At 37.6% G+C, this 125,550-nt stretch overlaps 6 protein-coding genes across 10 annotated transcripts; 4 read left to right on the top strand and 2 right to left on the bottom strand.

Moving 5' to 3' along the window:
• Window positions 1-4,677: 4,677 nt before the first annotated feature.
• LOC128025265 (suppressor of cytokine signaling 5) lies at window positions 4,678-18,967 on the top strand. The gene is made up of 2 exons (XM_052611455.1): window positions 4,678-5,125; window positions 13,321-18,967. The coding sequence occupies exon 2, from the start codon at window positions 13,340-13,342 to the stop codon at window positions 14,921-14,923; it is 1,584 nt and encodes a 527-aa protein (XP_052467415.1). The 5' UTR covers window positions 4,678-5,125; window positions 13,321-13,339; the 3' UTR covers window positions 14,924-18,967.
• Window positions 18,968-47,777: 28,810 nt separating this feature from the next.
• Window positions 47,778-52,821, bottom strand: calm2b (calmodulin 2b, (phosphorylase kinase, delta)). The gene is made up of 6 exons (XM_052611454.1): window positions 52,689-52,821; window positions 51,507-51,537; window positions 49,042-49,185; window positions 48,785-48,891; window positions 48,548-48,683; window positions 47,778-48,431 (listed from the first exon to the last, which is right to left on the bottom strand). The coding sequence occupies exons 1-6, from the start codon at window positions 52,689-52,691 to the stop codon at window positions 48,403-48,405; spliced, it is 450 nt and encodes a 149-aa protein (XP_052467414.1). The 5' UTR covers window positions 52,692-52,821; the 3' UTR covers window positions 47,778-48,402.
• Window positions 52,822-61,353: 8,532 nt separating this feature from the next.
• On the top strand, window positions 61,354-68,619 carry LOC128025262 (DNA mismatch repair protein Msh2-like). Its single transcript, XM_052611453.1, has 16 exons — window positions 61,354-61,618; window positions 61,825-61,973; window positions 62,061-62,348; window positions 62,889-63,035; window positions 63,120-63,269; window positions 63,360-63,493; window positions 64,207-64,406; window positions 64,503-64,612; window positions 64,715-64,838; window positions 64,928-65,078; window positions 65,166-65,263; window positions 65,993-66,238; window positions 66,358-66,562; window positions 67,623-67,870; window positions 67,958-68,127; window positions 68,219-68,619. The coding sequence occupies exons 1-16, from the start codon at window positions 61,411-61,413 to the stop codon at window positions 68,399-68,401; spliced, it is 2,811 nt and encodes a 936-aa protein (XP_052467413.1). The 5' UTR covers window positions 61,354-61,410; the 3' UTR covers window positions 68,402-68,619.
• A 1,003-nt stretch (window positions 68,620-69,622) lies between these two features.
• On the top strand, window positions 69,623-82,295 carry fbxo11b (F-box protein 11b). Of its 3 annotated transcripts, XM_052611449.1 has the most exons (23): window positions 69,623-69,923; window positions 71,425-71,494; window positions 72,015-72,142; window positions 72,810-72,891; window positions 73,031-73,175; window positions 74,143-74,272; window positions 74,564-74,647; window positions 74,760-74,892; window positions 75,002-75,108; window positions 75,295-75,406; window positions 75,742-75,848; window positions 76,120-76,257; window positions 76,350-76,567; window positions 76,795-76,975; window positions 77,187-77,309; window positions 77,387-77,472; window positions 77,626-77,702; window positions 77,890-78,033; window positions 78,264-78,374; window positions 79,403-79,510; window positions 79,603-79,711; window positions 79,804-79,902; window positions 80,447-82,295. In XM_052611449.1, exons 3-23 carry the CDS (start codon window positions 72,035-72,037, stop codon window positions 80,574-80,576), a joined length of 2,532 nt encoding a protein of 843 aa, XP_052467409.1. In that variant the 5' UTR covers window positions 69,623-69,923; window positions 71,425-71,494; window positions 72,015-72,034; the 3' UTR covers window positions 80,577-82,295. The 3 variants fall into 3 exon arrangements, 2 of the variants coding, with proteins under 2 accessions (XP_052467409.1, XP_052467408.1); XM_052611448.1 differs by lacking the exon at window positions 71,425-71,494 and having other exon boundaries at window positions 69,624-69,923; XR_008186124.1 differs by lacking the exons at window positions 71,425-71,494; window positions 79,804-79,902 and having other exon boundaries at window positions 79,603-79,765; window positions 80,447-80,591.
• Window positions 82,296-83,973: 1,678 nt separating this feature from the next.
• LOC128025261 (forkhead box protein N2) lies at window positions 83,974-103,267 on the top strand. Of its 3 annotated transcripts, XM_052611451.1 has the most exons (7): window positions 84,097-84,511; window positions 84,943-85,080; window positions 93,077-93,657; window positions 95,437-95,561; window positions 97,637-97,692; window positions 98,027-98,095; window positions 100,877-103,267. In XM_052611451.1, the coding sequence occupies exons 3-7, from the start codon at window positions 93,091-93,093 to the stop codon at window positions 101,239-101,241; spliced, it is 1,182 nt and encodes a 393-aa protein (XP_052467411.1). In that variant the 5' UTR covers window positions 84,097-84,511; window positions 84,943-85,080; window positions 93,077-93,090; the 3' UTR covers window positions 101,242-103,267. The 3 variants fall into 3 exon arrangements, with proteins under 3 accessions (XP_052467412.1, XP_052467411.1, XP_052467410.1); XM_052611452.1 differs by lacking the exons at window positions 84,097-84,511; window positions 84,943-85,080 and adding an exon at window positions 83,974-84,072; XM_052611450.1 differs by lacking the exon at window positions 84,943-85,080 and having other exon boundaries at window positions 84,099-84,511.
• A 2,385-nt stretch (window positions 103,268-105,652) lies between these two features.
• Window positions 105,653-115,219, bottom strand: fshr (follicle stimulating hormone receptor). The gene is made up of 10 exons (XM_052611447.1): window positions 114,756-115,219; window positions 112,086-112,157; window positions 110,703-110,777; window positions 110,456-110,527; window positions 110,216-110,290; window positions 109,968-110,048; window positions 109,396-109,464; window positions 109,226-109,300; window positions 108,840-109,025; window positions 105,653-107,393 (listed from the first exon to the last, which is right to left on the bottom strand). The coding sequence occupies exons 1-10, from the start codon at window positions 114,938-114,940 to the stop codon at window positions 106,271-106,273; spliced, it is 2,013 nt and encodes a 670-aa protein (XP_052467407.1). The 5' UTR covers window positions 114,941-115,219; the 3' UTR covers window positions 105,653-106,270.
• Between the last annotated feature and the right edge of the window lie 10,331 nt (window positions 115,220-125,550).

The following is a 125,550-nucleotide window of genomic DNA, read 5'->3' as shown; positions in this document are numbered from 1 at the left end:
TGCTGCAGCAGGACGCTCCTCACCGAGCACTTTTGTCAAGTTTTACAGTCTGGATGTGAGGACGGCTACTGGCTCCCGGGTTTTCTCTGCTTGAGCAGATGCTTTCCTTAAATCCTAGCTATCAGGTATGGCAGGCGTTATAGTATAGGGTTCCCATATGGTGATGCCACCATAGCATCGAAGTCACCTATGAAAGGGAACATCTCGGTTACGTATGTAACCACGGTTCCCTGCATAGGGAACAAGATGCTGCGGTCCTGGCCGTTCCGTATATTGATAGCGATCTTTCTTCAGTTCATGAAATTTGAGTGAAATAGCGAGCGGGACTCGCGTAGGGCGGTGCCAAGTGGTATTTGGCCAATAAAAATGGCGGAATGGTATAGGGCTTCAGACATTCGTCACACCGAAAGGTGTTCCCATATACGGTGAAGTCACCGCAGCATCTCGTTCCCTATTCAGGGAACCGTGGTTACATACATAACCGAGATGTTATATTTAATCAGGTCATGAATTTTAGTGGGGGATTGTGTGTATAGTGCACATGGACAGGAGTTTTTTTTCTTTCTTTCTTTCCTGTGAGGACCAAATGATCAGTGATAGCAGAATGAATGTCACACGTTTTAAAATCAACAAAATGGGAAATTATATATATGAATTTGCATGCTCACAGATGAAAACAACAGAGAATAAAACAGTGTTGGCCTAGCTCTGTCCTTGTCTGACAGTTTATCAGAATTATTGGCCCGAGTCGTGAGCCCGTCTTTTTTTAAACCCCTTCTCCCAAAACAGTTAAAGGTTCAGTTTTGTATGTTATGGAAAATGTATTTTAATTAATTTAATTTTTTTTTAATAAGTTAGTGTAGAAAAACGTTTGGAGCATTTTTTGTTTGTTAAATGTAAGTTTTTTTTGTTTGTTTTTTAGTAATGACAGTGAGATGATCATAGCGTATGTTTGATCAGTGTAGCCTTTTCAACTTATCACGACTTGCCTAAAATAAAATCTATAGATATATATCAGTTCAATATCACAATGCTAGTTTAAACATTTAGGGCTCTATGAAATCTGTTTTATTTTTCCTAAATTCCATTTTATTTTTTTCAAAATTCCATTTTTCCGGATTCTGTTTTTTTCCATTTCAATTTTTCTCAACTCCTTTTTAATAGTTTATTAATCATAGATTCACTTTTTTGCCAACAAAGGGGATTTACTATTAAAATTCAAACATGGAAGAAATGTTGTGTGATTATTCCTTAAAAAATAATGTTAGTTTCATTTTAGTAGTAGTAGTCTATGTACATTCTGATTAAAAATAGACTTCAGAACAAACCAGACTTTTATTTTGACGGGTTGCCATGAATGCCTTTAAAATTCTGTGCATGTGATATGTTTATGTTCAAATCAGATGGTCAAATGCTCATGAAGTGACTCTCAGAGCAGTTCTGGAGATGTTCTTCATGTATTTTCGTCCTCATTTAGTGAGACGGCAGATGCTGAAATCACCGCAAGCGTCACACGCGCTAAAACTGAATTCTGTTTTTATGAATGGATTCCTTGATTCCGTCCGTGGTTTCCGCATCGTCGAAAACATAGGACCGAATATTTGCCTCATGTCACAGACACGCCAGGCTCCAACACCATCCAATCACAGTGCACCTGAGTACTGATCACACACACCTGGCCCTCGTCAGCACCCTATTAACTGGCACATAAAAGACACTCACATACACACAAAGCCACTGTCCGGTCTTGTTTGCAACTAGGGGTCACATACATGATTACTGCAAGGACTTCCATAGTTTTCACTATCCCATCTGCTTGTGTCAATAAACCACCTTACCTGTGATCTCCCGTCTCCGACCTGTCTGTACTGTAACACCTCACAGACATGAAAAATATTTATATATGTCGGTAAAGGGACAAAAGTTTAGAATGTCTACGCCACCCTGGGTCTAGCCCAGGGACATTTATTAAATAAATTTCTTCCTTTTTTTTAGGCAACACAGGTCAGCTCACGATTAATTGGCAGGGAATGCAGATATACAAAAATATTTTTTTATTACGATTAATAAAAGGGTTTCTATTACATTGAGGGAGGTAGAAAAAAACAGAGCTTAGGGCTGACTGTGAATATACAAAAGTGCATGCTGGTACCTAGTCAGAGCATATCCTTTTTAGGAGTGGAGCTAAATTCAATTAATATTTGAGCGCGTCTGTCTGAAGAGCGCTCACAAAAACTGATCAGCTCTCTCGCAGTCTTCAAGCTGGGACACTCTCCCCCATTGAAATGCTTTCAGAGGATGCCACTTGAACAGTATGCAAATTAGGACTCTTACATATGCGACCACTTCAGCTCTGGCTGAAAAGTCTCATGCCACAGAGCGCATGGCATACAGGCACCTTGCGTCAATGAGTAACACACGACTGCCCCCTTGGCGCGATATGACACTGTATCGCCAGGGTGTTCCTATTGGCCAAGTGATCAGGAGAAAACTGTTACGACAGGTGTTTCCTCGAACTTTGAAGGCTGAAGTGCACAGAGTGTATGAAGGGGCGCTCTGAGTGGTAGCTCGGTCCAATGCTGCTCGAAGCGCATTTGAAATATTCTTTTCTTTAATACCAGTGAGGTTGAGCCAAAGGTGGCACTCAACCATCACCGTAGAGCGTGGCAGCCGCTTGACCTGAAGCTGAGAATAATTAAGACCAGATAAGATGTGACTTGACAACCCTTCAAAGGAAGGCGAGGTCGAAACATCCTGGTTGCGGCCGAGTTCTGCGCAAGATGCTCGGCAAGAGTATCTTCCACCACAGCGTTTGTGATGTGCGCTAAATAAGGCTGCTTCCAGGACCTCGAAATCTTTTGGTGGAGGTCCTGGAAGAAGAGCAGTGGATTATGGGGCTTGGCAGCTACACGACTAGTTAGGAAATGGATAGGGATTCGGCCTGGGCTGCGTCCACATCCAACCCCAGTTTATCCACAGCGTGGGTAACCACATCCAACAGCTCACAAACAGCATTTCTCCTGTTTGCTCGGAGGGAGAAAATCGCATGTGCCAGCCAGGATGTCCTCTGAGTCCAAAGCCGCGGTGGACAAAACATTGTTTGTTAAAGTAACTCTGCTGATTTATCACACTCGAGTGTGGGAGAGCGAGCAAAGTGGAAAAAACCCCAGTGCCGCACTGTCCTCATAGTCCAGGTTGCACACATCGGCCCAAGCCACTGCTTCGTGCAGTGCCTCTGCAACCGCAGAAGTGTTACAGCAGGGGTTCGACACGAGGGCGACCTTATAGAAAATTCCTGAGCGCAGAACTTTAGCTGCAGGCTATCACGGTGAGAACATGTAGAGAGGCTGCTAAGCATACCTTTCCTATATATATATATATATATATATATTAATATTGGACTTTATAAAATATACAGTTTACTGTGTAGATTTGGAGAAAAATAAAGTCTGTTAAAATGCATTATAACACTGATTTTTTTCCTGCTTTTTCTACATGCATTATTAAAATTCCTTAAGAGTTAACATGAAATTTTCAGTAAATTATTTTTCAAAACAATCATGATTCAGACAAAATCTGTCACAATACATTATAACTGACCATTTCATGATTTTTATAGAGGCATTATTGAAATTCCTTCAGAGGTGACATGAAATGTTCAGTACATTCAATTTAAGGGTGACCGTGACTGTGTCCATGTCAAATTTCATAGAGTTTTACTGTATGATTTGGGAGAAAATTAAACACAAAATCTATCACAATTAATAATAACATAATTTATTGCCCTTTATAGTGTCTATTGGATCAGGAATGAAGAGACAGAGACCCGGTGTTGACATTGAAAATATTTTATTAATGTCACTTATTAATCTAGTATCAGAAGATAATTGACCAAGAAGATATAAATCACAACTACATAAATCTCTCAATTCCTGGTTTCACAGGTACTTGTTTATTAGCTCTCAGAAACATAGGACACTGTTCAGCCTTGCATGTAAAACTTATTAACGAAACTTATTAAAAGCCCAAAAAGAAAAACGCAACAACAACAACCTACCGGAGTCCACAACATCAATAGACGGCATCATTGACAAGCTCTTGATACGATATTGATATAGATATACAATATTAAGTAAAAGTGATGTGACAGCCAAGTATGGTGACCCATACTCAGAATTCGCGCTCTGCATTTAACCCATCCAACACAGCATAACCACACACACACCATGAACACACACCCGGAGCAGTGGGTAGCCATTTATGCTGCTGCACCTGAGGAGCAGTTGGGGGTTCAGTGCCCTGCTCAAACACACCTCAGTCATGGTATTGCCAGCCAGAGACTCGAACCCACAACCTTAGGAGTCAAACTCTAACCATTCGGCCACGGATTCCCCAATAAGTAGGCAACATATCATTCTGCAATTATTTATAATACGTAATAATAATAATAATAATAATAATAATAATAATAATAATAATAATAATAATAATAATAAACTATCAAACTGCAAATTGTGTCTATATTTGGATATATATTTTTCGGAAAGTTTCAGCAATATACCATGTCAGGTCAGGGATCACGTAATACGTAAAAGAACATCTGAATCATTTTCAACCGATTCTCTGAAACCAACTGTTCAAACGAACCGACTCACGGATTTGAGTCGGACATCCCAACACGGATCACCTAGCTGGAATTCGAGCGGGGAAGTGACGCATTCTTCCAGAGTCTTTCCCCATCCGTATCCGCCGGAACACAGAACTCCGCGCAATTGGAGTCCCTTGATGTCAGTCAACCGCAGCTTAGCCTCCACCTCTCTTGATTCTCGTCTCTGCTGCACTTGGCGACCATATCGGCCGTCAGGAAAAGAAATACCAACGGGATGAGGGGATCGTAGGCCATGTAAATACAAAACGTAAAATGTTCACGATTTCATCGACACGTTGATATTCCGTTTGCTTTGCGATTGTCGCAGTTATGCTCCCGATCGTATCCCGTCCGTGTGTTTTATCCACCACCGTCTCTAGCCTCGGGAAAATGTACCCGACTATTCTTGATTGCATTTTTTTCGCAAACAAAAGAAGACACCAGAAAAAGCAATAAAAGACCACGGCAGAAGGATCGGTGAGTTTATCTCTCCGTGTGTTGTGAATGCTCATCGATTATTTCATATTATGGTGAATGTTCGATGGCTTTTAACTAGTTTTTTTCCCAGTCGGCCCCTTTCTGATTGTTCGAAGCCGGTTTAACTAAAGCTACCAAGAGAAATATAGAGACACTTCAAATGAAGTACGTTGGGTTATTCAGCACAGACTTAGATTGATGAACCACATATAATTAATGCAATTCAGTAGTACTAATAGCAGGTATATTGTGGAGAAAATCATGAAGATATCCAGAAAATACCGCTATTTTCAAACTGCTGCTGGTGGATTGACTGCAATACCTGACTGTAGTGTAGGTGCACTGTTAATGCAAAGGCCTACACGGTTTATCACCAGAGTTTAAGTCATGTCAGTAAATAAATTATGGCATTCGATTGTTTTTATTGAGATACATTTATGCACGACAAATAAAAATAATAAAAAGTAATTTTCATTTATCTTGGGTCCAGATTTATTAGGTGTATACACGTTACAGCTCATGGAATGACATACAATAGAAAAGCTTGCCCATTTTTATATAATCATTGTCACAAATACATTTTGTTTAATGGCAATATTTTACCATTATAGGGGAAAGTAAAATAAAAAATCAAATTGAATCTGTTCATTCTGAATCTGAACAATTGGCCATTACGTGGAAGATCAAATCATAAAATTGAATATAAAAGAATCCATAAATAATCCCAGCAAATAAGACAATCCCCACTACAATGTGCTTTTGAGACAGCTATGTGACAGCTGCACAGTGTCTGTGGAGAAACAAAACCCATACTGAATCTGTTAATAGAAACTCCTAGATATATGTCATGAAATATGTCAAATTTTAGATAATTTACTAAGCACATTTGAAATATCTGGGATGTTTTTATAACTTCCAAGAGGCCATTTGCCCAGAGCCTTTGGTTAGTTTCTTCAAAATGTATGTTTGAATTTGCCAAAAGTGTATTGATCCAAGTGTTATCAAGTGGGAAATGTTACTCAATATGGGCTTAATGCCTATCTATATGCCCTCTATAGGGAGTTGTGGCCCATTGTTGCATAAGATCTACAGTGGTGTAACCTCAGTAGGCCCATAAAACCGCCTTAACACTTCAGTTTTATAGAGGTCACTTTCTTAAAAAAGTGTAGTTTGAGGATGCCTAGGAACATTTTCTATTTCAGCAGACCTCCTGCCACAGTACTAGACCGTAAGATTGTGGGTTCATTTCTGAAAACAAATTATCTTTAGAAATATTATCCGTAGGTCAGAGTATTAAAGATACATTCTCATACTGACATACTTCCGTGTGCAGAGGCTAAGGCCTGTCCAGATATTTTAGTTGTCTTGAGCGGGGCTTAGACATTGCAACAGACGTTTCCTAGAAAGCTTCTTCGCTGCACTAAGTACATTAGTGACACTGTACAGTAAGGTCTCATTTGTTAACATTAGTTAATGCATTAGCTAACATGAAATAATAATTTCAAATGTTCATTGTTTGTCCATGTTAGTGAATTTTCTAATGTTACAAGATATTACTTTTTTAAAGATGTTTTGGTAGCACTTTATTTTACAGTCCTGTTCCTCATGTACATACTATGTACTTATTATAGTAATTACAATAACTATGTAATAACTAGGTACTAACCCTGAACCTACCCCTAAACCTAACCCTACCCCATTGTAGTTACCTTGTGTTACCAGAACTTTCTTAGATAAATACACTGTAAGTTCACTATAAGTACATGTTAGTACACGTACTGTAAAATAAAGTGCAACCGATGTTTTGATTAATCTTATGTTAATTTAAATATGTAGTTAATTCTAACAAATTAAACGCTTTTGTAAAGTGTTAATAGTATATCTGCATGTTTATCAGGTGTAACTTCATGGTAGCAATATATAATTTAAATTAGTCTCAAATATAAATCCTAATAGATTTGTTGGTTTTAATTTAGTAGAGAAATTATGCGGTTACAGCTCTCTTGAAATGTATATTAGGCTACACTGATTTTTGGTGTGATGCCAGAATCATTTTAGGTTCCCCAACATTTAAGTGTACAGTTATGCCACTTTTTACACGATGTAATATAAGTCTCAGGTGTCCCCAGAATGTGTCTATGAAGTTTCAGCTCAAAATACCCCACAGATAATTTATTATATCATTTTGAAAATGCCTTTTTTGAATGGAAGCAGAAACCTGGGAAATAAAATGTATTTCTTTAAAGACAACATTTATTGACCGCCACCACTATTCCAGTCTTGAGAAATCATTCTGCTTAAGTTCAAAAGAACAGCATTTATTTGAAATGGAAATATTGTGTAACATTATGAATGACTCCATTCAGCAGAGATGCATTCTAGTGATCAAAAATGTAATTCCTTTAAAAAAACAACAGCAACAGTAGTGTACATAATGCTCTTAAGTTTAATAATAAAACATTCTTTTTTTACTTTTATTACATGGATCAAAATTGTGTGGTCCTATATTAACTATGGCTCTAAACCTCTGATGTTTCTAGCGTTTTAAAGGACTACTGTAGAATTGAAAGGTGTTGCCACATTTTTCATAGAGCAACTAAAGTAAAACCCACAAGAACTGTGGCTCTGTCCATCTTATCTGTTGTGCAAGGAAGTACAACCCACCCTGTCTGTCTGCTATCTAGAGCATGGATGTTATCATCATGCAATATCAGTACAACTTTACCACTTACTGTACTTGTATTTTATTTCACATAATACAGATGTTTTTTCATTTAATATGGTTTCTTGTCAGAGAAGGGCATATTTAGCATCTAGTATTTTCCGCAGTAACTGAAGATGTATGCGGTTGATAGGGGCCCTTTCTCAGTCTCATGCAGTGCTCAGACTTTTATCAAAGGAGTTCAGGCATGTACAGTATTCAGTGTGTTTCAAATGACTCTGTAGTTTTGTGAGTGTCTGTCCAGCATGTGAACATGGCGGACTGCTCCACACTCCTTCCTCTTCTGGCTCTTGGGTGCTGGAGATGTCTGGTGTAGAATTTGGCTGCAGTATCAGGTGAAGGGGGGTGAGACCTGGGGAACGGGGGGGGGGGGGGGGGGGGGCAAGGCTTGTTAGCGTTCTTGGTAGCAGAAACCCAAGCTGAGTAGAGAATAGCATAGTATTTAACGGGCTAGTGTTTTGTGATCTTGTGCCAGAATTCATCTGCAGACTGCCCTGTTGCATCTAGTCAAAGGTAGAACAAGTGGAACAGATCTACTAATCCATTATTATGTATCAACTACTGCAGAAACTGAAATCGTGGAGTTTCCTGTAAGCTGCAGAGTAAGAAGGTTTAAATGTAGATGTTCTTCCTCTGAAGCACAAGAAGCTCAATGAATTATTCTCAAATCATGCTGGGGAACATAATCATCAGGTCTGACACAGACTGTCATTGAAGTAAAAGATGTGCAAACCACGTTATCAGACATTTTGAAATTGTTTAAATGTTAAGCAGTGAATCCAAGAAGTAATGAAAACATTTGTATTTAAATGAAAGCATTTTCACTGTATGTTGGACATAGATCCTCTTTAGAGATTTCGAGACAATTGCTTTCTGCTGTAATTGTTCTTTATCTTGATTTTGTCATATATGATTCTTGCATAATTTGTAGTGTCTAAAGGTCTGAATATGCACCAAGTGGTACTTCGCTGTTTAAGTATGATTTCCACTTAGTTGAGGAAGGGGTGCTGCCTTTCCCAAAATGCTGCCTCAACCCAAATAATTTAAAATAGTTTTTAGTTATTTAGTTTTTTTAGTTTTTTTGCTCTTTGGGTGTGATTCTGTCTCTTAGCCACACAAGGCAGCCCCACAGCCAAGCACAAAACTCCCCTGTGTCACATGCACAGTTCAAGAAAACATGATTGATGGAAGCATTTAACCAAACAGTCAGATACATTTAGTCAAGTTATTTCCAAGATTACCATTGCATAGAATGTATACGCATTCTTCCAAGATATATTTATCATTCCTTTACTTGTAAACCCCTCAGATATGAACATGGTTGAGGGCTGTAGTACTACTACTTTGAATTGGTCTTTTGCCAATTGGGTTTCAGAAGACAGTATATTGAAGATCTTCACAGTTGGTGTGTGTTGAGAAGCGGTTGACTTTAGGTGATAGACTTGGTCTTGAGATCAGGGTGCACTAGGAAGTTAAAGGATTAGTTCACTTTCAAATGACAATTTCCTGATAATTTACTCCCCACCCCCCCATGTCATCCAAGATGTTCATGTCTTTTTCTTCAGTCGAAAATAAAGTAAGGTTTTTGAGGAAAACATCCCATGATTTTTGTCCATATAGTGGACTCAAAGTGCTCTAAACGATCCCAGCCGAGGAATTAGGGTCCTATCTAGTGAAACAATCTGTCATTTTCAAATAAAAAATAAATTAAAATAAACATTTATGTGCTATTTATATACTGCAGTTTGACCTTCAACCCATTGGTTCGCATTGAAGTCCACTATATGGAGAAATATCCTGTAATGTTTTCCTCAAAAATCTTAATTTCTATGTTACTGAAATCAGAAAGACATGAACAGTCTCGGAGGACATTTTTATTCTGAAATTGAATTAATCCTTTAATGTACATTCTCTGTTGCGCGTCCCAACCTTGTTTACCATGGCATGGTTATATAATATCAATTTACTGCTTGTTCTAGTGATTTCAGTAGTGCTAACATTGGTCACGCAACACCTTTTGCGCAATAGTCTTGTTTCAATTCTATACAACTTTTTTTTTTATTGATAATCTAGGCAAAAGCAAATGACCCTTGACTTCATATTTACAACACAATTTCACAGAATACATTTTAATGAACTCTCTAACCCCTTTTTGTGAACCCTTCTGACCACCCTGCACCACAATTTTACAAATGTTATGTAGTGCAAGTTCATTTTGGAAGTGGAGCAAGGTTCCCGAGTTTGGGGGGAAAGGTCAGGCTTGTTGGCCTCTATGCACATTGTCGCCATAGCTGCACTGCCAGATCTGAACTTTGATTTATGGTCATCTTTTATGCTTTGAGGCTGGCTTTGAAAGGGACAAAGACCAGAAAACTACAGAGAAGAAGGGTAGAAAAGACAGAAGGAAGATGCTGAGAGTTAATAAGCTTTGGCTGTACTTGCACTAATTTGCCGTCCTGACATTGAGCAGCAGGTTTTTGCAGCAGGTTCTGCCAAAATGTCACCATGTTCAGTATTTGGAAACATGAATGAGGGTGAAGGTTTAAAAGTACAGGAGTATTATGTCTTGCTTTCCTTGGGTTATGCAAAAAAAAAAAAAAAAAAAATCAAGACTAAAGAATTACCTCTTTTAGTTCATGAGTTGGAATTTGATATGACAGAATGAGGAAACTGCCTCTCCTTCATGGCTGTTTAAACTTTTTTTTTGTAAAGTCAACAGTTTTTCAGTATTTAAAGGTGCTGTAGGGAACTTTTGTAAAAAAAAAATATATATATATTTTTTACATATTTATTAAACCTGTCATTATGTCCTGACAGTAGAATATGAGACAGATAATCTGTGAAAAAAATCAAGCTCCTCTGGCTCCTCCCAGTGCTCCTATTGCCATTTGCAGAAACTCCATCGCTCCCGGTAAAAAGTAACCAATCAGAGCTGCGGTCCGTAACTTTGTGTTCAAAATGTAGAAAAATGTATATAATAAGCGAGTATACCATGAATCCATTTTCCAAACCTTGTTTTTGGCTTGTCCTGAATCACTAGGGTGCACCTATAATAAGTGTTTATATTCGGACTATTTTAGATTGCTTCGGGGATACCGCGGCGGACTAACACAGTACCTTTGTGATTCTTCATAGACATTAACAGAGAGAAGTAGTTCCGGCTACAATGTTCTTCCGCAAGACGCAAGCAGTTCTGTTTATTAACTGCTAGAGCGTCAAAAGTTCCCTACCGCAGCTTTAAGTCCGGACAAGACCAGTTTCAGACTGAAGTCGAAGATCATAGGAGCATTTGGACTCATGTTTGATATGAATTCGATTATGACACCACAAACAAGCCTTTGCACATTGTAAAATTCAGATATGTTTAACTAGAAACACAAAGTTTTTGACACATTAAAGAATTACAAAATTTCTAAATTCCTTTTAACTGTTTTTGCTATCATTTGCTACTAAATTCAGTTATAAATTTTACAATTTCCTCTCTGCACAAAATTTTGTCTGCACTTCCCATTCCTAATCCATATCTGAATCTATGCTGATACCTAGGGCTGCACAATTAATCAAATTTCTAATTGTGAATACAATTATGGATGCCACAATTACGTAATTATTCAAAGCGGCAATTAATTGTTCAAAGTCCACTTATGTTATTCTGCATGCTTAAGATGCGTTATTTATTTATTTCTTTTTTTTTTTTTGCATGTTATCTTAAGGTTTTTCCTCATTATTTTAATTTTAGTTTTAGTATAACATTTTAATACCATTCCTATTTTTACTTTTTTTTATAATTTAAAGAAGAAACCAATCCGATGTACATTTGAGGCTTAATACTATAAGTTTTTTACTTAGTGTTTTTAGCTTGTATATTTTCATATAAAAATACGGCACAGAGTTGCATCAAACAATGGTATAAACATCATTCAATGTAAATTGCCATAATAGTAATTAATAATTGCAATTACAAATTCAAGAGGATTAATCGACAATTATGATTTATAATCGTGTTGCCCTACTGATACCAGTTGACGATTTTCTGTCAGCACCACAATTCATAAGTTGAAATCTGTAGTGCATTTACACAACACCCAGCAGCCTCTAAAAAATGTGACACCCATCCTTTTCTTCTCCACTACCTGAAATAAGGTGAATAATGCACTGTAGCTCTTTCTCCCCCATGACCCATATTCTGTTGTTCTTTTTTGTTAGGAGACTTGACGAACTATCATTAATTATTCAGGCTCATTCAGGCTTCTGTTGTTGTGACATATTTCACATTAAATAATTTAAAGTCCTGGTTTTTGATTGCAAATTGATGCATGCTTTGATAGTTATTTCTTTTTCATTGTGAAATGATTAAGGAAGATAGGATTTATAGAGCTCATGAAAATCTTCTCAGTTCATTAGTTGCAGAGTGATCTGTTGAAGCAGGTCAGAAAAAGTCAGACTCAAACCGGCATTGTAACTCAGCCCACACCAGCGTGTTGACTGGGAGAAGATCCATGAGTTCATTTTTAGCGCTGGCTTGAGTCTCAGTAAGTCTGCTTGGCAACACTTTAATCAGTCAGGCCCTGTTTACACCTGGTATTAACATCCAACTTGGGTGATCAGCCTGGAAAGATTGCCATATACACCTGGAATTAACATGCGTCTCCTGTGGCCACTTGTAATCGCATCTCATATACTGGTGAATCTTGGACAATTTGCCTTAAAAAATATTGTCTATTACAGTTCTACACATTTAAGTCTTTTGCACATAATTGTAAATTAGTGATAATTTTGTTGGAAAATTTTTGAGATTAATGAATTAATAACCCTTTTCACACTGCACGTTGGTTCCAGGAAATTGCCGAAGTGCCTTCTGTGTGAACGTAAACTCGTCCCAGGATTGATTCCAGGATCGATTGATCAACTGTTTTCAATGATACAACCCTACAGAGCCGGAGGGGCTAGTTGGTGTTTTAAATGCAGAGAGTGACGTTTGCATAAAAATAAATAAATAAATAGAAATGTGTGCAAAGTTGACTGAAGCAGAGACCACTGGGTTCCATAGTATCTGCGCAGAAGCTTAGATAATCAACTCAATGGAAAAGTACATGATGCGGTTGTGTATGAGCAAATTAAAACCTAAATGCAACAGCGTGGTTTCTTGAGAGAGAAATTACAGGTAATAAGAGCTTACTTATTACCTGTGATTTCTCTCTCAGAAGGCACAAGTTTTCAACTCGTACATTACACATCACATCCTGATGTCACGTGTCATTACGGGACCTTTACGGGTTATGTGTGAACGCACACACAGATTTTGGGAAAACACTGGCAGTGTTCCCGGGACACATTACCCATGTGTTTTCCGGAATCTGTGTGAAAAGGGGCTAATGATTAATTAAAAATGAAATATTGACAAAAAAAATAAAATCTCTTTGGTTTTTGTCTTCATGTACTAATGGAAAGGTAATCTGACTTTTTGTTCCAGTTTCAGGTGCCCCCACCTCATGGAGAAGGTTGGCAAGGCGTGGAACAACCTGAAGAAGGGATGTCAATCTCTGCTCCACACAGATGGGGGTTCTCGCATTGAAACACCATCACAGCTTCAATCGCAAACAGACACAGTATGCCAGAGTGTGGACAAGGCCCAGGGAGACAGCACACTGGAGGGTGCTAGTGCCTCCAGCAGTGTGGCAGCACTCCCTCTAGTGGCATGGAGGACCAGTGGTGTGTCACGACAGGGCCATAACTGTGTAGTGGATGTACCCCAGATACTAGAAATCACAGTTGAGCCGGATACCGAAGATTCTCGTGCTCCTCTGGGAGGCCGCAGAGACTCTTATTCACGTCATGCACCTTGGAGTGGAAAGAAGAGACACTCATGTTCCACTAAGGCTCAGAGTTCTCTGGAAACAACAGATCGGCAATCAGGCCGGTCTGGGCGCAGACATGGGACTGGTAGCAGCCGTGAGGAACTGGCGTCAGGGGCAACACGCTCCCTACGGCAGCAGATTCATGACACAGTGGGTCTGTGCCTCCCACTGCGCTCATCCTCTCGGAACAGTCACCTTCCACCACCCAAACGTAAAATACAAATCACAGAGCTGATGCTGGAGACATGCCCCTTTGCACCAGGATCAGACCTTGCCCGAAAATGGCACATGATTAAACAGCACACGTCACCAGTAACAGTGATACCAGTGGATTCATCCTCCGGTGCTTGCGGTGCTACCTGTGCATCACCGGAAGATGAGGAAGAGCGATTACGCGAAAGGAGACGACTCAGCATTGAGGAGGGTGTGGACCCACCTCCAGATGCCCAAATCCACACAGTGGAGGCCATCACAGCCCCCCTAACTTCCCTTTATAAGCTGGGACCTAAATTGGCCCCTGGAATGAGTGAGGACCTAGGCGATAGCCGAGGGGCAACAGCAGATAACTGTGACTCTGAGGAGGATGATACCACCACTCTTTGCCTGCAAGCTCGCAGGCCCAAGCAGCGGCATGCTTCGGCTGAGGGCCTCCTGAGCAGCAAGCAACTGGGCCCTTGGAAAGTACACACTCAGATTGACTACATCCACTGCTTGGTTCCAGATCTGCTGGAGATCACAGCACTTTCCTGCTACTGGGGTGTGATGGACCGTTATGAGGCTGAAGCGCTGCTGGATGGTCGGCCCGAGGGAACCTTTCTGCTGCGAGACTCTGCTCAGGAAGACTACCTGTTCTCCGTTAGCTTCCGCCGCTATGGCCGTTCATTACATGCACGCATCGAGCAGTGGAATCACAACTTCAGCTTTGATGTGCACGATCCATGCGTGTTCCACGCAGCCACCGTCACATCACTCTTGGAACACTACAAGGACCCTAGCGCTTGCATGTTCTTTGAGCCGTTGCTCACTTTGCCTCTGCACCGGACCTTCCCATTTGGCCTGCAAAGCCTAGCTCGATCAGCCATTTGCAATGGGATCACCTACGATGGCATCGGGGCATTGCCACTGCCCCCTGCTCTGCAGGACTACCTCAGGGAGTATCACTATAAGCAGAGGGTGCGCGTACGCTGGCTTGAGAGGGAGCCAGTCAAGGCCAAGTGAGGCAGGGCAGATACTTCTCAGCTCTCCAATAGGAGTAGTCCATTCAGCACTTTGCAGAGGTGGAGGAATTACAATTTTTTGGTTGGGGAAAGGGGTTAAATGTTGGGGATTATATGTATGAAAGGAGGGACCTGAAACTGAACATGATATATAAGCTTCTAACATTTTTTGTTATCTAACAAACAAAGAAATTATATATACAGTGGCTCTCCAGTGTGCACATTTCACTACAGCTTCTGGACTAGGATGAAGCAGCAGAGGTCTTAGTCTCATTTTCCCTACTCCTTCAGTTTCCATGGCTGTACTCTAGGGGAAATCTGCAGATACAGATATTTTCATGCCCCTTCAATCTTTCACATCCTAGCTATATGATTTATAACAATTTCACTTTATTTCTGTTGTACTGTTCACCTCCCAACCTATCCTTAATTTTCTTCCATTAAAACTGCATTGTTCAAGCTTATTCAAAGTAATAATGTGGACAAATTCTGAGGGGTGTGGAAATGAAGGGTGATGTTGCTTTTTCAACTTTCATCATCCTTTGCTTTCATGGTGCTCTGTCAGTGGTTCCCATGGTAACATTCTGTGCTCATTCCGTGGTCAGAGGAGGCGGCATTCGAGAGTAGTAAATAAAAAAGGCTTTCGCCCTGCTCATAGAGAACAATACAGAGAAATCCATGAAAGATGGATTGACCTTAAACTATGTATCAAGACCGCTTTTGGGAATGCGCTGCAGAAGGGCTTTTTGACGTTCTGCTTCCTTGTGCTTCTGGGAAGCGATAAGGATGACGGTGCACAACCTGACGCAGTGTGATGTGAGAGCGCTCGGTTTTCAAAAAACATAGTTACTCACACTCTGCATTCTGTTGCTGGCTATGTTTTGTAATCATGTATTCCTACCAATAATTGCACAGGGGGGGTAACCAATTCTGTATCGTCTTTTTTGTATTGTTGTGAATGGTCTATCAGTGCCCTGGAAATTGGGTGCTGAATCATAGCACTTTAACTTAACTGTGCTTATGTTAGTGGGTGCAGCAGAGGCAATACATAAACCTGCTACACTGGGACCATTGTTGTTAGGCATAAACACCCTCCTATATAGGAATAAACACTCTACGCTCACTTTGTCTAACCCACATTGTTTTCGAGAGGACGGAGTTAGTTTTGATGTGACCCTATCAGTGCCATTGGATTTGGGTCAAGCTGGCTTGATTTTGGGGTGATTTAAAAATTGATGAATGATCTGTATATTTAGGTTTATCAGATTCCCTTATTTTTATTTTTAAACAACTAGGAGGAAGGTTCAGGATTTAAATAATAGAGTATAATCACATTATTGGCCCCTAGGCCAAGACTAGCTTTGTGATCACTTAAAAATCAGCCAAATCCACACTTGAAATTCTTGACTAAATTTGACTTTCAAATTTCACAGGCATTTTTGATGAATGCTGGGAAAAGGATAAGACCGATTTAAAACTTTTGTGCCGTTTGCCCCATCTGTTTAGTTTCAAAAACACCTAGAGCACTTAAGTAGTGTGCCTTCATACATCTAAAGCTTTTAGTTCATATGGTGCATTCAGTGGATGTGTTACCTAACAGTAGTCCAACTGGAAAAGACATGTTTTCCATTGACTGTTTCTGCCATTGGCACTGTGAGACATACTCTTCATGGGCTTGGTGCTGATGTATGATGCATTTTGAGTACTGCTAGGGATATGAATATTGATTCCCACATCTTTCTGACTTGTTTTCAGTTGATGAGATCAGGTAGAACTGCCAAATGCTAAGCTCAGGCTCACAACACCTAAACAGCAGTGTGGTACCGTGCAACTATAACCAGCTTGTGTGTATGTGTGTGAGTGTGTTGAACTGCCCCTGACCTCCCTGTCAGCCCTAAGAGACTTCTGCTGACATGAAAAGTTGTGTGTCATCTACTCCTCCCAGGCAACACTAATTACAGTCTATCCTAATGCATTTAAAGTTGTCTTCCTGCACGTTATCCTGTTGAGTCTTTTTGATGTCAGGGTCATCCTGGGAAGAATTCAAAGACACGAGGAGAGAGCTTTGGGGCGATGCTGACTCTGTGTTTTGATCTCCCTCACCTCAACTCTTTCTGTAAGGTGTGGGTGAAATTAGTGCAATGTACACAGAGCCTTAGCTTAGATGGAGGTTGTGAAGCAGGTTTCAGGTTAACATGGTATCTAAAAGGGTCGGCTGTCCAGCTTACCGCTCACCTGTAAAAGTGTCATGCTTTGGCTTTGCTCCAGACACTCCTCACTGCACTAACTCATGAAACTTGACAAGTACCTACCTTTTACCTGTTTGTACCAGTTTTCATCAGGGATGGAACAGTCGCTCAGTCAGATTGGGGCAGAGATGCCCCCCCCCCATGTATCTATATATATATATATATATATATATATAGATACAAATTTTAAAATGAAATAATTTTTATATTCGTAACTAAAGAAATGCAATAATGTTCTTGGGCTTAGCTCTAACGGTGACCCATGTGAAAACTGATGTGAATTGTCTGAGAGGTCCTTTGAAATTGTCTTCAGGTTAGGATCATTTTGTTATCATGACAAAAAATGGATATGGTGCAATGTGTCATAAAGGTATGTGTGAGAGAAACTATAGATCGATGTGACCAAAGGTTTAAGTTTGGTGACAAATTTGCCAATTTGATAGCTTTTAGACACCATCCTCACAAAACTGTTGTAAAAATGTTCCAAGATAAACATTTTCAAAGTTAAACAGGGCCTTGTTTTAGACCCTAAAGGTGCTAATTGGCTCATTGTATGGATTTATTAACTTTTCAGAAGTGCCTTTTCTTAAATTTATTCACCCTTTCCTCAAGTAACCCAACTAGGTCCCCAGTCTAGTTAATTTGCACGGTGCAGCAAATTAAATCAAAATTCCATGTTGTAGAAAATGCAACAAAAACATGCATTAGTTTTATTCTATTTTTTTCATTCAATTTTGAAGTTGTGTGCCACAAGAAGGTTAAGAAGTTGAAAAATCACAAAGAATTAGTGTACACAATGCTTTTAATCCCCCATATTTTATTTCCCAATTTAAAGTCTGGATTTGCTGTTCATTTGTTCATCAGGACAATGTTGCTATACATGATTAAGAAATATTTATAGATCATCAGGTATATGATTTTATTGGTCAAAATGGATTGAGACTTTATCACAGATCACAAAGCAAGAAGAAAAGTTGTGATTCTCTGTCAGTAGCCTAGCTGGAGTAGCTGAAATTTATTTTAGAAAATAACAAGACTGTTAAAATGTTCTAAACTCGTTTTGTGTGCAGAGACTTGCACAATACCAACAGGAAAGGTATTCTATTCAATGTTATTTGATACGTTTCTGTACACAAACTATAGGGAGGTTGTGTTCAGCTATGTTTAGACAGAAATAAAACTGACTGGTTGTCTGATTTGTATTAAATTCTGTTTAAATTCCGTTAAAATCACAAGCATCACTACGTTACCATAAAGCTGTATATGCACATTTGTTTTAGAGGAAGGGGCTGATGGTGAGGTTTAGGACTGGGTGACAGCACTTGACAATGATTTGACTTGGGATGACTTTTGCGGCCCCCCCATGACCTGCCTCTGTATTTCTGATTGGACCCTTGGGAGTAGCCCCTCAAAACTTGCTGAAACATGCACCATGGATTATCTGAAGTCATGTGGTTATCACTGTCCCTCACCACCTTATATGTATCAACTATTATTATATTTTTGTACACTGCCCAAGGTTTGTACTGTACGATGTAATTACTCACACTTGATGTCCTTTCTCTCCTCTTTTCTTTGTTCTCTCTGGTGTACAGTTAATGGTCCCTACTCCCAGGCTGTTACTAAGTTGCTCTGTTGTATTATTTTGTTTGACTTTGGGTTACAGTTTGCTGTTTTTGAGGGGGCGGGGCTTGCATCTCTGCTTGCCCCTCTTTCACCAGTATCTGTCACTCATGGTGCTCTTGGCTTTTGCTTCATTGTCTTAATATTCAAAAATAAAAGTGTTGTATGTGTAATGTGTTTTCCCGTTTCCTTTTTTTCAATAAGCAAAATATGACATCAGGTTGCTTTATATTGCTTCTAAATAAATGTCTATGAAATTGTAGGTCTTGGAAAAAAGAATTTCAGAAATGTTATGTTGAAATATTTGAAAAGGTCACCTCCATTAATTTTAGTCTGTAAGGGATAATAGGTTTGTAAATTAATTCTTTATCCTGAAGATGTATTTTATTTTACTTTGTTTTTAGTTAGCCTTTGCTTAGCAGTCTATTAGCTTAGCCTATTAGCTATTGTGTTAACATTAAATCTATCATAACGCACTACATTTTTAATAAGACATTGAGGAAAGGGATCTTGCGTGACACTGGAACTGAAGGCAGAGTCAGGTTGTCGTGTCTCTGCAGTGTGTTCTGTTGAAGTCAGGTAAAAATAGTAAGTGAGTTCAGTTTATCTGCAGCAGACCTTTTTAATAACAGAAAGGCTGCATTGATTGAGGAAGAGATGGGAGGTAGCTGGGAAAATATTATGCAATCTCTAAATCTAATGCATTGGCCATATCAAACCAGTATTATATAATGCATGTCTTGCCAATTCTACATTAACCCATGTTCCATGAGTCTTCATTCCCCTGTTCGAGGCTTCAGGTCAGTGGGTAAATGTGTAGGGACCTGCTGGAGTTCAGTATGGTTGGAGCCTGCCTTTTAGACACTGCACTGCACTGCACTATAAATATACCCAGACATCTAGGCCTTGCCAACAGTAGTTCATAGTAAGGTTCTTATGGTCTCATGGTAGCCACAATGGAAGTCACATCTGCTTCATCTGGTCTTGTCATCCAACTCAAACAAGGTAAGAAAAAAAAAAAAAAACCCTGCTAACCTTATTTCTTTCAAGCAGACAAGACTAAACATTAATTTGGAAGATTATTCTTCTACCGTCTGCTAGTGACTTCTGACTCAGGGCCTCTGTAATGCTCAGCTTTACCCACTCAAAGTACTTTTCTACATGAAGGCTGTTTCATAAGTTCATAGAAAAGGTCCCAGGTCACTCACCTCTTATTGCCATACCCAGAGTTGAGATTCCCTCCTCATCGACTCTGATACTATAATATGTTGTCAGTTCATCACGAAGGGTCTCCATCTCTTTCACAGAAACGGGGAGGGCAAGGGTCGGGTTGCATTCTGTCCTTTGCACGCCTGTCTTTCTGGCGTTTGCAAGACACCCGTGTAATGGGCAGTGGACTACCAAATGATATGCAGTAAACCTATTCATCAAGGAATCCACATCAACTAGCCTGTCCACTAGAGATTAAGTATGTTTTAAACAGATTTAAAAGTCTGCTTTTTGCTGGACTCCCAGAAGTCTACGATTTGCTTATCAATTAAGGGTTCTGAGAATTCACTGTTAACACACACACACACAGGCGTTGACAGGAGCAGTCTCTTGAAGGTCATGTTAAGTTCTAGTGTGTGGACACCAAAGAGGATTGTGCCATCTGCAATTCTGGTCACTGTAAATGACACATTTTCAAGTCAAGTCATGTATAATTATAAAGGGCCTCAATTTTCTGTCAACTTCTTAAAGGAACAGTTAACCTATAAACGACAATTCTGTTGTATCTTACTGATGTTTTAAACCCTGTATGGCGTTCGTTGGTGGGACATGCAGAACTGCAGGCCTACTTTCAATACGAATAGAATATACGGAAGATTTCAAGCTTCAGAGAGATCGCAAAAGCATCACGAAGGTCTGTGATTGTGGCTTACAGACCTCGTGCACTATATTCAAAGCCATATAAAAGCATGCGATATCTCACCGAAATCCAAGTTGTTGTCGGGTTCGAGATAACGAGCAAATCCTTATTGTGATTCCAGGTGTTGTTTTGTGTTTCAGTTATGTCGATTCATTCCCGAATCGGACTGATCCGTGGGTTCAGCTAATTGATTCACTTGGTTACACTGCGTTACTGCGTTCATTGGGTTAACTGGAAGAAAATGTATATTTGAATAACATCTTAAATCTCGACATGTTCTTCGCACGCATAGACTTGTATCAGACGATTTTAGTGCACAAGGTCATATGACCAGCATGTATTATATTTTCTAAGAGTAAGTTTCCAACAATGGGTTTTGGAAAGACGTGAAGGCAAGTAAACAATTATATACATTTTGTTACGTTGATTGTTATTTCTGGGTTTCGATGTCATAATTAGTCTTGTGCTTCCCTTTGTGTCCAGCAGGTGTCGGTGCAGCCACGCCACTGCTCCGTCGCATAAGGAAGTGAGAGCTGCAGGTTGCTCTGATGCCTGATTACTTTACTTTTGCTGTAAACTTTTGGACCTGTGTTCTATATTATGGTATTTTGTTTATTGGTATATGTGACCGGTGTATATGTGGATCAAATCATTTGGAACCTTAGTGTGCTGGAATTTTCTTTTAGATTATTAAAAATGTTTAAGAACTAAACCCCCACCCCACCCCCCGCCACACACACACTGATTATATCATTCCCACCCTCTTTATCCTTTCTCCCTCTCTCTCCTACACTCCTCTATACATCATTTAACTCTTCACTCATTGGCTCAGCGTGACTCAGCACAACGGCTCATACACTAGTCCATGATCTGCACACTCTGTGTGTGTACTGGAGTCAGTTGTTTTTCATAATTACGGTAGGAGTATATTATTTTATACTTTTTTTCTGAAACCTGGATTCAGTTCAAAGACATGACTTTGTAGAAAGCATGTCAAATGGGGAGAGAGTGGTCAACTAAAGACTGTGTCCTCATCTTTGTGTCGCAATGCAGCTGCTGCATGGATGCTGTTGCTTAGCAACCAGAACCTCACCAGAAGCTGCTCATGGTTATGCAAGTCCTCTCTCTTTCTATCTGTCTCTCTTGATTCGTCTTCATTTGTTTCACATCTAGGCTCTCTTCATTAGGGGGTTTTATCTCCAGATCTGCCCTACAGCATGTTTGCTTGCTACAGCTGGCCTGACATAAACAGGTACATGACAGACTGGTGGACTTTGTGATTGGATGCAGGATGTGGGAGAGATTGTCTGAAGAGGGGAGATCTCAGTTTTATTTATTTTATTGTAGGTATCTGTAAGTAAAAATAAGTTTGCTTTTGTGTGTCTTATCCACACTAGAAGTCTTCATCAGATCAGACCACAGGTGTGCTGAGTTGCTGAGCAACCACTCAAGATGGATTGATGTCTGTGTCTTGAATAAACAGTCAGAAAAACAGATATCATATAGATAGTCAAGTGGAAATGACTACATTTTCACATTTTAGTAAGAAAATGCTAGGGTGTTGTTACTAATGTCTTGCTTGGTCATTGCTAATGTGTTCTGGGTAGTTGCTAGTGTGATTCTAGCTGGTTTCTAGAGTGACCTGGATGGTTGCCAGTTCATTGATAGGGGCTGTGTCCAAATTCAGGGTCTACATCCTTCGGAGTACTCATTTGAAGGATGTTACGTCACAGCGCCGCGACAAAGGCTGTCCAAATTCGTAGGATCCTTCAAATGCGTCCCACAAATACGTCCTCCTTTTCCCCGAATTGGAAGGATGGGTGTGGTGGATCCTTTCCCGTCCTGCCTATCCCATAGTTCTTTTCGGCAGAGTGTAATGGCGGACGAAGCGAGCGGTAGCGGAGTTGGAGAGAAGTATGCTTTTCGATGTACGTTTTTTAAAAACTGGCTTTTCAAATAAAAAATGTTTTTTCAGTGGTTGTCTAGTTAGGCATTTTGTTTTAAAACATAAATAAAAATAGGCTATAATGGCTTACCTGGATATGACTGTCTTGTAGTCTGATATAAAAAACTCTCCTACAACGAGCAAAGAAAGAATTTAATTTATTTAATTGCTTTATTTCTTCCAAAATAATTAAAATGAGGAGAATAACTCTTTTCCATTTTCCCGCTTCTTGCTTAGTGTTATCACGGTTGCTAGGCGACAGGATATGAGCAACGGGTAATGAGGGAACTGAAAGAAGGGTAGGCTGTCTAAATTCACAAACACCAACTTCCGGGTTTTGCGGTCGTGGGAGGACCCCTCCTCCTTCAACCGGGTAGGAAGGATCCTAAGGAGGATGCAGACCCTGAATTTGGACACAGCCTGGGTATCCTGGTATCTTTTTTACAGTTTAGTGTCCCCATCACTATACTGGGGCATTAGGACCCACACAGACCACAGGCTGAGCACCCCCTGCTGGTCTCACTACCACCTCTTCCTGCAGCAACCTAGTTTTCCCAGGTCTCCCATCCAGGTACTGACCAGGCTCAACCCTGGGTGGTTATCAGTGCAATGCTAGGGTGTTCTAGGTAGTTGCTAGGGTGATCTGGATGGTTGCTAGGATTTTTTGGGTGGCTGCTAACATGTTGTTTGGATGCCCTTGGTGGTTGCTTGTCGAAAGTTATTGCTAGTGGCACTCCTGATTCTACTAGTCTCACTTTCTTAGAGTGGGATTCGATCCGGCGTTTCTGACATTCTGGCATCCTCTTATGTAAGCCTCTTGAGATCAATGGAGTGAGGTTTGCAAGCACAGTTCTAATCAGCTGGATTCTTTTACCCTCACCCCCTAAACATCACCCGCACCAGGGTCACGGCACCGATATAGCCCTTCCAGTTTTACTCGCCTCACTCGCTTCGAGTGGGATTCGAACCAGCATTTCCAGCATGGGAGGTGGGATGCACTAACAAGGATGCTAAAGAAGCCTCTAGCATTAGTCGCTAGAGATCAGGGGAGTGTGGTTTACCAACATGGTTCTTGCTTTTTGGCACGAGTTAAGAGCCTATGTAATTCAAGAGAATGCGTGATTTAAATTTAGGGGCACTTTAATGCTAGTTTAGAAATTTGTACAAACTCCATCTCCCAGAAAGTAGTCAGAACAGCTTCCAGCATGTCCTGCTGCTCTGTGTGCTCCATGCAGGACCATGCTTATCATCCACCTCATCACATTATGCCATGAGCACTCCCTTTCTCTCTCTCTCACCCACTCCTGTCCTATCCACGCCCAGTGATAGTGAATCAGGCCAACCACTTGGGTGCTCTGAACTAGAACAGCAGCCTACTTCACAGTATAATTAGAGCTAAAACCAGAGAGAGGTGTATGTGTGTGTGTGTGTGTGTGTGTGAGTGAGTGTTAAGGGGGAAAAGATGGCCTTGGACATGCCGCTTTGTCTTGAACTTTGAAAAGGCTGTTCATTTTGGCGTGAACAGTGGAGTGACAGTCAAATACATATCCATTTCTCTCTCTGCAGGAGGTTGCGTGGATGGTTGTAAGAAGATGGAAGATTAGGACCCCTCCGAGTGGGCATACAGAGCCGGGGATTGCGTGCACAACTGGTGATGGGGAGACAGAAGCTGTGGAATGAGATTAAGATAAAGCTGGATGGACAAGATGCTTAGAGCAGAGAAACAGGGGAGGAGACCGGCCCCCTTTGAAGGGAACGCTTCTCTTCTCACATTTTTAGTTTCATAATAGGGGTCAGTGAGTGCAGAAGAGTTGGATTACATTAGCGCCGCATTATGGGCCAAGCTTTTGCAGCACACATACATGCAAGCAACACGAATTAAAAATAGGTGAATAGTGCAAATTGCTTTCAGATAATAAAATGGTTCAACTTGTGATTATGACGTCACAGGGGAGTCAAGAGAACATTTGGGCACATCTGATGTTTCTGGGTATTAGTGTTCATTTGAATGAAATAGCATGTTAATGGAAGGTTACAGAATATTGAAAAAAATGTGAGTGCACAGAAAATACTGTGTGGACAAGGAACTGTCTTATGAAATGAAGATGCATGGAGAAAATGCTGCACTTTTACACACAAATCCACTGATTTCTGCACCTTGCTTTTCCTGGAATTCCTGAAAAGCATCCACAATTTTCCATTCATCTCAATGGAACCTGCTCAGCACATGACTCTTGCTATTCACCAAATATTGAGATATGCTTGAATATTTAGTTTCCAGCATCATTCACAAACAATTCACTTCTCAAAAGGAAAATATAGGGCGGGCCTTTTCATCCATTGGGAATTGATCGGATCATTGGATCGCCTTTGTTTGATAATTGCTCATGTAAATGAGAGGTTGCTATAGCGTAGGATATGTTGTCCCACCCTCACACTGGTGCACACATCATCAGAGAAGAGTTGTTCTTCTGTGGAAGTTAACAGAAGATATTTTGAGGAATGTTGATAAAACATTGGCTTCCATTGATTTGTTGTCCACACATTGCAAGTAAATGGAAACTGAAATGGTGTGGTTACCAACAATCTCCAAAATATATTATATTATGTTCAAATAACTCCTTCCCTGTAACAACCCCTATAGCTTCTCTATTTTGTGGTTTATTTTTATTTTTTTTATAACAGTCTCAGTGTGATTTACCTCACCAGACTGCAGTTGGTGAAAACTGAGGTTCAAGTGCATATCTGCTTCACATATGAACCTATAATAGCTGAGTGGTGTCGGTGCTGTTCCATCAACTCTGATGTATATCAGTCTCTCAGACAGTAATAGCAGATGCAGATGCTGTTTGCATCTCAACCAGCAGAGGGCACTAAAGAGCTCTGTGTAAGTGACGGAACTCTTCAGGGAAGTTCTGGGATATTTCTGCATGTGTGTGTTAAGTGTGTGCATACTTCCTGTCTCAGCTGTTTTGCTTCAGTAACCAGTTTTACATTAGTGACGCAGCACAGGGCAACATAACATTTAATGTAGCATGTAACTTTTTCTTTCACCTTGTGTCATTTCATGGTTTTGTAAGGGCATGTCAGGCAACCATTCACCTAATTTGGCTAGTTTGACAGATGAATTTACAGTTTTTGTGTTTTTGCAAATTAACACAAGGAAGCATTTTTCCCTCACTTTAAAAAATTTAATAAAACAATATAATGATAAAGTTAATATACACTACCGTACACTCAGTAAGACTTGTAAGGATTTTTAAAGAAGCCTCGTATGCTTATCAAGGCTGCATTTATTTGATCAGAAATGCAGAAAAAAATACAGTAATCTTGCAAAATGTCACTACAGTATAAACTAATCGTTTCTAATTGAATGTCCTTTAAAATATCATTTATTTCTGTGATGCAGAGCTGGATTTCCATCAGCCATTACGCCAGTATAAAGAATCACATGATCCTTAGGAAATCATTCCAATATGTTGATTTTTATACAGTTGTGCTGCCGAATATCTTTTTGGAAACTGCAATATACTTTTTTTTTCAGGATTCTTTGATGAATAAAACATTCAAAAGAACAGCATTTATTATTTTTTTCTCTCTTTTTTTTTTGTATTCTTGATAAAATAAATGCAGCCTGGGTGAGTATAAGAAAATCAAATAAAAAACATTAAAAATCATTCTGATCCCAAACTTTTAACCTGTAATGTATGTATAGCTAGCAGTTTATTATTTGCATTTAAGTATTCTTGGCTCTGTCAGAGCAGACCTGTGGGCCATTTTGAGTCACAACCCATCAGAACTTCTGATCTAGCACGTTTAATAGCAGTCGAAGGCTATGATCTAAAATATTCATTTCCGTCTCTGCCAGCCTGTGTCCAGTAAATATCTTCAGCGTCTTCTGAAGCTTGATCATCCTCTTTCTCTATCAGCTCTCTGAGTGTGCCTTTCGAATCACAGGACGGAGCATTCTTAACCCTCTCTTTTCTTTCCCTCTGACCTATTTTTGATCTTCTCTGCTGTTTTCCACTCCATGCCAGATTAACATTTCACCAGGCAAGACGACTGGAGACAAGGAGAGAGCAAAATCTAAGATGAAATGACAGCTCTATACGCCCCCGCTCTCCTTGCTTTATAACTCCACTGCCCTGTCTCCACTTCTGCTCTGCTTTCTTCCTCTCTCCTTTCATCTGCGCTCGTTCCATAATCCAGTCCTCCTCTATTCAACTTGGTCACCCGACTTCAGACTGCAAGGACTGTTGCAATGCATTTGTTGGCATCATCATTAACATTTCAGCTTGAGCGAGTGCTTTTCTTTGTGGGAGAGAGATGGGAGTTTAAAACATGGATGAGAGCGAATTCTCTCAGTGAATAATAATAGGTCACACTGGAGGAGAGAACGGAGGAGTTTCGTCACCTTGCTTTGCTTTTCTCTTCTGATGTGTTCAGTCTGCAGTTATCTCTCACGGCGGAGAAGTTTGATCATAAGCATCTATTAGACACTAATGAATCAGATCTGCCCTGATTTCGGTCATTAATAGTGAGGTATTGGCTTTGCAGTGATGCAGTGTGGAACATGCAGGGAAATATTCATTTTCAAAGTACATCTGCCTCAATGGATTCCTGCCTCCTTCTGTCCCTTCCAGGATGCCTGCGCTAATGAATGCATGCATGCATCAAACACTTGCACAGCAGCTGTACTGTCAAGGGAGCAAAACTGCATTTTACAACCTTACGACCAAGCACCCCCCTGCCCCCATCTGTTTCAGTGACCTCACAGTTGCTAGGGCAACGGGGATTCCTAACTCATGGATTGATCTGATTGGTTCAAAGATTGAGCGGAGCCTCTAATTGGGCCAACGGGATATATACATGATGTAACCAAATTAGTGTGGATGTGTTATCACTGAATCATAATAAATTATTTTATGTTGTTACCTTGTTATTATTATTTCAAACCGCCATACTGGTGTTCTTTCGGCTCAGGCTTTCAGCAGAACATTTTATACGAATGTGCTGGTATTCTAGGCTGATTGTGAAGAAAGTAAACAGCCAACAGCGCATGATTGTGGGCCACAGCTGTTTTGCGTTTGCTTCATTTGCTTCTACAGTCTCGCTTCAAGCAGATTCATCCTCACTCTCTGTTCCTTTCAGAATCCTCAAGTGGGTCAACTCAAACATATTGGGGTTTACAAAACTATTGCATAAAGCAATGATGCAGATGGACAATAAGTGATATAAAGAAGCATACACAGGAGTGTCTGAACACTGTTGGCCCAGTCTCAAATGCTGGTCTGAGCCCTCACAGTACTCCTCCGAGTCCACACTTTGATGACGTAATGCCGCATAGACTGTCCATTGTGAGCACTGTTCTGAAACCCAAAATGTCACGACACAAGCATGTGATGGTCTCATTGGAAATTCGAAAGACAATTTAAGGATAGAAAGTAAGTATTTTATTCTGTTCAGATTTGTTTGCCATGAGAAATTTTCATTCATTTTAGGAATATAAATTAATAATTTTTGAATTTGCATTTATAATATTTTGTTTTAACTTTATTTTTTTACATTTAATATTTGTTTGGGGATGGTAAGAATTTTTTCTCTATTTTTTTTAATGTCTTTATCTTGGCTAAATTTATTTATTTTATATACGGAAAACTTACAGTTTTTACAGTTTAAATTTTTAAATATTTGAAAGTATTCCTGTTATGGTAAAGCTGAATTTTCAGCATCCATTACTCCAGTCTTCAGTGTCACGTGATATGCAGATTTTTTTTCTCATTAAACCTTTTCAAATTATTATTATCAATATTGAAAACTGTGCAGCTTAATATTTTTGTGGAGACTGTGAAACATTTTTTACATTATTTTAGTAGTAATTTCTTCAGAACAGCCTTTACTTGATATAGAAATCTTTGTAACAATGTAGACGTCTTTAATGTCACTCTCAATCAATCTAATGTGTCCTTGCTGAATAGACTTTTTTTAAAATCATACTCAATCCATAACATTTCCATGCTGCTCGCACTGATGCTCACATTCTTCTTCATTTCAATATAACCTCTTTCCCAATAAATTTAGCCAGATGACCCTCCTTATTGTTGAACCTCACAACTGTGTTGTTTTGTGTAAAGGTGGAGCAGTAATAAGAACAGCACAGAACTGTATCCAGAATAAAGTACTATGTATACTTTTAGATGTCTGTAAAAACTGGTGAGAATCTTGCCATGGATATGAGACATTGTTCCTGTTGGTTAAGCAATGTTCTTTACATCTGACACAACTGTTTGTGTCCAGCTGAATGCACTAAACAAGAGCTGCTGTTATGTTGTCTTTAAATAACAAGACGCATGATGGAACAGTGCGCCTGCCTTTGAATCTTCATGTGGGATCCTGGCATTTATGTCTGTTTTTCTATTCTTTTAAAAAGTCTAATGACTTTTATGGAATATGGATGCTGCCAAGACCTTTTGTTATAGCAGTGATGACTGAGACTCATCATCTGGTCTTCTCATGATATCTGTTGAGCAATGTGTAAGCATTGGGAAAGAATAGTAACTTGTGGGTATGCAGTTAATACCAAACACACCCCTCATGACTTGTAATCTGTCAGTGCAGAATGTGTATTTATAAATGCTTGATTGTGAAGTAGTTATGAGGGGAGGAAATGCCCACCCTTGTGCTGGTCACGCTGGACTATTCCTGTTTACTGGGTCACTGGGGCAGGTGAAGTCTATACTACTGAACAGGGACGCCCAGCTGCTCTTCTCTTCCCATCCATGAGAGGGGTTTGATTGCTCCTTGAAACCATCACCAATATACCAGTATTAGATGCTGCTTCAAATAATTCTCTGGAAACACACTCTTGGTCTGTTCCAAAATATACTTTTTTTTCTTAAGACATGCTATTTTTAAACCAAGTTTTGCCTTGCTCAATTGAAAATAGAAAGTTGCCATAAAATGCATCACGTAGGCAGTGAGGTAATCCAAGCAACAGTCAGAGGGAGGTCAGACGAGGAATGTCTGCAGCATTGGAGCAGGGAAGGACTAAGGTTTACATCTGGCTCTCTTTCCAGCTCAGGCTGTAGCTGAGAAGAACTGTGTGTAGTGTTTGGCTATGCCAGAGAGCTTACTGCATGGTGTTGGTCTTTGCTAAATGTTTGACTGTCAGATCTACAAGCGGAGTGAGTCATATTCACACTCGTCTGTGCTTCAGTTGGAATGAAGCTGATGAGTCAGCCGAGTTTTTAAGTAGCACATCAAGGCCCTGTTTTCTGTGGGTACAAACCAGAGAGAACATACTGCTCTCCAAAGACTCACAGCCATTTCATAATCAGCTCTCATGTTATGTAAATAATGCATTTATTCCACCATTTATTTATTTAAGCTTGTAAAACAGGTTTTGATTAGGGTTAGAAAATATAGGCATATTCTATAAAAATAATAATAAAAATAATGTATAATTGCTATTTTTTTTATTTTTATTTAACCTTCAAAACATTATTTATTTAATCCTGTGTGACGGTTCTTGTTTGGTGTTAGATATGTAGCCATATTCTGTAATAATAATAATAATGAATATTATTATTATGTTTTTGATTATAGTCTTTACCTTTATTATTATTATTATTATTTAAACCTGTAAAGCTCGTCCTGGCGTCAGTTAATAATAATAAAAATACTACTACCACTAATAATAATATTTAACATGCTAATCACAGAGAGTCTGTTGTGTTTCACCTGATCTCCGGTTTGTTATTGAGAACATTGTGCTCCTTTTGCTGTTTGTTTACTGTTCACTAGAGATCAAGCAAAGTTTGTGTTTGCATACCTTATTGGACAAAGCATTTTTGTATATTTGCGTGTGTGTGTGTGTGTGTGTGTGAGCTCCATAAGGAGATGGTCAGATGTAGGCTGGGTGTGGGTGTAGAACATGGGAAGGACACTGTGACTGTACGTGAATTCAGAGGTGATTACTAGTGGGTGGTGATTCACTCTCCCAATGCAGAAATCCAGGCCGATACACAAGCTGTGCTCAAATCTGGACAGAATCAATCCAACTAAACACAGGCTTAGGCGATTTCCATATTGTAAATCCAAGTGGAGGATTTGCATCCTGCCCATCACGAGGAATGAGACATAGTAGACATCCTGAAAGGTGTGTTAAAATGAGCCCAGCTGATTTGCATGTGGAACTCGCTTTCTTTTGGTAAACAAGTGCCTGTTGGTGTACGTTCATCCATGTGTCTGTTGGGTAGAGCAGCTGAGAGCCGAGTGCTGGAGCTCATGGCTGGGCTGAGTGAAATGAGAGTGAGGGGGAAGAGTGACTCACAGCTCTGCCTGCTGGTGGGGGCTGGGGTGTTTGGAGCAATACTTACACAATTCATTTCTGCCCAGCTCATCTCTGTGATTCTTCTGGTGGAGTCACACCGAATTAAGTTATCCTACTTCTTTCTGTATCTAAACGGCTCTGGAGATCTTTGTGAAGATGCATTTTGGTGACCACTTTTAGGAGCTTGTGCATTAAGTATATTTGTGCATGTAATGTATGTATGTGGGTGTGTGCATTGTTGAGCTAAGAGCCATGTCCACTCTTATTGTGTTTGTTTGTGGTTGGGGTGAGGACAGACATGGCTCATTAATGGCTGTGTGTCCAAAAACCACTAACTGGCTGAGTGCAAATCATCAGTAATGCTAGCGCATCGATCTCTGCTTCCTCCCATAACCCGTCCCTGTCTTTCTCTCTCAGATACACATCATTCTATTTTGCCATGCTCTTTCTCTGGAAAGCTGAAATGGATGTCATGATTTGTGGATGAAGTGCAATCTATTAAACACAATCTCATGGCAGTTCGTAACTATTTTACATTTTGGCGATTTAGTGGCTGATTTGTATGAACCAATACAATCTCATTCATATATTTTTGTACAATCTGCTAAAGCCCTTGTGATGATTATGTTTAGGGGTGGACCTTCATGCTTTCTTGTTTTAAAAAAATGTTTATAAGTATAATTCAAAATTCAGAATTTCCACCTCGTAAAATGGTTACGTTTTCCTGTGAGATCGGGTTTATCTTTTTTTCTAAATGCATGTTTAACTTGTAATGTTTAATCAAACTATTATATCTGGACCTTCTGAAGAAAACAACAGTTTTCTTTTTGGTGCTGTATGAGAGCTTGATTGGTTCTGTAATCATAGTCCTTTTGATCCCGCCCATGCAAGCTTGCATTTTTCTGCCTCTACTTTTGAGGGCACAACCCACATCTTAAAATCCAATCAACAACCATCACAAAGAACCAAGTCCCCGCCTATTTAATTTTTTGATAATCCATTAAGGTCCAGTCACATTAGCAATTTTTTTGTGAATTTTGCAGAAACATAATGGTCCATTGCTCCAACCAAGTCGTCTTCAAACCAAGCAGCTTTCTGTTGGTGAACGTGGCGAATTCATGCGACCAACTTGCGAACATGAGAGGTATCTGCATGGGAATATTTTTTCAGCTTCATGCAAAACATCTGAACACACAGGTGTCTTTTGAAATGACTGGATTTTGTCTACAAAATTTAGCTGAGAAACAGTAAATGTGACTGCAACTTTACAGCCAGATGTACGTCACAATACAGAAGAAAAGATCTGATGCTACTTCTATTTCATTTAAACTTTAAATAGTGCATGAGGGACTAAAACGTGAAATTGTGCAATTTATATATATATATATATATATATATATATATAAATATATGTGCTGAATTTTAACTTTAAGAGATTTTTGAAAACACTAATCATTAAAACAGCAATAGATTGCCTTAGCAAGCACCACTAATGGCTGTATTTTATCTGTTCTTCTCTGTTAAAAAGTACCAAAAATGTGAGAGCACATTAAGGTCTGTTACAATGAGCATTCTGCAGTAAATCTTGCTAATCCACATTCTGTTCATTCAGAGCACTTCAGCCCATCATCTCCCAAAACACTTATTTCCATTCAGGTGAACAATTAGCAGCAGAGGTAAGATGAGGATTCCCTGGAGAGCCATAATTCCCTGAATGTTTTAGAAGAGTGTGTAGTGTATATATAACACTCATTTTGATATAAAGGTTGGTTTGATATTTTTGTTTGTTTGTTTGTTTGGTGGTTTTGATAAAGACAGAACAGAGTGAAGTGCAGAGTGTCTTTCTAACATTCCCATAAATCATGAATATTGCATTTTCATCTCTTTTCTGTTGTGTGTGTGTGTGTGTGTTTTGGGTACCTGATTAGATAGTGTGAATATACTTTTTATAAATAACCAGAACTTGTGCCATGGGCCTTAATGTTCCCTCTAACAACCTATCTAATTAATTCCAGTGAGAGAGAGAGAAGAGATGGAGATAATGAGGGAGAGAAGGTAGACTATTCATAAAATAAGCAATATTTGTAATGGTTAAAATAGCTGCCTAGTGGGCAGGACATGTATCACTCTGCATAGTGAAAATGTCTCAGACTGAGTCATTGCTTCACGGGGAAGATGTTTAAACATGCCGAGCCCTGCTGACCCAAATTGTTCGATGTGACAAAATTTGGCACAGGGAGCTCGCAGTGCCCTTTTCATTCTGCCAAGGGATTTTAAGACTGGCATTTGTTGATCCAACCAAAACTCCCAGTTACTTCCTGGAGACTGTTGAGTATGAGAGGCATCCGAGGTGCCCAAAGAACGCCCAAGAACCAATTAGGGCAACTAAAACTATTCCAAACGTTTTTGTTAACTTACAGAAATCTGAAGTAACATATAAATATTACATGAGTCCTTGGCAACTAACTGAAATTCATTTAAGCTGAAGCAATACAATTTCTCATGTAAACATGATGTAAATGATCAAAATCTCTTTTGATAGACAGATAATGTTACAAAAGGTTTCTATTTCAAACACATGCAAATAGATAGATAATCTTGTTGGGTTAACCAGTCCAATACTTATATTCAACCTATAGTTTGCTATAAATAGTATGGAACTACGTAGCAAAAACATTAGTTTGTAATCACTGTCTCTTTAGCTCCGCCTCCCTCTCCATGATGAGATTGTGACCCCCAGAGTTTTGGTTAGTGCGGGTGTCATCTCTTGTCCAATTAAGTGAGAGCTGCAGTATGATGAGATCAGGGAGAGATGGGTGTAGGTGCAGATGAGGTCAAAGCACTTCTGACCTGCTTTTATTCTTGCATGCACATGGGTGCCATATCTTTCTCCTCACACAGATAAAACCTAAGTTTAATGTCTGATACCATTTGAGTTCATTTTAGGGTCAGACTGAGTAGGCACCGCAATGAAACAGATCTAATGAAATTAATGATTAATACTATTAATATTATTATTATTATTATAAATACTATTTAATTATAAAAGTAATAATAAATAAGTAATATGCCAAATGACTAAATGTAAATGTAATTGATTGGCTGGATGCAGTTACAGAGATTACTTGCAAAGATACAATTTGCATTTATAAAGTTAAATTATGAATAAAATAATACATATCAAGCAAAAGACGCAAGTGCATCTCAAAATGGCTGTTTCTTCGTAGCTCAAATGTAGCAAGAAAAATCTAATGTTGATCTCAATATTTCAGTGGGTTGCATCACCCAGATACTTTCGTATGCCTGCTTGTATGTGTGTGTGTGTGTGAGACCGAGAGAATGGAGAAGGACAGCAGTTATTGTTCACATACCTACCATTTTCTTTTACCACTCTACTTATTCAAGGTTGCATTTTTCTAAGTCCAATAATGAAGTATGTTTGTTTTTTTGTGAGCACAAAGTATTTAATTTATAAGGTCAGTTAGTTCTCTTGCATCGCTTCACATCCAATTCAGTGTCGGACATGGCCCCCAAATACACACAAATCTAATGTAAATATGGTCTTAATAGCATTAACCTGGGATGAGGATGAATTTGAAATGAAATTTGGGTTGCACTTTAGTTTACAGTACATGTACTAACATGTACTTATAGTGTATTTACAGTGTATTAAGTTCTGGTACCAACTACATGGGGTAGGGTTAGGTTCAGGGTTAATACCTAGTTATTACATAGTTATTCTAATTACTATAATAAGTACAAAGTATGTACATGAGAAACAGAACTATAAAATAAAGTGCTACCGAATTTTGTAATAAATAATAATTAAATAATTATGACAGGAATTGGGCAAAGGGCTTCTGTGCTGTACAGATCCCCTTCTTGTCAACACTATACTTCATCATGATCCTCAAAACGCACTGCTGCTTATGGGACGTTTTTTTTGTCAGTGCTTTGGAGATTTGTATCTGTGTGTTTACATAATTTGTACATTATACTATGCCATATTCTATGTTTATAATCATGTTTCAACTGATTCATTGAAAAGACTTAATGCCAAAAAAATCTTATATTTGTTCATCATATATTTGTTCCTCACAAGAAAATTAAATCGCACACGAGTCACATGGACCACTTTTATGATTCTTTAATAGTGCTTAAGTTTCCCATTCATTGCAATTATGTGCAAAAGAGCAAACGGTACACTTTTAAAACTCCTTTAGTGTTTCATCAAAGAAAAAAAGAAAGCCATAGAGGTTTGGAATAGTATTTTATCATCATCCACCTGCTGTGGACGATGTAATGACCTTGATGTGTACCAGTTTGACCTTAACGTTTACAGCATTACAAAGACAGGAGGCACAGCAGTCTGCTGAAGCTGAGTAAATTTGAGTTTCTATAATTTAGAGGGTGTTAGCTGGGCCTTTTGTGTGCAGTCTCCGGTCTAGGTCTATCACTCATTCACAGACATAATCCAGTCACTAAACTGGAGAAAGCAAAACACATGGATCAATACACAGAGTTATAATGAAGATCTTTGGTGATTGTGTTGAAAGCCAGGATGGATTTGATACTGAAGGGGTGTTGGTCATCTGTTTCTACTACTATGGTAAAAGCAGCCTGCCATTTCCATTAGTGTGATGCAGACCTGAGGGCATAGCTACACAAGTGCAGTGTGAATAATTGAATATTTATGCCATTGGAATAACCGTCTCACTAAGAATGCATATAAAGTAAAAGAAGAGGTCTGGAAAAGGACGAAGAAGAATAGATGAGGAGAGAGGGGAGAGTCAATCAGAAAAGATCGGAATTCAGATCCCCTCCTTTGTGTGAAGATTTATGCAACCACCTTGGTTTAAAATTAGACGTGACAATTTTCAAGCACATACATGTCAGACATTTGACAAAGCGTAATATTTTAATTAGATGAAAAGGAAGAGGAACCACATTGTGTAAGTGACAGTAACTGTTGGAGTTGTTTTTGGATTTGTATAATTGAGGTCGTGATGACTGTGCTGTGCTATTTTTTTCCTCATAATTGCTACTTTGTTTTTCATAATTTCTGATCTTAATATCTCAAAATTTCAAATGTATTTCCTGTGTTTATATCTCACAAATGCAACGTCATATTTTGCCATTACACCATTTTTTTCTCACATTGTGACTGTTTATCACAATTTGACTTTATAAAAGGGTAAATGCTGATTTTATATCTTACAGTTTGACTGTTTCTGATTTTAAGAATAAATGTGCTTCCAGATAGCTAAAGCTCAAATATGTTTCAATAATTTTGAGCATACAGTTAATATTACAGTTGTGTGTGGGCCTGACACTATGAATCACATAGTGTTATGTAGTTGGTTTTCATCTTTATTCACTTTTTTCCTGTACTAATCAAGCAACTTTGTGCGTCACAAAATCGTCATGCATGACCAGAAGACATTCATCCTCCATCTGTCATGATCAGAGTATGTTAGCCTGTATGTGTCGCTCTAAATTTCTTCCACATAATCTTCCCATAAAGGCATGGAATGATATGATTAATTTCCTCTTTCTGATTCTGGCCTAGTAGAAATTTGATTTATCTTCAGAGTTTTAGGATTTCCTCATTGCACAGCAGTTTCCAGGCACCCTGTCATGCCTGAGCGTGGCTTTCATGTATTTTTTTCAATAACCTGCCAACTCTGACTCTCCTGGGGTTGTAATTAAATTCCATTTGTGGGGTAGCATTCTTGTCAGTTATGCAATGGCGGTATTGAACCCTCGGCTGCAGCCTGACAGGATAAATATGCTCATAGAGAGAAGCCTGCTTGCATGAAAGAACCAGAGTTGTGCTCCAAACGGTTAAGAACTCTCTCACACAGGGCATGTAAGGTGAGGACTCCCAGAGGCAGTGTCGATGTCTAATCCACTTATCCTATTCTCTTGTATCCCACACCAAAGATCCTAGCAGTACCCTTAAGATCCCCAGGAGAAGATTTCTTATGTGGGGGATGTGATCATGTTTCCGTTTGGTGGGAATATCTGAAATCTATACAATCACTTGCGTTGTAAAGTCTCTCATTCTCCAGTGTGGGAGGTTCCTTTAATGCATGCGTTTGTTTGTGAACAGGGAAATCATGTCAGACTTTCTCTCGAGCATCCTCCCCTCCCCCATCCTTGCCTCTTTTCTCTCTTCTACTTCTTTACAGTCTTTATAATCAGCCCACCTTCCTTTCTATTCATAACAGGGATGTGTGTTATGTTAGTTATGGATGTGCAGTGGCTATGATTAACCATTCTTCCAGACCATCAGCTTTGGAGAACGATGAAAAAGAAAGAGAAGGCATTCTCAACTTCACATCTCATTCGTGCTCATACATCTATTCACAGTATTATCAGTGTTGATGAGTAGCAAACTACAAGTAGATATGGTACAAACATTCATTTCAAAGTATTGGCTTGACCAGTTACTGGGTATCAAACAGCAGTGTCTCATAACAGAATCCTAAATGTAAAGCAATAAAAACTTAATGCCATGCATTACTTGTTTACTTGCATTAATTACATTAGGCGTGATGTGAAGCATAATACCTAAGAGCCCCTTAACTGTAGAAAAAACACTTTCTTTTGTCAGGCTGTGTATATATAATTGGGTTTTAAAGTGACTTCTGCGTGAGCTGTGCTTCATACACTGCTACACTATTGACAATAGACCGGTTCTTAATAAATTAAACGTAATGTGTTCGTCCTTCGATGTGAATTCTTGAAGGGAAGTTGTCTTTACTGTAGGCAGTTAACAGTCACCAAGCAGTTTTAACTCTGCATTTAAGTATGGGGTGTACACATCCCTGCATTTTTGTTTATTTATGTCATATTACTGTAAATGGCATTAATTTAGTATGGAGATTTTGATCCTGCTTGTTTGCTTGTTGCTTGAAGCAAACTACTTGTTTCAAAGAGTTGCTTGACTATTTTATTGTGAGATACTTATAACTTAACTACAAATAGCTTATGCAAACTACAAATAGCTTTCCCGTGCAGTGTTGTTATTTCTATAAATGTCATGCGACAGAAAATGTGTTTTTCAAGCTGTGCGTATCTGTGGTGTTTCACAGGAATGCATCTCCTCTTCAAATGCTTTGTTTGAAGATTGTATTGGTCCTCTGCCAGGAATATCAGTCTGGGTTGAAGATGGATTATTTAATGTTTTGAGCAGGCTTGTGTAACTATGCCCTGCTGTGCGTATTCATATTACGCAGATTCAGAAGCATTCATAAAAGGCTCAGTATTTCAAAGTAATTCCATACCACTGAGACTTAAGACATAATTTGCTACCTTTACCTTTTAAAAATCATCTCAGTATAAAAAACACCTTTGGTTTTCTCACCTAAGGTTCTTGTTTTTAGTCTATTTAATATTTTTACAGTTCAGCTGCTAATATGGAAGTGCTGCAGAACAAATATATGCTATTATCCAATTCATCACAGGCGAATCTGTTTGCATTTTGGCATAAGCCAGTGGTTTCCCATTATCTTGTTTTCATGGATACATGAGCACTGAATTGGCTTCAATAACAGGTTTTATCTATGTCCCATGGCTGACCCAGAGTCTTCCTAATAGTGCTATTGGACAAACAACACTCCCTCTTTGTCTGTGGAGCACTGGCCCATTCGGCCTCATCAAAGTTTCAAGAGTCATTCAATCGAGCAGCGCGGCCATCCAGGGGAGCCTGTGTTGGTAGAGGAAATGGATACTAGGGCACCTGGGTCCAACTCCATTACTGAGGCCCTGTCAGGGCTATCTCTTCTGGGGAGGAACTGGAAAACAGCACAGGTGGGGTTCTAGGCCATGGATAATTCAAATGTGACCACCTCTGATAGCACTGGTAAGGTCTATGCAGATACATATCACTGTATTTATCTGTATTTTAAGTCATGCTTATTATACTATATTCAAAATAGTATTTGAATATAAAATAAATATGCTGAATAATTTGTATTTTAAATATTCTGATAATAGCTTATACCGTGATGAATTGTAAATAGACTATAGAAAGAGTGAAGAAAAAACTCCCCTGATGCAACAATTTAAAAAAAATATATTTCTAAATGATTAATTTAGCTTAATATCTTTTGCTTCAGAGAGGTTAAGCGGAGGTCACAGAGATTTCAAGGGATCTTGTTTTCATTAGCATGCATCTGAATGCAGATCATATCTCTGTAACTTAGAGTGTGGCTGTTTTAATCGTAGTAAGAAGGATAGTGTGGACACCTATCATGGCAAACTCACTGGATCAGGAGATGAGATTGCTGATTTCTTGGATTTTGTCATTAGTGAGCCTTCCAAAGATGACCTGGTAGTACAGAAAGCCATTGTTTAGAACAACCCTTTCTTTCAAGAGCTACAGTAGCCAAATCCCTCACTTAACTTTAATATCATAATTTACAGTATACTGAGTGGCTGTCTGCTCTGGGGCCTGTATGAGATCACAAACAGAGATCAAACAGGGATTATATTTAAGCACAAGCTATTATCTAATGAACTTCATGCCTATTTAAAAAAAAATGTTTAAGTTGTATTTCACGAAAGTACTTTTTTACTATATTTGTGATAAAATAAAATATGAGCGTAAGCGTAATAAAATATGAGGCGTCTTCCAAACAACATAACATAAATCTTGATAAAAACACGATCAGTCCTTTTAGTGTATATATTTTTCTTTTAATATATTTTCTGTTATTTCATAAGGAGTAGTATAATTATTTATCTTCAAGTTAATACAACACAAATAGGTGTATTAAAAAAAAATTGTGTGCAAGATTGAATTAAAGGATTAAAATCTATTTTTTAACAAAAAAAGCATCGATAAGACCAAAAAAGACATTAAACTCATTAATGTAAAAAACACAAAAACATTAAAACATCTCGCACAACACAAACTTTTAAGCGCTAGCGTATAGCCCAAAAGTTATGAATTAGGTGCTGATATCTCATTCTATCAGGCTGAAAATTATTTTATTTGATTATGCTTTGTGATATCACAGACAAAAGATGTGCTTCCTTTGACATTTGTACACTAAGAAATATGATACATCCTCTCTGGAACTCAACTATGAAACTGAATTATCTTTTGAATATAATTGCAGGAGTACAATACTATGTTCCGGATGTGATTCGCTCATCGATCGTTGTGTCTCACTGCTTGTTGTGGCTCAATTAGAGAAGTCAAGGCCTTCCGAAGCCATCTCCCCGCTGAGCATCCATAAAATGACTTAAATGGATTACTCTGTGCATGATCACATTAGACTGACCACAGCTCTGGCAAGAAATGTTCAAACTCAATTTCAAACCTTTGTAGATCATTGCCTTAAGACCACTAATATCTATTGTCGTACAATAATGAAACATATTCATACCAATTTAAATTCAGTTGGACAATAAATACCTTCGTTTGACCACTTACACTATAAGTCTCTGCAGGTAGACTAAATAACATTTTCGCCCAGATGCTGGAATTTCAACTGTGCCAAAAGATTAAAGGGGCTGAGTCAGATAGCTGAATGGTTTTGATGCCAGTCTTTGCACAGGCATCTAGGGATGAGGTAAAAGCACAGGTCGTAAAACACAACACAAATTGTTCTCGTGGCTCTCGTTTTGCATTTAGGAATGCTGAAGGATATATTGCTGCTAATAAAAGTGATATTGCTTTGATCCAAATTTATGTCGGTCATTATGTACGGGCTGTTTAGAGACATCCCAATGACTACTTTAGTGGTCTACCTTTCTGATACAGTGTGCTGTTGCTCTGGCATTAATGGGAAACACTCCAAGGGTGATATTAGGGTTACTTGTCATGCAGCTAAAGCCTTTTTATTCAAGCCACAGGAACTGTCCCCCCTGTTACGACCTGACAATAAGTGCATTGCTCAAGGGCAGAATTGTGATTATATTAAGTCACTGAGTAAGTGGATCTGAATTTATAGCCCTTGTGCTAATGGCAAAGATCCCAGATTTGAATATCAGCATTCGTCAGATTGGACATGAACTCAAAACCTTGCGTTGCTAAGCCATACAACCCATATACATGCTGCTGTGTACTGATCAACCACCAAGAGAAAATTCTGTCATCATGCACTTGCCTACATTTCCCCCTATATCTGTATGACCGGAAAGAGAGAAATTTTAAAAGCTGATCTTGCTGATCTTCTGTGATTCTTCCGTATTGCAAACTTCAAATAACAGAAGAGGTCCATATAACTCCATGCACTATATATTCCAAGTCTTTAACCACACTAACTCTTAAAGGGGGGGTGAAATGCTTGTTTTCACTCAATATCCTGTTAATCTTGAGTACATATAGAGTAGTACTGCATCCTTCATAAATCCAAAAAGTCTTTAGTTTTATTATATTCATAAGAGAAAGATAGTCTGTACCGATTTTTCCCGGAAAAACACGACCGGCTGGAGGCGTGACCTGTGGGCGGAGCTAAAGAATCACGAGCGCGAGTAGGCTTTTGCGTTGAGAGCATGTGGAAGCTGTGAGAGCACATTACCGTGAGGGAAAACCCAAAACCCATCATTCAAAACAAACCATGGCTTACAGTCAGATTCAGCCGTTTATTTATGATCCAGAATCAGATCCCGAGGCTGAAACTGAACGAAAGCAGCAGCAGCAACGACTCGCTCCGAGCAGGGCTCGAACCCGGGTCTCTGGCATGGGAGGGGACGCACTAACAAGGAGGCAGAGATATTTGAAGCAGTTTTACTCACCGCCTGCGGTTCCAACACACGATCGTGACCCTTTTTCCTTGGGATTGCATCATCCTTAAGAAATAAACGATACGCAAATCCGTATGTGAACAAGCATCTTCGAAATGCAGGGAACAAACAAAAACACTTGCACAACTCCGTTGATGCTCTGTAAAAATAAACTCCATCCACTGGTCCCTTAATGCTGTTTTTTTTTTTTTTTGGTAATCTGTGCAGGGTTGTCTTGCCCTGGCAACCAAAAACACACTTCTTTTGTGACTCTTCGCGACGCTCTCGCTCTGATCAGTGAAATGTCTGTGCTGCTCAACCTCGCTATACGGGAGCGCGCGCTCTTCCGGCAGAAGTGCCCTCAGAGCCCATATAAGGAAATTCCGCTCCATCTAACGTCACACAGACCCATACTCGAAAAAAACTTTCCGAAACTTGTGACAAACCGGAAGTAGTATTTTGGGAACAAAAATACTCCTCCAAATGTACAACTTAATTTTTGAAACTTTGTCCATGTTTAGCATGGGAATCCAACTCTTTAACAGTGTAAAAAACTCAGTATGCATGAAATAGCATTTCACCCCCCCTTTAACCACTGCTACTAGATTTAGTGAACTGGACTCAAGAACCATATCAGTCTAATTTGTGAACGAATTATTCAAACAGGTTTTGTGAACCAGATTGACTGTTTATTAAAATTATCCAGTTTATTGGAGTCACAGAATGCACTGCTTTAATTTGGAGGGAAAGATACATGACTTTATTGCATCAGATACAGTATGTCACTTTGCCCACAGCTTATTGGTCTTGTTTTGATTTGCAGTCTTAAATAATAAAACCTGCTCTGGACTAAGTTAGCCATGTAGTCCAAAGAAACAACCATCCACCTTCTTGAACAAGAAAAACCAGAGCTGGCTCAAACTCAGACTTGCCTGGGTAACCACTGAATCTGGCTTTGTCAAATAGACTACTATACTTCTGTTGTAATACAAACAAATACACTCAAAATGATGGTGTATTAGTACTTTTTTATTTTCTAATTAAGATCATGCTACTGTAACTATATTTTAATAATTGTAAGACTCATTGGTGCGCCAAGAACTTTGCTCTTTTTGGGTTTTGCAGAAAAACAAATGTTGAAGATTTGCAGTGAGGTTAAGTAAATGATGAGAGAACGTTTGGCAAGTTTGGACAACTTGAGGGTGAACAAATTATGACAGAATTTTCATTTTTAGTGTGAACTATATCTTTAAGGTAAATAGGTAAATAGGTCTTGAAGCTGTTCACCAGGGATTCATTTGAATGGCAAATGTCCTGCCTACACTGACTAAATCGAGTCTTGTAATACACACACACACACACACACAGTAGTAAAGTGAAAGGATAAACCCTGGGGCACCTTGCTTAGACAGATTAAATGCAGTCTGGTTTAACAGCAAGAAGAAGAATTCAGGTGATATTTTAATTCACTCCCCTCAGCAAGCAAAAACACATGAGTATTAGAGAAAGGTAGAACAGCAATGTCGTCCTAGCCCTTGGAAAAGTGATTACAAAGACAAACTGCAACCCAGAAAACCATGCTAGCACTTAAACTGTCCTTTTCTTTTTCAGTTTGAGTTATATGACCTCCAAACTCTTTCCAGCACGCTTGGCTTCACCTTTAAGAGTTATTTTGAGTGGCTCTTGACATAATCTCAGCTTCCGACATCTTTTTTTTTTTCCTGAAAGGAGTTCTTTATGGCATTGTGCCAGAAATGAACCACTCCTCTCAGCGTCAGACCCTTGTGAGTTACATTATGCTAACATTAACGCTCCCCTCCCCCATTTAACTCCCGATCTCTTTCATGCTTCTCTCCTCCGTTTCTTGCTCGTCTGAGAACACAGCTGTTTAGTTGAAGAAAATCTCAGTTTTTAATCAAGATCATGCTAATAACTTTAAGATTTATCGGCGCTTCAATAAGTTTGCTCTATTTGGGTTTTGCAGAAAAACAAAAGTCAACGGTTTGCCTTGAGGTTAAATTAATTACTAGATAACCTTTTGGAAAAACTTGAGGGTGAATAAATGATGACAGAATTTTCATTTTTGTGTGAATGGTCACTTTAAGGTAAATAGACCTCTGTATTTCAAATGTGGAAATAAATCCTTGTGTGTTGCATTAAGCTTCCCCTCCCCCGTTTAACTGCCTATCTCTTTCTTGCTTGTCTCCTCAATTTCTTGCTCGTCTTGAGAACACAGCAGTTTTGTTTCAAAAATCTCACCAGTTTCCACCCCCCAGGGTTGAACTTTGTGATATTCTAATTGCTTTCCACTATTTTCAGCAACTTCCACCTCCCACCTCTCTCTCTCTCTCTCTCTCACCACCCCCTCCCTGGCCTTTGAAGGTGGGCAGAAATAGCGCATGTTGCTTGTATCTACAGTGTGCTTTTCTAGACAGAAAAATGAGCCACCATTAATGAAAACGGATCAGTTTTATGACCCAATTTTGTCCGTATCAGGCCTCCTGTGACTCAATCTCATCCGGTGGGTTTCCAAAAGGTCATTTTATGTTTGAAACAAATCGCCTGTTTTTTTTTTTATTCATTCAAATTCAGGTTAATTGCCCAAACACCGATGACGACATTGATTTTGTGTGGTTAAATCAAACCTGGTAATCCGGTTACAGTGACATTACATGTCATTGGACTCCCAAGGCAGGAGTCACTCAATCCCTTCAGAGGGGCAGAGAGACTTAAGAGGAGGTGTTAATTTTGGCGTACGCTGTAAAAACCATCCCATCCAAACCTTGACTATGGAGACCTGTTGTGAGGTGGCCAAGCACTAACCCCATTAAAATTCCTTCTTTATGAGCAGTTGCCAACCTGGCTGGGATCTGAATTGGGTTTGGCTGCCATACAAGGAGACTAATCAAACCCCGGGCTTCTAGGCAACTGGGCCTATCTTGTTCCTTTAAATTAGAGCTGTAATTTCGTCTCTGAGGAAAAGGCCTTTGAACTGACCAACACTGCAGCGTTTGTATGAAATAACTGTTTGTTCTCATTGCTGCCCTCCTGTGATATCTGTTTTTGGCTTGTTTTTTGGTACAAACTGGGCCCAGGGGGTGCAATGCCCCAAGCCATCCCTGAACCCAGGATTGAAAAATAACCACAAGAGTGCACAGGGGCCCATTAAACACCCCTATCCCATTTATCATGGCACAACAACAGGAGCAGCTGGGAGCTTGCGCTCTCTCACACACACACACACACACACACATCCATCAGCAACATGTGATAATGGCCACAGCGATTGCCAAACCACGTACAGAGAGGGTGGACAGCCAGGACCCAGGGAGAAAGATGATCTTATTAAGTGTCAATGTGGTACGGAAGGCTGTACGTGAGGTGGCTGACACAATCTGAGAATGGCTGGCATTGTGTCCTTGCTGAGTGATAGCAGTACTCATAAGGATGGCAACAACACAAGGGCCAGATGAGCAGAGAACTTTTCAGCAGATGCATTCCAGAAACAGGACAATCAAAAAGACAGAGATGGATATTTGACAGTAAATACCTCACTCACCTGACACCAGAGTGCTAGTTAATGAGATGACTCAATTTTTTCCCAAACTAAATGTTACCAACGGTCAATTATCTCAGAATCATGGAAGGCAGTTTTCACCTCAGGTAATTGTGAGATGAAGTCTAAATACTTGAAATTGCAAATCTAAAATATATATATATATATATATATATATATATATATAAATAGAAAAAAATAAAAATAATAAATTTAATAAAGTAAATTAAAATAAATTGCCATTTTTATTTTTGTTGAAAAACAAAAATTGAAAAGTTTTAATTTTAAGCTATAATGACAATGCAAGATATAAACTTGAAATTATAATGAGATATTAAGTCCCAGTTATGAGAATTACATTTTTGATTTTTATTCTCCGAGGTGAGGTATAATTAACTTGATTGGTTAAACATTATAAAGTTGCAATTTATAAAATCTTAATTTGTAATTATGAGAAATAAAATTACAATATTCACTTTTCTTGAAATATAGTCATGATTGAAAAATAAAATTGCAGTTATCGTTTACCTTATTTTTTTACTCTGAGGCATTAATAAGCTTCCATGCTTAACACAATGATTGTATTTAAAATAGATTTGAACCTGCTTTGCCATTTCCCAAAACTCTTATTTCATTTTCAGGTCTTCTTTCCAATGACAATGAAGACATTACTAAAATAACTCCATAAGAACTGGTGAGGACTTGAGGTGGTTTCGAGATATCTTTTATAGTGCTGTGATAGTGTCTTTGGTTGCCTGATATCATAACAATAATGGGAAGAGCTATTGTTAGCCTGGATCGCAGTAATATCATGAGGTCCCATGACTTGTTGTCTTGTGGACTTTGTCTGCTGCCTTTAAATCCATAACACTGACAGAATCTTTAAACAAACCAGAGGGACAGAAACACTAGAAGGCAAAAATAATTATTTCTTCTGCTGGTCTCCATTTAATAAAGCCTACTCATGTATTGCCATTGGCTGGCTTTACAAATACAAAGCCTGGCCTTGTCTTTTATTTATTCTACCTCCACAGAGCACCACATTTCCATCATCAGTCAGTCGCATAGTTACATGACGTGAAACATGGGAGCACTGCTCAACTCCCGATGATCCTTTAGAGCCTACTGGAAAAGGGAAGCAGCTACCCGTGAGACTGGAATTCAGGGTTGCTAGGAGACGTGATGGAACATGAATATCACACGCCAGAAAGCTCTGCACTGTGGTAAATAGTTCGCTGAGAGGAGATGTGGACATATCTCCCTCGATACAGTGAGCTGCTTATGCCTCATTGGCCTCCATCAACATCCCTTCGCATTTGTTTGCATTGTGAATGAGCTTTTGCTCATCCCTCACACTCGCAGTTTCCTACACGTGATTACTTCAAATGCACATCACCATTTGTGAACAGCTTGTTAACAATGAAACACTCGGGCAGTGTTTGTGTTTCAGCCTTGCAGCTAAAAAATCTGTTTTGTATCCAACAAGAACAAACATTTAAGAACATTTTAAGAACAAACATTTAAGAACATTTTAAGAACAAACATTTAAGGACATTTTAACAAGGCTTATTTTAAGGAGACTGTAACACTAGTGGTTCGGTAGATGTTTAGTAGATTAAGCATCCTGCTTTTGAGTTGGAAGAGAATTAGCCTGCAAGTCTGACCAGAGGTCCTAGAGCACTTTTTAGGAGGACCAGTTGAATACAGATATTACGAATTGGAATAGCTGTGGCATTTACCATGTTATAAAACTTCAAACAGTAGACTTAGCAACCTCAGTGTGCACGTTTTAGTCATAAGGAGTTTGGGTAACACTTTAGAATAAGGTTCCATTAGTAAATGTTAGTTAACTACTTTCGTTAACATGAACTGAGCAAGAACAATCCTTTTACAGCATTTATAAGTCTTAGTTCATGTTAATTTCAACATTTACTAATGCATTATTTAAATCAAAAGTTGTGCTTGTTAACATTAGTTAATGCATTGTGAATTACCATGAACTAACAATGAATAACTGTATTTTCATTAACTAACATTAACAAAGATGAATAAATACAGTAATAAATGTATTATTCATTGTTTGTTCATGTTAATTAATACATTAACTAACGGAACCTTATTCTAAAGTGTTACCGGAGTTTGAAGTCTTTAGCAGCAGAACAATGGCCATCAGGTTGGCCAGTTATTTGCAAACATAGATATCAATTTAAACAGAAATTGCAGTTTTTTCTATGTAAGACATCTTGACTAATAAAGTCTTTTAAAGAACCTAATTACACTGATTTTCACCATGCAATGTCACAAAAGTATGTAGCAATGACAAGGTAAGTGGGTAAAACCATCATCATGTCACCGGACTGGAGTGGACTAACAATAGTAAATCCAATTAAATAGTAGTGACATATTGTTAGTAAATGCTAATCAACCAAAAGACTGTCAAATACTCTTGTTTAGTTAGATTCTACCAATGCAGTCACTTGATAAAAAGGCAGGAGAAGCAGTTTTTGGGTAAATTGTAAATTTTATTGGAAAACAAATATACAACTTGGAATGAATTTTGAGGCATGGCTGTGCCTTAAGCAGTTACAAAAGAAAAGTGACTAATTAAAAAGCATAGTAAGAACAGAACAAATACAAAAAGATTAGAGTGTATGGGTACCTGGTGATAAACCCGTTAGTATTTAATTCAATGATGTTGCAATAGTGCAATGCTGTGGACTTTTCCCATTTCTATTTATACTCAGTCCATTGTCCATGCAGAGTCGCACTTCCACATAAAATCAAAAGAGAAGAAAGAATCATGCCAAAAATAGTTGAAATAACGCCACGCTGACCGTCAGCTGAACCCTTGATGGCAGGCAGACAGAGCAAAAGAAGTGGAAAAGGGGCCTGAGCGTAGTCAGTATCTGTGTCTATTCGTATCACCTGGTCCCATAACTGCTCCTTCTAACAGACTGTTTATGATGATTAGGAGTTGGGGGAAGGCATGAGCACTCAAATCTTATAGTATACATGCAGATCTTTTGGACAGGAGAGGATGGGGAGAAATTCAAATTAAACATTTTACAGAAATTAAAAACAAGAAAAAGGCAGATTTTTTTATACAAGAAATTCTGTACAAGGCCTTCACTTCGCTGTCATCATCTGTACAAATTCTATGAAGAAAGAGAAAAGGGTGTATTAAGTGTCATTTAGAGTCACTGCAAAAAAAAAAAAAAAAAGTGCAATTCTAAATTCATAACTTTACACTGTTGTAAATGATGATACTCACCTTCATAATTGACCTGACCATCTCCATCAATGTCTGCTTCTCTAATCATTTCATCCACCTCCTCATCTGTTAACTTCTCCCCCAAGTTTGTCATCACATGGCGCAGCTCAGCAGCACTGATATATCCATTCCCATCCTAAACAAAGAGAACAATCATCCAAATTAAGTCTTAGGAATGTTGCTACGAAAACCCTATTAACAGGTTTACTCAATTCAACAGTTCTTCAGAAGCCTTACTTTATCAAAAACACGGAAAGCTTCTCTGATCTCCTCCTCGCTGTCTGTGTCCTTCATCTTTCTTGCCATCATTGTCAGGAACTCAGGGAAGTCTATTGTTCCATTACCTAAAGTACACGGTCAGGTAAGCGATGATAATGTTTAATCGAGATAAAACACTTCAAGGAAATAGATTCAAGTCATATGCAAATTAAACCCTACTCGCAAGAGTTAACATCTTGCTGATGGCTAATCTAACAACAAAAATGTGTCCTCACCATCTGCATCCACCTCATTGATCATATCCTGCAGCTCTGCCTCTGTTGGGTTCTGGCCAAGGGAACGCATGACAGTGCCCAGCTCTTTTGTGGTGATGGTGCCATCCCCATCTTTGTCAAATAGCGAGAATGCCTCTTTGAACTCTGGAAGGATAAACAGGAGACAGATCAGTGTTTGAGCCACATAACTACATATTCATAAACCCTACTGCAAATATCATACATATCATTCGCTTTTCCATTTAAGCTATAGACAAAAGGAACAGATAAAGTACTTATACATCTTCATGTCAAGCTTTTCTGATATTAAATCCACATGGCGACTTTATAAAATACACAAAAAAAGATCCCAATCCCAAAAAGTGCCATTTATTACATAGTTGTCTATTGCCAAGACCAGTAACAACAAACGCCTCCATTGATAAAAGTCTTTGGTGACAGGATACTTTGGAAGTCACATTCAAACACCCCAGAGCCATCGCAACAGCTGACCACTAGTACTTGTTAAGGTCTTTCAGTGAAGGCAGTTCAACCAGACCTGCCGAGCACCATTAGTTACATGCACAGACAACATACAAAACAAAAATCACTTTGCGTAGATGCCTAAAGTACCTTCTAGATTCTATTTCAAAAGACAACATTTTGTAAAAGTCCAGTAAGAGTCAGCACTATCACTTATCAGTTTAAATGAGGAGAATTGATCCTTGCAGGCATAGTCTAACTAACCTATTGTGACAAGTGAGAGTGCATTTCACCGGTGCCTGTATTTGCCCAGAGGTCTGAACACTAAAGGGCAATACAAACTCCCCTCATCAACATGAGCTGATGAGACTATCTGATACTTCCTGTGATATAACATCAGACATTACATGTGCTTTACAGAGCTCTCCTATTACACAAAACATGGGCCCATTCAAGATGTTTTTCTAAACACATGTAAAATAATACTGAAGCTTAAGGAGATGCATTGGGCTCATTTATCACGATCCAAAGAAACAACACAAAATACAGAACAATTACAACTTTCCCACTGCAATATGATAAGGTTAAAATCATGATAATAACTCCATCAATAAACACCATTAGAGTGTTTATTAATATTTTGCATCAATTTATATTTTAATTTTAAAGTTCTAAAAACTTTCTTGTGTTTTTGTCCTGTTAATAGTTTTTGTGTATATATAATGAATGATATAGTTACATACACAGTGTGAATGTATGTATATACATTTTTATTATAAATTACTGTTTTCCTTACAGTCTTGCACTCTATTTGTGGTGGCACGTCCCCTGGGGGAAATATATATGTATATAATGTAAATTTAAAACAGCAGATGTGCTTATTGAAAATGCAAATTAATTCTCTGCCAGCAGGAGGCACTTTTGGAGCGGCAGAAATAGTGGTTTCCCGGTAGCGGCTAGTAAAGATTAAATAAAAATGACATCAAATATTTTCTGAAGACAATCAGTTCCCTTCAATAAAGATACATTCATTTAAAAACACTCGTGCCGCATTTTGATTTTGAATCGGTGCTCATGTTTATTCAACTTAATAAAGCCTTTTGGAAAATCTATTTGTGACGGTCAGTTTCAATATTGTGTTGGGCCGCCACAAATAAATGAATGTATGAGAAACCCTAAGTTAAAATGAGAAATGTTGCTCCATCAACTAGCTGAAAAGTTAATTTTATTTAGTAACAACAATAACAACAAAAAAGTAAGGTTTTAATATTAGTTTCAGTTAACTAGAATAACCCTAATTAAAGGTGCGGTATGTAGGATTGAGGTTAAACTAGGTATTGCAGACAAAATTCAAAATATTGGAGAGAGTTTTTTTCCACCCAGCCTCTCCTCCTCGGACTTTACGCACACCAACAGGAATGACTGCACTTGATGATAAATTAAATGAAATACACTGTGTTTTCGCCAACTGGCAACCCGGGGTGCCAAAATACAATTGGGTAAACTGGCAGTGGGCGGGTTTCTCAAACCAAAACAGAGACCGACATACCGGCCCGGAACGCATATTTTCAATGGAGAATAACTGACTGTAGCATTGTTTTTCAGATAAACAAGTATGTTAACTACACATGTTTCTTAAATATCTGCAAACATATTATAGTATTTTTATGCTTTAGTAGAGTCAAGCACTCACACACAGCACCTTTAATGCAATAATTAAAAAATACACAAGTAAAACATTTTTATATATAGTAGTTTAACATAAGAAAGTCACTTAAATTACAGTTACAAATATATGTACAGTATCTGTTATAGTTTAGATACACATATTACTAGATTGTAAAAAAAAAAAACAGCAAAAGTTATGAGCCTGCACATTCAAGTTTTGACTAAGTTACAACCTTAAAAGACAACAAATCAGTAGAACAGCCAGGCTATTGCAAAAAGCTATAATCAAGTACAGAAACTCGGAAGGGGTGTGTAAGCAAAGTGCATGTCCTTACCAGCTATTTGCTCCTCTGTGAGTTGATCAGCCTGGGGATGGAAAGAGATTACAAACAACCATATTACTACATAGTGTCGAGGATATGATTCACTAAGAATCCATAGTATTTTGGTTCTCTGACATCAATATCTACTTGTGAGACCAAACAAAGACCTCAGATTGCCTCCCTCCAAATGTTACACCAGCTGGAGAGAATAAAGTGCCACCATAGCGACGGTATGTAGACACTCCTAACAACAGCAGTTCATCCACCCACCTGATTCCCAGCATTTGGTGAACCATTCCCTCGTGGCACTATAGACAGTCATTTTAAATAGTAATTTAACCTTTTTATTGTTAAAGTAGCCCTGTGCAATAACGCTCGAGTAACCTAGTAAGAGAACTGCAGGCTATTTCATAATGACTGAATCTGATCACTGACGTTACGTTTTAACATGAATTTGCGCATTAAAATAAACCGATTTATGAACAAAATAGGTGTGATATTGAACATTAATATCTTAAAATGGTTCAAGAATTAGTATAAGCCCTCCACGACTTTCTGCAAAAAACACTACATTACTGTATTTTTTTTTTTCGGTTTAACTAGCTAAAGTTACTTTTCTTACAGAAATCCGTTATGGCCGGGCAAGTTAACGTAACTTAGCTCACATGTGCTGCTGTCCATTCAGCTTCACAACTAAACAAACCAGGTCACTTTTGGTTCAAACAGAGCTTAGGCTATATAAAAACAATTCTGTCAAAGACTGTATATACTGTGACTTTCTGAACCCTGTTACACAATGTATTCAAAACTACGATGGCAACAGGGAAACTGAATGGGCTCAAGCAGCCCTCTGAAGTTTAGTAAAGTTAAAGTTAATTTACTTCCTTTGGGTTAGCGCAGAGTTTAAGAAAGTGACCTTTAAAAAAGTAAAGCGGAATATGACAAAAAGTACAGTAAAAGCAGAAGGAATAGATAGAAGATGCGTTGCGGTGGGTAAGTTAACGTTATAGTCCTTCATTCAGTCCATCCACTGTAGCCTATTCGTAAATTTGGCGGCACTTGTCTGTAAACGACTGAAGAAAACTCTTCATCTATTTCTTGACTTCTTTACTTACGCGTAAATATATGTTAAGGTCTTTTATCTTTTCATTAAAGCATATCCATTATTTATTTGAAATATTGGTGTGCACTCACCATGTTTTCTTTTTCTGTCGGTCTCCCTCCGTCTCCGTAAGAGATTCACAAATGGTGGTCGGAATATTGGTATAGACCCGCCTTAACGGTCGTACATAAACACCTCCCATCTTGCTGTATCCATCCGCCTACTGCACTGCATTCTGGCTAGGGGTGCGTCTGAAATGCCGCGATATTTGCCCACGAAACTAAACTAAGCTTGAGTAAACGTGATACAGGTCCTTCTTCAAAAACGATGTGGTATTGTTTTGTGCTATCGGCTGATCTTGAGGCAAAAATACAGGCGGACTATCTGACGGCGGAAGAATCCTTTTCGCCTTTCGGTTGTGCGGATGCCTCTGATTGGTTCGTTTGTACCTGCAATGCGTCACTCCCTGGTCACACACACAGTAGAATTTGCCCGGCTATAAATGCATAGAGCTGAAATAGAGAATCACCTGAGCTGTTGTGAATTCCACCCTTGGGTGGCCAACATTATAGTGTTAATGTTCTTGGTAGATGTTCAGATTTTTCAGGGCTGTATGGACACATTGTACATTTTTTTGGATTCAAAAAAGCTTGTTCAGAATGTGCATTAAAGGGATAGTTCACCCAAAAAAATCTAAATTATATCATTAATAACTTACCCCCATGTGGTTCCGAACCTGTGAGACCTACGTTTATCTTCGGAACACAGTTTAAGATATTTTAGATTTACTCCGAGTGCTCTCAGTTCCTCCATTGAAGCTGTGTGTACGGTATACTGTCCATGTCCAGAAAGTGTCCGGTGTTCATCTTCAGTTCTCTCTTCACAGCAGTTCAGTCAGTGTACTGTTTGAGTACATGAATTACTCCGGGATATTGGTTTGTTTGAACTCAGGGAGTGTCAGCCACATTAAAAAAGTTAACATCTTAAGACATTTGTGGATTCATGCGAATTGGAGACGCGAACTGCTTAAAATGATTCAGTTCGATTTGGTGAACTGGTTCAAAAAGATCCGGTTACATCGAATGATTTGTTCGCAAACCGGATATGACAAACTGCTTTGTTTTGAAATCTCTCTCACAACAGACACGGAGGAGAAGACAGTGCTGAATAAAGTCGTAGTTTTTGCTATTTTTGGACCAAAATGTATTTTCAATGCTTCAAAAAATTCTAACTGACCCTCTGATGTCACATGGACTACTTTGATGATGTTTTTAAGTAGTGATTTACATTTACATTACATTTAATCATTTAGCAGACGCTTTTGTCCAAAGCGACTTACAAATGAGAACAATAGAAGCAGTCAGGTCAACAAGAGAACAACAACAGTAAACAAGTGCCATGACAAGTCTCAGTTAGTCTAGTACAGAACGCATAGCCAGGTGTTTTTTTTTTTTTTTTTTTTTTAATAAAGGAAAAGACAAGAAAAGAAGGAAAAGTGCTTGTATTAGTTGGTTAAGTGCTGGCGGAAAAGATGAGTCTTTAGATGTTTCTTGAAAATGAGTAAAGACTCAGCTGTTCGAATTTAGATTGGGAGGTCATTCCACCAGCTGGGCACATTCCAGGAAAAGGTCAGTGAGAGTGATATTGAACTTCTTTGGGATGGCACCACAAGGCGTTGTTCACTTGCAGAGCGCAAACTTCTGGAGGGCACATAAGATTTAACCAGTGAGTTTAGGTATGTTGGTGCAGTGCAGTGGTCGTGATGCCATCAACCAGATCCTGTTGTGTTTAGCAAGGCCTAAGCACCTAGCTTCTCAATGCTTAACTGCTTTAGCTCCCTCCTTGCAGGCCACCTGTCTCTGGCCATGTCCCAGGTCTGTTGGATATTGAAGGGGGGGATTGAGGAATTTTCATACCAAAAGAGCAGTAGGAGCAACTGAGATTATCAGTTGAGTGAACCACCTTCAGTATTGTTAATGTGATACATTTGTATTGTATTTGTCTTAGGTGCTATAGGGTTCATTATTTACCCCAGATGTTTTCCATGCCTCTGCACTGCCTCAACTCTAACCACCACCCCTCCAAAAAGGAGATGACTGAATCCAACTTCCTTTTAAGAAAACAGTTACGTCTAAAACAATACAGCTTGAACTTGGGTGGTTCCTGCATGTTTGCCTTTCTAGAGCTTGTAAAACCAAGGGAAAGAATGAATCATGCAGTGGTTATACCCACAACACCAACATGTGTGTTTTATGCCTCTTTCAGGTTACCTAAAAGTTTCCGCACTGTATGGATGCAGAGGGGTGTCTGGTATCTTAAAACTATATAAGACCTGTAAGACTTGATAGGTCTCCTCAACATAAAAAAAGTGCAGTGTTGCCATTTAAACTGAAAATGTATTGTGCAATATTTCATTTGGAAGGCAACATGAAAATTAGCTTTCAAGGACATTTGTTGGAATAAAAGTAAATTCTATTTTTAGAGTATCACACACACACACACACACACACACAAACACACACACACACATGGTTTTTATAATGTAGAAACTGTATATTCTATCGCCCTTCACCAACCCTACCCCTAACCCTCACAGGAACCTTTGTGCATTTTTACTTTCTCAAAAAACCTAATTCTGTATTATTTATAAGCGTTTTGAAAAATGTGGACATGGGTTATGTCCTCAAAAGTCACCCTCTCCTTGTAATACCTGTGTCATACCCATGTCATTTTACAGAGTTGTGTCCTGATATGTCACAAAAACATGCCCACACACACTGTGAAACTTAAACAAACTAAAAACCAAATCAATATTAGAGCTAAATAGAACTTGTCAATGACAAAAACTAATAAAAAGTGACAAAAGCACATAACAAAAATAAAATATAAAATTATAGACTAAAATAGTCAGATTTAATCTTTAATAGTTATTTAAAAAGTTTTACTGCCTTGCAATAAGAATGTTATATTGTTAGGGAAACATTGTAGTGTCATAAAATGTCATAAGGATAAATATTATGGTGCAAATACGTGAATATAGCACACTGAAAAATGATCATCATGTTTAACTGAATTCATGTACTCAAGATTTAAAATGAGTAAAGCTAAACCATGGTACTGCTTTCAATTATGCCAAGACATCTGGTAATAAGATGCCAGAGTCTGTGAATGGGTAATTGAGGCCATAAAAAGCCATGTGAGACACAGATGGTTGATAATCACTTGTGTAAAGAGCCCCTGACCACTCAGGTGTTTACTCAGAGTTAGGGCCATGAAACTAAGACCTATTAATTCTTTATGTACATTGAGGCTTTGTACTGAATGCTGGCAGACTTAGCAGCACCAGGCTCCGTTTTCCCAACATAGACCCTTGTGTGGCTGTGTACACGTGTGTCTGTGTATGTGTGGTTGTGTTGTCGAAGCTGTACATAAAGGAAAAATAGCATGACTGAGATTGTCTTTCCCTTTCTGAGTATCCACCTGTTTCCCTCTCTCTTTTTTGAATGACAGCCAAAAATCATGTAGTCAAATAATAAAGGCATCAGTTGTCAATGTTAGCAAACTGCACAAAAATGTCAAAGATACATAATATTTCTGGTCGGGATTTATACCAAACTGACATGGTCTGTCCGTCAGGAATGGATGAAGGATATTTCAAATTCAATTCTGGAAAATTCAATTCAGATATTGTTAGGGAAACCACTGTAGAATTCAAAGAGGCTTGAAATCTTGACTCATAACAGACAAGCTCCGTATCTTTGGAAATAAAGCTGATTTAAAAAGGGGATTTATGTTCACAAAATCTACCATCTCTGTCAGATTTTTCAATAAGAACAATAAATAAATCTGAATTAAATGAACAGAAATATAGTATTTTGTGGCTAACGTAGGCTTTTATTTTATTAACATCAGGAGCTTTAAGAGATCAGTGATATTAAAAAAAGAATCTAAATTATGGATGGTTTTTGGTGCTTAGTGTTCATAGAGATTTAGCTATCTCCATAACTGAAATTATTATATGTAATTTTATTAGATAGTGCAGTCTTTTTAAGTCCACAATGTTCTTCAAGTTGACATAATCTATTTATTAAAGAAGTGACATAATAAACTATGATAGCCCTTGTGTAAACAAAACAATACATTCAATAATAAGACTCAAAGAATACATGACTGCAACACTGAATAGGATTAGATTTAGAAGCACTGATTTCTGTCTACAGTGAATATAAATTACGTCACATTCCTCTTTATTGCCCTTTGCAGATATGCTGTAGAGCACCATGGTTAAAATACACCTCAACTATAGCTTTAATTGCTGCAAAAGCCAAAAGTCGTGATGCGGTTAAAGTGCATCATGACTGATAGTGCAACAAGTCGCCTAACCTAGTAATGGTAAAAAAGCAATGCCTTTACAAGATGGCTTGATAAAGGGAACAAATACAATTTAAAGCTAGTTAATATGCTATGACTATTTTATTGATCAGTATTGTTGTGTCTTGTGATTCAAGTACAGCAGAGGATTCAGTTTCACATACAGTACAGCATTAATGTTTAACCATGTATTTAGTGAGACCTATCTTACATTACAGAACGCTCCAGATAATTAACACACTTTGAAAAGTAAGCTTAATAGAGAACAAACTGTATATTTATTCATCTGTTCTTTATTAGAGATTGTATCTGTACGTTAACACAATAGCAGAATACACATGCAATATATGCATCTTCAAGATGAATTCCACATTATTTTTAACCTTTTAGACTTTCTCTCCCGCTCTTTCGCTCTCTCTTTTATTCCATACAGCCCAATTTTAGACATCTGATATGCAAGACTTGACTTCTCACACTCAGTACTTACTGATGGCCAAGTTACTGAAATGCCATTTAACAGAAAACAATGGGAAGACTAAATATGCACATCTATTGTGCTGACAAGGGCAATAACCGACATATGACCGAATTAAGTAACAATTGATAGTTGTTTTTGGCTGATCCTTGTATTGTGTTCTTCCAGAAATCATTTTATTGCTCCTTGCTGCCTTTTGTTCTACAGCACTGTCTACTTGTCTTGATGATGTACAGTTATTGACACCAGTATTGCTGGTTTACTTATACAATATATTTAGATAGTTTTAGAAAATCAAACACCATACTGTGTGTGCATGTATTACAACAGAGAAAAGTGGCATAAAACAGTAATTTTACATTTTTATTATGGTCTTGCAATAATAATGTTATATGGTCTGGACTAGTGTCATAAAAGATATTGACATTAAACATGATGATACAGATATATGAACATGGCACTGAAAACGGATCATTAACATGTTCTTGTGCACTAAATGCATGTACTCAGGATATAAATAATGAAACCACTATTACTGCTTATTATATATCTATATCTATCTGTCTGTTTCTCTTTATTTCTCTCTTTTGCTTCTTTATGGCTTTTTATGTGGTCTTAATGATTATTGTTTTACAGTTACACCAACTACACCACTATTTCTGCATGTATATAAGTTTGAGATCATGCACATATTACCATTATTTGAACTAGAAGTGATGACAGGTATATTCTCAATTCAACAGAGGGTACTTTAAAATCTGTCGGTCCACATCTCAATGATTTACTCCTCTGCAGTGCTCCCAGTTTTGCCATGTCACGGCAATAACAGTCAGACCACTGCATCTGGCCAACATCCAGAGCGCTGCAGCAGGCTGCAACCCCCATTAAAGCAGGCCATCCCGCCACAAAAGGACATTGCAGAGAACAAACACACTCTCACTCGGCCCATACGGAATTCATTGGAGAACAATATCTCTAATATGTTATTTGGACTGCAACAGATACAGGTTGTTTACATATATAATTTGGCATGTGTATACACTATTAGTGGCAGTTCCTTGTATATTAATTTGTAACATAGCCTACTTAACCGAACACTTATCCATAACATTACTTAGTCCATTGGGTAAATGTTAATTTTTTGGTGAACTATTCCTTTAATTTTAGTCGGTAATCCCTTTTTACACTGAACACACACCACTATGCACATCTCAACTTTCAACAGAAGACGCTTTCTGATTGAATTTTGATTGAAAGAGAAAGCAAAAAATAAAAGTGTCATATTAAAGGCATAGTTATATGGGATGCAAGGTAAACCCAAAAATGAATATTTACTCATCCTCATGTCATTGCAAATGTACAACTCTTTGGGTAAACACTTTTGGTTACCATTGCGACTCTCATTAGATCAAAAAATGTATTTATCTGAATTTATTTAATTCTCAAATAATCTTCTATGTTCCACAGAAGAAGTCATACATATCTGGAATGACATAAGGGTGAATACGTGATGATAGAATTTTAATTTCTGGGTGAACCTCAAAAAGGACACAACTGTATATAGATAATAACTGATAGGCCTACATATGAGTGAAGGGAAAGAACTGATAAAATAGATGGAATAATGATTCCTCTTCAGCTTTGGTTTGTTCTTTCAACCTGTTTTCTCAAGTTTGGAGAGTGACTTACGTTTCAGAAAAACAAGGTTGCGTGTGTGTACACATGTTGGCAAATATACACATTACTTGACTATTCCTACACATGCAGATCAAATGTTTACCTCATTTGATTCCCAGGACTGTTCATTCAGTAAATGAAGTGAAGGTACTTTAGGAAGGCACACAGCTGAAGTGGCTGTTACATAAGGAGTCTTTCATGTAGAATCCCTGCAGAGATGGATCACTTTTCATTCTGGCCTCACCAGCTCAGTTCTGACACCAAGTGACACTTACCTGCTATTGCAACTTCTGCACACCTTGGGTTCCAAAACTGTCAAACACTTGAAGCAAGCTTAAAGGTACTATTGCTTTTCAGTTATTTGTCATAGCTTTATACAAGCTCATTCGTTTGAGTGAAGCTCAGATTGAGGGCTCAAATTTTCAGGCCTTTAATTACAGCTTCATACAGAATGGATGGTAATCTTGTCCCAGGGAATGAAACAAATAACCATCATTAAATGTGATCTTGCTGGTCTGTGATTAACCCGACACATGCAAAACAGCTATTTTCAATCAGTTTTAGCTGTGATTCAAGCATATTCAGTTGATTATGGGAGCTACGTCTGCAGGTTAAAAAACAAAAGTGTTGTATAAATACAAGTCAGTAAATCCCTGGAAAAAGGTATTTTGTTTAATAATACTTCTAATAATATTACATAAACGTAACATGAGGTTATTCTCAGTTCTCTTTTAATAAAATGTGTTTATGTTTATTTGTTCATTGACTCATTCCTTCATTCATTCTTTGTGAATTTATCATTTATTTTCTGTTGCTCTCTCGATCCAGTACACACACAAACACACACAAAGTGACTTATAATTAAAATGAAACAGCATTAATCTGTGCACACCTTCTTGGACAAGAAAACAGAAAGTTAATGTTTTATAAATAGTTACAATAAAAATAATAATAATAAAAAAAACGTAAATAACATTGTGATAAAAAAATACTTTTCACTTAAATTAACATTTTATTTAATTAAATAACATAATTAAATATATTTAAATTATATAATTGTACATATATGCAAACATAATAAAACACATATGAAATATCACATCAAATACACTAATTCTTACCACACATGCCAATATTCCCAATACATTTCCAAATCCTTCCAGATTAATGTTGAATTGAGATAATGGTAGAACAACTGAGGACTTGTTTCTTTTTCCAATCCACAAAATTCACAAATGCCATGTAACTAATTATTAAAAATAACTCTTATTGAAGAAATTATTGAATATTACAATTAATTTTAACAACTGAGTCCACATACACAAGAAAGAACAATCTTAATCTGTAAAACAGAATTTAAGAGAAGAGATAAATAAATAAATAACGTAATAATAATAATATTAATAATAATAAGTAAACATACATAAAAACAACTAAACAATAGTTCAAATAATCTTCCTTCCTTAGGACAATATCAAGGACTAACGTTTGGGAGAATAATAATAATAATAAATCCTCCATGAAATACAACTGTCATTCTTTTTGTTATTAATTCGCGTTAGAGACTCTTTCAAATATTCAATTTCTAATAAAAATACATTTTGGTATGCATTTCGCAAATTTTAGTTTTTGAATGTAATATTTACATTGCAAAATGTAAAAGTTAACGACATAATCATTTTTATTTTGTGTGAATAAGTTCAAGTAACATCTTTTAAAGAGAGCATGTAATTACAAAATAACAATTTTTTTAATGCTTCATTAATTCAATGCCACAAGAACATGAGGTATTACATATTCACATAATCAAATTAACATTAGCTGCCAGAGAAAAGAGAGCGAGAGAGAAAGAGAGAGAGAGAGAAAAAAAACTTACATACATTTCAATGATTTCAGAGCATTAGGCTACATGTTTTCAGTGCTTTTTTGTTTTCTGTTTGTTCCAAGAGATTTATATATAATTTGAAGTCATTTATAAAATGTACAAAATTTGGTTTACATTGAGCCCATTTTTTCTTATGTGTATGGGATTTTCCTAACAAAATAAACAATTGTATAATATGTTGTTCTTTACTATTCAAATTTTCGTTTTCTGTATAAAAACTTACATAAAATATACAAATTTCTATCATACCTTAAATTTTTTCTGTTAATAGAGAATTCCAAATCTTTCCGAAATATTACAAAATAACCCTTCTTTATTTGAAGTGTGGATGTTGTCGTCATTTTAACTCCGCCCCGTTTGCCTTTGACCCTCCCGGCGCGCCGGTGCGGTGGCGGGAGATTCCAGCATGGCGGTGCAACCTAAACAAAATCTTTCCATGGACAGTGCATCTGAGCATGGATTTCTGAATTTTTATTTTTCTATGCCAGAGAAACCAGACACCACCGTAAGAGTATTTGATCGAAACGATTATTATACGGTTCACGGAAAAGATGCAGCTTTTGCAGCCAAGGAGGTTTTCAAGACGAATGGAGTCATCAAAAACCTGGGCACAGGTTGGCTATTGATTATGGAATTATTTCATAAAACAGTCAGTTCATTAAAGAAATATCTTTTTTTTGTTTCTTTCTATTGTGAAGATATATGCCATGCATCTTAAACGGCATCATTATATTAATAGTTTATCAACCTTAAAATTATGTTTGTATTGTGAAATATATGATTATGGCTAATAAAGGTGATTTATATTTTCAAAACGCAGGAAATAAGAGGTTGGAGAGTGTGGTTCTCAGTAAGATGAACTTTGAGTCATTTGTGAGGGACCTGCTGCTGGTCAGACAGTACCGGGTGGAGGTTTACAAGAATGCCAGTAAGAGTAGCAAAGAACATGACTGGCAGATATCTTACAAGGTATCTTACTTTCTTCATTTTTTTCATAACATGTTTCTCAGTATATCACCTCTCCTGGTTTCATCATGTCTGTGTTTTACATCACAGGCGTCTCCAGGAAATCTGACCCAGTTTGAGGAGATTTTATTTGGCGGTGGAGGAGGGCCTGGGGAGGGAGCTGCTGGTGTTGTTGGGGTTCGTCTTGGCACCGGGGCCGATGGACAGCGTGTTGTCGGTGTTGGCTATGTGGACAGCACCCTCAGGAAACTCGGTGTCTGTGAATTCCCTGACAATGATCAGTTTTCCAATCTGGAGGCTCTTCTTGTGCAGATCGGGCCCAAAGAGTGTGTGCTTCCTGGAGGAGATGCAGGTGGAGACCTTGGGAAACTCAAACAGGTAACTTGCTTATAGAAGCCAGGTAGTGTGTTATTAAACAACGTGGAGATGCACAATATATTGGAGTCATGCTGAGATATAAATTCAGAATTCTGATTTTTTTTTCTCAGAATTCTGAGTTTATTTATTTATGTATTCAGTTACAGAATAAAAATAAAGTATAAAAATGTATTATACTGCATAGACAGCCAGGTTTTATTAACAGCCCGTCTTGTCTGTGGTGAATGAACCCCTCTTTAAATGTAATGTAAAATAATAAATCTCAAAATTTATAGAATTTGTTGTACTCTACATCATGGTGCTGTGATTGCTAAATTCAAATGTATAAATTAAAAATGTTTATTTTGATAAAACAGTTGAATTTTGAGTATAGGCCATTTATTGGTTATCAGACACCAAAACAAAAACAACAAAAAGAATCTGCAGCTTATTGTATCAATTATGTATCATAATTGTAAAATTAATATTGGTGCATCCTTAGAACAAGATTGTATAACCATAATCATTTATCTTACATGCTGGTTTCTGTCCTTAACTCAGGTGGTACAGCGTGGTGGCATTCTGCTCACAGACAGGAAGAAATCGGAGTTCACAACCAAAGACATTGTGCAGGATCTGAATCGGCTACTGAAGGCCCATAAGGGAGAGACTGTGTCCAGTGCTGCACTTCCAGAGATGGAGAAACAGGTTTGGGGCTCTGCGGCACAAGTTAAATGTGTCATGTCAGGTGCTTGACCAGGTGATTCAATCAGGTTATTGCTTTTCTTCCAGATTGCAATGTCTTGCTTACAAGCAGTCATCAAATACCTGGAGCTTCTCTCAGATGAGGCCAATTTTGGTTCCTTCAAGATAACCACTTTTGACCTCAACCAGTACATGCGTTTGGATAATGCTGCTGTGCAGGCCCTGAACCTCTTCCAGGTCAATAGTCAATTAAAAGACACAAAATATGCAATTTCTTCAATGGAGGGTTATTGTGAGTTCTGATTTGTTCCTCCTCTGATTTCTCAGGGTTCCTGTGATGATGCTACAGGCACACACTCTCTGGCAGGCCTCTTAAACAAATGTCGTACCCCACAAGGACAGCGGTTGGTCAGCCAGTGGATCAAACAGCCTCTCATTGACAAAAACAAGATAGAAGAAAGGTGATATTTTTTGCTGCTGCATATAACTTTAAATCTTGAAATTGGTATGAAATGTCTTTGATTCGGTTTGATACATTACATATTTATGGAATCATATAGGATATTTAAGTTGTTAAGGGAGGATTTTAAATTTTTCCCTAATGCTGATATCATTTTTGTTTGTGCTTATTTGAATTGAACTGCTGCAGCATACATTGAGATTATAATTAATGCTTTTATACTCTTTTAAAAGTTAAGGGATGGCAAAGCTGGATTTTCAGCAGCCATTACTCCAGGCTTCAGTGATACATAATCCTACAGAAATCATTTTATTATGCTGATTTGGTGCTCAACATTTATCAATTTTGTAACTCAGTTGTGCTGCTAACAACTTCTGTTAAATCTCAGATATTTTTTCCCCAGGATTCTTTGAAAATAATGTTCAAAAGAACAACATTTATCTGAAATAAGTCTTTTGCAACATTATAAATGTCTTTGTCACTTTTGATCAGTTCTATGCATCCTTGCTGAATATAATTACTTAAATATTTGTTTAAATAATAAATGACTTCAGTGATAATACTGAACTATAGTGTCAGTTGACATTAATAGACACAGCAGCTCTTTTTCTTGATCAAGTTTAAGTATCTTGTGGATGTAGCATATTTTCAACATTATAGAGGTTTTATTTTTTCCCTTTTACTTCATTACGCATTTGTGGTTTTGATGTGCAGACTGGATCTTGTGGAGACTTTTGTGGAGGACTCTGAGCTAAGGAAGAGTTGTCAGGAGGATCTTCTCCGTCGTTTTCCAGACCTGAACCGAATGGCAAAGAAGTTCCAGCGTCAAAGCTCTAATTTACAAGACTGTTACAGGGTCTATCAAGCTGTGGGACAACTGCCGAGTCTGGTGCTGGCGTTGGAGAGATACAATGGTGAGCACAATGTTGCCTGTTAACCTTCTAGTTTGCATTTACACAACAACATGTGTTGTGGAGCAACACAATGAGTGACGGCTGTATTTTGATCAGGGAAACATCAGGTCCTCCTGCACGCAGCATTCATCTCTCCCCTCAACGACCTCATCTCTGACTTCTCCAAATTTCAGGAGATGATTGAAACCACACTGGACATGAACCAGGTCTGCCTTGTCATCTACACACTTTAAGCTCAGTTTCTACGTTGCTCTGCCTAAAAGTTGGAATTCTTAAAATGTATGCCACTCTTGTTTTTCCTTGTCCAGGTTGAGCATCATGAGTTCCTGGTGAAACCCTCATTTGATCCCACATTGACTGAGCTCAGGGAGAACATGGATCGTTTGGAGAAAGCCATGCAGGCTGCCTTGAACAGTGCGGCTCGAGAACTGGGTAAGTGAACATAATATGGTAATGAAATTGATTTCCTATTAAACAATGTAGCGTTGAACTGGTAACCAATTTTGCTTATTTTGATTTAGGGCTGGAAGCAGCTAAGACTGTGAAGCTTGAATCCAATGCACAGATCGGTTACTTTTTCCGAGTCACATGCAAAGAAGAAAAGAGTCTTCGCAACAACAAGAAATTCACTACTTTAGATGTTCAAAAGAACGGAGTGCGATTCACTAACAGGCAAGAGAGATGTTGAGTGAGATGTTTAAATACTGGAGCAGGTAATGACTAGACTTAGTGAGTGACGGGGTTGTTTCTTGTTCACAGTAAGCTGAGCTCTTTGAATGAAGAGTACATTAAAAGCAGAGAAGAGTATGAAGAGGCTCAGAACGCCATCGTCAAAGAGATCATCAGCATAGCTGCTGGTGAGAGTCACTCAAGGCTTGTTCGTTGTGGTTTTTGAACTTTTCCATGTGGTTTAATTTCCTTAATGAAGGAATGTTCTGTTCAATGTACAGTAAAACACCTGTAAAAAATTAATTCATTAATACAGCACATTGTGCCCTTTTTTAACTTCAAAATATAAAATTCCAGTTTAAAAACAAAAAGTATAAAACATGCAAATACATTTGGAAGACGTTTAACATGCTGTTTTCAAAGAGACCAGATTGAAACATTGTGTTAATGAGACTAGCTAAGATAAAACGGTTATGAAAGAAAACACATTATAAATGACCGACATCAATATCTCAGCAGTTCATATCATGCAGGAACAAAGGAATTATTGTAATACAAGCGTTTAAATATTAATGTCAACCTGAAACAGAAATTTATTTTCCTTATTGTGAAATTCTTGTCATTTTAGAAATTGATTGGATCGTCTGAGGTGGCTAATTGCTGCCATCCCATGTATATTTGATAAGTAATGCCAGTATTCCATAAAAATAAAAATGCCTATTTTAATTTCAGAGTGACTTAGTGGCCTAGTTTTATGGTCTTAAATTATTTCCTGTGGTAATCCATAAATGTTTATAGCTCCTAATGTGTATTGAACACATTAACCGTTTTGGTCTCTAACATTAAACTGTTTTCAGCAATCTGGTTGTTGGCACATTGAGAATGAAGAGTTTAATAATCCTGTATTTGTACCATAGGATATGTGGATCCAGTACAGACTCTGAATGAGGTGATCGCTCAGCTGGATGCAGTGGTGAGCTTTGCTGTGGTGTCCCATGCTGCCCCAGTGCCTTACATAAGGCCTAAAATACTAGAGAAAGGGTCAGGGAAACTCGTTTTAAAGGCAGCAAGACATCCCTGTGTTGAAGCCCAAGATGATGTGGCTTTCATTCCCAATGATGTCACCTTCGCTAGGGCCGAGGAGATGTTTCATATCATCACAGGTAAGCTCTTATTTGATAGGAGGATACTAAAAATGAGCTCGTGGGTAGAGTTCTAGCATTAAATGGAAGTTTCATGGACATAAATGCATTAATCCATTTTTTTTTTTTTATATTGTTAGGTCCAAATATGGGGGGTAAATCTACATACATCCGTCAAGTAGGTGTGATCGTGCTGATGGCACAGATTGGTTGTTTTGTGCCATGTGATGAGGCAGAGCTGAGTGTGGTGGACTGTGTGCTCGCTCGTGTGGGTGCTGGGGACAGCCAGATCAAAGGAGTGTCCACATTTATGGCTGAGATGCTGGAGACGGCTGCTATTCTTCGGTCAGAACTCAAATTTGACATGCTTTGTATGCCCATCATTTTTAAAAGAATATTCTGCATTCAGTACAAGTTTAAGGGACAGTCCACCCAAAAATGAAAATTGTTACTCACTCTCATGTCGTTCTGAACTTGAATGGATTCTTCTGTGGAAGATAAAAGAATATTCTGAAGAATGTTGGTAACAGTTTCTTGTTGAGTTACTAACAATACTCCGTGGAACATAAAAGAAGGTATTTTAAAGAAAGAAATGCAGGTTTAGTAGGACATTAGGGTGAGTAAATGACAACATTTTCCTTTTTGGGTGAACTTTCCCTTTAAGCTAAATCAAATGCAATTGTATACAGGTTGTTGTTGTGAATAGAGGCAAAACATGAATATTAAAATACTTTTTTACCACTCAAATACGCACGTTTTAACAAGAGTGATTTTATAAAATATCCTACCGTTTCTAAATCCTCCAGAAACTGCCAATCGCTTCAATTGTAGATGCCTCACTATAATCACATTTGATATATTTACAGCAGGGATGGCCAAATTTGGTCCAGGAGGGCCACTATCCTGCAGTTTAGCTCTAACCCTAATCAAACACACCTGAACCAGCTACCGTATTTTCTGGACTATAAGTCACACTTTTTTTCATAGTTTGGCTGGTCCTGCGACTTATAGTCAGGTGCGACTTATTTATCAAAATTAATTTGAATTGAACCAAGAGAAATGAACTAAGAAACATGAACCAAGAGAAAACATTACCGTCTACAGCCGCCAGAGGGCGCTCTATGCTGCCAGTGCGACTTATATATATATTTTTTCCTCATCATGACCTATTTTTGGACTGGTGCGACTTCTAGTCAGAAAAATACGGTAATTAAGGTCTTCAGGATCACTAGAAAGTTAAAGGCAGGTGTGCTTAAGGGTGGAACTGAATTCTGTAGGACAATGATCCTCCAGGACTGAAGTTGCCCATCCCTCATTTACAGTATGTACATATTGTGCCCCTCCGTACTTTTTTTTTTTTTTTTTGTAGTGAATGCACGTCATGTTTTGTATTCGGACACTTTAGATCAGCCACAGAGGATTCTCTCATCATTATTGATGAACTGGGCAGAGGCACATCCACATACGATGGCTTTGGTCTGGCCTGGGCAATCTCAGAGTACATCGCCACCCACCTCAAGTCCTTCTGCCTGTTTGCCACTCACTTCCATGAGCTGACGGCGCTTGCACAGCAGGTTCCCACTGTCCGTAACCTCCACGTCACTGCCCTGACCACAGACAGCACTCTCACCATGCTCTACAAGGTGAAAAGGGGTAAGTGTCTCTTGAAACGTTTTTCTAAAAACTGTTTTTTCATCTTTCCATTGTGTTTGGTGGTGTCTAATATTTGTGATTTATTAGGCGTTTGTGACCAGAGCTTTGGGATTCATGTGGCAGAGCTTGCTAACTTCCCCAAGCATGTGATTGCTAATGCAAGAGAGAAGGCTTTGGAGCTTGAGGAGTTCCAGGATATCTCAAGAGCTGGGGAAGAAGCTGGACCCGAAGCCAAGAAACGCTGCCTGGAGAAACAGGTGAGATTTGAAAGAAATGTTTGCATTCGCTCTGCAGCTCAATATATGAAACTTTTACAGTTAAATTGATGTGCTGTCATCTTACCAATAGGAGGGGGAGAAGATCATCGAGGCTTTCCTGGCTAAGGTTAAATCAATGCCTGCTGAAAGCATGTCTGATGAGGCTGTCAAAGAGGAGCTGTGCAAACTCAAGGCAGAGGTCATCGGACAAAACAATAACTTTGTTAATGACATAGTGTCACGTTCTGCCAAAGTCAAACTAACTTCAGCCTAAGGGCTGAGTATTGGCTTAGTGGATTAAAGTCCAACATTTCTGTAAAATTGTTTATGTATAATGGAAATTGATATAATCTATAGTAGATCAGAAAAACGTTCCATTTTAGCATCCTTTTTAATTTTTATTTTTTTTTCCTTCAGGTTATTTTGCAAATTGTTGAATCACACTGTCATGAATCATAAATTCATAATAAAATTTTTAAAAAATATACAAAATGGTCTGTATATTGTCAGTCAAAATCACAACTACAATTTTTGCTTAGTGACAATGTCTCCGGCTAATTGATGCGTTTGGAAATGTTTACTTTTTCAATTTTATTTTTTACCTAGTCTCAAAGCTAATTTAATATTATAATTACAGACATGTTTAGTTAAGAGTTATTTGTACCATTTTTAAATTTACATTTAAATAAAAACAAATATATATAAAATGTTTTATAAAGGTACTAAATACACTAGGATGCTGCAGTGAATTGCTAGGAGATATGGGCTGGGTGGAGGTTGTGAATAATAATAGGATTACATACATTAAAAAAAAATACGAAACTATTTTACTTAATATTTAACACATTTAAATATTTTTGCACAGTATAGAATGGGTCTTTAAACAATGTATATAGTATCTGGGTTTTAAATTTAAGGATAGGGGTCCCATACACAAGGATCATATATGAGAGTTATGAATCATATTTTGGGGTCGGTGGCATTAAAAATCCCTGGTGGAGTTTACCTGGTAAATAAAGTAAAGACGAACAGAACATCTTTCACTGAGCTATGCTTCATTTATTAAATTGTTGAGGTTTGTAAAAGCAATACATTTAAGTATGTGTGTTGTCTAACGAAAACATCTTAAACCAGCCCAAGATATTTTACTAATCTTAGCTGGTTTAAGATAGCCAGCTGGTCTCTCAGCCCTCCTAAGCGGGTGCTCATCTGGTCTTGCTGGTCTCCCAGGATCTTAACCAACCTCTTACTACCTTGACCAGACAAGGGGTCCAATTTAGGCTCCAGGGAAAGCTTTTACAACTGTATTTGCATTCAGATCCTTGCTTTTTATGTCACCAGGGCGGTTAACACTGTGAAACACACTTCAATCAAAATGAGAAACTCAGTATTTAAAATCAATGACACGCTGAATGTTACTCTTTCTGAACATCAGTGTGCAATGTTCTCAGTGTCCATGTTAATGGCTCCTCCTGCTAGAGAGAGAGGGAGAGAGCGAGAGACACGGAGCTCAGCACAGGGGGGAGCTGTCCGAAAAAAAACACACCAACAACACCCCGAATAAGAAAAACTGCCCTGGGTCGGTGTCCTTTTTTGGCGTAGACGGGTGACTTGATTTGTTTTAGACCAGAGATTTGTGTAAATGCTAAGTACAAAAGGATAAGGTTCGAGGGAAGCCTATTTTTTCTTGGTAAAGTCACCTCGCCAAATGAACTCCGTCAGAGCGAGCAGCAGGAGACCCAGGCGAGTGTCGAGGCCGCGCCCGGTGCAGCCGGAAAGAAACAACGCAGAAAGAGGTGAGACGGGGATCTTTAATTCAACAACGCTTCAGTGTTGTGCCGTGTCGTGTACGGTACTTTATCTGCAGGACCCGACACGGCCACTCCGAAGTCGCAAGGCCTGAATAAAAGGGTTTGTGTGCAGAGCGTCGAGGCGCATATAAACAGGCCAGGCCGCGCTTTGTTTAGGCTTCACTAGCCAGAACCGTAAACGGCTAGCTTTTAACACGCTTACCAGCTTTCCGAATAGACTTAGAAACAATGTGACAAGGTAAATATTGATTTACCTTTACTATAAGCCACCTCTCATATGTGGTAGAGAGACGTGAGAAGTGGATTTAGGTATGAAAATCTGCGCTGCGTAGCTGCTAGTATCCAGTGTGGGCTGCCATTGATATAAAACACTGTACATTTAGGCCAAACACTATCACACTATCTGCTTGTTGCACCGCATTAGTACTTTCAACAGCATTGTTTGGTTTTGGTTCGCTTTCAATGCAGTAGCTGTGAAGTAATCTGTGTTTACACTGCTAGGTAGCACGCCTGCTAATAAGAGTAACGTTAGCTGCGCAGTTGAGCTCACCGAGAGCAAACGGGGTTGATAAAGGCTGTCTTTGCTGTTTTGTTGTTGGTATGTGAATTACGGGACATTTATCACATAAGTGGTTATTGTTGCAGGTTTGTAGATGGTATGCACAAGGCCCTGGGTTCTGTTGGTGGATATGCATCTGCGATGATCAATCAGAAACCTTTGTTTCCACGTTTAGCTTGGTTACAGACCCCCCCCACCCGGACAGGCTTTCCCTTAATAAAGTGTTAACCCATTGAGTTTTCAATGTCTTCCAGCATTTATTGATTCATTTGAGACTAGTAGTGATCAGTACATTTTGACTACATTGCTGTTATCATTTGGTGTGATGTGAAACGTTCGCAGTTTTAGCCTATTGCAATGAGAAAATCAGCCTAAGCAATGCATTGAGCTAAGAGTGTATAGTATATTCATATTAATATGTTTATATCACGTGGTGTAACCTGTACACATTAAAGTACTAAAACTGATAATGTTTTTTGGACATGCACCATAGTAGTTCTATGGTATTACCATTTGATACCATCACTGCATTTCATTGGGGTAGTTGGGCTTTTAGACAGTAGAATAATGAAGTGTCTGTGTATTTGCATTAAACGTATGTTATGTTATGCACCAGGCTCTTAATCTGTATTTTAGATTCAATTTAAAAACATCATCTACACACTGTTTATTTTGGTACTGCTTTCTAGGCAGACACAGAAAAATGTGTACTAGAGTCACAGCTGATCAGATAAGGATTAAATAAGCAGGTGTTGTCTTGATATTTTGCCCCGATGTAGCCTACTTTTGTTGCCTTGCTGTCTTGTTGCCTGTAAAGTCTTTGTTACCAATGGATCAGTCAGCTGTGAGTTGCCATACAATTCGTGACAGTTCATAGTCAAGCTTTAGCTGCTATTCTCATCTTTCATTTTTGGATGTTGTCTCCAGGTACCAAATGTGCTGTAGGGAAGGACAGACTGTAACGCTCTCAGGTGATCAGTACACCAGGTATTGACAGGTAGGTAGGGTACTTGCACACACAAACAGAAGTGAACAGGTAGAGAACTTTGAAACATTTTTAGCTGATTGAAGAACAGCATTTGTTGCATCTTACCTGGGCGGATCAAAATTCATCTAGCTATGGCTTTCTTACATATATAATGATGTTTACGATTGCGAAAACCGAGAAGGTTAAGGCTTTTAAGACTTTACCTCCTTAAATATCAAGAGATGGAAAAGCAAGCCGTCTCGAAGCATGGAAATTCCACAGATTTTTCCACAGATTGTCACGTTCTTACTAAATAATGGGTGGAAGTGTCGTCTGCACTGCTATGCTTTTGGAGAAGGCCAACAAAAAGTTTTTTTTGACTGTTTTCATTGCGAGAATGGTTCTATTTTGTTCCAGCAGGAACAGTTTAAAAAGTGCACACATGGAAATCAGAAGTTTGCAGTGGAACTTGGGGTCTGAACCTGTGTAGGGCAGGTTGAGATATGTTTCGCTGAATGGATTGTTTTTTCTCTTCCTATGTTCTTTGTAGATGAGGACATCCCTGCAGATATGGTTGCAGAAGAATCTGGTCCAGGAGCTCAAAACAGTCCATACCAACTCCGTAGAAAGTCCCTGTTGCCTAAAAGAACCGTGTGCCCCACAAAAAACAGTATGGAGGTAAAGATTTTGCACTCATACTATCACTTTTTAACAGAGATAGCCCTTCTGATGTGTTTGTAATCCAAGGCTACGTTTACACAACAACGATGTAGTCAAAAACAGTTTTTCCCTTGCGTCTTTAAAAAGTTTTACGTATGCACGACTTCATTTTCAAAATGATTTGTTTTATGTATGCCAGGCCAGTAATTGACACTTTCACCTTGTTAGTAAACTGTATCTGTAGGGAAGTGACGATTGTGGTGTATTTGATGCGTCTCTGCTGTTGGTTGTAATATTGGTGAAGTAAATACACATACACATTGCTGAAGAAGCGTTAGCAAACTCTTGAGCAGCAACAACAGTACCATGTACTCCGCTATTGTTGTGTTTGTTTTTTCGCACTTGCCTTTTAAAAACATGTACTGCACGTCTACATACCTAACACGTATTATGCACACGCAAGATGTCTCCGTTTTTAAATATTCCCGTATTGGGTGTTTGCACAGAAACGATAATGGTGGCGTTTTCAAAAACTTGCACTCTGAAACCTGTTTTCAGTCCCAAAAACGCAGTTGTTGTGTAAACGAACAGGCAAAAGTTTCCCATTTTTGGTTGAAAATGTTGTCGTGTAAATGGCCCCTAAAATGAGTAGTTTAAAAGTCAGCGTCTGGTTTATGTGATGCAGGGAGCCTCCACTTCAGCCACAGAAAATTTTGGTCACCGAGCTAAACGTGCAAGAGTATCGGGAAAATCTCAGGATTTGCCAGGTGAGTGCAGAGATTGGTCTCAAGTCATTCAATTGTGGTTACATTATTACAAATTTAGTTTCTTATCAAAGGGCTATTAATTCAGTGTTATCCGCAAGCAATTTGTTTTAGATTGCTTCTCCTGTTGACTATATTTCAGCTGCCCCTGCAGAGCAGTATCTCCAAGAGAAGCTTCCGGATGAAGTAGTTCTGAAGATCTTCTCGTACCTGCTGGAGCAGGATCTGTGCCAGGCTGCCTGTGTATGCAAGCGATTCAGTGAGCTTGCAAATGACCCCATTCTCTGGTGAGAATTTTATACTTAGAATAGATTGATTTGCAGAAACATTAATCTCTTAAATTGTTGGAGTATGGAGGAAAATTTTAAGGGCCATGTGTCTAATACTATTGATTTAATAGATCATAACGTAGGGACAGCTGGCACATTGTTGCATTTTTTTATGTTATGATGATCATGACAGGTATACAGCAATAATATTGCAGCAAAAAAAGAAAAAAGGTAGATATCAGGAACATAAGTTTAATGCTTCTCTTTGGAGGAGTGTAACACCTTAGATTGCTAGCATGCACAGTCTTGACAAAATTGTCTATTGGGGCTTTTAGATATCAATCTTGTTAGCAACTTTAATGAAATGTATACTGTAAAAAAAAAAAGTATTTTATGATCGCCAAGATTGCATTTATTTTGTCAAAATACCATTATTGTAATTTAGGATAGCGGTTTCTATTTACAAATTCTGGATATATTTTAAAATATATTTCATTCCTTTGATGGCAAAGCTGAATTTTGAGCAGTCATCACCCCTGTCTTCAGTGTCACATGATCCTTAAGAAATCATTCTGATATGCTGATTTCATGCAAAAAAAAAAAAACACATTTCTATTAATGTTACCATTGTTTTTTTTTGTGGAAACTGATTATTATTTTGTTTTCATGAATAGAAAGTTCAAATGTTTTTGTATCAATGTAAAAATATTTGTTCTCACCTTCAATTCAGTGCATCCTTGTAGAATAAAAGTATTAATAACTTTTCATTAAAAGTAAATAAAAACCTTTGGAACAGTAGTGTATAACTGACCAATCGTGTGTAAGTAGTGACACTAGTGTATAACAGCTGACCTGGAATTATGGTACAGTTATTGAAATTTGCACAAAATGCTTATTTGGTACCATAAATGGGGGATTTGTTGAGATGTTACCGATTCCATAAATGTATATTGTTAGCGATTTTGTCTGCTTGTGTGATTGACAGGAAGAGACTATACATGGAGGTGTTTGAGTACACACGGCCAATGATGCATCCAGAGCCGGGCAAGTTCTACCAGATCAACCCAGAAGAGTATGAGCAACCAAACCCGTGGAAAGAGAGCTTTCAGCAATTGGTATAAGAGCTGAATTTCTGTAGTCCTTTATAAGTCCGCTTATGGATAATAGTCTTCTCACTTCAGAATAGTATCATAGATGATTTTTACATATATGATTTTTTCGGTGTGTGACCTTTTGTTATTTTTCAGAGTAATAATCCTGTTCACTGTCCGAAATGTCATGATTTTTACACACATTTCCACTTCGTGGTTATTTGTCCGTCTTGGGTGAATCGATTAAAAATTGTTAACACAGGTGCTAAAATGTGAGTAAGCATTCATTAAGCCTGTACTTTTCTTTTTCTACAGTATAAAGGAGCACATGTAAAGCCTGGTTTTGCAGAACACTTTTATAGTAATCCAGCCAGATACAAAGGCAGAGAGAATATGTTGGTATGGATCTTTGGCTTCAGTATTTTCTTTTCTGTTACAAAAGGTCAATAAATGCACTGAGGATTTTTCAGCTTCATTGTAATTGCAGTGGGGTTTTTTTTCTGGTTTGCAGTATTATGACACCATTGAGGATGCATTGGGAGGGGTGCAGGAGGCCCATTTTGATGGCCTGATATTTGTGCATTCTGGCATTTACACAGATGAATGGATCTACATTGAATCCCCCATTACAATGATTGGCGCAGGTGAACCAGACGATCCTGTTTTCGTTACCTGTGCCCTCTAAATCTTAAAACTTTTAACCTCACATCCTTAGATAAAAGTCATTTACACCCTTGTTTTCATTCCTCTCAGCTTCAGGGAAGGTTGCTGACAAGGTTGTCATTGAAAACACTAGAGACTCAACATTTGTGTTTATGGAGGGATCTGAAGATGCATATGTGGGTTACATGACCATCAGGGTGAGTCTAACCAGCTTTTGTCTTTTAGTGCATTATCTTATTATACATGGTGCATTTGTGAATCATTGCATGATGTCTTTTAGATAATACTACTTGCTCTTTTCTATGCTCTATGATGCTTTTTATTAGAGATTGCAGCAAATCAAGTTTTTGAGTGTGTGTGTAATTTTGCTATTTCTCCTACAGTTCAACCCTGATGATAAGTCAGCACAGCATCATAATGCTCACCACTGTTTGGAGATCACGGTTAACTGCAGCCCCAACATCGACCACTGTGTTATCCGCAGTACCTGCACAGGTATTTTTCATTCTATTTAGACGACCATCTGCTTGCCTAGCATAAGGCACTACAGTTTAAAAGTTTGACCTTGGTATGATTATTTTTTTATGTTTTTGTGAAATGTTTCTTATGCTCACAAAGGTTGCTGATTTTTTTAAAATCAAAAACACTGTATTTTGAATTGTCAAGCAATTATTACTTCAGTGACACATGATCCTTCAGAAATCATTCTAACATGCCGATTTTTGGTAGAATCGCATAACATTTCTTAATTTCTTCTTTAATTAGCTAAAATACAGTAATAGTTATTGGATGGTTTTGAGATGGGAGTCTCTCTCTATCTTTTTGTGCAGTGGGATCAGCGGTGTGTGTAAGTGGTCAAGGTGCCGGACCTACCATCAAACACTGCAACATCAGCGATTGTGAAAATGTTGGACTCTATATCACTGATCATGCACAAGTAGGAGCCTTCATTGTCTGTTTTGTGCATTAAAGGAACTGTTCAAAATGGAAATCATTGTATTGAAATTAGAATTGTATGTAGTTGTCCTCATGTTGTTTCAAAATATTATGCTGCTGTTTTCTTCATGCAAATGTTTCCAAGCAGTAGGACTGAACAGGAAAAACATAAAAAGCTGCTTAAAAGTGACACACACATTGTGCTTTTTCAAGATAAAAGATCTTCAAAAAAATCTTCCTAAAATATTCACCTGCAAGCTGTTGTGTTACAGGGTATTTATGAAGATAACGAAATCTCAAACAATGCACTTGCGGGTATCTGGGTAAAAAACCATGGCAATCCTATCATCAGACGTAATCATATCCACCATGGCAGAGATGTAGGAGTGTTTACCTTTGACCATGGCATGGTAATTACACCTAATATTGTTAATTCAGAGACTTTATCTATTCTGGGCACTAGCCGGTGAGTTGATTTCTATCTCTTTGTCTCCCTCTGCAGGGCTACTTTGAGAGCTGTAATATCCATAGGAACAGGATTGCAGGATTTGAGGTGAAAGCATACGCGAACCCAACTGTAGTACGCTGTGAGATCCACCACGGCCAAACGGGGGGGATCTACGTACATGAGAAAGGTCGAGGCCAGTTCATAGAAAACAAAATCTATGCTAATAACTTTGCTGGTGTGTGGATCACCTCTAATAGTGACCCAACTATAAGGTTAGTCTCCATTGTCCTCACTGTCTTGCCTATGTAAATTAAGTTAGCAGTGTCATATTAGTGTAAATCAATATTGCTATGTAAAAACTTTAAATAATAATTAAGTCTTTTTTGCATTTTGGATAGTGATTAGCTTGTGTGGAGCTCAACAAAGACTCGGCACACTGTAAATTGATTTTTCCATTTTATTGATGATCTATAAAATCAACTGTCTGCGCTTAATCTAGGGGAAATGCCATCTTCAATGGAAACCAAGGAGGCGTTTACATATTTGGTGATGGGAGGGGCCTCATTGAGGGAAATGATATTTATGGAAATGCCCTGGCTGGCATTCAGATCAGAACGAACAGCTGTCCTATAGTAAGGCACAACAAGATCCATGACGGCCAGCACGGAGGAATCTATGTGGTGAGCATGACCTGACTGTAATACATAACAGGCTGCTGACAGAACAAAGAATATAAATTAAAATTAAAAATTAAATTTATGCATTTAGCATACACTTTTATCCAAAGTGACTTCAGGCTATCAATTTTTACCTATCATGTGTTCCCAGAATATACACACACTATTCATAGATCATAGGATAACTCTGTGTTCTGTCTGTTTCTCTTTGTAGCATGAAAAGGGCCAGGGTGTAATAGAGGAAAATGAGGTGTACAGCAACACTCTAGCCGGAGTGTGGGTGACCACAGGAAGCACGCCAGTACTCAGGAGGAACAGGATACACAGCGGAAAACAGGTTTGGAACTTCAAAATTTAGTTCTGTATGATCTAGCATTCATTCTTCCCTCCTAATGTTGTTATTTCTCTGAAAAGGTTGGAGTGTATTTTTATGACAATGGACATGGAGTACTGGAAGATAATGATATCTACAATCACATGTACTCTGGAGTCCAGATCAGGTAGGACGTGATTGAATTTGTGAAGTATCAGGGGTACAAATTGGTTTTCAAGAGTCTTGGTAGTAAAACAGTGTACTGCGTTTTTATACTGGATGCATATTTTGCATGCGTTGTACAGGATTGATGTTTTTTCCTTATGTTTTTACAACAAAGAACTGGAAGCAATCCAAAAATCAGAAGAAACAAAATTTGGGGTGGACAGAATGGAGGCATCCTTGTTTACAATTCTGGTAAGTTCTTTATCCACTTTCTCTCTGTTGTCTCTATTTGTCTTTTAAGTTCTTATGAAGCTTGTTTTTATTGTTGTGTTTTAGCTATACAACAGTGACAGGTCTCAGCTGTCATATTGGTCTGCCTAGTTGTGAGAGGTTTCTGTTTGTTGTGTTTGTTTAACATCATTTGGTGGACTGTTCTTAGGGCTGGGTTTCATCGAGGACAATGAGATCTTTGATAATGCCATGGCGGGGGTGTGGATTAAGACAGACAGCAACCCCACGCTGCGCAGGAATAAAATCCATGATGGACGGGATGGGGGTATTTGCATATTCAACGGAGGGAGGGGTAAGAACGGATTGGAAAATTTCTTACTGCTTTCAGATGCAGTGCAGGAAATGCTACGCCAGCTGAGTGAATTAAAATAGAAAGATAAATCACACAATTAGTGATGAAAACCCCTGTGGTTCAAAACTAAGCTTAATCTGAGTCAAAAAGCTGCCCAGTTAAAATAATGGATGTACCATGTTTTATCATTATGATAAAACTAATAGCAGTGTCTTCATATGCATGTTCAGGGTTGTTGGAAGAGAACGATATCTTCAGGAACGCACAGGCTGGTGTTCTCATCAGCACAAACAGCCACCCGGTGCTGCGGAAGAACCGGATATTTGATGGCTTTGCAGCAGGTCAGTAGGGTTAAGTCAGAATTGTGTACATGCTGCCACTGTGGTGGTCTCAAATCGATAGTTTGCCCCCAAAATTTAAATTTGCTGAATGTTAACCCGCACTCAGGCCCTCCAAAATTTCGATATTCACAGAAATTTAACATTACATAATTTGCTCTTCAATAATAATCCACTTGAATCCAGTCAGTTAATGTATTGTGAAGTGAAAAGCTGTGTGTTTGGAAGAAACATATATTGTGACCCTGGACCAACGAAACCAGTCATAAGGATCTTTTTTTTTAATTGAGTGTAATACACCACCTGAAAGCTGAAGACAGAAGCTTTCCATTAGTGTATTGTTTGTTAGGATAGGACAGTATACGACCAAGATACAACTATTTGAAAACCTAGAATCTAAGGGTGCAAAAAAAATCCCTAGTATTGAGGAAATTGACTTTTAAAGTTGTCCAAATGAAGTTCTTAGTAATGTATATTGCTAATCAAAAATTCAGTTTTAATATATTTATGTACAAAAAAAATGTACAAAATATCTTCATGGAACATGATCTTTACTTAATATCCTGATAATGATTTTTGGCATTAAAGAATTTTTTTTTTTTGACCTGTACAGTGTATTTTTGGGCTTTTTTTTTTACAAATATTACCCCAGTGACTTAAGACTGGTTTTGTGGTCCAGGGTCACAATTCCTCTTTAATATGTTTCAACTTTAAACTTGCTTTTATCCAAAATACCATGAGCTATAATAATGCTTCCTCCAGTGACACATTCACTGCAGAGGATCCATTGGTGAGAAAGTAATATAATGTTCAATTTCCTCAAAATCGGTTCCGATGAAGAAACAAACTCATCTACAACTTGGATGGCCTGGGGGCGAGTAGATTTTCAGGAAATTACCAGATAAACTATTCCTTTACTAAATAATGGTTCTTTTGTGGTCTTAATGGTAAATTGTAAAATAATGTATGTGTCATCATTACATATTTCTATTCAGTCTTCCAAATAACACACATTCTCACCCCCACTTTAGGCATTGAAATCACAAACCATGCCACAGCGACTCTGGAAGGCAATCAGATATTCAACAACAGATTTGGAGGTTTATTTCTAGCCTCCGGTGTCAATGTTACAATGAAAGGTAAACATTATCATTGAAACCCATAACCAACTATCTTTCTCACTTCACCTTAATATAATATAATAATATAACCGTTTTTCATAACTTTGTAGATAACAAAATCATGAACAATCAGGATGCCATAGAAAAGGCGGTGAGCAGAGGTCAGTGCCTGTACAAGATTTCCAGTTACACCAGCTACCCCATGCACGATTTCTACAGGTAATCAGAAGGCAGGCATCTTGAAGCCGTCTGCGTTGAAAACCAACAGATCTGGTAATAGTATTTCACCTTTTTCCATTCTCTTGTATTAGGTGTCACACCTGTAACACAACAGACCGGAATGCAATTTGTGTGAATTGTATTAAGAAGTGCCACCAAGGGCATGATGTGGAGTTTATACGGCATGATAGGTCAGTGGCAAACCTTCTTGTATACAGTGCAATATGTATACATTACCATTCAAAGATTGGGGTTGGTAAGAGGTTTTTGAAAGAAATCTTTGCGGCTCACCAAGGCTGCATTTATTTGATCAAATACAATGAAAACAGTAATTGTGGAATATTATTACAATTTTTGTTTTCTTAAAACAATATTTTACAATGTAGTGAACACCTTTGGTGCATAAGACGTAATCAATTATGACTTCTCATAATTCAGATTTTTTTTTCTTGCAATTCTGAATTTACATCTCGCTTTTCCTCCGAATTGTAATAGAGCAAGACAAAATTGTAAAGTGTTTTTTTTTTTTTTTTTTTTAGCAGAAACGAGCTTCCATAGAAAATGGTTGTGCTGCTTAATATTTTTGCAAAACTGATACATTTTCATGAAGAACCTATAGTTCACGAGAATAGCTGTAGTTACAGGTGAATTGCAGAATAATTGTTTTTTTCTGTAAAATTTAGTGGATGCATAGATTAATCTGCTATAATCCCTTTTATTATCTGTCCTATGCAGGTTTTTTTGTGACTGTGGCGCGGGTACATTGTCTAATCCTTGCACATTGGCTGGAGAGCCGACCCATGACACGGACACTCTGTATGACTCTGCACCTCCCATAGAATCCAACACATTACAGCACAACTGAGATCCAGTTCAACCTCCATCACACAACCCTGGCCTTTATCGTACCTGCCTACAAATCCAGAGCGCCTGCCATTTCTGGGCCAGAGAGGACTAAAACTGTCAGACTTTGAATTAATCATTAATCACAAGGGAAACTGTCTTTGGAGAGGTGAAATGCAGAACTCCAAAGCCGTGTAAAGCTGCCTCAGTGTTGGGTGTGGACTCTTGTATATCGCTTACTGAGAAGATGTTTTGATGCAAGGAGTTTTCTTCACTTCTGGTTGGGAGCATGATGGATGATTTAGAAGAGTGAAATATTGTGAAGCAATATGTTGACTCAGGATTCTGGAGATTATGGAGGTGGGTGCCACAGTGGAGTTTAGTTTGGGATGGGAGTAGACTTTGTTTGGTCCTTCCAGTTGCAAAGTCCAACGCTGTGCGCCCCGCCCTGTGCAACTTCAGCGCTGTGTGGAGATTCAAGACGAGTTCTGCTGCAGTTTTTGTACAGATCTGACTGTGACCCGAGCCACTAGGAACTACAGATTGTGGTTTTCTTGGATTAGAGGCAGAGCCATACCATTAATGGCTTCCCCCGGTGACTGTTTTTTGACAGCAAATGTGCTGAAATATATGTATGATATAAAAATTCACAACCCCCGACCCCCACAAAAAAAAAAAAAAAAAAAAAAAAACTGTGATTAGCACTTGCTTTTTTTTTCTTTTTTTTTTAATGTTAATGTGTTTCTGACCTACAAATATGATTTTAATGCTTTCTCATGTAGTTTTGTATTTTCATGCAAAAAAATCTTATTGTATTTGAATGTCTCTTATTTTATTATATATTATTATTATTATTATTATTATTATTGTGAATATTTTTTTTTAGCACACATTAGGCTTGCTGTAATCATGCTCATGTCTCAGCATATAAGTTCTTTCTGTGAAAGAGGAATAACAAAGAAAAGATCAGAAAACTAACACTAAATTGTCCTCCAGCATTTTTTTTTTAAATGAGGTGATTTCTTTTAAGTTAATTTCTTTTATTTGAGTGATTGATGTGTGGAACTTATGGTTATGAAGGTTCCGATATGTTTGCTTCACATTTGTTGCTGCCATAATTAGAAAAAGGGTTGTTTTTGCTTATTTTTAGTTATCTTTCTTATTCTTAAGTTCCCTTTCGAAATATTTGGAGCTTTAATCTCCAATCGGTTTGATGTGTTAACCAAGGGCCCAAGAATTCTGAAACATGTTTGACCGTTAATCTTACACCGAATGTAAAGAAATGGTTTTATATTAAAAATAATCCCAGAGCATTTTCATTCAGTAAATTTTGTCCATGCAGTCATAGCATCCTGAAAATGTATCCTGACTTTAGAAACATTTTAATGCATTCTTTTGGGCCCATGGCCTGACTTGTGCCTGTTTTAAATACGCTAGCGATTTTGAAAAGTCTTGCTGGAGTTGGTTTATATTGGAGGCCTCTGGCCTCTTTGAAGCTGAGACAAGTATCTCTACAGCCCCATTGTCTTTTTGCCCCTCAAACTCCATTTATGTGTAATGTGACTGTGGCTTCTCATGCAGCCTGAATTTTATGCATGTGTACCATAACATCTAGACTTAATATATTGTGAAGTCTTCAATAACCATTATGTAGATGCTAGAATGAATTTAAAAAGGGTTTAATTTCCTAGAAAAGGACAGAAACTGGTCATTTTTAAGAAAATAAACTTTATTAGATCAACACTGGTTGTGCTTTTTTGTTGATTCCTAACAATATGTTTGACATATAAACAAGTAGTTTGCTGTTTTAATGACTTGTTTTATAGGTTGCGCTACTTTGACAAAACTTGCCTGTCCTCTTGTCCATAAAGCCATGAAAACCCCCAACATCTGTCACTACGGTTGAACAGAATCGTACACTGCCTTCAAGAGCTTGTTAAACATGATTTGATTACAGTTATTATAAGACAAAACCACCCTGATTGCAGGTGTCGCCTTCCTGTAATAACCTAATAGAGATACTCGACTTGTGTAAATAACACAAGCAAGGTCTCCAAAGCAGTGTCTTGTGATGTAGGAGACTTTTACAGCGGTGTGCTTTATCTAGTCTGATAAGAATAAGTCGTTATTGATTGAATACATAAACCCTTCACTTGCCACAATTCCCGGGTAAAAAATGCGCCATCTATACGCAAACAACCTAAATAAGCCTAAAATATAACTGAGATGACCTACATCTACATCTTAAAAACAATGTATGTGATATGATTCAAATCAGATACAAATAAATAGAAAATTTTAGCAATCTGAGATCAAAGCTGTAACCTCAGCCACAGTGACGGTTTAAAGTTGAAAGGTCTTAATGATGGATTTGATTCTTACAAACAGGCAGCTGCACAAGGCATTCATTGATGGACTGGAGTCATGTGAAATACTTGTGAATTATTGTGATGTTTTTATCAGATGTTTGGACTCTCATTCTGACGGCACCCATTCACTGCAGGGGATGCATTGGTGACTAGATGATGTAATGCTACATTTCTCCAAACCTGTTCTGATGAAGCAGCAAACTCGTATACATATTGAGGGTGAGTACATTTTCAGCAAATTTTTTATTTTGGGGTAAGCTTTTCCTTTAATATTTGATCATTTAATTTGAAAATTCATGATTTTCATGTCAGCAATGAACAGCCCAGTGGCTTCCATAAAAGTGCTTGACAATTTTAAAAGAATAAATTAATAAAAAAATAGTTAAATAACATCAATTCCTTAAACTAAATGGCCTTGGTCATATTTATAGCAAAATGGACATTTAATTTTGCACAATTCTTATCTTCTGAGATTCATGTTGTCTGTGTGAGACCCTCTCAACTCCTGACAGACCCTCCTCCGTGCCATGAATCAATCATGGGATTGGAAACCACATGCATGGAGGTTATATACAGTAGTCTTTTACTTATTTCTTATTGTATAATTAGATATTACATGCCTGCATTTAAGGCTAATTTAATCCTTGAATCTATAGGGGTTATTTGTAACTTAAATTAACCCCTATAGATTCAAGGATATTTACTCTTCTGCTGCAAAACTGCTAGATTTGATTTGGTATTAAAACTGTTTCCTTGTCAGAACCAATACAAAACATTATAAATTACCATTAAAACATCACAAGCGTATTTTGTTGTTATTAACTGATTATGGCTGTATTTAGAATAGAAACAAAGCACGAAAAGGCTAAATATTTCAGCATGAAATAGTTAAATAATTACCAGATGGAACAAAAAATAATAAAAAGTAAAATAATATACTTATGGTCATACTCCTGACTTTCCAGACAGTTTAAAATCTCATTGGAGCACGATACGTATATATAAGTTGGTAATGTTTAAGTACCTCTAGTTTACATTGCTAAAGAGCCTGCGATTGGACGACGAGCATCCGGGACTCCCCCAATAATGACGCAACATCATCTGACCTCGTCTCCAGCGTAAACTGGCTGCTGGTCAAACGCCGTCGAAGTTAGTAAACCTATTAAATATGAAGCAAATACTCAATGGGATTATGACGTCAAAATATTTAAATCTACACCAGCGGGTCTAGACTCTCCTTTGAAATAACATCGAGTTTTTCGACGCGAATCTCTCACGAGCGAATGAATAACGTGGTGCAACGCGGAGCGCATGCTAAACACGATTGCTTAGGTTTGCTAAAAAAGTGCTATGGCGATGCGGCAGTTGTCAAGGGGGATATCGGCGAGCTGGGGGTGTGATTGGCTGATGTAGCCCTGTTGCCTTGGCGACGGTAGGGGGGGTACGGAAGCGTTGCTGTGAGGCGTGATCTCCGCGCTGCGTGGACGGAGGAAGCAGCTGCTGATCTTTTGACACACCGCGAGCGAAAGGCTACCGCATGAAAGCACGGGAGCTTTTGTCGTCGGACGCGACAGTAGAAAGCACGAATGTAAGTAAAAGCTTGTGGGTGTTATTTATAATACTGTTAATTTGAAGGGAATATTATGTGTCGGCACGTTTTTAATCAGATGACAAATATGAAACGTGTCTCGTGAAAAAAAACATCTAGCCAATAACAAGCCATTGAGCTGCCTAATTGTGATGTTTACGTTTTTTTGTAAGAATATTTTTGTTATTCATTTTTCTTATTGAAATATACACTCGTCTGTTTTATTTCCAGAATACATTTATTAACATTTTAGACCATGTGATCTTTCCTAGCTAACTTAGTTGAGTAAAATGCGTGCGTTTGCCGTCGAGTTGACACGAGACCATAAACCAACCACATTCCAGTCATAGTACACTTTTCCTGAAGGAATACTAAAACAACAACAAAAATATATATCCAAGGACTTTTTCTTCGCTGTTTTATGTCGTTAGTTCTGTCGAAGCTTGCCGCGAAGATTTGCTTTAAAGCCACGCATTAGCTTGTCGCTAACTGAAGATCCTCGTTCTGAAGACTGGCCAGCATTCTTCTGACATTATCAGCGGAAGTTTCAGAACGCACGAGCACGACAGGTATGTAGTCATAAAATGTTTTCTAAATAAATTTACAATTCAAACGTCAAGTTGTCGTGAAAGTGCTTTTAAAATCGGAACTTTCAAATAAGAAAAACATTCGAATAGAACGTTATTCGAACGCGCGATAGTCGACTATAACAGCAGAGTAATGCTGAAGGTTACAGTTAAAGGTTACAAATATACATTCAGTTGTGGCGAGTAGTGAGAATCTAGGGCAACTATGTAACACGAGATGTGAGGTTGGGTGCTGTTCTTTTATCTCTTTGTTTTGCTTATCACTTGTGGTTGTACATACGTATTCGTTGAGATCGAAAGCAATGGACTGGTGATAGTTTTGCTCGTGACTTGTTGATGAAATGGGATGTTCTGACGTGGACGTGCACTCATTATTTCCGGCGGTAGATAACGTCTGAGTGACATTGACACGTGGTCCGAGTGAACGCATAGCTGTACTTGGGGAAGAGCTGGGGACTGGTAACACAACTCTTGAGCAGTGTGTCACATGAGCACGTTATTTAGTTCTGCTGTCTACATTTGCACTTTAGACTGTAGTCTCATTCAGGTCATGTTGTGTAGGCAGCGAAAAGGGTTTCTGTGTTGTTAACAGGGTTGTCATGTATGCGCTTTTATTTGCTGTATTTCATTATCTGCGTCCACAGTCTACAGGGTTCAGATGCATAGCTAGCAACATCTGAAAGGGCACAACTGCCTGCAGAGACTTCATTAGTACCGAATCCTGAGCTAATGTAGTGAATGGCAATAGTGTCTGTGCAGTGCTGTTTTCTCTTGAGGGCTTTTGTAGGACACAGCAAATGATCCCTTGCTTATTGCTTCTCTCCTGGCATTAAATGGGAAATTAATTAGTCTCATTATGACTCTCACTATGATAGATAAGATCTGGCTCTTGGCTGTATGCAGTTGCTGTCCCTCTAAAGCTGAAGAAGTTAGAAATGCAGCCAAAACAGTCATTTAAACTCATACAGTGTGCAAGGTTCAAATTTGAACATTTAAATAAATAAAACGTGTGCGTGTTAAAAAAAAAGTTTTTGCTTTATTTTATAAATATATATTCTATTATTTTATTTATAAAAAACATACACCTGGTTAAACCTAGCAGCCAAATACTAATTTTATTATTTTAAATAAAAAAACTAAATAAAGGAGGAACGTATATATACTTAAGAAGTCAACAGTAATTTAATCAATAGTAAAAAACTATCAAGAAAGAAACACAAAAGCACCCTAGACTGTGTAAATTCTTCATTTTCACTGCAAGAGGGGTTTAAAAAAAAACATAAAGTTTCGTCTTATTAAAACCACAAATTTACGTTTGGCAACCCTTCCTGGTTGAGTGGTATAACATGTTAAAGAACATGCAGTTGCTTTCCTCCAAAGACAGTTGAGCATACTTTATTATGCAAGTTAAATGCTCAATATAGAGGTTTTATTTTTTAGTAAAACTCATCAATTTGTCCTAACTCAGTTTGAAAAGCTCATGTCCAAGCTTTTATGCGGCTTGTAATGACCCCTCTTTCCATCCTCTCATTATACCTCCAGCTCCAATCTGCTGTTAGCCTCTTTTTGTTCCTTGATGCCCTCAGCGTTAGACCAGGAGGCTCAACTCGCGTCCCCAGGAGGCTATAATGCTGTTGTTGCCATGGCTACATGGTGACACCGGGGCGTGGTAATCAAATATAGGCGACTGCTCTGGATTTCAGATGTGCAAATGTGTGCTTTTTTTTTTTTTTTTTTTTTTTGTTTGTCTGGACCATGTCAGATCTCACTCCCACCCCAACCCCCCACTCAACATTGTGTTCTCAGATTTTTGTTTAGTAACCTTCACCTCCTTTCTGAAAGGTTGAAGTCAGTAGGCAGTTAGGGCCACTCTATCTATCCATTGACAGTGATGCTAATATCAGCCAGTGCCTTGATGAGGAGAGCTCGCCCCCCAGTACCATAGCCTGTGTCATTCTGGTCACGATAGCCTCCATTGTGTTTTTCACTCCTGTGTGAATAAAGAGGGTGTGTTTAATTGAGACTTTAGGGTGTGACAATGACATGGGATCAAGTCCAGACAGCATGCTGTGAGGATTGTGTGGCGGCCGGCTTGTGTGTATGAATGCTTTAATGCCACTAGCATGTAAAGCTCTAAGAAACATTAACCCTGCTCATATCTTATATTGATGTGTAGGTGTCTGTTTCAGGAGTCAGGACTATATGAATACGGTATACATTTCTAAAAGTTACAGCTCTCTTTTTTTGACACTTAGGGTTCATTTGTGTTTTTTTGATCTGAGATGATGAGATCTGGCTCTTTGGTGTATGCAGTTGCTGTCCCAAAAAAGCTGAAGAAATGAGAAATGCAGCAAAACAGTCATTTAAATGTGTCATATAATGCTTTTTTAAAGATCATTGTTTTGTTTATTTGGTATAACAGAATATTTTGACATGCTTTAACGTTCAAAAAACAAATTTTTCAAATACTGTACATTATTGTAGGTTTTCCATGACCCGCTTCTCTCAAACACGTCATTTATTACAAAGTCCCTCCTGCTGAAAAGCACAGTCTGCTTTGATAGGCCAGCTGACCCAGTGCATTGTGATTGGTCGAACATCGCAAGCACTCGTCAGAAATGTAACGCCCATTTCCCTAATCGCGAGCTTCATCTTTCAAAATAAATGTAAAGACAGTTAATAATGTCCTTAGTTTTACCATCAGTTCAAGCCTGGAAGGGGAACAGATTCACGTTACAAACACAGCTGACTCCGCTTTGTGAACCAGTCTCTCTCTCTCACACACACACACACACGCTCGCAACATGCAAAACTCTGCATTTGAACATTCAATAGCAGATACTTAAATTAATAACAAAACATACTTCCAGTAGTTGATTCTGAAGTGCCAGATTGTCGTAGCAAAGTCAGAATGACCTCCTCTCCTAGTTCACGAAATGGTCGTCCATAAAATGCATTGCTGTTCTGTTGTAAGTAATCTTAAAGATTCCTAAATAAATCTACTTTCGGAAGGCCAAATAAAGTGCTTTTGCTTTTGGCCTAGAAACACACTGTATCTCCCTGACACGACTGCTTCAACACTAACTGTGGTTACTGAAACCACGCCTTCTTTCTATGCGTGAACATTTGTGAGGCATAACGCAAGTATTTCCACATAGTGATGTAGACATGTGGGGCGTGTTTGAATGAGCCATTTTAGGGGGGCGTGGTAGAGTCTTAACTTTGATAGAGAATATCGCTTTAGATACGAGTCTTTAGTCTTTGCTACTTTACAGATCTTCTTTATTCACCTAGAGCTTGTAACACTCCAAAGAGCAAGGAAAGATTGAAATCGCATCATATGTCCCCTTTAAACTCACACACTGTGCAAAAAAAAACTGATTTTATACATTTATATTATTTTATTGATAAAGACATCAATCAATGCAGCCAAATTGCAAATTTTATTGTCATCTTGAATAAAATAAAAAAACTATTAGGGATTATTCACTTTTTTTGGTGAAGAATTCTGTTGCTTCTGTATCTTCATTGCAAGTGAATGATACAACAAATCAGAATTCTCCTTTAATACAAGAGACATTCAGTTGTAATATGCATCTACTGTACACTGAGAATTTGGATGATAAATAACAAATACAAAATATTTGCTCCTGTTATTATCACCTAGCATACATTTTTTTAATACTTAGTGAGGATTAGTGAGCATAAGTGACTTCTTTTTGAAACGTTATAAAACTCCACATTACACAACTTGCATAAAGTGCTGAAGGGGTGTAAAAATACATTTAATTGGCATAGCATTCATTCACAGATTGTCAGAAAATTCAAGTCTAGAGTTAAAGCTATGTGTTCCATTTTAGCAACAATATTTTGTCACAAAAGCACCAAATTGTTGAAAGCCTGAATCAGAAAGAGAAAAGAATGCCAAATGGACTTGTTTCTAAACCGCTGCATTAGAGATTAATTAGAGCCTTTGCAGACAAATTATTGGGAGAGTTTTTGGAATATTAAGTAAACAAGTTTTACATAATGTTAAGAATTTAACAAATGGGAAGCATTTTTAAAATTTAGGAATGCATTTGTTCATAAAATTTGCAAGTTTTAATGGACTCTGCTTACATTGATCAGGAAATTGAAAACATTTTTCTGATTTAAGTTTTGAACTGAATATTTAAAATGGAAGGTGATATGAAACAAACTCAGGCACAGTTCATGTGGTGTCTTTACCACTGTGGATTGCGGCTTTCAAGCTTGCAGCATATGAATGTGTTTAAGAAGCTTTAGCTTTGGAACGTGCTTCGGAAATGTGGAGAAAACTAGCCCCAAACTAACTGACAACAACGGGCTCTTTGTATTGTGTGATTTGTTTTATGGTTTCTTAGAGCTTATTGTGACTGGAACTAAATTCATAAGTCTCTGTCATATTTCTCCTTGACATCAAAGAGAATACCTGGTTTTGGGTTAAAAGTAAAACAGCAGTTAATCTCTTGCTGTTTCTAATAGGGCTAGGTGACCTTCCTGCTGGGCTTTTAGATCAGCTTTCACAAATCAGTGGAGATGCACTGGGAGCTTTTGAGTCATGATACTTGACAGACCAATACCAACCACTACAGGAATCAGAATGGAAAACAGCTTGGTTTTAAGGAGAAACCTCCAATTCAAACGGCTGTCTAAGCATCCTTAAACACACAGAAGATCCCTTGATCTCCATCTCCAACTGTTTTATTACAGATGAACATGCTCTTCCCCGTGCTCTGTTCTGCAAACATCAGCAGTTCAATACTAATTTAAATCCTTCTTCAAATTTTGATGGAAATTAGTTTGTGAATGGCGGTTGTTCTTTGTAATAATCAGTTTTTGAGGAAAATATGGTGCATGCAAAAGGTGCTTCTCTGCTTTAGTGAATTTTATAGGACGTTGCTGTGTATTTGCTAAGGAGTCCTCAGTGTTTTTTAGTCAGTTGCTAGGGTGTTCAGAGTGATTTTTAAAGTCTTGTTAGGTGTTTGCTTTCAGCCCAAGTTGATAGAGCCCACCTCCAAATCTCTGAAATGGCTTGAGTGCATATTTCAATGCATGTTTATGGGATTTTTCACCTGTTTTATAATCTATCCATGGTGAAGAACATTAGCATCACTCCTCAACAAGCCTTGAAAGGTGCGGGAGTTACATTCCACTTTAGAATCACTAATAATTATTATTTCCTTCAAGTTAGCTCATAGCTAATTTATTGTTGTCAGTGTGAAATGAAAATCGTCCCTATGTCCTAAATGTTTATCTTATTGTAAACAATACAATACATAGTACATTTTTTAATACCATTAAAATACCATGACTCAATCTGAAATGGCAGACTTCTTTCTGGTGATGTATGCCGGACTTCTCCATCACAGTGTGGAAGAGAAGATCTGTAATGCCAATCAGTGACATTAAATATATGCCAAAGGTTTCCCAGAGGGCCTAGGGAATTAAAAGGGTACTTAGTTGTATTTCAAAGCTGCCCATCCCATTGACCAAAGTTTACTCATAGTCTGTTAGTTTGGGCATATTTTTATTTGAAGTAGTTAAGACTAAGAGTGGTTAAGTGTCTGTCTGTGTGGACAGATGGCGAGGTGATGTGCTGAGGAGCCTGTTGGAGGGAGTTAGATTTGTCTTGCTAAGGCTGACTACACACTTGGAAGATTTTAAGGCTGATTTTTAAGCCTTATTTGTCTGTTCTGTCCCATGGTTTTAAAATCGGTTAAAATTGGTTTGATTACAGGGCTGCAGAATATTTGGAAAAAATCTCATTGTTATTTATTTATTTGTTTTTCCATCTTTCTGTAGTTCAAAACATACATACAAAAATGTTAATGTTAATATTAAACAAAAGAATAAATGTATTGCAGTAATGCTGTTGTACTGTACAATAAAAAATAAAGTATATTTGATTAGCTTTAATTACAGCTGTAAAATCGCAATAATATTTGTTAATTTCTTCATTTTCAATCTTTAAACCATTGAGCTTTTATTTTTTTGGATTACCAGCAAATACATAAATGTGGCCCTCGACCACAAAACCAGTCTTAAGTCACTGCGGTATATTTGTAGCAATAGCCAAAAATACAGTGAATGGGTCAAAATTATCCATTTTTCTTTCACGCCAAAAATCATTAGGATATTAAGTAAAGATCATGTTCCATGAAGATATTTAGTAAATGTCCTACTGTATATATATTAAAACTTAATTTTTGATTAGTAATATGCATTCCTAAGAACATCATTTGGACAACTTTAAAGGTGATTTTCTCAGTACTTTCAAATATTTGTATCTTGGCCAAATATTGTCCTATCCATACATCAATGGAAAGCTTATTTATTCAGCTTTCATATGATGCATAAATCTCAATTTAAAAAAAAATTGGTTTCAGAGTGAAGTGTGGTACTATGTTCTTGTGCACACTGAGACACAGTATCTCTGAAATCACAGTGGATATATTTTAATATTGTAATATTTATTCATCTATTTTTCACGCAGTAGGCCATATCAGGATAATGATTTATTTTTTTTAAGTGCCGTGACGTACAGCCAAGTATGGTGACCCATACTCAGAATTTGTGCTCTGCATTTAACCCATCCGAAGTGCACACACACAGCAGTGAACAAACACCCAGAGCAGTGGGCAGCCATTTATGCTGCGGCACCCGGGGAGCAATTGGGGGTTCGGTGCCTTGCTCAAGGGCACCTAAGACGTGGTATTGCCGGCCCGAGACTCGAACTCAAAACCCTAGGGTTCGGAGTCAGACTCTCTAACCACTAGGCCACGACTTTCCCTTCAAAAGATATCATGCAGCCCTAATTTCAGCTAAATTATCATTTAATCATCCTCAAACAAAAATGGCTTTCGTACATTTATAAACACAAATGTTGAACACAAACAGAAAGCATTTTCAGGGAATAATGGCTTAAATTTTGATCTGATTTTCCCCTTTTTGCAATTGGATGGCCTTTGGTTTCCAATCTCTTATCATTGTATGGAAAAGCACAGCATGAATATTCTTCAAAGCATCTCCTTTTGCGTTTCACAGATAAAGAAAGTCAAACGGGTTTGGAACGACACGGGCATTGGTAAATGATCACAGTCGTTGTTTTGGAGTGAACTATCGCTTCAACTTTGTGGAAAAGCTGTTTTTTGTTGACACCTTTTGTTACAGTACTCATGTATAGAGGAAGGTGTTTATTTGTGTCTGGGGTGTTTTGAATGGCCTGAAAGAGGAAGTGGAACCCCCTCCCTGTGCCCTTCACTCTATTCACCAGAGTGGGAGAGAGAATGATTCAGAGCAGCACTTTATGTGATTATTTATTTATTGATGGACTGTATGGTTTCCATGGCAGTGGATATAATAGTAGGCAGAGAAAGCTTCACTCTCCTAGGCACTCAGCCCTCTTTTACTTGAGCTGATGCCTGATGATTTATTTATAAATATTCTGTGTGCTTTCCATGGCTGTCCATTAAAGCCGGTCACTTAGTCTGTGGCAGGTAGATTTCTGATTGATCTCTGTGAGTTTCTTCAAGCTGTACGGAGCCACCATCACTTATCCTCTTTATCTTTGTCTGTCTTATTACGTGGAGCTGTTAACAATGATTGTCTAAGACCCCTAGAGTACACACTTTGGTTGTTCTGGTGTGGTATCATCTTAAAGATGAGGCTCATGGTTCTCAGACACTTCAGTAGACATCTAGGAGGCCCTTAACTCCGTTTTAAAGGGCCTCTTAATTCTCTCAAGAGAAATGGTGCAGGCACTGAGATAAGGGCTAAAACAAGTCGGAAAAACTAAGACTTTTAAATGCATTACTATGACTGGTTTAATTTATCACCTGAAATGATCTATTACCTAAACTGAATTTACAAATGTTTCATTAATGATTTATTTGTGATTTGACAGTTGTAGTAACCAGTGCACACTTTCTGATCTCTCCAATACCCTTCACTTCCACAGACCCTCCAGGTTTGATGGGTCCGATAATCGGGATGTCTCCAGATAAGAAAGCCGAATCTCCTGGAGCACAGGGTGTGTGTGGAGCTGGGACTCTTCCTGAAGCAGAGAGTGCTTCCAGTCCCATGGCTACCAGTCTGGATCAGATTGGTCGGGCTGGAGTATTGAGTGTGGTTGCGGGTGAGTCTGAAGATGATGAACTAACCAACTTGAACTGGCTTCATGAGAACTTGCTGCAGAACTTCACGCTCGGAGGCGAGCCGCAGCCCACCAACAGCCCGCTGTTTGACATCGAGGGAGGCGGTGGGTCGCCTCACAGCAACACCACCTCGTCCACCTCCTCTGTCTCTCCGGGAAGCGAGAGAGATCCTTACAAGTCAAAGCCTCCCTTCTCTTTCTCCTTACTGATATACATGGCTATTGAGCAGTCGCCCAGCAAATCTCTCCCAGTGAAGGACATCTATGGCTGGATCCTCAAACATTTTCCATATTTCTCTAGTGCCCCCACTGGCTGGAAGAACTCAGTGCGCCACAACCTGTCCCTAAACAAGTGCTTCCGCAAAGTAGAGCGAAGCATAGGAAAGGTAAGAATGTAATAAAAATTTACATTCTCATGTCCATGACATTCAGCCAGTCATTAACAAATAAAACATGTAATAAATGCAGACAGGGAATGGATGCACTATATGTATCAAGTAGGGATATGTCCATAATTTGAATTGTAATACATAACCATAATGGTTGTCAGTATTACAGTTTGTATTGTCTTTTTTTTCTCTCCAGTCATTATTGCATATTTAATTGTGGACCAGAGTTCTAATTGTTAACTAAATGTAAAAGTATTTAAAATAATTCATAAATTTAAATTAAGTTAAAAAGTAAAATTGAAAAATAATATTAAAATAAAGTAAATATAAGAATAAAAACCTGAAAGATTCTCTTGGCAACTAACTGAAATAGAATGAGTTTAATTTGATGAACTAAAACTGAATTAATTCTGAATATAAATATTTTTAAAAAGCTAATAAAAACAACAAAATTACCAAAACTAAAATAAAAACCGAAATATAGAAATAAAAGCAAATTCAAAATATTAATAAATATCATAATTGTATATAAATAATACTAAAATAAAACCCTTGTAAACACTGATTTCATTCTTTTTTTTATTAACATTTTGGTGCTTTTGCTTTTTGTTAAATGTAACCTTTAGCAAAGGTATATATATTTTATAATGTATTAATTTTTTACAATTTTCTAATGCCTTTACTAGTAGCATTTGAATTGATTAATTTTAGTTTTTTAATTCTTAATATACAAGACAAATATATATTTTAAGAGTATTTTAATATTAGCAATGTATTGGTAATTGGCCATAATCCATAAATTGCATAAAATAATTTTCGGCAAGCCATTGTCAGCCAGAAGTTTTTGCATAAAGGACTTACTGTAATTTATCTCTAAAATAATTAAATAAATGGAGTTAAAGTTATTTTTTTATGTGTGACCGCATAGTGCTACAACAGACATGAAACTATCACAGTGAGACAACGCTCAAATGCAGTTCGGTGGCCATTACAGAAAAAAACTCTCTGACCTCAGAAAGCTGCAACTGACCAATCAGAATCAAGTATTCCAGTGAGCCTTGTAATAAATTAGAACACCTTCTTTTTCTGAAGAGCAGTTCACACAACATTGCTTCAGAGCACTCGCTCAGACGTTTAACTAACTGGGTCAGTGTATAAAGAAGTGCACGACTGATTGCAGTGTACTAACAGGGTTGTCAAGAGGGATAATGCTTTAGGGCTTTTTTAAAACCCGATGTGTTCAAAGCAGAGCACACAGCCAGTTAAATGAACTGAGGCAGATGTTTTCATTTCTTATACGCGGACCGTAGATGGCAAAATGATTTATGGAATGGTGCGGACAGTATGTTTCATTAATGTGTGACATTGTGTGAATCTGTGGGTTTCATATGTCTCAGCCCTGGTGTCTGTTACCATGGCAATGTTTCCTCTTTCCTGTTTATGAGCACTGCTAGTGAAGCGAGTCAAGGTCATATTCCCCCTGCAGGACCACACCTCAGACAAAGGGTGATGAGTCCTTTATTCTCACACACAAATACTCCCATGCAAACACTATAGGAGCCACCGTTACACATGCTTCCCATGTGGTCATTATAGCTTCATGATGGTTTAAAATAATCATTTGCAGCTAATGTATGATGTGCTTATGCGCAGTGGACATAGAGAGAGCCAGATGGTCCTGTTGTCAATTTAACCTGAGCTTTCTCCTCACCCCAGCATGCTGATTTCATGCTTGCTTCTTGCGGTTCTGACTCCTCCCCTCTCTGCCCCTTCTAGACCAATGGGAAAGGCTCTCTGTGGTGTGTTCACCCTGAGTTCCGGCCCATGCTGATGCAAGCCCTGAAGAAACAGCACTTCCCGAATGCACATGTCTTCTGCACTCCCCCCGCATCCCCTCCTAGGTAAAAACACTGGCCTGATTATGTGACAAATGGATAATTCTGACATTTATCCAGGTTTCAGTCGTCTTACTAGGATAGTAAGCATACTGCTTGCTAGGATTTCAGTGATTTACTCTATGAACGGTCACAGACAAGCACTTCCAGTGTAGACAGCTTTGTTGAACATAATGGGAGCGAATTAGTTTTGATGTGTCACGATACTTCGCTTATGTTTAATGTGGGTTAGTTACCAAAAATAGTCCAGCTTTTTGCATTTATATGAAATGTATATTCAGCTGCGGTCAAAGGTGGGTGTATTAGTTGTCTTATATGTTGTTTTTCCTATGTATTTATAATATAGTAAATCTTTAAACTGATTGTGAATGGATTGGCTTTTGAATCAAACAGTTTAATTTAAATTCATTAACACAAATTTTAAGAAGTACTTTAGACAGTTTTTTTTATTTTTTATTTGCATTGTATTGCTATTCATTTTTCCTCAAACTCCTAATTTGCCGTTTATTTATATATACTAAGGTAGTTGTTAACTTAAGGTATTGGGTAGGGATTTAAAATGTAGTCATGCAGAAAAAGTCATTAATATGTGCTTTTTATGTAACAATAAACAGCCAATATGCTAGTATTATACATGCTAATAAGCAACTAGTTAATAGTGAAAATTGGTCTTTTTAAAATAATATTGCTATTTATGTAATTTATTTTAAATATGGTACACAAATATGTAAATAAATAATGGTTATAATATATATATATATACTGTATAATATATATAATGAATGAAAAGATATTTAACAAATCTGTTTTATTACTGGGTGATTCAACCCAACATACTGATGTTTTACCAGCTAAGATCAGCACTTTGAGTTTCTGATGTGAGCATAAGTATTGGAACAATTGCCTCACAGGCCTTATATGTGTTCAGCTGTGTCCTGTTGCATTTATTCTTCAGATATTAAAAGCAGGGAATGTGTCTTATCTGTTATATCCATTGCTTCTGCATTCTAAGTCTTGCATTCAATGATGACACACACAAACCAGGATGAAGACGAGGAAGCCAACTCTGAAAGAAAAGCAAGCAATTTGGATGCTAAAAGAAAATAGGAGGTCAATTAGAACTATAGGAAAAAGGGCATGGAGAAATGAAGACTTTGGAAACTATCTGCAACATCAGCAACCAAGTAGTTGATGACAGAAAAATCATAAAAGCTGTGAAAATGAACCCTAAAATACATGTCTGTAAAATCTCCAACAACCTCCAGAAAGCTGGGGTGATGCTCTGTCAATATACAGTCCGCAGAAGAATTTGACACAGAATTACAGAAGCTACACAGCAAGATGCAAACCTCTGATCAGGACCAAAGATAGAAAGGCAAGATTCTTCAAAAATGTGAGCCAGTAGAGTTTTGGAAATGAGTTGATGGACCGATGAGACAAAGATTAACCTTTATCTAAGTGATTGGAAAGCAAAAGTGTGGAGAAAAAAGGGAACTGCAAATGATCTTAAGCATACAACCTCATCTGTAAAGCGTGGTGGAGGTGGTGTCATTGCATGGACATGCATCTCTAGAACAGGACCTCTTCATTTTAATGATGACTTAATGTATGATGGTAGTAGCAGTATGAATTTGGAAGGATACAAGATCCTCTTGGCTACCAATATTCAAGAAAATGCCACCAAACTGATTAGAAAGCACTTCATATTGGATCAGGACAAAGACTAGAGACAGAAACTCCTCAAAACAAGCAACAGTTGGAATTGGCTGCAGAGTCTGGTTATGTCTATGGGTTGCAAACTCACTGCTCTGATTGCATGCAAGGAATTTGCAACTAAATATTAGCTTTTAATCTTTTATATCTGCCTCAAATTCAACCTTTCCAATACTTATGCTCAGATTAAATTGTGGGATGAACTGTAAAAGTGCTGTCCTTTTTATTTGGTAAAACGGGTGTGTGTCTAAAGGCCTAATAATAAAATGTGACATTCTTTAGTTTTGTTGCATATTCATCCTTTAATCATATTTGTCTTTACTCAAGATTTGTTAATTATCTTCTCATGCTTTCTCTCTCTTCTATAGTGCCTCGTCTCCTCCTCATCATCTTTTCACATCAGAGCAGGGCTGTGCCCTAAAAGGTTAGTATACTTAATCAAGCCTGATCGGAAAAAATCTATGACCTGGTCACATCTTTTTCACACCATTATTAGACGTATCATCACACAATGAAGCCTACCACTCATCTCAACTCATTGTGTTCCTCTCGCCCCATACTTGGTGCTTCTAAACTGTGCACATAGATGCCATCTCTTTCCTGTATTTGGTAACCTTGACAACAAAGGCACTGGTACTTCGAAATTAGAGAGAGACTTTTTCGCTCCTGGGTGGAAGTGACTCATTCACTTAAACACACACACAAACACATCACGTAGTCGATACTTGTTTGCATCAAACATTTCTTTCTCTTTACAGAATGTGATTTTGATGCTGCCACTGCCATGATGCTGTTAAAATCTGCCTTTGAGCAGAACATAGACTCATGTAAGAAAACACCATCACATATACCAACACATAATTTTTGTCTTATTTTGTTTGTCCCTTCTTTTTATTCATGTTTTACATCAGGTTTATTTTAATCAAGATATGCATCTAGGTACTTGTTCACATAATCACAGCAATCACGTGTATGTGTTTATTGGCTTTAAACGGATCAACCAATTAAAAATAGTTTTAGAACAATCTATTTGTTACATTTGTATTTCAAAGAAAGGCTGTTCTTTAGAGTATTGCTTTATTTTATTATATAATATAAGCAAAACTGTTTTCAACATTGGTGTTAATAATAAAAAAAATCTTTAGCACTTTATTGTCGCTGCATATTAAAATAATTTCATATGAAATAGACTGAGGTAATGAAACTGCATCATTGCTTCTCAGGTGTTTGGTCATCTCAGGTCTTTGTAAGTGCTGGATCCAGACTGAAAATTGTTTTAACTCCTAGTTAGAAACAGATAAACAAATTGAGACATAATTAGCATAGCTGCTGTTCCGACCAAGCCAAAATGATTTGTTCAACCCAAGCTAAGTAATAATAATGTGCATTTGATCAGTTATAACTGCAGTACATTGTAAGATGCATTATTTGAATGCTTGGCCAAAGAGATGTGTGTTTAACCTAGATTTAAACAGACAGAATGTGTCTGAACCACAAATGTCATCAGAAAAACTGTTCCAAAGTTTGAGAGCCATTGGCAGTTTCTAAAATGGATGAATGCTGTTTTTGTAACATGGGAAATATGATTTTCAAAAGACAAGTTGCTGTTTAATATAACACCCAGATTTTGACCCAGATTTTTGAGTACACGCATCAACTAGTACACGCATCTAGTTGAAAATTTTAATCCAAGAAATTCTGTGTACTGTTTTTTTGGTCCAATAAGTAATATCTCTGTCTTATCCGAATTTAATAGTAAAAACATATTGTTCATCTAATCTTTTAAAAACATTATACACTCCTTTAGCTTAGATAATTTAGAATTTTAATCTGGTATTGTTGTGATGTATATATTTGAGTATAATTAGCTTAACAATGGAAACTAATTCCGTATTTGTTTTTAAATAATATTACCAAGGAGTAAACATGTATATTGAAAATAGCAGAGGAACTAGGACAGATCCTTGTGGCACTCTATACTTTACTGTTTATAATTGAGATGACTACTTGTTTAAATCAACAAAGTGATAGCGATTATACAGGGAAGATCTATTCTAAACCAACTTAAACCCACCCTTGAACACCTGTATAAATTTGTAATAAATCTATGAGTATGTCATGATCATGATGTCGAATGCAGCACAAAGATCAAGTAATACTAGGAATGAGATGCGGCCTTGGTCTGACACAAGAAGCAAGTAATTTGTAATTTTAACAAGTGCCGTTTCTGTGTTGTGATGGGGCCTAAATAAGTATTTGATCCCCTACCTACCAGCAAGAATTCTGGCTCCTAAAGACTGGTTGCGTGCCAATGTGTGAAGAACGATAAGTCCTGCAACTTTAAGAAGTTATTCCTAATGTTGGCTCATTAGGTGTATAAGACCTGTCCACACAATCTGTATCTTCCATTCAAACCTCTCCCACCACCATGGGCAAGACCAAAGAGCTGTCAAAGGATGTCGGAGACAAGATTGTAGATATTGAAAGCTAGATAATTACGAAAAAGGTAAGGGATCAGCTCCAAAATTCATGGGAGGAGCTTGTTAATGATCGTAAGGCAGTTGGGACCACTGTCACCAAGCAAAACATTGGTAACACACTATGCTGCATTGAACTGAAATCCTGCAGTGCCTGCAAGGTCCCCTTGCTCAATAAGGCACCTGTAAAGGCCTGTTTAAAATTTGCCAAAGAACATCAAAATGATTCAGAGAAGACTTGGGAGAAAGTGGTCAGATGAGCCCAAAATTGAGCTCTTTGGCATTAACTCGACTCGCCGTGTTTGGAGGGAGAGAAATGCTGACTATGACCCCAAGAACACCATCCCTACAGTCAAGCACAGAGGTGGGAACCTTATGCTTTGGGGCTGTTTTTCTGAAAAAAGATTCCTCCTGAGATGTATGCAAGCCTGGTGACCAACTACAAAAAACGTCTTACCTCTTTGCTTGCCAACAAAGGTTTCTGCACCAATACGAAATCATGTTTTGCTTGGGGATCAAATACTTGTTTCACTTACTGAAATGCAAATCAAATTCTAACCTTTATATGATGTGTTTTTTCTAGATTCTTTTGGGGGGGGGGGGGGGTATTCTGTTTATAAGTAAAAAAAAAAAAAAAAAAACCTACCGTAAAAAATACATGACCTTAATTTCTTTGTAAATGGCCAAAGTTACTAAATTAGCACAGGATCAAATATATATTTTCCCCACTGTACTGTGTGTGTGTGTGTGTGTAACGATTTCTTTTGGTTTGTTTCTATCAAGTTCCAAATATAATAAACTAAAAATTGTGTTAATTCAAATAGAAGAACATAATTAAATTTGACTTTAATAATCAAAATAAATGATAAATTAAATACTTTTAATGGATTATCCTCAAATATTAATTATGTAAGCACATTTTTAAGCAAAATATTTTGATAAAATGTTATTTCAATGAAAAATCTGAACATTAATATATTTATATAAATGTGAACATTATAAATGTAGGATGTGTATCTACTATTGTGCTTCTGTATAAATTACTTGTTCCGTATCGTATAGTTTTGTTCATACTGTTATTCATAATATTGTCTCTGATCATCAGTTATCACTCTGCTTATGATGTTTTAGACCCAGATGACCAAGAAGGACCCATAGATCTCTCTCGAAGGGACTTGGTGGTTGTGAGTCGAGATCCAAAGCAGGATCACAACTACAGCAGCACCCCTGTCCCGCCCTGCCCTCGCCAGATGCCTCTGTCACAGCCGGTCAACTTCAGCCTGGCTCTGCACCATGATCAGGAGAGAGAAGGCCAGGCCCAATGGCCACACAGCCCACTGCAGGATCCACTTTTAGGGAAGAGGAGCAGAAGAGATTGTCGGCCAGATGTGGATGAAGAGCTCAAGGAGGCAGCTGGCTCTCTCCTACACCTGGCTGGTATTCGCACAAGTTTAGTCGCCTCAAGACGCAAGAGCAGGAAACTCAGTAGGAAATGATCAGTAGGATTCTGTAACTCTATCCTCTGGCCTGTCCAACCTCTCTCTTCTGGTTTGGTGCATCTTCCTTCTTGTGTGGAATTGTTGGGATGTTTTCTTTCCTTTCGTCTTTTTAACTGGGATATCATTCTGGTCCACTCATCAAACATGGCAATACTACAAACACAGGAGAGAAAAGCCATACTAAAAGGTTTTATCTACAAAAAAGAAAAGAAAAAGGAAACCGATTTGAATGAATGGCCCATATCATTTGAGTTTAACAGTAAGAGAGTTTGAAGATGTTAATCATAAAAGAAAGACAGAGAGAGAGAGAGACACTGGTTAAAAAAAAAAAAAAAAAAAAAACTTCAAGATTTGCATGCTTCCACCTCTAAATCAACACAAACTTATTTATATGGAAAATTAATGCATGGATTTTAAAAGCTCCCAAGACCTCTCATGCTTCTCAACTATAGAGGGAAAGACTGCTTAAAAAAGTGAAATTTGAAAGTGCCATTGATTTTGGATCATAATGTAAACATGATACAAAATAAGAAATGCAATAATTAGTTGACCTAAATACCTGTAATTATTTTATTTTTGTACTGCTTGTTTATATCTCGTGTGTTGGTGACGGCATGCCCCTGGGAGCCTTTTGCTGCCGCAGTTATGATGTCAAAACCATGTGGCTCCTCCCGTGCATCCTGATTGGATCGGTATTGCATCCCCATCCTGACCACTATGACTGGAGAACAGCTTGAAGGATACAGCTTTTGTTGCATGCACATCAGCCACAATGTTTCTCAGATGCTAGCAGTCTGTATAATCAGGTTTTGTGCTTTTCCATGTGAACTGCCTTGATTGAATCATTGCCCATGCACATATTGCTTGCTTTTGGAGCATACTAACTAGCGGCCAATCAAAACAAGAACCTCTTTACCTCTACTGTAAGATTTGAGCCAATCTCTCCCCTTCCTGCTCTGACTTTTTGGGTCACTTCTACCCAAATCAGGCCTTTTTGTTGCTGCTCATCTTTTTCTTGGTTTAAACTGTGTGACAAAGTCTCCAGCAGGGGGAGCTCTGTGAATCGCCATGTTCCATTGCTGCTTTTGAACTGGCGCTGTGCTGCTCCAGACCTCCAGAGAGTTCCCAGGGATTCAGATGAAACCAGAGACAATGTGAACTGCACAGTAAATGCGCCTGCAAGCAGAGACAAAGACATTCTCCCTTCTTTAAAGCTTCTGGATGGTCCGGTTCATGGGAGAAAGGACCACAGGAAGTGAAGCTGGGGAGAGTGGACCGTATATTTGAGGAGCATGACAGTAATGGGAGAGAGCCTACTGGATGTGAACTGAGAATTGTGCCACTAAGAACTCTTCTGACTCCCGGCCATGTTTAACCCAAAGTGGTGTTTTTTTTTTTTGTCCCCTTTGAGACTGCCAAAGTTGCTGCTCTTAAAACTTGCCTGGCTGTGCGTTCCCTGTGATCTAGAATGTTTGTTTGTTTAATATCAGGTTTTTAAGTGTTCGTTTGAGGCTACATTAGGATTTTATATACCCAGGCATGTGAAATTGTGAAGTATAACTGCCCTTTGCCCCCCAACACTGGCAAACCTGAACTTTCTGTTTTGAGTTGATTACTTTAAAACTGCCTATCCTTATGAAGCTCTTTCCCTGTCACTTTAACCATGGCTGCCAATCAGTACCCTCCCAGCTGTACATAGTGCTAATTACAGAATGCAAGTATTAATGCAGGGAGGGGGACCGAGCAGTAGTTTTAGAATTTAAGGCCAATTCTAAAAACAGCTGCCTATTAATTATTGTTATTATTATTATTAAGATGAGGTCCACTAACTGAGTTGCCACTTCGCCATCAATTTCGACATGTTCTTCTGCCATATATATGTGGCAGTCTGAACCTGATTTTTTGATTTTGTAAGCTAACCTCTGTTAATAAAAGGTTTATAAAGTTTATTTTTGCCAAAGATATGCAATTGTTGCATTATATACGGTTATTAAATAAATAAAATAGTTTTTCTTTTTACTGATTTAGTGTTTGTTGTTCACTTTCCCACATATGTCTGCTGAAGATCTCTTCATCTGGAAAGCATCTGCTGTGTACAAACATCTGATAGATCTATAAGATGTCAGTTTAACAAACATTTTAAATCATAAACCTCTTTAAAGACCTCTTCTAAATGTCTATTTGACATCCGATAGGAAACGCCCTATAGACATATACTGTATTCCAGATGAGGAAATAATCTTTAAAAAAAAATAAAAATACGTCATGCAGATATGTCAAATAGACATCTCTATAATGTAAGTGTGCTGTCTGGGTATATCATCTGTCATTTAAGAGTGTAAAATGGCTTTTTCTCAAACAAACAAGAGACCTGAAGTAATTAATTTCCAATGTAGAGGCTGGTTCATATGTGTATGTGGAAGTTTCGAATTAGATTTTTTTTAACACCATTTCTATAAAATGAACGGTTATTAATACTTCTGTTCAAATTCATATATTCATTATTTATTTTCCATGGTAAATAGGCAGAAGGTAATGGCTGCTTCAGACCATTTCGAAAGTTCCTTGTGACTGCCACTATGGGGTAAATTGAGACAATCATGAACCTCTTTTCCTGAGTAACCAATGCACGTTGCCATGATGGACTCTAACATCCGTTTTGATGCTCTCTTGAAATGGGGATAAAAAGATGGACTGAATTAATTAAACAGAAACATTTTAAATACAACTAAATATAAAAAGTGTGCCTTGCTATGGTCCATATAAATTACTAAATGAATACTGCTGGAATATACACTTCAGTGCTATTTTTTGAAAAATGGTAAGTGAAAATTAAATGGAATAATGTTTCAAACAGTACCATATAACATAAGAAATAATCCCTGCCTTTATTGCATTTTTGATCCAGTATGTCTAAAAATTGTCAACGTTTGCTGGTCCAATCAATTAATGAGCCATGAAAGAGGTGTAAATCACAGCTGAGCTGATATTCTTTCAGGATCATCCATCACACTGTAACGGGAAGGTCACGTCAAGCGCATTGCATTTTGCAATGATCTTCCACAAGCTTTTCACCTTGGGTAATGTATGCATACAGAATATTTGCATACTTACTGGCGTGCACAGAATATATACACTATTATGGAGCAATACTAAGTAGTATGCAAGTATGCATGTCTTGCTTTGTGCTTTTGGAGGATTGCAGCGCCACCCAGTGTTCAGTTGTAGTCAAGTACTTGATATTCACAGAAATCCTGAAACACTTATGTACTTAATACATTAAATATTCACTAATTATTGTAAAAGCATGTATTTTGTGCTGAAGCTTGGTCCTCACTGTGGTGTAGGAATTTAAATGTAAAGTAGGCCACAGGCATGGGTTTTTAGAAGTAATGATTATCTCCTAAAATGTATTTTTTTTAAATGATTTGAAAGTTATAATGGTCGCAGTAACTGCTCTCTGCATTCTCTGTGTGTGGTTTGCTCACAGTCTGCTGTTCCCTTGACTTGCGGTATTGAACTCCTGGCCTTGATACATGAGCCATATCTTCATAACAGATTCCTCGTTTTTTTTTTTTTTTGTGTGTGTGGACTTCCTCGGCCCATCTGAGGTTTGAGTTCAAGGTGCTGTATTGCACAGCTGCTGTAACTGCCACACACTCCCATTGCTCCACTCCAACACTGAGGCAAACATTGCTGCCGCCAAAAAAAAAAAAAAGAAAAAGGCAGAACAACAGCTCTCTGTCTCAGAGCTTAAACATTATTGCAGGTGCAAAGATAACAGAGTCAAGACTTGGAGAGAGGGAAACTCTCCTAACTTGGAATTTATATTGTGCCTGATTCATGTAAGCAGACTCCGCTTTACTTTCTTGTAGATGTCCAGTGAAGGATTCATTAGCTGTACCATAAGTCCATTCAACTTAACACTCTTATACTTTCCCTGAGATCCTCTCTCATACTGCGGTTGGCCTGCGAGGTTATTGTGACCTTGAACAAATCATTCCATGCAGTGCTAAAGGACTGAAATATTTGTGATAAGAAGGGGTGATGGCTAGGGCTATAAATGTCTTTTTAGTTTCAGCACACATGAGAACTTAAATAAGACAACAAAACAGTTTGAATGGATCAAGAGGTTTTTATATTGTGTATTTATTTTTTTTAAATGAAGACTACTGTTTTTAGCTATTATACATGAACAAATATACCAAACACACTCCTCATGATTCACAATTTCTTTCCTTCTGTCTTTTTTTTTTTTTTTTTTTACTTTTTATTAATTATTATTATTATTATTATTATTATTTTTATTTAATTTTTTGGGGTGCATTTTCTCCCTTTGCCACAAGTATCAGCTTATCTTAAAGGGATAGATAGATATAATATTGTATGACTAGATTTCTTGTCCATGTAATCTCAAAAGTTACTCTGAAGAGTGTTTCAGTTGTCTTTGTCCATTATAATGAAGGTCAGTTTAATACAAAACAACACTGGATCCCATCGACTTTCATTGTATGGACCAGAAAAAAAAAAAATAAGTACATTGTTTTACACAAAAGAAAACACATACAAGTTTGAATGAGTTAATGATGACAAAATTTTCATTATACTAACTATACCTTTAAATGTAATACCTTTTTCACAAGAACGCTTCAGAAGTATTAATTCATTTGCTGCATGCCTAATAATGGTGCATGCATCCTTGTTAAAAGATGTAGAGATCTAGATTATTCATAGTAAAGATATCACCTAATCTCAATTTTGGCGCATTAATGCATGCTGGACATCAAGAATACGGTGATATCAGGATATCAAAGGCCAATCAAGCAGCATCTTGTAAATGGTCGAATTACTTCTAAAGACATCTGAATCGTTTGACCTGAGAAGTCAAGCACTATCGATATGAGATGCCTTTACCCTATTCCACACCATAGAAACCTTCAAGAATTTCATATCCAGATTCCATGTTTTTCCCTATTTATCCTCATTTCAACGTCCAAGCAGCATATTTTGGTGGACTGATACGTGGTCAGTACACTTGGGCGATTTGACCAAGGGAATACAGTGTCCCATCACTAGTCTTTGGTGAAGGCACCTTGGCTCCGTTTTGCCCTGAAGAGATCTCTGTGCGGTAAATGTGCGCACGTGTTTTAAAGCAGCCGAACTGGCTAGTCAGAATGAAGAAATCCCTCTTGAAGGTTTTGGTGAAGAAGGCGTAGAGAAACGGGTTCGAGCAGGAATTTATGGGGTAAAAAAGCACTAGCAGGACTTTGGCGTGAGAAACGGTGATTAGCGGTAGTTTTAAGGCTGCGGAGATGGCAAAAAACGAGATGGGAGCCATGCACAGGAAGTCAGTGAAGATGAGCACAGCCATGCGCTTTGCTATACGCATGTCTGCGTTGGCAGGAACGAAGGTGGGATTGTGGACGGTAAGGTAGATGCGCATATAACAGACACATACGATTAGAAAAGCAGCTACATTGAGAATAAGCAACAGCACCACGTAACCTTGTGAAATCACCGTCTCTACATCCATTGGCAGGCAGATGCTGGTCTTCTTGTAGCTACTCACTCCAAAAACAGGCATCAGAGCAGTAAGCAGGGCGAACAGCCACCCAACTGCCATTATAGCGCAGGCATGGCGCAGGCGCATCTGGCGTTCCCGCTGCATGGCGTAAGTGATGGTGTGCCAGCGCTCCAGAGTAATGGCAGTCAGAGTGTAAACAGACAGCTCGCTGGAGAAGACCGTGAAGAAGCCTGCCACATGGCACCCGGCTCCCGTCTGCCAGTCGATGCCATAGTTGTAGTAGCGGGACTGTGTGTCAATGTCCTTTGAAGCGATGATCAACAGGTAAATGCCCATGCAAAGATCTGCAAATGCCAGGTGGCACATTAAAAACCTAGGAACAGTCAGTTTGTAGCGGCTTGAAAGGAGCACCAGGAGGACAGCACAGTTGCCCACGATGGCCAATATACTGATGAACCAGATTAGAACCCGCAGGAATGTAAAACCCATGATGTCCTCACAGGGGTTGAACGCGTCTGGTGTGGGGTAGCAGGTCACTTTTATTACATTCTTACAGTGGTCTTCAAAAAAGTATGGCTCTAGGAATGGGGCACCAGAATTGTTACACATTTGATTGTATACAGACCTGTGAAAACAGAAATAACATATGAGAGTATAGATGAGTTTCCAAGAAAAGGAAAATATTCCATCACAATTTACTTAACCTCGTGTTGTTTCAATCCTCTTTGTCTCTTTTCCAAACAATGAAAGTGAATCACAAATGACAAAAAAGCATCATAAAAGCTGTCCAGTACAATCTTTTGGTCTCTTATTGACTTTAGAAAACTTGGTATTTAGGGAAGGCAGGGCCGTCCTTAGGGCAGGGCAACTGGTGCCTTGCGCTTGAGGGGTGTCCCGCGGTGAGCGTGGGAAAAGGTTAAATATTTATGCATTGCCATGAGATTGTATTGGATGTTTTACAAAAATATTCGGTCCAATTTTTGCACGTCATTTGCCTGTTCAGACCAATGCAGAAGAAAACATCCGACAGGATTAATGAAAATGCAAATTCACTCTCTCTCAGTAGGTGGCGCAAAGGCCAAAATTACTACGATACTCAAAATGCTGCAAAATGTTCTGTTTCTGACCTCTGCTTATCACAGAGGAGAAAGGAATGAAAACTATGTTTACATACTTTCAAACAGCTGTTCAATTTTTTTTAATAAGCTATAGTGCTTATTAGACACATTGACTGTATAAAAACATGGACGCAGTGTCCGTGATGTCACCTGTAGGTTTCTGAGGAGCATTTTTGAAGCCCAAAGTGGGCGGAGTCAGCTGTCCCCATATTGGCAGCCCGTCACTCCTTGATAATCGAAAATATAAAAATATATATATAATCACTCCTCTCACAGTTGTCACTAAGTGCAAAATTAGCTTTATTATTATAATTATAGACCAAAACCACTTTTTGTACCAGGCTGTAACATATATATTTTTTTTCTGCTGTAAAGTTGGGCATTTAACAATGGTGGGTCTATGATACTGACTCTCTTTTCGATGAATTGTAGTTTAAGTCACTTTTGTTTTGGTTTCAAGAGAGAGACCAGTAGGTTGCCGCTTTGATTAAACCATATCAAACACAAAAATGCAGAGACAAGAGAGTCGGTTCCAGATTCACTGTTGCTTAGCAAAATACTTTGTTCGTGAGTGCCACCAAATCTTAGTTTTATGTAACAACAGTGGCTCTGGGCATTTGACTAAAGGTGCAAATCTTGGATAGCCAGCTTTATTCAGAGTGGATAGAAAAGATTAGAAGATAGAACAATTTGAAATAAATAAATAAATATTAGTGTATTAACAGATGCTCATTTAAATGAAGATCATACCAAGTTTTCAGATTTTTATGGTGCTTTTTGGTGATTTTGGCAGCTTCTGCACCATCTAATAAGTAATAACACTGTATGGAGAGAGCAATGTGAACATTCTGCCAGGTATCTCCTTTTGTAAAAGAAAGAAAACCACAGAGTTTTGGAATGATATAAGGATTGTGACAGAATAAACTTTTTTTTTAAAGCAGTGTGTAACTGACTTGTTTTTAGTGAAGTTTTTGAAGGCACAGCAGTGGCTGGGGTAGGTCAGGTTGGCCTGCGTGAGCTCAGTAAACAGCTCCAGGCTGGGAAGTTTCTTTAGAGAGTAGACAGAGATGGCCGTCAGAAGCTTAAGAGTCCTCAGCATGTTTTCTGGCAGGGTGTGGACAGCTGTATGTGAGATGTCCCTGTAATGACAGCAGCTATTTCAGTGTCTACTGTCGGATTGGGTGTATTTACCCTGTTGTTGAACTAAAGCAGGTACAGAGGTTAGTGTGAGTGAAACAGGCATTGCTGTGAGATTTTGTCCTGAGGACACAGAGTGGGTGTGTGGTGCTCCAGCTGGTGAGTTGTATTGTTGTTGAAAGTCAGAGTTGTTCATGCTTACAGAACGATGGGGCCTTCAGCTCCTTTAAAGGCATATCTGTCGATATGACTCAGCTGCTGGTTTCCCATGAGAAAGCTGTGAGAAAGAGAGAGACACTGGTTAGATGAAAGATTAGCGGTTTTATGTGAGATGCTAATTTATGAATATATAAAAGATGTAACAGAACTCACAGTTTTTCAATTCTGGTACCATTGAATGCATAGCTCTCTAACGCACGGATCCCATTCTTTGTTAGTCTCCTGCAAGAGAACAGTTTTCAAAAGTTTGCGGTTGGTACGTTTTTGTTTATTTTTTTATTTTATTAAGAAGTCAGTGTCACATGACCCTTCAGAAATCATTCTAATATGCTGATTTGGTGCTCAAGAAACATTTCTCATTATCATCAGTGTTACAGTTATGCTACTTACTTAATATTATTTTGTGAAAACCAAGATCCTTTGAATTGATAACAAGTTAAAAAGAACAGCATTTATATACAGTAAAAATGTGTTAATATATTGTGTTTATTAATCTGGTAACTAAAAGTTCAATGTTTTTGTATGATATAAAAAAATAAAAATAAATCATTACATATAATTTAGCTGGAATATAATTCAGATAAAAAAGTTTATTGTTTGTTATGCACTCCAAGACAAACTTTATTCAATTTAAGTGTGTGCATGCTTTTTCAATAATTCAACAGCCCATCATATTATTGACTCCTCACATAAAGAATAACTCAATCGCACAGTCGCATACTTACAGCTCAGTTATGGTGGCACTGGTCAATCCGAGGAAAGCATTACGAGGAATCTTATCTATGTGAATGTTATCTTGTAGATCACTGTAACATAGTTTTGATATAGCATAGATTATTTTTTAACATAGGTCAGCTGTACTATACGATCATTTCTTTAATTTTTTTCAATTTGTATGCTTTTTCAATATGAATCCAGCCGGACCAAGTGAAAAATATACATTAAGACAATGACAGCATGAGTAGAGGCTTACAAAAGAAATTCAAGAGCGGCGGAGTTGATCTTGGAGAAATCAGGCAGGGCTTTAAGACCAGTGTTTGATATAGTCCTAAAGGAACACACACACAGACAAGATTAATGAATGTAATACATCAGAGAGACATTTGTATTTTGTCTTTGTAATATACTCCCTTTAAATTGCTGAACCCCAGCATGAGACCACAATGATTCAGAGTTTACTAGACAAGAGTAATGAAGACAGAAAAGAACTCACAGATACCGTAGCTTTGGAAGTCTCCAGAAGGCATCTTTGAGCGTCACGAGGTTTTTTGATTTTGTAATAGTTCTGATTAGATAGATAGATATATAGAAATGATCTTTCATATTATTAGAAATGATGTTTCATTTTATTTACTAAAGATTTTGGTTCCAATTTTAACATACTATTTTTAAACACTAAAATAAAATTTTTGACAAGAATGTAATTGGACGTAATTTACACACGTAGTGCAGCAACGTACATTTCCTGTAGCTCTGTCAGGTTAGAGAAAGCAAAGGGTTCAATTCGCTCAAGAGCACCATTCTCCGACACCACTCTGAGAAGAAAAATAATGATCATATAGCAACAGATATTATGTCTAAAGCTTTATAAAAACTGGTTGCATTATGACAAAATGTTTACAAAATCTTAAAAACCACGATGCACAGTGTGCACTATTTGCTTGATGATTTCTTTAAAGGAATAATTCATCCAAATATGAAAATTAGCTGAAAATATAATCACCTTTAGGCCATCTAAGATGTATATCAGTCTGTTTCTTCAGTGTCACAGATTTGCAAAAAAGAATAGCATCACTTCACATCACTTGCTCACTAATGGATTAAATACAGTGAATGGGTGCCGACAGAATGAGAGTTCAAACAGTTCATAATAACAACAAGGAATCTACAAGACTCCAGTCCATCAGTTAACATCTTGTAAAGCAGTAAGCTGTGTGAAACAAATCCATCATTAATGTGTTTAGAACTTCAAATAATCACTTCTAGCTAAAATATCTATCCACATCCTCTATCTATAAAATTGCTTTCTCCTGTGAAAATCTGAATCAGGAGAGAAATATGCACAGATCAAACACCATTTACATCTGAAAACAGTTCAAAACAAATATGTCCGTGGTTTTTTAATTTCACTTTTTCACTGGAGGAAACATTACTAGGGATTTTTGCCAGTTCAATCACCGTAATTATGGATTTGTTTCCTACAAACATGCAGCTTTTCCCTTTCAAAGATATTAACTGATAGACTTGAGTTTTGTGGATTTCCTGTATATTATTGTGACATTTTCATCAGCTATTTGGACTCTTATTCTGACGGCACCCATTCACTGGACACATACATTCTCCAAATCTGTCTCGATGAAGAAACAAACTCATCTACATCTTGGTTGGCTTGAGGTAAATTTTCAGTAAAAAATAAAATTATATATATATATATATGTATGTATGTAATGTATGTATGTAATTTAATTTATAATCTATATATATATATATATATAAAATAAAACTGTATATATATCTCTGAATAAGAAAAAAAACACTCTCTCTCAGGTTTTGCAGTTTTGATACTGTGATACATATGTGTTTGGGTCATTGTTAAACATAATGTTCCATATCAAAGTCTAAACATATTCAAACAAGACTAAATATCATGTGTTTATATGCGGTTTTGCATTAAGTGAAAACTAAGCCAAAAGCCAAGAGCAGTTGTGAGCATTCAGTAGCAGTTTCTCTAGGTTTTAAATAATTGATTGAATTCTTTCTAATCTCCATGTGGTTTCTTGCTGAAAATACACTTCCAAGTTTTAATAGTAAACAGCTTGGTGTCCTTCACTCTTTGCACTCACATTCTCTTCAGCTCATGTAGTTCAGACAGGGCTGCTCGGTGAAACACTCTGATCTCTGTCAGCTTGATCTCCCTGCTCAAAATTAGACAGAAGAGATGTGATTCGCCATCCAACAATTTGTTACCATCAAAGTGTTAGAGTTATAAATAGCACAATCTTTTCAGAGGTGAATGTGGTATTATGATTCTATTTCAGAAATAGCCGTTTTTTCCTGCTTTCACCAGATCGCCAATCACTTAATTTGAATCTAATTTAATAAGTCAGAAGATACTGCAACCCTTTTGGTGAGAATTTCTAGGTAATGGGCACCTCCACAACTGCTATTTACTTGAATGGAAAGTATACTACAAATTCTCCTACTTGGTCTTTCTCCATTCCATTATAATGTTGACAATAAAAAGCAGAAACACTTGCTGAAATCAAAACACTCTCATGGCAATTTGTAACTGTTTTACATGTTGGCAAATTGGAGGCTAATTAGCATGAATCTGGACTTTCATGCTTACCTTTTTCCCCTCTTAAAATCATAAGTTCATATATATAAATCACATTGCACAGATTCATGCTTTCAAGCCATACCAGCTTCATTTTCTCATGAGATTGGGCTAGTTTAAATTTAGAATATGAGTGTTAGTGTGTGTGTGTGTGTGTGCGTGCATGCTCTAAAAAACTCTTTCCAAGTATATTTGTGAACTAACACCAATCTTCCACTTCAGGAATCTAATAGGTTCTCATGAAAGTTTGTATGAGCAGAATGAGTCATAGCAGAAACTAGGTCATTCAAGATGCTAAATGTTTTGAGAAATGGAAACACATTTGCCAGTAGCCTATTTACAGACTGCAAATAATCTATTTACTGTCAAGATTTGTGTGTAATTCTTATCGCATGCTGTCATTAGCGTCTGTGTGTTTTTCCTGGGGATATTCATTCCTGTAATCCCTCAGAAACGCAGACAGAACAATAACACAAAGCACTCTGGACATGAATGCCTTGTAAAGCATGCGGTTATAAGTAAATTGTGTTGGTGTAAGAGATACAGATATGAAAGATTCAGATCTTTGTTACATCTTAGTTTGACTGTTTTGATCCTTGTTATGTTTACTTATTTGTTCCTTACTGGGTTTGTGGTGGGGTTAGCTAAATGCCTGATGTAATTCCGTTTGGTGTTTTTAGTGGTGCAGAAATTAAACACTACAGAAGAGTGCAGTGTTTCAGACATTTGCCTTGATATTTACAGTTATAAAGAGAGAAAACATCTGCAGCATGAACTATTCCTATCAAGCACAGCACTGTTCGTTCTTGCAGTCCTGAGTACAGAGTCTGACACGCTGAGACACACAAGCTGAAAAGCTCTTGGTGCTTTTTCCAAAATGGAAAAATCAAGTAATTAACCCAAAGCGCAGACAGCCATAGTGAGGCTCAGAGCTCAAAGGCCCTGTCAGGTTGAAATGTGTGATCCCGGTGGGCATCTTCAGATAGATTGAGCTGGGCAAAATAATCTAAACTGAATGGCAGTCAGTGCAAAACAGAATCAATCCTGGTTAACCTGCTTGTGGAACAAAAGATGGTTTTATTTCATCTTCATGTTTACCCCTCTCTCTTTTTGACTGGTTGAAATAACAAATGACTTCATGGAACACAAGAAAAGCATTTGACATTAAAAACACACTCCCCCATGTCAGGCTTGAGAATTTGTATGAGGAACGGTAGACTTGAGATTACAAAAAATATTTGGGGACTCGCAAAAGATTCCTTGTCAATCACATTCTCTCCGAACCACAATAACAAGCTCTGGAACAATAACAATGTCACTGAGAATCTCGGGTTTTTAATTAGACTGTCAAGCTTTTGAATGGTGTTCATCACTTTCATTACGTTTATTAGGTTTCATTAAAAGTCTTATTTATTGAATAAATGTAGAAAAAGTTCATTAAATATCATGCAGTATTGTTTGTTTTGAATTAGAAAAAAATTCTTAAATAAAATATTTGTATGTAATACGTGAAAAGTCTTAATATTTAATTATTTGTTGTTTAATACTATTTTAGAGTAACTTGTAATCATTATATTTTTAATAAAACTGATTATACTGAATTATGTGCTTACATTTTATACTTGTATTTTACCATATGAGATCACCATATCAGTATTATTTTGGTATTATTTATATAATATTATAATGTTTATTAATATTTAGAATTAATTGTTAATTAAATATTTTCCGTTTTATTTTTAGTTTATTTTTATAGTATACTTGTTAATTTGAGTAATTGTAGTAAGTTTTTTTAAAATCTAATATTTATTTATATTAATTATTTATTATATAATCATATTTTTTTCAGTTAGTTCCCAATGCGACATGTTTATTTTTTTTATCTAATATGTAATATTTTTTTCTATTAATTATTTATAATATATAATATGCATTCATTATTTATTTAGAGAATTAATATCTAACATCGACATTTTTTATTTAAAATTATTTTTCAATTCATGAAAACATTTTTTCATGGTTTTAATTAACAATAATAAACAAATACGTACTATAGCTACAACATCCAGAGCTAGGAAGCATCATAATATTTTAACTGATGTTTCTAATGTGAAATGCTGTATCTAGATGTTATAACTATACATGCATTGTAACGTGTGTGTGTTTTTATACTCACACAAAAGTCGTGTTTTCCGGTATATGTCTTGGCATCTCATGGACATTATTGCCAAGACAGAAGAAATTACAAGTCGAACCATTGAATGAGCAGAAATGAGATCCAACAAGCGTGCCTTCTGCGTGTGACACGAACCAGCCAAGACTAAAGCACAGCATCATCAACAAGACCATCCTCTTTGTCATCTTCTCTTTCCAGGTGGAATGGTTTGTACAGTGTTTGTGAACTGAGGCCTTTAGTGTCTCCTGGGCTCCGCTGATGTTCAGGTGAGGGCTGGGAGAAGATTGGTCTTGGTTAAGAGTCTGTTTGAGTGGTGTTTTCTGGTCGTAGTGGTCTGTTCTAGTGAAGCCGTAGGGAGGCTGATCTTTTTCTGAGAGGCGTTCTGGTCAGAAGCCCTACAGCCAGAGCCAAGGGAGACCTTGGGAGAGAGGTCCTCTGATAACAAACAAATGTTTTGTTCGTTCCTCCCCTCCAAATCCTTATTTCTCTCCTCTCATCATTTTCTTCAAAAAGTGAATGCGGTCCTCCCCATCTATACTGAGCTCTGAAAGTCCCAGAAAAGCTACATATAAAGCAGTCTCCCATTGGCAATATTCATTGCGAAGCTACCATTGTTACTTTTTGTTGAAAGCACTGTGTGAACTACTTGGTAGTTATTTCGCTTTTCAAAAATGTGTGCTTGTGTACAAATTCCTTTTCTGAATGACATGTATGGGAAGCTGTAATGTCTGTCATTATATGAATTACAGCCGGTTTGACGCTAGTTGGCTTGTGAGTGCTGGTCTTACTCAGGGAATGACCTGAGCTGTTTAGTCTTAAAACTTTGTTTGAGTCTGACATGTGCAAGTTTGATAGTAGTGGACTGCGTGTTCAGACACTGACACCAAACAGATACACACGCGCGCACTCTCAGCTTATTCCAGTGCAGTTAAAATGTGATAAAAATTAATTAGACACAGGTTTTTTTAAGATGCATAAAATAAAGTGGGGCTAAATGAAAGCTGAGTAAAATTTATGGAACGAATTGGATCGCGAGTAATTCTTTGTAAAAATGTGGTGACATCCGGGCATTATGGGATGGCATTTTGGTGTGATTTCCATTCAAGTTTCCATTTAAAGTTAGTCATAGGACTCTTAGGGTGTTTTTTTTTACAATGATTGGTTAAACTAACACTTATTTACAAAACTAATTGTAACATAATGTAACTCATAATGTAATTGAATCTTTCTCAATCTCTTCTCATTTCAAATTGTGGTAAATGTAATAATAATCTTTACTGCTAAAATTCTAAGCTTGACCGCCATTAAAAAAAAAAAAATCTATTTGTTTTAATTGCTGTGCATTTGTGCATTGCTGCTTGTGTGTAGTTGTGTTAAAAGTGCGGTGTTTGGAATGCAGCCATGCCAGAGAGCTGTTCAACTGTGGGCTTTATAAAATGGATAACCTTGAGGAGGAGTTAGTAGGGGAAGGGTGTTTTTATTGCTATTATTGCTAAATTCTGTTTATTTGACCTGAACGTAGAATTCAACTGTCGTGGCTTCAAGAAAAACATACTATAATGTTGGATTTTTTTTTAACATGGTTCCCTTTGAGCAGCAGTTTTATTATTCTTTTATTTAGTATTTATTTTTATTATAACACATTTTACTTCAATGCGCAAAAGACATATAATAACACACAAGTACACACAAAAGGGAGAGGAAAAAAACAATAACATGATGCCAGTCGCTCAGTATTAATTCATAAAATATCCGGCCTTCAACAGATAGTAAGTACCTAATAGTATTTCCACACACAAGAAGGGCTAAAAGGTAGAAGCAGCCATTCTTTTCATTACCATATATTCTAATAATAAATGTAACCAATATTTAATGACTGCTTAGTTTTCCAATGCTGGAGAATAGCTTTTAAGCTAGAATTAGAGCAATTTAAACTAATTTTACATAATGTGGAGCAACATCAGTTTTCAAAAATGATCCTTAGAAACAAAATGAAGGAGAAAATAGTGTTTCAATTCCAAGTAGAATATGCAATTTCTCTAAAAAAGCCCAACCAAAAATTCTAAACAGTACTACAATACCATAAGGAGTGGAGGTAAGTATCTATAGGTACTACAGAGATTACATTGGACACAGCAGATGGGTGAATTAAAGGTACATCAAGGTACATCAGGTACAAGGTACATCAGGTACATCAATTTATCTATACTAAGAATAAATTTATATTATTTATGTTATTTATTTATCAGCATTATACATGCATTTATTATTATCATTTATTAACATTCTTTTTGAAGGTGAAACTGTTTTGATTTGAGTGATAAATGCAGAAGGTTGAAGCATATCGTAATATATATATATATATATATATATATATATATATATATATATATATATATATATATATATATATATATATATATATATATATATAAAGGAGGTAATCAGGAATAATATATATATATATATATATATATATTATTCCTGATTTCCTCCTTTATATGTAAACGATTCTCTTTTACGAATAGCATAACTGAATGTTAAATCTTTGAAGGAGATAAACTTATTATTGTCACAGTGTCTGGTCTGTGTTTCTCTGGGTGTCCACTAGTGGTCTCACTTCCCCATAGTCACCCCACTGCAGGCCCTACATTTTCCCACAAGCCTTTGTGCCTTTCTTCACTGTTAATTGCACTCAGCTGTCTCCACTTTCATCATCTTTACCTATCTATATAAATCGGTCTGTTTCTATCTGTTTCATGGAGTCCTTGTTTTCCATCACCCGGCTTTCTCGTGTTCTTCTTGTTTCTTGTTTTGGACTGATTTGTGGTTATGACTTCTTGCCTGTTTTGGATATTGATTTTTGGATTACCCATTAAAACACTGCATTTGGATCTCTCATTTCCGGTGTGCATTCGTTACAATTATCAGTAAATAAATGATGAAGATTAGTTATGCCATGTTGACTCCATTTGCAGCAATAAAGAGGTTTTATTTGTTCAAATAGAAATCAGGACTATACTAAATTGGAGAATGTATACCTGGATCCGTTAAAGATTTAGTCATATTTTTAGTTTCCCACCAAGTCTTGGGAGTCGACGAAATTAGTGCCAGTTAAATAATGACTATAATATTTTCATTTAAAATGTAATTCCCACATTATAATTGGAGCTTTAGATGCTTCTAAACGCATACAATGCTGCAATAATTAGAAACAACAGTGAAGCAAAGTGAATATTTATGTCAATGCCTGTTTCATTACAACAGAGTCCCAAAAGCGAGAATGAGGGAACGGGGAAATGAGACTCCATCGCTGCATCTGTGTGAAATACGTAATTAAGCCCTCTCAGCTAAATTCTTATTTTACCTTGATGATAAAGATGGTGAAGGTGCTAAAAATAGCTGGGTGGGTTAGGCAATCAGAGAACCGTTCCTGTCTTATCAAGCCCAGGTGAATACACAACAGAGTGCACAGGAAACCACAGAGCTACTGTAATAAAAGGTCAAGGTGAGCAAAAAATGTGACATACTTACATACTTGACGTAATAATACCAACATTGTTTATATACTATTATAGTTTTTATTAATATTTTGTATTCACTTTGATATTTCCTTTTAAAATTTTGTTTAAATTTTAGTTACATTTTTTGTAATTTTACTATGCACTTTATTCATTTTAATGTATTATTAATTTTAGTTTTAGTATTTATAATTTTTTATTTCCAGTTAGTAATTGTAATGCTTCAGCTTAAACTAAATGAGAAATTAGAAATGTTGCAACTAACTGAAATAAATTCAGGTTTATCATCTAATATTTCCTATATTTCAGATTCATTTTTAAATGGCAAAAATGTTTAATGTTTAACGATAATAATTCTGTTATCTACTTATTGTTTTTAAATATTAAGCATTCTTAGGTGTTTTGAAAACACTTAATAATAAATAGCATGCTTAAAACAAGATAAACTGATGATTGATGTTAATGTTTAAAATATGAAAAAAATATTTGCGGGGTAAAAAATTGGTTTAAAAATGATATTATATGTGCAAAGTCGTATTATCTTCCAAACATTACTTCTCAAGTAGATCAGATATGTTTTCTGAAAAACAAGACAAAAAGACTGATTAATAATAAAAATGTTCATTTGCATATCATCACCAGTACTGCAGATTGAACTTGACATTGGATCGTCGTTACACACAATAGGTCAGCAGGGGGCAGGAGAGAACCACAAGTGAAACTAACCAGGCCTATTTGCCCTTCACACCCTTCTATGCAGTAGCTGCTCATGGCAATACTGTTGTAACCTATTCATGTCAACCTACATTTGTGCTACTGTTCATGTTTGCTTACAATAAAAAACCCTGTGTTATATGTATGGATGAGCAGAGTAAGATTTCATGTTGATGATATCACAAAGTTTACTCTATGTTGCAAAGCATACATGTTTTATGTGGGGAAATGAACCCTAATCCATCTATATCTTTAAAATGAAACAACGTTTACCCATTTGCCCTCACAGACAGTCACCTCTGGATGTTGTACTTCGCTTTGAGCCAGCTGCAAGCTGTGATCTGGATGTTCATAGCCTGATGTCTATCTGCCTGGAGCCTTGTGCTATCTGCCTACACACAGCGTAGGCTACGGCATTCTGCTTTCCTAGTGATGTGCTCCCTTTCTGATGAGATCTTCAATTTTGTTCTCGCTTCCGTGGATACAGTAGCCCCAAAAGATGTAGCATCTGATAATGGGGTTGAAAAAAGACCATATTGCTGCACAAAAAAGCATCTGCTTGGAGCAACGGTGTGAAAGATACATGTAAATTAGTATATTACAACAATACGAGAGTTATTTAATTCATGAGCACACATATACAGCCTGTGAACCTGACCAGTCTGTTCTGTTGTTTAAGCAAGAAATACCTCACAGATCTCACTCTGTTTTCAAGACCATCAGCAGAGACATATTGTGTCTTTCTGTGGAGACATGATAAGATACGCTCTGACAGCTACCTGATTCTCTTCACACTCTTTCATTGGCAGGAGCAAAAAAGCGCCAAGGGCTCAGGTGTACGGGGACTTTGGGATAATGAAGGATTTTATAACTTTTTCCCCCTCAAGCAAGTCTGAACATAGTGGATCTTGTCCAGAAATTTGCATTGTAATGTGCTGTTGCATCTGTTTGCTTTTTCAATTTTGAGAAGGTGTCTGTTAGTAACAGTATACTGCAGAGTCTTCAGAATTTGTATATAGTTCACCTAAAAAATAAATAGCTGAAAATTATTATTTTTCTTCATCATGGGAACAGATTTGGAGAGATTTAGCCTTATCAGTTAATCCTCTGCAGTGAATGGGCACCACCGAATGAGAGTTCAAACATCTGATGAAAACATCACAGGAATCCACATGACTCCAGTCCATTAATTCATTTCTTGTGAAGTGAAAACCTTGCAGGTTTGCAATAAGTTGTTTTTAACTTTGAACTCTTGCTTCAAGATAAAATAGAGTCCTCTATTCATAATATTGCATTCTCAAGTGAAAAAAAGTTATCTTGTCTGAATCAAGAGAGATATGCACACCAAAAACAAATGTGTATGTTCTAAACAAATATAAAAAATAGTTTAGAACAAATAGATATGTTCTAAACAAATATACTGGTGGATTGTGATGTGAGAAGACAACAGGGGATGGACTTTATCAATGGACTGGAGTCATGTGGATTACTTGTGGAACTATTGTTTTTTTATCAGCTCTTTGAACTCTCATTCTGACGGCACCCATTCTCTGCAGAGTATTGTAATGTTAAAGTTTCTTCAAATCTGTCTGGATAATGAAACAAACTCATCTACAGCTTGGATGGCCCCTGGCGTGAGGAAGATTTCAGCAAATTGTCTCTTTTGAGTGAACTATTCCTGTAATATAATGTTACTTCACATTGGAAATATGTCAAATTAGCTAAATTAAGTATCGATCTAAAATGAAAACAGTGACTATGATGTCACCAGGCCATGACTCAGTGAAACACAAGGTTGCTTTTCTTCATTTCTAACAGGTAGGGTCCGTAGAGAGCGCTGGCAGTGAAGAAGCACAGGAGAATTGGATCCGTGAAATACTACTTTCTAACAATGGTTGTTTCGGCAGTTGTTGACATCAGCAGATGACATGCAGCAAAACATGTTATGTCTTGGACTGGTGAAGTCAAACAAAGCCAGTTCTTTTTTCCTTGAGTCTATTATTGTATCATGAAAGGAGGGTGCGGGAAATTCTTATGAGTGACATACTCCTTCATGCTCTGGCAGTCTTCTCTTTCTCTGTCCCTCATTTTCCTCTCTCTCCCACCCCACCCCAATCATACCCATCAACCTCATTAACAGTCCACATCCAGGAGCAAACCAAGCGTTCAGCTTTGAGAAGAGAGGACAAAGTAGCATGCTCTCCTGAGGAAATCATGTTGACATTTTGTCAAGTCAGAGTGTTGGTCCAGCTTTCTTCCGTGGAACTGGGTTTCTTTTAAAATGATGCCATTAGGAAGATTTTTTTCCGTTTCCAATCCACTATTTCTTCTCTTGAGTAGTTTTTTAAGATCCCTCAAAGTATCTGTTTTTGTGAGGTATGGAATAAGCAGGGCACTGTAGGGCATTTTATTCTACGTTAAATTACTCTAGTTTACTTACCCTCACATTGTGACTGATATTGATAAAAAAAGGTGCATATATATCACACTAGTCCATATATGTATATGTACACAAACACACACACATACACACACATACACACACCAAATGTTACAATTGTGTAATTTATGTAATTTTTTTTATTTATCATATCACGTATCGTATCATATGATATCATATCATATCATAGCAAGGTAGTTTTTTTATTAAATGAATGTTAATCAATGTTGTACACCTGTAAACTGTCAGATGTATGCTGATGATAGTTATATACTTGCATACTAAAAGTAAAAAGCAAGCCGTTAATAACATAATAGTTACAATTAAATTTAATTACAATAAAGAGTTGTAATATTTATATATAAAATATAAGACATTTTTTAATAATATAAATTGCAATATTTGATTTTAGCATTACAAAAATATATAAAATATTATGTATAGGCCTATTTGTAAAACTGATGTATTAAATGGTCTCAGATGCTTGGACCCCAATATATATAGATATTAGTTAGGTAGGTCTATTTAGATCTAGAACGAGCTAGTTTCATATCTCTGCACTGTTTGAGTTATATATGAGTGACATGGCAAAAGCTTTATGAATTCAGCAGATGCTTTGAAAATCCCAGTCATGGCTGAACGTTTCTGCATTGTCCTTCATTTCATTACACAAGTCCTTCATAGTCATTACCTCTGCCTGAAGGAGGCTTGTGTTGCTCTTTAACTGCACTCCAGATAATCCTGTTTGATCAGAGAATAACTATTCAGTGTCACTTAATAAATACTAACTGGGTTGAATTTGAATAAACAAATAATGTGTTTGGAATTCATTAGTAATTGACTTTAAATATAAGGCTCAAGGACTTAAAAGATTTTTTACACACATGTTTGTTTTGATGTTAAACAAAGTTCTTTAAGTGATACCACATGACTAGGTTTTGTCCTTGATTCAAAGCAAACATCAGCATAGATGACAGTCTTGTAAATTACTGCACGTTTAGATAATTCGACATGCACATTGAGTTGACAGAGCCGACCGAAGATGTGCATAAATTTACACGCGGCAGCTTTAGCGCCACTGAAATCAATGACCAGAGGTGAAAACCTCATCAATGCTTATTGGACAAATGGTGACCTTCTGCAATAATGAACAGCAATCAATTTTACAGCATCATTTAAACTTTAAATGGGGAAAAGGATATGCTGAAAAAGCCTTTCTCTGCGAAACACGAGGGGTTAAAAACCACCTCAAGATTGCATTCGCAGCAGCTGACCTGAATCAATGCATAAATCATATCAATCTATGAAGGTTAGATGGGGTCAAGGCAACCGCAAACATAAAGCATTCAATATTTCATGACTTCCAGAGTTCTTCTAAGATAGAATTTGTGATGCAAGAATTTGCTTTTGTGGAGAGTGAGTTATTATTTTAACTGCTAAATGTCTTGGTACACACCTGGCAGCTCACAGTTTTGAACTCGGTAGGATGCTTTCCACAGTCTGTCACACTGCATGTATACATCTCATGTGTGTTTCTTTGTATTCACCTGCTCGAATAAAGCTAGCTTCTTTTTTTATCGTTTCCGTTTTGCACTGTTGTCGATTTGCCCCTCTCCCTGAGGAGGGTAATGTATTTAATTTTTTTCTACTGAGATGAGTCAGCAAATCACACCATTATTTCACACTAACTTTCGTGGCTGTAAATTCAACTAGATGTTCATAAACTCTCCCTGTCGGCTATTTATGTCTGAGGTGTTTGGGGTGTAACAATGAGTTGGTGAGGTTTCTTGCTGAATTTATGGTCTGCCATGTCAGACTCTCACATTGAATTGCCCCCTTGAAGTTTCACCCAAGACTCTGTTCTCCTCTACTTCTAATGGAGAGAGCGAGCTGGAGAGCGTTGTCTGAGTTGTTAGTTGCCATCTTCGTTGAAGTTTGCTGTGCAAAATCTGTCCTCTCGCACAGAAGTAACACAAAAAGTCTCTCTCAAAGAATTGTCTCTGGGGAGAAGAATCTAAAATTCTCTTTTAGGAAAGTACAGAGTCAGGCTTTTAACCCCCCATACTTAAAAATAGAAATGTGGGGTTTCGTGACTTTATTATGTGTGAGGAAAGCAGTGGAAACGAAACATTTGACAGCATCATCTTTCCAATTCATTCACCCTTTTGTATTCTCAAGGCAACTCTGGATATTTGTGTACCCACTCAAAGGAGAAAAAGTGTTCTCACTATGGTCACAATCTTCCCTGACTTTCTTATGCTTGGTCAAATGGCCCATAGGAAAACATCTGCATATAATATATGCTGTTACTGACTGTATATAACTGCAATATGGGTCCATATACAAAGGTCATTTTATGTTACAATGGATGGTATTGAGTCATCTTGGACCTATGCTAACACCATTAGATATTCACTACATGATTATTGTACAGAATGCACAGTGAGTAGAATTAAAGAATTAAAGCAGAGACACAGAGAGAGATTGAGAGATAGATGTTAAGTAAGTGCCGATGCCATGAGAGAAGAGCAACCAATGTTTGATCAGCTAATTAGCTAATTAGCTGTGATCACCATGCCATGTGCATTTCTGATACCTCTCACATGTTACAGGTGCTAATATACTTCCATACATCCATCTCTTCCTCTGGCTGCCTGAGTGTCCTACCTACTTTTTCTTTTAGTACATCATCCAGATCTTTCTCTCTGTTTTTAACATACATGACTGTGCTTAGAACAGTAGGGGTGTCTCATTTTAATAATGGTAGGACACTGATAGGTCCTCTAATGTAAAATATGCTGCATAGTGAACAGAAACACTCTAAAGCTGTTGGTCAATTAGAATATGCAACGTTAACACATTCTAAGCTATTTGAAAGAAAACACTGACAACACTCGTGGTATATGTGCATTGCATATGTCTAAAAAACATGTAGTAGATTTCTAACGGTGTCCACACATCTATATACAATATCATCAAAACACACAGGGACTGCAAAAGTGAACGATGTTCCAATAATATCCAATAACTTTCTTGACAAATCGCTTTTTCTGCTTGATTTTTAGCACTCTTTAATGCTTACAAATATTGCAGTGTGTTTCAGTGTTTAGGTGATATTTCTTGTTGAGTTTGGATGATACCTAAATATTGATACATGATTTTGTGCTCCTCTGCCTCTTGCAAAAGTGTAAACATGCAAAAAGAGAATGAAGCAGTTAAGATTTAAAACTGAATAAATGTGTTAACTGCATTAACACAAAAATAGCATTGTTGAATTTGTTTAACTGCATGTGTTACCAAATTAACTTTAAAACCACTATTCAAGTGCCTCATCTTCTTATGCAACTGCATTATTATATTCTCACAGCAGGTTTTTCCTTTCACTTTATTCTCGAAATATCTGGCAGTATAGTGGATGGAGAATACTACTTTCTATCTAAAGGACAATATTCTGAAACTTTTACGTCCAACATGCGTTTCCATCCCGCGTTGGATTCTACTGATGTTTTCCTTCTGTGTTTCTCTCACAGCCCTTTTATCCAAACAAACAACTGCAGAACATCCCTACCAAGACACACTCAACCCTCTACAGAGAGGCGGACTTCAAAGCACTGCTGTCAGACAATAGAAACCTCGCACCTTTCCTTTCTAAATGATTCATTCTTTACTCTGTCTCTCTTTCTAATCTGCATGAGCCCAAAAATCCCCATGGAATCGACGGAGCTGAATTTCACTCAGGCATTCTCTCTGTCACCAGGAGAAAAACGACCATTCAGGGCTGGCATAACCTTCCAAAAGTGAATTAAGAAAACAAAAACCAAAACAACAACAACACAAACGTAGTGCTGGAAAGAAATTCTGGGACGAAAAAAAAAATAAACAAAAAAATCTCCTTATTTCTATTCAAGAATGCCAACATATTCAATCAATTCAATTCAAGTTTGTTTTTTTTTAGCGCTTTTTACGATACAAATCATTACAAAGCAACTTTAAAGAAAATTACATTTCTACAATATTTAGTAGTTGCTTATAAGTGGTGACTGTCAGTTTGTGTGCATATGACAGGATTTTTCAGAAAAATGTATACAAGACGTAGTCAACCAGACGATGAACATTATTA

The sequence above is a fragment of the Carassius gibelio genome, chromosome A12, assembly GCF_023724105.1.
Source record: "Carassius gibelio isolate Cgi1373 ecotype wild population from Czech Republic chromosome A12, carGib1.2-hapl.c, whole genome shotgun sequence".
Lineage (NCBI taxonomy): Eukaryota > Metazoa > Chordata > Actinopteri > Cypriniformes > Cyprinidae > Carassius > Carassius gibelio.
The sequence above is the reverse complement of the archived record's forward strand: the minus strand, read 5'-3'. Positions and strand labels throughout refer to the sequence as shown.

Excerpts from the sequence above, each read along its gene's own strand:
- LOC128025265 (XM_052611455.1), top strand. The coding sequence starts at position 13,340 with ATGGAGAAGGTTGGCAAGGCGTGGAACAACCTGAAGAAGGGATGTCAA.
- calm2b (XM_052611454.1), bottom strand. Across the intron at positions 48,684-48,784 it reads CTTTCCGTGTTTTTGATAAA|GATGGGAATGGATATATCAG; the intron begins GTAAGGCTTCTG and ends CTCTTTGTTTAG. Across the intron at positions 48,432-48,547 it reads TGGTCAGGTCAATTATGAAG|AATTTGTACAGATGATGACA; the intron begins GTGAGTATCATC and ends CTTTCTTCATAG.
- LOC128025262 (XM_052611453.1), top strand. The coding sequence starts at position 61,411 with ATGGCGGTGCAACCTAAACAAAATCTTTCCATGGACAGTGCATCTGAG. Across the intron at positions 64,839-64,927 it reads CAGTGCGGCTCGAGAACTGG|GGCTGGAAGCAGCTAAGACT; the intron begins GTAAGTGAACAT and ends ATTTTGATTTAG. Across the intron at positions 67,871-67,957 it reads GCTCTACAAGGTGAAAAGGG|GCGTTTGTGACCAGAGCTTT; the intron begins GTAAGTGTCTCT and ends GTGATTTATTAG.
- fbxo11b (XM_052611448.1), top strand. The coding sequence starts at position 69,836 with ATGAACTCCGTCAGAGCGAGCAGCAGGAGACCCAGGCGAGTGTCGAGG. Across the intron at positions 75,109-75,294 it reads TGGGTTACATGACCATCAGG|TTCAACCCTGATGATAAGTC; the intron begins GTGAGTCTAACC and ends TTTCTCCTACAG. Across the intron at positions 77,473-77,625 it reads TACTCTGGAGTCCAGATCAG|AACTGGAAGCAATCCAAAAA; the intron begins GTAGGACGTGAT and ends TTTACAACAAAG.
- LOC128025261 (XM_052611452.1), top strand. The coding sequence starts at position 93,091 with ATGGGTCCGATAATCGGGATGTCTCCAGATAAGAAAGCCGAATCTCCT. Across the intron at positions 93,658-95,436 it reads TAGAGCGAAGCATAGGAAAG|ACCAATGGGAAAGGCTCTCT; the intron begins GTAAGAATGTAA and ends TGCCCCTTCTAG. Across the intron at positions 95,562-97,636 it reads CCCCCCGCATCCCCTCCTAG|TGCCTCGTCTCCTCCTCATC; the intron begins GTAAAAACACTG and ends TCTCTTCTATAG.
- fshr (XM_052611447.1), bottom strand. The coding sequence starts at position 114,940 with ATGACAAAGAGGATGGTCTTGTTGATGATGCTGTGCTTTAGTCTTGGC. Across the intron at positions 110,291-110,455 it reads CTTCCAAAGCTACGGTATCT|GACTATATCAAACACTGGTC; the intron begins GTGAGTTCTTTT and ends GTGTTCCTTTAG. Across the intron at positions 107,394-108,839 it reads AAAAACTTCACTAAAAACAA|GTCTGTATACAATCAAATGT; the intron begins GTCAGTTACACA and ends CTGTTTTCACAG.